A 143,162-nucleotide genomic window follows, 5' to 3' on the forward strand; every position below is an offset into this window, starting at 1 on the left:
CTAGAATGACTCACAGAACTCAGGAAAACCCATGGACTCATCAGATTATTGGGTTATTATAAAAAGATATTAGAGACTTCCCTGGTGGCACAGTGGTTAAGAATCTGCCTACCAATGCAGGGGACACAGGTTCAAGCCCTGGTCTGGAAAGATCCCACATGCTGCAGAGCAACTAAGCCTGTGCACCACAACTACTGAGCTTCTGCTCTGGAACCCTCGAGCCACAATTACTGAGCCCAAGTGTCACAACTACTGAAGCCCACGCACCTAGAGCCAGTGCTCCACAACGAGAGGCCACTGCAATAAGAAGTCTGCATGCTGCAACAAAGAGTAGCCCCCACTCACTGCAACTACAGAAAGCATGCAAGTAGCAACGAAGACCCAACGCAGCCAAAAATAAGTAAATAAATAAAATTTATTTATTCAGAAAAAAGTAAAAGGATATTAAAGGATACAAATTAACAGCCAGATGAAAAGACAGGGCGAGGTACAAAAGACAAAGGCATTTCTGTCCTCTTAGAGCATGGGACCTTCATGAGAATTAGGAAGAACTGTGGTTCTCCAAGTGGAAGCTCTCCGAAAAGGGGTCCAAAAGCTGCCCTGGGTTTTTATAGAGGCTTCATTACATAGCTATGATTGACTAAATCATTGGCCAATGGCAAATGAATCAATCTCAGGCCCCTTTCCTCCTCTTCCTGAAAATCAGGCGGAAGGACTGAAAGTTCCAATCCTTTAATCACAGAGTTGGTTCTCCTGGCAACCTGCCCCCATCCTACTTCTAAAAGTCACCTCATTAACATAACAAGAGACACCTTTATCACTCTCAACATTTAGGGAATTCTAAGGGTACTGGCCATCTGAATGACCAAATATATATTTTTCTTATAAATCACAACATCCCACTCCTCTTCCTCCTCCCAGTGTTCACCGCATTCATTCAGGAATGCCTGCAGCAAACCAAGCTGAACTGTGAAGTGCTCTGAGAATGCCTTTAGCGGTACCATGACTTTGCCCACAGTGTCCAGAAGTTTGGTGACTGGCTCCACTGCACAGGACCAAATAATAGCTGAGTCTAGATCCTGCATCTCAGAAGCCAAGAACAAATCCCTCCAGCTGGCCATTCATGGAATCACCCTCCGATCATAGAAACCCCACGGTAATTCCTTTGGTAAACCCCAGACTACTATTCTCTGCAAGAAGCGTTCTCTCAGGAGATTCAAGTCAACGGTCTCTACAAAATCAATCACATATTAACAAAGCTCCACTTACCTTCTTCACTCTGGTGAAAACAGCTCACAAAGAGGGAGAGATTTTCTTTGGAAGAGATACCAGTGTTCCCATCTATGATCACACTCAAGAATCTGGCTGCTTTTACCTGTTCCAGGAGCTTGCTCCAGGTCTGGAGGCCTGCTAGCTTATCAGTTCATTCTCCATTCGTTCAGCTGTTTCCAGAGCACCATGTGGTACATAGTAATGTTCTCTTTCAAAACTGGGTCCAGTTCTGTAAAATAACGTGAGAATGCATATATAACCTGGGTGTTGACTTTCTGTCAACAGCTTCTAATACTCAAAGGCAACAAAAGCCTCCAAATTTGCTGTGGCCTTACCATGTTCCTTAGATCTGATATGTTTCCCAAGTATTTTTTTAAATTTATTTTATTGAAGTATAGTTGATTTACAGTGTTAACTTCTGCTGTACAGCAAAGTGGCAGTTCCCTGTGCTATACAGTAGGACCTTGTTGTTTATCCATTCTATGTACAATAGTTTGCATCTGCTAATCCACTTGTTCCACCTATCACCACATTTTCCCAAGTATTTTCTTGACACTGGACCAATCAAGTAATGGTACAGAAACCTACACTACCTCCATGGTTGTTAAACAGAAAAGGCAAAGCACAAAATACCCCATCCAGGCATTTGGAGTATTGGACAAACGTCCACTACTGAAAAAAAAAAAACTAGGCACTGCATCCCAAGCGTCCTGACTCATTTCAGAGTCCATCAGCCTCTTCGGGAACTGGAAGCGGAAGTGAGCAACCACTGGGCTGCTAAGTAAGCTTCATTTGATCTCACCGAGGTTCCTGTGATTTAATAGGCCAATGTCCCCCTCATGATGGACATCTTACTCATCCAACGATATGTCATTACCTGTGGTTTGTGAGTTTACCTCCTGCTTTGCAACAGAAAAGATCTAAAACTTCCCACTGATGAAACCCTCAGGGTACCTTCCTGCTATATCAACGTTTCTGTTAAATAAAAGTTAGCTATGCGGACTTCCGTGGTGGTTCAGTGGGTAAGACTCCACACTCTCAACGTAGGGGGCCTGGGTTTGATCCCCGGTTGGGGAACTAGGTCCCGCATGCATGCCACAACTAAGAAGCCCAAGTGCCAAAACTAAGACCTGGCACAGCAAAAATAAATAAATAAATATTTAGATATATATTTTTTTAAATTAGCTCTGACCAAGAAGGTAAAACCTGCGTGGCTATTCAATGAGCAGGAAAAACAGATACAAATAAAGACGACCCTGAAGTTAACAGGAAACAATATTTCTGCCAATGAATGCTATATCTATGAAGGGTCATACTACCCTCTTCTTTGAGTGATTACTGATTTCTTACTCATTGAGAAACTTTGTTCTCTAAAATCAAAAATTCTCAGAAACTTTGGTGTTTTACATTTTATCAGTAAGAATGAAACCGTTTCAATTTCCATCCCAAGGGCAAAGCTTCAGAAAAGGAGTTTCTGGACAACATTTTCAAAGAAATCAGGACCATGGGTCCATTTTGTTGTCTAGGGCTGATGTTGACCACTTTAGAAAATCCTGCTTTTCTTTGAGTCTATCAAAACAGTGTTTCATTTAAATTGCATCAAACGTCACATCTCCCCACAATCCTATAACTCTCTCTCTCCTAAGTGGTCTTAGGTTGATTGGGCTTGGACCCTCTCGTGCTCAGCTTCCAGGCTCCTAAGACGAAAATTTTGAAAATATTTGAATGAAAAATGTTGCCTGACATATCAGTAAACACACGATATTGTGGCCATCAAGCCTTCAACCCATCAACCACTGCATCCACCCCAACTGTACACTCTGAGGGGATTCAGGATGGAGAAAACAGGATATTGGTCCTAGACAGCTAAGGTGCATATCAAAGGAATAATGTCAATGAGCCCAGACTCTTGCATCTTCCCATACATAGAAAAGCCCTAAATTCATTAACTTGAGATGTCTGGTTTTCTTACAATGTTCCACTACCTGGATTTTGTTGCAAAACTCCTATACATCCTGGCTCCTCCCTTGCCTCTTCAGAGCAGTCCCTCAGAGCAATGTGAGAGGCTGTCTTCTGGGCTTAAGTCCTCAGAAAAGCTACCAAATAAAACATAATTCTCAACTTTTAGCTTGTGCAGTTTTTTCACTTGACAGATGTAACATGCATTTTTCATTCCTAAATATATCATGCCAGGTAGGTACATGCATGATTGCCACGCCAGTTCCATCACAACTGGGATTGGTTCACATCTCTGAAAGGTTACAGGAACACAGATGTCAGGGCTCTGGGTAGCTTTTGCTTCACTTCTTGAACAGGCTTAGTTTTTTTTGTTTGTTTGTTTTTAACTCTTTTGGGCTCCAGACAAACGTTCTGTCTGGTAAACTGACGCCTCCATCCCTCATGACTGAGGGGGGAAAAAAGAAACATGTACTCAGCTGAAGCTGACAGGTATACTCGGGTGCAGCGGGTACAGGCGAAGAACTCTGGTCACAATGACACCCGGAGGGATTCTGGACACCGGGGGGAATGGGGCGAGCTGCAGCCCTCTCCCGCATCTCCCGGCCTGGACCCGGGACCAGCGCTACCCCTTTGCTCAGGGCCTCAAGGCTGGAACCCGAAGCGGGACGAGCGCCTTGCTCTTCACATTCACTTCTTGCCGCAAACAGGCGCTGGGGCGCCGGGCTTCAGAGGAACATAGTTTCCAAGACAGCTCACGCCAAGAGCTGACGAAAGACATGGGCTCTAGAAAGCTCTGCGGGCGCCACGCTTGTCGCTGGCGCTGACCTCGACCCGCCTTCCTCTCAGTGATTGGACGAGTAGGGACGGCGTAAGGCAGGGGCGGGGCTCCGCAGCGAGAGGCCGAGCGAACTACCAGAAGGGGCTAGGACGCCATCTTGGATCCTGGCGTCGTCCTCGGGTTGCCCTTCCTCCCGGTGATTGGACGAGCCGGTTGGGTGTCCCGGGAGGGGCGTAGCCGGCCAACCAGAGCTGGGCGTCTGCTTTGTCTGGTTACCTTGTGGTTGAACCGTATAGCTGCTTGAGATGCTCTTACTCATTCCTGGACGCTCGCTATGTCGCGAGGTAGAGAAGGCTTGCTTGGAGTGTTATCTTGCCATTATAATGGAGCTTCAAAGAAATTTGAAAACCGCCTGGGGCTGCTTTGGAAGGCGTCTTAAGATGCTTCTTCAGGGACTTGCCTGGTGTTCCAGTGCCTAAGACTTTGCGCTCTGAATGCAGGGGGGCCTGGGTTCCAACTCTGGTGAAGGAACTAGATTCCCACATGCCACAACTAAGAGTTTGCATGCTGCAACTAAGTATCCCGCACTGGCAATGAAGATCCCACCTGCTGCAACTAAGACTGGGCATAGCCAAATTTTTTTTTTAAGAAAGATGCTTCTTCAAGGATGCGCAGTCATTTTTCAGGGAGAAAGATGAGGAGCAATATTCTAGGAAGGGGGGGCTGACTAAGTGGAAAGCCATGAAACTTGCCTCTATATCGGGATTAGGGGTGAGGGACTCAGAATGGCCAGAGAGGAAAAGCTAGGAAGGGGGTGGGGTGAGATTATGGAGGGTCTTGAATGGATAAGGAGTTTGGACTTTATCCTGTAGATTAGGTGATAAAAATGGGCTTTTGGAAGACTTTAAACAAGTGTGACATAACCATTTAGTGAACTCTAGAAAAGTAATTCTGTAACTGGAGAATCCCAAAGTCTTTCCCAAAATGTGTTCAGTGAACCACTTGGGGAGCGTGTTTATTAAATGCAGATTCTTGCCCCTCCGCAGACCTGCAAATCAAGATTCTCCGGTTGTAGAGCCAGGAAACATATTTGGGGGAAAGAAATGCACAAATCGTAAAGGTAGAGATTTGAATGTTCACAAGCTGAACACACTCGTGTAATCAACACCCAGATGAAGAAACTATTACCAGCAGCTCAGAAACCACTCTTCCCCCTCCAGCCATTGCTGACTGCACCAGGGGTAAAAGTGACTACTTCTAATATCATAGATTAGTTTGCCTGTTTTGAATTTTCTATAAATAAAATCACAGAGCATATTCGCTTTGTCTGCTTTATTTTGCCCAGTGTTGGGTATAAATTCATCCATGCTGTTCCCATATAGTTGCTGTTGATTCCATTACTGCAAACTTCCACAATTTATCCATTCTCTTGCTTATGGCCTTTGGGTAGTTTCTAGTTTGGGGCTGTTACCAAAGAAGTGCTGCTATGAATATTCTTACTCATGTCTTCTGCTTCATAAATTATAAAGCAGGATACCAAGGCCTAAAGACTACCCAATTATTGAGTCCCTCCCTATTCAGATACTGTACAAAGATGTTCAAGTTTCTGCTTTCATGGAACTTACTCCAATTGGCACAAAACTACAACCTAAGTGGACAGAAAAATCAGTCGAACAATTGCCATTATGATAACAGCTCTAAGGAAAACAAAAAAGCTGAGCTAGAAGAGGGAGAAGTCGAACAATTGCAATTTTTTATGTGGTAGTCAGCTTAAGTCTCAGAAGAGGTATCTAGAAAAAAAATATAAGAGAGAAGTTGCCACTGCTATTCAGTGAGTATGAAAAGGAAAGGGCATTCCTGGCAGGGGAAGACATCATGCACAAAAGTCACAGCACAAGACAGCTCTTGGTGGCCTGGTCAAGATCAGTGTGGCTGAAGCACAATTGTGAAGGAGGGTTGGCATAAGTTGTGTTTGGATATAGGAACACGTGATGCAGGACCTTGTAGGCCAGAGTAAGGAGTTTAGATTTTATTCTAAATAATGTAGAAAGCCACTGAAGTATTTTATTTATTTATTTATTTATTTTTAACATATTCTGCATTGGCAGGCGAATTCTTAACCACTGCGCCACCTAGGAAGCCCCTTTTTAACATATTCTGGACACAAGTCCCTTATCAGATATCTGATATATGATTTGCAAATATTTTCTCCTAGTCTGTGGGTTGTCTTTTTATTTTTTATTTTATTTTATGTTAATTTTTTTGGCCTTGCCACGTGGCTCGCAGGATCTTAGTTCCCCCACCAGGGATCGAACCCACACCCCCTGCAGTGGAAGCACGGAGGCCTAACCACTGGCCCACCAGAGAAATCCCTGAAGTACTTTAAAAAAGAAGTGATGTGATCTGATTTATTTTTTAAGAAGATCCCTCTGACTGGTGAGCAGAAAACAGAAAGGGAACAATGGAGAAGGCAGGTTACTTAGGAGGCTGCTAGAACAGTCCTAGGAAGGTACGCTGGCAGAAAGCTTAGAGGAAAGGACTGAAATGCATTTGGGAACTGTCAGCACAATGATCAACACCTTAAGTGAGGAAAGTTAACATTGCCATATTGGAACAAAGAGATAGCCTGTGGGTGTTCTGATGAGATGCATCACGGGCACAGCATTTCTACCAAAACACGCATAATCTGAGTCTAATCATGATGAAAACTACAACAAATCCATATTGAAAGACCTACAAAACAACTAGCCTGTATTTTTAAATGTCAGTACTATGAAAGACAAGGAAAAGTTTACTACAGATTTTAAAAGACTAGACGTGATAACTAAATACAAACTGTAACCCTTCACGAAATCATAGACCAGATAGATTTTTTTCACTTGCTGGAAACGACATAAATGGAACAACTGATAATATCTGAATAAGGAGTGCAGATTAAATAATAGACTATTTGGGAATTCCCTGGCGGTTGAGTGGTGAGGATTCTGGGCTTTTACTGCCGGCCAGGGTTCCATCACTGGTGAGAGTAAGATCCCGCACGCCGAGGTCAAGGGGAAAAAAAAAAAAAAGACAATGTTATTAATTTATTAATTTCCTGAGTTCGACCATTGTACTGATTATGTAAAATAATGTCCTTGTTTTTAGGAAATATCACATTTAAGTGTGTAGAGATACAATTTCCTCTCAAATGGTTAAAAAAAAAATTAAATGATAAAGCAATGGTAAAATGTTACCACTTGGGGAATCTAAGTGAAACGTTTATGGGAATTATTTGTACCAGTTTTGTAACTCTTCTGTAAGAATTATTTTGAGATGAAAGGTTAATAAAATTACTGGGGGTCACTTAGGGAGAGAAAAGAAAAAAAAAACTAGTACTAAGCCATCAGTAACATTTAGACAAAATCAGGAGAGTACATACTGAGTAGTAGAAAGAAAGATAGGAGAACCTTAAAAGAGGAAGTCGAAAGGAATGTGGACAGAGTCAAAACGGAAAGCACAGCTTCTGTGCCTTCACCCTTCAGTTTTAAGCTACTACCCTCCTGCGCCTCACGCGCGGTATCAACTGAGGCAATCCCGCCGCTCCAGTCTGCGAAAAAGAGCGCGCTCCGGCAGGCTCCGCCTTATTTTCTCAGTGAGCATGCGTGCGCGTACGTGATTACGTAACAACCAATCGGTGCCCACGTCGGCGTCTCGTTCACCGCAGAGGCGGGGCGGTCTTCTACACATGCGCACGGGGGGCCTGGCCTTCTTTCTTCTCGCCGAACGCCGCCAGCATGGTGAGTGTCGCCGGCGTGGGCTCCGGGTCTGTCCGGCATGCCGCTCCATTTCTCCCTCGGCTGGGGAGCGGAGGCGCTGAATGGCGCCGAGTGGGTCTTAGGTAGCGCACGGTGAAGGTCCCCGGGTAGGCAGGACGCGGAGTTGGGAGCTTTCCGGCTGCGCACCCGACGAGCGCGTGTAGGGCCTGGCAGGCTCGGCGCTTCCTGGGCTACGCCTGCGCGCTCTGGCCTCCTGCGCCGGACCGCTGGGGCGGCCAGTCGCGTGGCCCGCCTGCCGGGGCCAAGCCGGGCTGGGGCTGGTGGTCGGCCGCGCAGGCCCCGTAGGCCTGGAGGCAAGCGGGAACTTAGCTTTTGTCGCCGCCGCGTGTGTGGATTTTGTCCATCCAGGTCTTTCAATGGCACTTGGGCGTGTTTCCCTCAGCATTCTTTTTTCCTGTTTTTAGCCACACTAAGTTGCAGAGCCTTGCAAACTAGAGAGTATGTTTAATCGGTAGCGCTGTTCTCTCTCCTCCACTTCTCAATTTTAGGTGTTCAGGCGCTTCGTGGAGGTTGGCCGGGTGGCCTACGTCTCCTTTGGGCCTCATGCCGGGAAGCTGGTCGCAATTGTAGATGTTATTGATCAGAACAGGGTAAGTGTAAGGAAGATTATTACAGCTTCACATGGCAGTGGATGGTATGCAGTGTAGATGATATTGGTAATTGTCCCAACAGCCCTTTTAAGTTAGGAGTACTAAGGGTGGTAGCAGGTATTTTAGCAAACAGCCAGCGCAGATAGGGGTTGGGGCATAAACTTGAATTAGCCTTTACTACTGGGTTTGAGTAATACTTCTGCCCCCTAAGCTAGGCATAATTTTTAGTTAATTATGGGCTAAAACATTGACGAGGTTTAAATCAGTTATGTTTCAAGCGAGTTTAGAACAAAGTCAGGCATATAGAAAGCCCTTATTTGCTATTGTCACTGTTAGAGCACCGCAAACTAAGGGATTGACCAAAGGCTGTGAATCATCATAAAGTTGTTTGTTGGAAATGCAAGGATTAAAGACTTAAAATTATATGTAGTTGGGTTCTATGCTGTACTGTTATTGCTAAGTTTTTTTAACCTTTAAAAAAAAAAAGCATTTAAATGTGAGCATTTGATGATTCTGAAAGGACTGATATTATATAGAATATCTGCATTTTGAATACCGTTACATTTTTACACCAAGATCCTTGATTTTACATGTAGGCTTTGGTGGATGGACCTTGCACTCAAGTAAGGAGACAGGCTATGCCTTTCAAATGCATGCAGCTCACTGACTTCATCCTCAAGTTCCCACACAGGTAACTATCCACCAACCACCACCCCTTCCCTAGTTTTGTTAATACTAGTAAAAGTTTGCTTAGTTTAATTTAAAAATGTTTTTCCTATTTTGTTTTTCTGTTGAGGATATAGTAAGCATTGTGAAATTGAGAGCACTTTAGAAGAGGGATTTACATTGCAGACATAGGCATACTTTACTTCTAAAATGCCCTGCTATCCAGTAGTTCTCTGGCTTTCCTTTTATCCAGATTTCCCGTCCTTTTTCTCTTTTCCCCCCTTTCTTTTAGTATTTAGACAACAAAGACCTCCCTATATGTCCTATATGTGTGGTTCCCCAAACATACATTAATCAATTTTAGTTTCAGAACAGAAACACCAGTTGTCTCTTACAGTACTATCATTAGTTGAGCTTCTATGTGTCAGCTATTCAGTATTTAACATACATCATCTCCTTATGACAGCTACTAATAAAAGAGGCTCTGTTCCTGGTTATTTGTAAGGGATTAAGGCAATCATTTTGTGATTCTTGACATATAGGTTATAGAAGTTAAACACTATGGTGTGTTGTTGTGTAGTGACAGTTTGCGATGGAATATATGCTACGACATATTACTAGATAATTCTCTAAGCATACTGCGTTTTGATATTTGAAGGAAATTTCAAAGTGATTATAATTCCATTTTATGGTATTTGAACACAGATCTTGAAGCATTATTTGTACAAAATAAAAGCATAAGGCATAAGGATTAAGTTTACATTGTTTTTTATGAAAAGGAAATTGCTTTCTACACATCCACTACTTGAGTGATATTATATACATAACCAGGTGATTTTTAAACCCAGAAAGTAGAATGGTTTGTATATTTTTATAAAAATGGTGTGTTTGAGATTATAAGATATCCTGATTTAGTGAACACCATTCAAACTCAAATGGGTAAAAGATATTGGTACGTTGTGCCAGGTGGTGTGTTTTCTATGGAGACAACTAGAGCTGGAAGTAGAAAAAAATGAGAAGGGTTCTTTTGGCATCTTCCTTAGGCTTTTTTAACTTGAGGGGTATAAATTGTGCTTTTTCAGAGGACAAAAAGCTGTCCTTGGATTTGTGTGGCCTCAAAGATGATTTTTATTTATCTGCTGACTGACTCACTGACTTACACATACACTGCATTGAGTCTTAGTTGCAGCATGCGGGATTTAGTTGTGGCATGCATGTTGGATCTAGTTTCCTGACCAGGGATTGTACCTGGTCCCCCTGCGTTGGGAGTTTTCGACCACCAGGCAAGTCCCAAAAATGATTTCTTAATCTATGGTTTTGCCTCTTTCTAGTGCCCGCCAGAAGTATGTCCGAAAAGCCTGGGAGAAGGCAGATATCAATGCAAAGTGGGCAGCCACAAGGTGGGCCAAGAAGATTGAAGCCAGAGAAAAGGTAATGTTTTAGAGTCATTTGAATTGGGACCTTTCCAGGTTTTAGAGGATTAGAAGATGGTATGACAGGGTATTTTTTTTTTTTTTAACAGAAAGCCAAGATGACAGATTTTGATCGTTACAAGGTCATGAAGGCGAGGAAAATGGTAAGTTGTTTTTGTTTTTAAGATTTATTTGTTTATTTATTTATTTATGGCTGTGTTAGATCTTCATTGCTTTGTGCAGGCTTTCTCTGGTTGTGAGCAGGGAGCTTCTCATTGTGGTGGTTTCTCTTGTGGAGCATGGGCTTCAGTAGTTGTGGCACATGGGGTTAGTTGCTCCACAGCATGTGGGATCTTCCTGGACTAGGGATTGAACCCATGTCCCCTGCATTGGCAGGCGGATTCTTAACCACTGCGCCACCAGGGAAGTCCTAGTAAGTTTTTAATTAATTCAGGATTGTTGTATTCCAGCCTTAAACTTGTTTGTCTGATAATTCTGCTTGCCTAAGCTTATAGACCAAAGTTAACTTCATAGGAGTCTTAGACATCACAAGGGTTGTCTTCTATGCTTACACATTCCATACATGTAAGATGGACAAGAGTTTTGTATGCATATATGGTAAACATTTTTATTGAAATTTTTCAGAGGAACAGACTAATCAAGCTTGAAGTCAAGAAACTTCAAAAGGCAGCTCTCCTGAAAGCTTCTCCCAAGAAAGCAGTTGCTGCTAAGGGGGCAGCTGCTGCAAAGGTTCCAGTGAAAAAGATGACCACTGCGGGTAAGAAGGCTCCAGTCCAGAAGGTTCCTGCCCAGAAAGCTGCAGGCCAGAAGGCAGCACCTCCTGCAAAAGCTCAGAAGGGTCAGAAAGCTCCAGCCCAGAAAGCACCTGCTCCAAAGGCATCTGGCAAGAAAGCATGAGAGCATAAGAGGTTGTTATAAACAGAATAAAGGTTCTTTTGACATGCTGGCAAATTTATTTAATCTGTGGATTAAAGTCTGTTATTGGGGCTGGGATTATGAGGCAGACTGATGGTAGGGTTGTTAATGTCGTCATTGAGAATCAGTTCCTTAGTCCTACTCTGCCCAGACTCGAAGTCATCACACAAAGTTATAAGTAATGTTCTCATGGAAAATCATGATAATTAGACCACTGGGTTGATTTTTTTTCCTTGTACAATAAATTTCCCATAAATAAGTAAAATTCCAGCTGCTTTTGGTGCTCAAGAGTTTAGTAAATTTTCTTATAAAAATATACTGTAGGAAAACAAATACATTATGATACATTGGTTCCTTAAAGTTTCTGGTTCCCAGTCATTTCTAATCAAAAGCTGGCTTCTGAGCCTCACTGGGACAATGAGGACAAAACTCATTTTTGCTTGGTGGTATTAGGCAAGTGATACAGTGTTTAGTTTTTGTGATAGGGGAGATACAGGCAATTTTGAGTTACCTGTCATTGAGGGGGTTGTCTAAAGTGGAATCTTCAGCTTCCACCCAGAAGATGGTATAAGGGGAAGGGTGGTATGAACCTCAGGAATGTAGAGAACTGGGTCTCTGTTGGGCAGGGTGGGTGGGGTGTAGGAAGCCATAGTTTTTAAATGCAGTGATACTGAGGTTCATATTGTGTGCTGTTGAACTGTGCTGTTGAAGCATGGGAACGAGAGTGGGAAGGTCAGGTAGTATCAAACTTGGCAGTATTCCTTACCTTGACAAGAGTCCAAAACAAAGTGGCAGTGGTGATGCCATTTGGTAGTCTTGATATTAATGTAGATAAATGATGTCTTTGCTAGTCTCTTGGCTTAGCACTACTGCTTCTGTCCCCCCTTTTCCTCTTGGGTTAGTGTTTTTTTTTTGGTTTCATGAACTGCATTCTCTAGTATTCCAGTTAGTGTTCATGAGTAAGAAACTTTTGAATGTTTGTCAGAGCATTTTTATTGTGCCCTTATGAGTTTTTACTCACAGCACATCTGATAGCAAATGTATGGGGATTTTTGGTTTGTTTTTACCCCACACCGTTTCTCCAACTCTCCAGGCACTTAATTGTGTGTCCCACAATTCAGTTCTGACCCTTAACTACCCAGGTGAGCCTCAGACTGCATTGGTTAAGGGGTCTGCCCTGACTTCAGATGCCAATTGCAAGTCCCAGGCCTCTTGTACTTCTCACTGTGAGGCTGAAAATTGGAGTTCCCATGACTCCCTCCTTAGGTTTAGTAATTTATTAGAACTAAGGCTCATTGCAGAATTCGGAAATACTTTGTTACCAGTTTGTCACAAAACATACAACTCTGGGAACAACCAAATGGAAATGCATGGGTCAAGGTGTGTGGGAAGGGGCATACAGCTTCCATGCCCTCTAGGTTGCTACCCTCCCAGCACCTCCATGTACTCATCCTGGAAGCTCTCTGCCCCCCTGCCTCCATCCTTTTGTAGAGTTTTTATGGAGGTTCATTAAGTAGGCATGTTGGATTAAATCATTGGTCACGTGATTGGCTAGATCTCCAGCCCCTCTCTGCTCCCAGTGGTGGAGGGGGGAGGGGATGACGTTCAAACCACGTGGTCACAATCCTCTGGTGACCAGAGCCATCCCCCAACCACCATCCTGAAGTTAGGATTCCCCACCTGCCAGTCATCTCAGCAAACACAGCCTCACTACAGAGCTTGTGTCACTAACTGGGCATGAAGACCAAGTATGTATTTATTTTTGGCTGTGTGGCATGCGGGATCTTGGTTCCCCAACCAGGGATGGAACCTGTGCTCCCTGCAGTGGAAGCTCGGAGTCTTAACCACTGGACCACCAGGGAAGTCCCCAAATATGTATTTCTTAAATCACAGTATTACGCCCTGTATCTGTGTGATAGTTTAGAACCAGAAGTTGTTTATGAGTCCTTTGCATGAATTGACTGATTCAGTTAATCCACTGAATTTATGAGTTTGAAACTACTACCATTCTCAGCTGAGAAACTGATGAAGTGTTTAGTAATTCTCATAAGGCCATACAGTGAGTAAATGGTGGAGACAGGATTTGAACCTAGATAGACCCTAGACTTCAAGATTTTAGGTCACAGTCCAGGCAGTCAGCCACTAAGCAGGAGAGTGGGGCTATACATTCATTGCATTAAGTTGCTGCTAGCAAACGTTAGCGCCAGAACTGGAAGTATCACACGAAGTATAACGTGGTATTGTGGTGGGAACTCTTCCAGGACAAAGTAACAATAGGGCCCAGAGGCCATAACTCAGCTGGAAAGGAATGCAGTTAGGTCCAGCTGTTATCTATATGTGTCTACTCCGTAGCTCCTCTTTCATGTTTCCTGCCTAACTCTGTTGCCATGTAACCCTTGCCTGACTCTGTAACGGCCCAGAGGCCATAAAAGTATCCAATCAAATTCCATGTCACCTTCCTTGTTACCTTATTTGCGAGACAGAGTCCAATGTATAGAAGCTTAACAAAAGGTATATAAGACAATGTCCCGCTGTGTTCAGGGCTCAGCCTTTGGATACGAATCCAGGGAGCCAGAGCCGGCACCAATAAACGCTGCTTCCTGCCAGCTGCCTCCGTGTCTCGCTTCACTCTGTGGAATCCCGCAACAGTATCCGTCCTTGAGGAAGTGATCCTCAACTTGGGGTGAGCAGCCACAGGGAAGAGCCGGTGCGGGACAGTTGCCCCGGCTCTGGCTTGGGGGAACCATGGAGAAGGGCTAGCCTCCCAGCTTCCTAGAGAAGCTCCGAGAGCGCCGGCCGGAAGCGCTTCCGCCTTGGCTACGTTGGGCGCCTCGGCTGGCGTTCAAGGAGCGGCGCGGAGTTCCGCTCCCCCGCTCCCCCGCTCCCTCGCTCCCCAGTGGCCCAGCACTCCCTATCCCGGAGCTCGGGCGTCGGGGCCTTGCACTCGCTACGCAGGGGCCCTCGGGGCGCCGCGAGCCTGGGTCCAGCCCTCTGCCGGAGAGGCGCGACCGACCTTCCTGCCCCGAAGAGCCGGCCCGACCTCCTCTGACTCGCGGTACTCAGGGTGGGGGCTGGTGCCGTTTGGGGTCGCCTGCTTCTCGGGGTGGAGTGTTCAGATCTGGATGGGGTCTCCGGTCCACATCTCCCACTGGGACGTTGAGCGTCTTACCTTTTCTTCCCGGGGCCAGAACACTACTTGCGTTTTTTTCTGCAGCCGATGCAGAGGTTCAGGGACCACTTTTACCATACTTTCCCTCCAGAAGCTTGTTTGGGGTCTTTGCTGTCTATGAGCAGTAGAAGCATTCAGTGCAGATTATTTAGTAATGCATTCAGAGTGGGCCAGGGATATTTTCTTAAAAGCCATGGATACACTGCAATCCTTGACTCTTGCTTCAGATTTTCTTTCTAGGAATTTCCATCCTCACCAGGCAAACTTGTGGAGTGTACAAAGAAGCAGTTGCAGCACACAATGAATCACTAGGTAGGATGCAGTGAGAACATCCACAGTGTCCTAAGAGTATGTTTCCAAGGATAGTGGCGAGGAGACTGAGGGAGAAAGAGGTGGCAAGTGTGGGAAACAAGACAGGGTCAGTCTCATTGTGGTTCTTTCTCCTCTTAGCTCTGCAGGTTCTTGCTTTTCCAAACAGAGAGGGCAGTGCATGAAGCCAGGGGTCATCAGCCATGCTCCAGACATGGTCCCAGGTGAGCTGAGCTTTCTTCCAGCTTTCCATATTCAGAACTGATAGGAAAGGACCAGTAGCCTGCCTTGGCCAGTCTTTAGGCAGGACTTGTGCTTAACTTTGCATCCATCAAAGAGTATGGCAAAGGAGTGTGTTAGGGGAGTTGGTGGGGGAGAGTAGGATAAACTTGGGAAGATTAGGTTGGGAAAGAGGGAAGCAGCAGCCAAGAAATTCTAGAAAGAATCTATGTCTATGCAAACTGCAGGTATGGTGCACAGGTGAGCAGCTTTGGTTTCACCCACAGGGCTTTTTAGAAAGGCAGCATCTCAGATGTCCTGAATCATTTGTATGATATCTGGGGAATTAATGGGCAAGTTAAAACTTGGGGAGTGCTAGTTTGCATGACAATACACAGTGGATGGCTACCTCCTGAGATTAAACAAGGCACGCCCACAGAAGCAGTTTGCTGTGCAGTCCACAGAGTCAGGGTACAACGAAGCCCAAACTTGGAGCATTGGAGGGTGTGGATTGATGAGGGAGGTGAATTCTTGGAGGAATGCTGAGTTTGGAGCTAAAGGCAGTACTTCTAGCCCATTGCAAAGACTGCAGCTTAACCTGTGCAAGGGGCTGTATCCATTGTTGGTGCAAATTCATGTAGCATTGGAGGAAGCTTTCCCTCCCAGGTTTTCTCAGTGGATGATTTCAGTGAATTTTTCTCTGGAGTCCTAGATCATGTAATGAGAAAGCTGGGTAATGGATGTATCATATGAGAAAGCTTCATCCCAGAAACTTAAGAGCAATGTGTATTTGGTTCATTTTTCTGGACACTGGACCAGTCACTTTTGTTTCAGCACTTAAGCCAACATTCGTTCCATATCAGGAAATGTTTAAACATCTTTGGGGGCAGTCTCTTCTCTCCAGGTACTTCACCTGGAGTATAGTGGTCACTTGGGATTATGTTCTGCTGGAAAACCCCAAGTGATAGTGGCTTAAACAAGATAGAGCCTTCTTTCTCATGCGGAAGAAGTCTCGGAGAGGCAGTCCAGGGCTAGTGTGGCATCTCCACTATTATCACCTCCCCAGGCTCTTTCTGTCTTTCTGTTCCACCGTCCTAGCACTGTTTGTCATGCCCAAGGTTACTTCATGGCCAAGCTGTCATGTGCATTCCAGCCAAAAGAGGAGATACCCCAAACGCAAACCTCACAGCTGAGTTTGCTCTCTTTTAGGAACCTTCCCAGAAGTGAGATGGGTAGATAGATGAATAGATAGCTAGAACTGTCCATCTTTGCTACAATCTCTATGAGAAACATTTGTTATTTGGAATCTTCTAGGAAGTTCCTCCAGTCTCATCTGTGGTTGTAATAAGTGCTGAACTTTATATAACATCATGTGCCAGGTGATGTTTGCTTTACACATATTAATTCATTCCATCTTTACAGGAGCCCCATAAGCTAGGTACTGCTATTATCCCAGTTTTCCAGATGAAAAAACTGAAGCACAAAAAGATGTGTCTCATGCAAGTTCGTATAGCTAATGGCTATAGGGATGGGATTTGAACCTAGGGAGTCTGGCTCCAGAGCAGGGTTTGTCAACTTCAGCACTGTTGACATTTTGGGCCAGATCATTCTTTGTTGTGGGGGACCCTCCTGTGTATTGTAGGATGTTAGGTAACATCTATCCCTGACCTCTACCCACTAGTGGCCAGTGACATCTCCACCACCTGACATTTGTGACATCTAAAACTGCCTCCAGACGTTGCCACATATTCCGTTGGGCACAGTTGCCCCTGTTGAGAACAACAGCTCCAAAGTGTGTGCTGTTTGTGGTGAATCTGTGCTGCCTCTGTGAATTATTTGCCATGTAGGGGAATCAACAGCCCTGTTGATTTAATAAAGGAGAAGGAGGAAGTTCTAGCAAAGGACCGAAGCAGAGTGGTGAGAGTTGAAGCCGGGTTGGAGTGGTGAGAAGCTAAATGTTGCAGAGAACAAGGAACAAAGGACACATGGATAATTAGGGAGGAGTGGAGAGTGGACGCCATAGTGTGAGGGAAGATGGGCAGGACCATGCCCTCAGCTGTTGACTCTCAAGGAAATAAAGACAGAATATTAACATTCAGGGTCAGCAAAGTGTCTGTTTTCCACTGTTCAGTAAGGGAGACCCTAGCTACAGGTGCCTATTTAAATGAACATGAATTAAAATTAGAAATCCAGTTCTTCAGTCACACTAGCCACATGTAGTTTTCCTCGTCGAGGTGTTATCTGACTTCTTCACTGTATGGTTATGATTTTCCCCTCGCAACTGATAAGAAATCTGTTGGGAAACATTTAAGAGCAGGCAAATATCCTGCTCCTCATGAAAATTTCCTCCTAGATTTTGCATCCAGCAATAATTCTTGTCTGAACCAATCTTTACAATGATGGCTGCAGTCCTCTGGTGCTTCTTTGGTCATTTCTTCCACCCATAAGGGCCTGAGCACAAAGAGACAGTTGTTGACATGACAGACTGGGATAGGGGACAGTGTGAGTCAAGGAGAGATGTTATAGTGGGACTAGTTTATGTGAGTGGGCAGTTCATTTTGAAATTTTTGCTTCCTTATACAACCTTGCAATAAATACTCAGCTAAAGAGGACTCTCTAGTTTTTCTATTTGAAAGTGCTTAATTAATATCACTGATTCCCATCATCTAGATGTGGGAATAATAATTCTTACTTCACAGGTGTGTTCTAATCATTGAGTGAATTCATGTGAAAGTAACTGGCACGGGACAAGGCACAATGGTCTACACAACCTGGGTGGTTTCCTTCTCCCTTGAGAAGGTGGAAACGGTCCCAGCAGGAGCCAGGAAGAGACACACCTAGTGAAGAGGGCAGTGTTGGCAGGTCTGACGAGCTTAGGTGATCAGGGACAGGTCCATGTTGCAGAATGGAGACTGCCATTCTGTCCCTGGAGTCAGATGTATTAGGAAGGGAGGAGGGGACATTGCCTTTAGGGGACAAACAGCTTCCTGATAAGGCAAGATATTGGGAAGAGGAAGAATTGCCCCTGTGTCTGTAGTAAAAATATGGAGGGGGCCGTCTAGAGAGGAGCTGAGTAGGGGGCCCTGATGGGGGCTTCAGCATGGGTGGAGGCTGGGCGAAACATGCCTACTGTGGTCATTTTAGAAAACATGCCAGAAAGGTGGACCCAGCTCATGGAACCAGACCCAGGGTCACTGTGATCACCAGGCAGACAATGGCAGGTGCTATACTGTGTGCTTGGGATGACAGTATTGGGGCCCCATACTGTCATAGGGGCGAGCACATTGAAAATGGGAATGCTGGCTGAGGCTGTCCCTGACTGGGGTGCTGTGTGGCTCTTTTTTCCAGTATACACCCTCCCTGGGGCTCAGAGCTGTGGACTCCAGGAAATTCCCCCCTTCCCTGGAGTTCAGGCCCCTCTCTCTGCCCCCATCCAGGGCTTAAACAGGAACCTGTTGTTTTAGGAATCTGTGACCTTTGAGGATGTGGCCGTGTATTTTACCCAGAACCAATGGGCCAGCCTGGAGCCTGCTCAGAGGGCCTTGTACAGGGAGGTGATGCTGGAGAATTATGCAAATTACGTAACTTCCTCGGGTGAGTCCTCCTTCCTTCCCGAAACTCAGCTTCTGCTGTGGGGGCTCCTGGCTTCCTCCTTAATAGACCTGGGATCTCTAATACCAGCAGGATTGATGCTCCATGAGCTGAGCTCCCCAACCCCCAGTTGCAGGAGTAGCTGCTGGAGAAAGATCTGGGTTCACTTTGGGTTTTTTTGCTTGTTTGTTTTTTGTTTTTTAATTATTTATTTATTTGGCTGTACCACGTCTTAGTTGCGGCACATGGAATCTTTTAGTTGTGGCATGTGAGCTTTTAGTTGCAGCATGTGGGATCTAGTTCCCTGACCAGGGATTGAAGCCGGGCCCCCTGCATTGGGAGCGGGGAGTCTTAGCCACTGAACCACGAGGGAAGTCCCCACTTTGTTTTTAAACAAGACTTCCTGGGAAGTCTCTGGTAGTCCAGTGGTTAGGAGGTTAAGACTCCACACTTTCACTGCTGAGGGCACGGGTTCTATCCCTGGTCAGGGAACATTCCCAGAAGCTGTGCTGTGTGGCCAAAAAAGAAAAAAAAAAAAGACTTCCTTCTTTCCCCATGGGAACTGTCCTGGGAGGGGCTTTGCTCTTTCCACAGAGTACTGAGAAGGTTCCACGTTTGCTCCTCCTGGAGGAGACTCTGGCCTCGTCTCCTCTGTGTAAGAGTCTCCTAGGGCCCCCGTACATACTTCCAGTGACAGCAGGAACTTTTTGTGCTCTCAGAGACAGAATAAACTTGCTCCTGAGCAAAATAGTTTGAGCCCTCCTTACATCCCCAGAGTCTCTCCACACTGGCCTCACTTCATCTCCTGGGACATCACTTCTTTTTCCACCTGGCAAAACAGAGGGTGTACTGAGAGGGCTCAGAGGAGACTCTCCTCAGCTTCCTATCCCTTTTCTTTTTCAGCAGAATTTCCATTCCCCAAACCAGAGCTGATATTCCAGCTGGAGCGAGGGGAAGCACCAGGGGTTCTGGATCCCTGGACACCCGTCAGGGGAGAGAACCTGAGAGGTGTCTGCACAGGTAAGCAGGAGAACCTATCATGTTCCTCTCCAGCTTTGCCTCCTTTGGTCTTTTAATGATTTAACATGAAAAAGGTTCCCTCGCTAGAGCTTCAGCCCCAAACTGGAAAAGACTAGTATAAACATTTCATTTTCTGTCATTCTTCTTTGTAAAGCGAAGGGATTTCAAACCTTTTGTAGTGAAAATAGGTTTCTGTTGGTCAACTTAAGAATATAAACAAAATATAGTAAGAACTTGTTTCTCTAAGAACTTTTTGATGTTTTGTTTGTTGTTTATTTTTTATTTATTTATTGGCTATGTTGGATTTTTGTTGCTGCGCGCAGGCTTTTTCTAGGTGCTACGAGTGGGAGTTACTCTTCGCTGCAGTGCATGGGCTTCTCATTGTGGTGGCTTCTCTTGTTGCAGAGCATGGGCTCTAGGTGCAAGGGTTTTAGTAGTTGTGGCAGGCAGGCTTAGTTGTTCTGTGGCATGTGGCATCTTCCTGGACTGGGACTGAACCCGGGTCCCCTGCATTGGCAGAGATTCTTAACCACTAAGCCACCACGGAAGTCCCTGTAAGAACATTGTGTGTGTGTGTGTGTGTGTGTGTGTGAGAGAGAGAGAGAGAGAGAGAGAGAGAGAGAGAGAGAGAAACTGTACAGGAGAATGAAATTTTTATGAATTCCTAAACACTGAATTATAAATTGGCTTTTGAAGGAAAGTCCGTTTATTTTGGGGAATATTTTTTCTACTTCTGTAAAAAATGCCTTTTGCATCTTGATAGGAATTGCATTGAATCTATAGATGACTTTTGGTAGTATTGACATTTTAACAATGTTAATTTTTCCAATTCATGAACATGGGATATTTTTCCATTTTTTTGTGTCTTCTTTGACTTATTTTTCCCTCAATATCTTGTAGTTTTCAGAGTAGAGATCTTTCACCCCATTGGTTAAATTTGTTCCTAAGTATTTTATTGTTTTTGATGCTGTTGTAAATGGGATCAATTTCTTTATTTCTCAGAAGACTCATTGTTAGTGTATAGAAATTATTCAGATTTTTGTGTGTTAATTTTATATCCTGCAACTTTACTGAATTCATTGATTATATCTAACAGTTTTTTGTTGTCTTTAGAATTTTCTATATATAAAATCATATTATCTGAAAATAGACAGTTTTATTTCTTCCTTTCCAATTCTGGTACTTTTTATTTCTTTTTCTTGCCTGTTTGCTATAGCTAGGGTTTCCAGTATTGTGTTGAATTAGAGTGGTGAGAGTGGACACCCTTGTCTTGTTCCTGATCTTAGAGGAAAAGCTTTCAACCTTTCACCCTTGAGTATGATGTTAGCTGCGGGCATGTCATTTATGGCCTTTATTATGTTGAGAGATGTTGCTTCTGTGCCTGATTTGTTAAGAGTTTTTATCGTGAATGGATGTTGAATTTTGTGAAATGCTTTTTCTATATCTATTGAGTTGATCATCCAGTTCTTTTCTTCCATTCTGTTAATGTGAAGTATCACATTGGTTGATTTGTGGAAAGCATGATTGGGAATGAATGGTTTCCTTTTTTGAAAGATATTGAATTGAAGTAAATGTAAAGAACCATGCAGAGATTTGGTGTATAGCCTCCCTCATTCAGTTTTCCCTGTTCTTATACTCTCTCAATCCTTAATGCTATTCAGAACCTCTGCAAACCAAATGCCCCTTTATTATTCACCTCCACTCTGCCTTCATTGTGCCTTTAGGTTTACACCAGCACTTTAGATCACCTTGATGAAAAACATTTCCCAGGAACCCACCTGCAGTTGTCAGTGTCTCCCTTTGCCACAGCTACACCTTGTTTATTTAGCCTGCCAACGGCTTTATTATTATTATTTTGTGTGTGTGTGTGGTGGGGATCTTCCCCTGCCAATGGCTTTAAACCGGCATTGTCCAGTAGAACTTTCTACAGTTATGGAAATGTTACATACCTGCACTGTCCAGTATGGTAGCCATTAGCCACACGAGCACTGGAAATATGGCTAATGCAACTGAGGAACTGAATTTTTTATTTTGTTCCATTTTAATTAATTTAAATTTAGATAGCCACATGTGGCTAGTGGCCACCTAATCAGAAACACATCCTAAAACAGTTTAAAAACAGCGTTCAACGGCCTCTTTTTAGTTTCTAGACCAGTGGGTTTCAAACCCTAGTGTGCATCAGAATCACTTGAAAGGCTTGTTAAAACACAGACTGCTGGACACCACTTCCAGGGATTCTAATTTGGCAGACTAGGGTAAGGGCCAAGAATCTGCATTTCTAACAAGTTCCCAGATGATGATGGTCCTGGGACCACACTTTGAGGACCACTGTTCTTGAAAATCTTGAACTGTGTTTTTAAACTTCTGGGTTGCAACTCTTCAATGAGTCATGTTCAGCATTTAAAAATTAGACTAGACTGTGCTAGACTTAAATAAAATAGACCAAACTCATATAAAATCTGTCATATATTCATCACTCTTATTAAAGGTATTGTTCAGAGAAACTTGTTTCCATTTCAGTTTTGTGCGAGTGTATATGTGTTTGTGCAGAAGCATGTATGTACTGGGTCAGGATCTAAACAGTGAATCATAGTCAGAAAAACTCAAGAAACACTAAGCTAGATGTTTCACTTGTCATATCTTTGGTGCCTGAAAAGGCAAAAACGGCTTCCTTGTCCTAGTGCCACCAGTGAGAGTGTTGGTCCCCCTTGCCCACCAGTTGCCATCTCCAGTCCTAGAAGAGTCATGACTAGCCATGTCTTTTTTCCTTTCATGGGTAAGTCTCTCCCAGGGGCAGCACTTGGATTTTGAAATTGCGGTCCCTTTGTGAACCCCTCACAACCGGCAGTGTTACAAATCATTTTTTCCCCAGTCAGGTTTGTGATAGAGAACATCTCTTTAAAGGTTACAGAATATTCTAAAGCATTTGGACAATTTCTTGCCTTGGGAGCCACTGTTGTAAACAGCATCTCCCAGCCCTCTGGATGCTGTGTGGCATGAGAGCTGCTTACCCAGCTCTCTTTGCTCCAGTTTAGAGATTACCTTCCTCTACCTCAGCTCCCTCTGCTTTCCTTTTTTAAATTTTTATTTATTTATTTATTTATTTATTTATTTATTTATTTATTTATTTATTGGCTGCTCCGTGTGGTTTGTGGGGTCTTAGTTCCTCGACCGGGGATTGAACCCAGGCCCACAGCAGTGAAAAAAACGCCAAGTCCTAACCACTGAACCACCAGGGAATTCCCTCCCTCTGCTTTTATTAGTTGCTTCCCATTCCAGCATTCTCCACCGCATTCCCATTTTTCTTCTTCATTTGTCCTCATTAACAGCTTCTGCTGTCTGCACTGGTTTTATTGTCCTAATGGCATTGCTTGCTTTCTTCACCTCCAGTATTTTTACTTTCCCTTCAGGGTACCATCAGGAGGCTCTGTCTCTCTCCAAATAGTACATATGTCCTGGGCAAGCTAGTACTGCTTGATCCCTTTCTCCTTCTAGCATAAGTAGGTAACTGGTATGCTTTCTTTTTCTTTTCTTTTTTTTTGTTTTTTGATACCTTTATCATTATGTAATGTCCTTCTCTCTCTTTTTTTTTGTTACAGTCTTTGTTTTAAACTCTTCTGTCTGGTATAAGTATTGCTACTCCAGCTTTCTTTTTGTTTCCATTTGTATGGAATATCTTTTTCCATCCCTTCACTTTCAGAATGTGTGTGTGTGTGTGTGTGTGTGTATGTCCTTATTTATATATTTATTTAATTTTTTTCCCTATGTTCAGGATCCTTTTGGAGTAGAGGAGTGGGGAGCATATACTGACCATGTTGTTACTGTTACATTAATTTTTATTTTATATTGGAGTGTAGTTGATAACAATGTTGTGTTAGTTTCAGGTATACAGCAAAGCGACTCAGTTATATTGTTTTCTTTTTATCGTGCTAGGTGGTAAAACCAAGACTAAGAATGGAGGGCAAACTCCAGAGCTGAGCATTCCTAAAGGACCAGAATCACACAGACCAGTAGTGGAGGTGCTGCTGGTGGGTGTTCCCCAGCACCCTCACTTTGAGAACAGCTTAGAGAAGCTGCAGCTGTATGATACAGGGAAGAAAACAAACTCAAAGAATGGTGATTTCACAGATTTTCCAGTCCAGGATCATACATCCTCCACTGTTGAAAGAGAAGAGATAGCCAGACGATTGGAAGGAAGATGTGGTGTCCACACACATCTCATTGCAAAGCAGGGCCTCCCTAGGGAACAGGTATTTTATAAACGTGGTGAGTGTGGCACATATTTCAACCAACATTCAGACCTTCATCAGCATCAGAGAATTCACACAGATGAGAGGCCCTACAAATGCAAAGAATGTGGGAAAGCCTTCAGATACAACTCAAAACTGTCACGGCACCTGAAAATCCACACTAGGGAGAAACCGTACCTGTGCCAGGAATGTGGACAAGCCTTCAGTCAAAACTCCCACCTCCTTCAGCATCGGAAACTCCATGGGGGAGAGAAACCCTATGAATGTAAGGACTGTGGGAAAACCTTTAGCTGCAACTCAAAACTTATCGAGCATCAGCGAACCCACACTGGGGAGAAACCCTTTAAATGTAAGGAATGTGGGAAGGCCTTCCGGTATAGCAATGACCGTGTCATCCATGAGCGAATCCACACTGGGGAGAAGCCCTACGAGTGTAAGGAATGTGGGAAAAGCTTCCGTTCAAATTCAGTCCTGATTCAGCATCAGAGAATCCACACTGGGGAGAAACCTTATGAATGTAAAGAGTGTGGCAAGGCTTTCCGCCGGAGTTCAGTATTTCTCCAGCACCAGAGGTTCCACACTGGGGAAAAACTCTATAAGTGTAATGAATGTTGGAAAACTTTCAGTTGTAGCTCACGCTTTATAGTACATCAGAGAATCCACACCGGGGAGAAACCTTTTGAATGTCAGGAGTGTGGGAAGGCATTCAATCAGAAAATCACCCTGGTTCAGCACCAGCGAGTTCACACTGGGGAGAAACCCTACGAGTGTAAGGTGTGTGGGAAATCTTTCAAATGGAGCGCAAGTTTCATTCAGCATCAGAAACTGCATACTAGGAAGAAACCTGCCCAAGTTACAGCGCCATCCCTGATTAAGCCCCACTGCCCCACTTCAGTCCTCTCCCCTCTGCCTTCCCAACATGTGAACCCTGCCCCAGCCATGCCAAGGTCTCCCACGTCTTCTCCATGTGCAATGCTGCTTCCTCCCTCTGTGCCTCTCTTCATGCTGCTCCCCTCATCTGAAGTGGCCAAGGCTTCACCTGTTCAAATCGTGCATTTCTTTCAGGATCTTGCTTCCCCTGGCAAATCATCCCCTCATAGCCTGAATCCTTTATCTCATTCCCCATGAGCTGTCTCATATTCTCAACTCCGTTGTCCCTCGAGTAGCAGACTTGCCTCTGGGCTTCTGGTCATGTCTTTAATGATACTCCCCTGGTCTCCTCTAAGTAAGTTATCATTGTTTTCCCAGCTCCATGTAAGTTCTCACACTTAAGGACCATGTTTCATTACCCTCTTCTATTCCCTGGGTAGGAAATGGTAGCATTTGGTCTTTTTTGGGGAGGGGGGGAGCCATGCCTCATGGTTTGTAGGCACTCATTTCCCAGACCAGGGATTGAACCTGGGCCACAGCAGTGAAAGCCTAGACTCCTAACCACTAGGCCACCAGGGAACTTCCTGGAAGTACTCGCTCTTTATCATGCCTGGTTTGGGCCTAGCATCAGTCCACTCCTGCCTTCTGGGGCTACTAGAGTTGGAAGAATTGGTAGAACATTTTGGGTTTTAGGGGGATGGCATTACAATGAGATGGGCCATCGTAATTCAACACGTAGGGAAAATGCAAAGTCTGTGGGAGGAAGTAATCAGAAAAAGTACCCAGTGATTACTTTCAGGATTTAAGGAGGGCCATTTGGTGGGGCCAGTAGCAAAGTTCATTGTGGGGAATCTGAGCCTTGGGTTTTCTATTATCTTGATAATGACCATTATGATGATCTTGTGTAACTAAGCTATAGTGCAGGGAAATAATCAGTGACAAAAATATGATTGAAAGGGGATGCGAATTTTCTGTTTGGGTTTCTTTGCTATTCCCATCCGTATCATTGTTTACTTTTAGTGCCCACTCAACTACGTAGGTACAAAAAGTGACTTGGGCTTGTGTAATTGAGGGCAGGTGCCGGGGTGTATCTCTAAATTGTACATAGGGTGACCTTGTAGGCATCACACTGGGGAACACCAGAGGGAAGAAGAGAAACCCAATAGTGACTTGCTGTAGATCCTGCCTTAGAAAGAGAGCCCATTGCTGATCAGTTACAATACCTGCCCTTAACACATTATCACACCTACTCTACATGCTCCAACATTCATTTATGAGAGGTAGTGCTTTTGAATTAATTTCATAATGAACGACTTTGGTAACACCAAAGAGGAGAGTTTAAAGGACACTAATCTTGGGACTTCCCTGGTGGTGCAGTGGTTAAAAATTTGTCTGCCAATGCAGGAGACACTCGTTTGATCCTTGGTCCGGGAAGATCCCACATGCCACAGAGCAGCTAAGCCTGTGTGCCATAACTACTGAGCCTCTGCTCTGGAGCCTGTGAGCCACAACTACTGAGCCCAAGTGCTGCAGCTACTGAAGTCCGCATGCTTAGAGCCTGTGCTCTGCAACAAGAGAAGCTACTGCACTGAGAAGCCTGCACTGCAACGAAGAGTAGCCCCCATTTGCCACAACTAGAGAAAGCCCATGCAGTGAAGACCCAATGCAGCCAAACGTTAATCTTACCAGATGTTATGATCTCACTGGCTTGGCCACACTTTCCATCCAGTGGTTAGAGGCCCTCAACTTTCTCAGAATCCCTGCTTCAGGACAGTGTAGTGACATGGAAGGGTACTTTAAATAATTACGAGGGGATAACTACTAAGAAAATGATATGTACGTTGTTATTATAACACCATACAATTACATCTGCAAGGGAGTGCATAGAAAGGCGGTTTGGGTTTGGGTTTTGGTCAGGTTTGAGATATACTTTATAGACAGTAAAATTCACCCTTTTAAAGTATACAATTTGGTGAGTTTTGACAAATGAATACACTTGTGTAATCGAGATAAAGAAAAGTTCTATTACCCCAAAAAGTTCCCTCAGCACAGGGAGAAATTTAAAAGGTTGGCAGAATGTTAAGGATTTTTTTCTTTCTTTCCTTGATAAAGTTTGTGCAATACATAGAATTCAGGGGACAAAAAGGCAAAAACCAAATTTACTTAACCAGGTGTGGTCAGAGCTTCCAGAATACGCAAAGATGCCTCATCCAGAATCATTGTTAAGAAAAGTAGTCAAAATGTAGGAAAATGACAATAACTGTGGTTTCTTTATCCTATTTCTGACACATGCACATATATACGTGTGTATGTTTGTGTGTCAAAAACATTTATAATATTGTATATGTGTATATATATGTGTGTATGTAAATATATGTGTGTGTGTGTGTATAAATATATATCAGTTTTGTTCTATTTATTTTCCCAAACACCATTAAACAGGAAGGGGCTTAGGGCACCTGGGGGGATTATAGTAATGAAGGGTGAGAGACTAAACTAGCCAGACTTCAGAAAAGGGGGACTTCTAAATATAGTTCGGGAGGGAGCATATTATATCATGAGAAGAAAGCAAGGAGTATAGGGAAAAATAAACAGATCTGCTCTGGGCTGAAAGTGGCTTTTGAGTGCTCACAGCCAAGAGACTTATGGATTTCTGATTTTGGTGACTTTTATTTTCTCATTTATATCTTCCTTTATTCATTAATTCAACAGGCATTTAGAGTTTTCCCCTGTTGTTAATTGAATGTTATTACACAGCCTCCACAGCACCTACTAGGTGCTAAAGGGTGAGTGACATGCCATCCTTTCTATCGGAGGGACCAGCGTTGCCAGTGTCTGGCACTTAATTAGACACTGCAGTTTTTTGGAAAACGGCCATAATGTAACTCACGGAAAGGACACGCATAAAAATAAACTCATACATAACTGTAATTTCACAAGTTTCTATTTTCTCTGAAAGTGAAATAACAATATAACCAGCTGACTGCTCCCCCCCCAATTTGCATGAGGACTGCCTCCTTCTCTCTGGAAAGGTATATGGGTGTAATTTTACCTGAGTTCAGTTTTGAGACTTTTGCCTTTACCAGTGAATTGGCTAAATATGTTGTTTAGGACTCTGTTTCAGAATAGCAGAGATCTACCTGAATTAACTAAAATATGCTTAATTATAAGGACTCCTGTGTATATCCTGACACCCAAGGGCAGGACTGCAGCTGGGAGGTCCAGAGGCTGGAAACCCAAGCAGTCAGAACCACAGGCAGCAGGCTCAGGCTCAGCAGGCTCCTCACTTTTCATCCCCTCTCCCCTCTTTGAATTCCTGTTTTCTTCATCCCCAGGCACAAGGCAGAAGTTGCCATATTTACAACTCCATTCCAGGGACCAGTCCAAATTGAGAATCTCCCAGACTTAGTTCCAAATTCTTAGGAGAGAGAATCTGAATTGCCCGGTTTAGGTGTTCACTTCTGGCCTGCTTTCCTCTAGTGGGGGGCTGGGGGATGGTTCATACAGTGTAGCGAGGCTGGTGGGGCCCCACCCCGTGGTAAGGAGGCAAATACCCAAAAGGTGTCTGTAGCTGACTTCTTCAGTTACAATCTTTTCCCTCATTTCTATTGCTCCATGTCTCCTGGCAACCAAGGTAATGTCAGGATATTTTTTTTTCCTTACTGCCTGGAATCTTTGAGCAACTTATCTTTGAGTTTTCCATTAGAGGCATTGATCATCCTCCATTAACATTTCGTTGCCCACAGTGAGCTCAGTCTCTGCATTCAGACTTTCCTTTGTTGATGGCTTGTGACTGGCCAGTATGGGGGTAGATTTGCTGGTGGGGTTATGTGAAGTGGGAATATGGCCCCCTCTGATTTCCTCTGGGCTCTATGTTTGGGGTAGACAGGTACTTCTAGCCATGGGTTGAGTGAGGGTGAATCTCTGTGGTTCTTGGGCCTTTTCCTTTGGGGTGTATGTGTGTAGTTGACTCAGCAGTGGCAAGGCTGGCTCCCTGGTTATAGCTCTCCATCTGGTTCACTTCTGGTTATAGTTCTACTGCTTTTCCTTTTCTGTTCAGTCACTCCAAAGTGAAAGCTTGGTTGATGATCAGAAAAACAATGTGGCTGCATGATTTCTCCCTTAATCTAGATACCACTGCCATGCCTCCGGAAGGAAAAAGCCTCCAGCAGTGTATTCCCTGCATCTCTCTTAACTGCCCCTGCCCCTGACCCTCATCCTGCCAAGCTGAGGCTTATAAGTAGCACCTTCAAAGAGATCTCATTCTGTACACTCCCTGTACCTTACACATAACAGAGATCAGGCAAGCTGTGGGGCGGACCTCTGCCTGCTTCTACAGTTGTTTAAATTGTCATGGGCTCCGCTGACAGCCCTCAGCATTTATAGTGTGAGATCGAGCTAATTCTCTAGTTTCTAGCCTTCTCCGGGAAAGTTAGCACTTAGTATGTGATAGGCATAGGGAGGGATTAAGAAGAGATACAAACGTTTGTTTCCATATATGATGCCGCGTCCTGGAGGCCAAGAAGCCCCGCTTTTCAATCACAGTTGCACGCGGCCCTGCTGCGGCCCCTTCTGCAGCCGGCCGCTGAGGTCTAGGCAGGAAGGGCTGCCACAATACTGTCGCTGTCGCCGCTGGGCATCTCTAACGCACTTGGCGGAGATAGGGCCTGGCCAATCCTGCGGGGCACGTGAGCGCCCTGGACCTGCACCACCGAGAGGAAATCTCCGGGCTTCTTAGAGCGGACGGTGGGCTTCCGCCGTGCTTCCGGCTCGGAGCTCTCCGGCGGGAGAGAGGAACGGTATGCTGGAGCTCCGCCGGGCTGAGCCACAGCCCCGGAGGCGAGGCGGCTCGGCGCCTTTGTGGTTTGGGCTGGCCTGAGAGCCTTGACCTGGAAGAGCCTGGCCGGGGAGGCCCGGGACGTGGGCCCGAGTCCCTCCGTATCGCCCGTGTCCCTGCCCGCGGTGGCGGGTTCGTTCGTCGTCCTCCGGGCGTCGTTCCGCGCCCGCCTCTGTGCCCCGCATCTTTGTTGGTGGCTGGAGATGTCGGCGCCGCCTGCTTCCCGCCGCTCCGCGCGGGTCTGCTCCCAGAATCACCCACCGGTCCACTGGAGCTTCTTCTTCCTGCTTTGACCTGCTGCCAAGACTCCACCTGCATTTTGTGCTGCAGACACCCTCTCGGTCCAGGCACCCCCTGCCCGCTTTTTCTCCAGAAGAAACCTCTCTTGATCATCGGGTCAAAGTTAGAGTCCAGGGTGCACTGAACTCAGCTTCGGCTAGTACAGAGGTGATGCGGCCACTGAAAGGGAGAATGAGAGAGTAGGGAGGGGGCGAGTGGAGGCTCAGTAGAGCAGGGAAATCGAGTGAAACCCGTCTTGGTTTGCTAACTGGCACTTACGCAAGTTAGGCTCCTACCCCCTCCCACAGAGACTGGGAGACAGAGGCCCTATCTTAAGGAGTTGGCCGGAAGAAGCACTACATTCTTTTGACAGCCTTGAATTTTCTCAGGCAGACCCTCTAAGAGGGGGTAGGGTCATCCTAGGGATGTGGCCTTGAACTGTTAGAGATGATAAGGTTTTGTTCAAGTCTTCATAGGCCAAGGTTCGAAGGCCTAGCAGAGAAAAGGCTCAGAGGAGCCTAGCTAGAGTCTGGTAAGGACAGAACCTTTGTCAGTGGTCAGGGTCACTGGACACATTCAGTAAAAATTATTTTCTCTTCCAACCCAAGCAGTCCCCGAGGCCAGGATTCTCCTCTAGCCGAGACTCAGTTCTGGATAATGGAATATTGTGGCATATTTTGAGAAGCCTCGTGCCTTGCCAGCAAGTGGATGGAGCAGTGGGTGAGGGGAGGGGCCAGGCTACCATGGAGTGGTAGGACAGTCATTGTTCTAAGAGTTAATGGAGTCCAGGGATGGTGGTGAGAGATGTGAAAGGGAGTAATGGACATATGGGCTGCAAAAGAGGGTCGGTTTTACTCGGAGCTCTTTTCTCCTTACTTAGATCTGAGACTCTTCCTTTTCCCAAATCAGAGAGCAGTTCAGGAAGCCAGGGGACAGCAGCCATGCTTCAGACAGTGTGGTCCCAGGTGAGCTGGCTTCCTGACAGCTTTTCTTAGATCAGCTCTCAGAGAAGTCTGCGCCAGACTCAGGCCTGACTTGGGTTCCCCTTTGCCAGGCAGTTATGGCAGGTGTGGATTTGTGTCTACGCAGGTGAAAGTGTGTTTGGGGAAAAGTGGTTTGGGGTGAGATGAGATTATCCCCAGTAGGAGATACCTTTGGCTGCAGAGAGGACATGATTTTCAGAAGGACATGATTTCAGAAGGACATTTTCAGAGGACATGATTTCCATTTAATTGCATGAGGTGGCAGCACCTGCCAGTAAAATTTTCTGGGAGCTGGAAATCCACATCAGTTTCCACAGATGAAGTCTACCAACAGGCAGGTCTCCTGTGCCAGGAGTTCACACCTGTTCTTGGAGGCCGTGGAACTTAGAAGAATTTGGAAGACACCTTCCGGATACTAGATGAGTAGAGCATGAATCTAGGAGGGACGGCAGGAGGACTGCAAAACCAATGACATTAGGCAGTTCAGACAATTGTGGGGGAAACAGAGGAGGACTGAGTAGTGCAGCAGAGGCTGTGGAGTGTGGAGCCAGAGAATTCTGTGTCATTAAAATGCTTTCCAGCTCCCAGGAGAAACTGTACAGGTATTGGTTATGGGCTTTTCTAGCTGTGTGGCCTCAGATTACTTCTAAACCTCTTTGGCTTCTGTTTCCTCAATTGTAAAGTGAGGAACATAACAGTACCAATCTCAGAAATGAACATGAAAAGCGATGTTGCTTATAAAGCCTCAGCACAGTTTCTAGCACCTGTTAAGCTCCCATAAATCTTAGCTATTATGTAAAGACCATTTAAGTGACTAGTGCAAGGAAGTTTAATTAATGAATAAAAATTGATTGCAACAGTGTCATACATTTTAAAACATTAGTTCTTCCTTTTGGATTGCTCTTGCTATCTAGATGTTTCTGTTTGGTTTCAATACCTATATGTATGTGTAGTTACACAAGGGAGCTGGGCTGGAGCAATGTGCAGCAGATGCGCAGGTGCAGGAGGCTTTGATTCTGTAGTGGGTGAAAGGCCCCCATCACTGGGCATTTGAGACAGCAGAGGAAAAGTCTCTGGATACTGTAGCACCTGTGGTCACAGAAGAGAAGCCATTCCTGGTTCAGTTACTATCCAGGCCCTCTGTCATGTAGTTGAACTAACTGAAGATGCCTTTGTAATTAAAACATTTCTGGGTAGAAGCACTGAATTTCTCCAGGTTGGGCCTGGAACACACATCCAGGTATATGGTGGGAAAGGGCTCTACAGATAAATGTTAATGGCTCCTTCCCTACACTGTGCCACACATTGGAGTCCAAGCAGCACTTATATCTCTAAAAACAACACATTTAGAAAACAAACTCGTAAGCACTTATTATGTGCCAGGCACTACTGTAAACACTTTGCCAATCCATGAATTCATTTAATTATTAACCTTCAGCAGCCCTTTGTGGTTGGGACCACCATCATACCCATTTCACAGCCAATGAAACAGGCAAAGCAACTTCCTGCTGGCCCCACAGTTACTAAGTGGTACAGCTAGGTTTTTGAACCGGATGGTCAATGCTGTCAACCCATACACATTCGGGCCATTGAAGTGATGGGCACCACTCTTCCAATTTTCAGTCCTCCCACATTGGTGTAGACACAGAATCCAGGCCTCTGGGAACATGTGGAGCAATGGACCCCCCACTACCTGGAAGGGGAACAAGAAGTAGTAAACGCCAGAGAAGCCTGGGTACTTCCCAGGATTGTAACCATTCTGCGGCTTGAGCCAGCCGGCCGACCGCCCCAGAGGAGCTACCGAGTAGGGGCGCCGCAGGACCCGAGCCTCTGGCCAGCAACTCTGTCCCTTCCGTCTCCCAAAGGAGGGACAGGGCAGCTGCGGCCGGGATAGGGAGCCACGGTGATGGGAAACTTCCCAGGTTCCTAGAGAGGAGGGGAGACGGTCAACCCACTTGCGACTGAGCCTGTGGAGAGCTTTCCCAGAGGCCGGCGGCTGGTAGCTTTCCCACGCTTTCTCTGCGCCTGCGCCGCGCGGGGCTAGAGGTTTCCTGGGATGCGGGTGCCGGTGTCCCGGTGACAGATTCGCTTTCACCGGACGTAGTACCGGGTTCTCCAAACCCTTTGCCTTTGTGGTGAGGGAGTAGCGAAATGGAAAGGGGCCAGGGCGGACAGAAGGTATTTGCGAGGTGCGAGGCAGCAACGCTCTTAACCCGTGCCTCTTTATTTTCCTTTCAGTGTCGCATCTCAGGACCCGCAGGGCAGTGTGAGAAGCAAAGACGCCTGCCACGCTCCAGATCACCCGGCGCCCGGTGAGCGAGCATCCTCTCAGCCTCTGTGGCCCCCCTTCCCTGCCCTCTCATCCTTTTGGTGTCAAGAGAGCAGGTGTCAGCTCTGCATCTAGATCCAGGTCCAGGCCTGTGGCTTCCATTGTGCATCTGTCATTGTCGGGTGTGTTTGGAGAAGGGGGGCAGTTAAGGGGTGGCAAAATGAGAATTCCCAAACTAAGTAAGACATAATGAGGATAGAAAAAAAACAAGTGAGTGTGGGGGGATTGGCTGGGAAAGATTTGGCAATTTGGGTTGAAAAATGGAAATGCACTAAAAAAGTGGAAATTTGCATCACAGCGTAGGAGGAAGACCCTTTTCACTTCTGTCCACAAGATTGAAGAAGTCTTTGCTTGGATAAAGCAATTCTAGTAATGTTTTTGTAGAATCCTAGGGCTCACCTCTCTGCTTCTCTTCTCTTTGGGATTGGTGTCCTTCATTGCCTGATACCCAGTATCTTGGAAACTGTTATTTTATGTAATTTGTCTTATTTTGGTTCAGGCAGGAGGATAAATCTGATCACTTTGACTCCATCTAGACAAGAAGTGCAAGTTTTTCCTCAGCATTTAAAAAACATGACCCCTTTTACTTTGCCATCTCCACTCCCCAGTCTTGGTGTATGTTTTTTTCCTTCTCTGAAAGCCTTTAAGATCTTTTTTTATGTCTCTTTTTTTCCAAGGCTTCCCAGTGATGTGCTTTTATGTAGGTATTTTTTATTCATTGCCCCATGTACTCTGGGGGGTCCTCTCTCCTCCCTGCTGCTTTTTAAAAAATTTTTAATTAAGTAAGTAATTTTGGCTGCGTTGGGTCTTCGTTGCTGCATGTGGGCTTTCTCCCTGTTGCGGCGAGTGGTGGCTTCTCTTGTTGTGGAGCACGGGCTCTAGGCACTTGAGCTTCAGTAGTTGCATCACGCAGGCTCAATAGTTGTGGCACACGGGCATAGTTGCTCCACGGCATGTGGAATCTTCCCAGACCAGGGATCAAACCTGTGTCCCCTGCATTGGCAGGTGGATTCTTTTTTTTTTTTAAAGCTCTTTATTGGAATATAATTGCTTTACACTGTTGTGCCAGTTTTTGAGGTAAACCAAAGTGAATCAGCTGTATTTATACATATATTCCCTCAGGTGGATTCTTAACCACTGTGCCACCAGGGAATTCCCCTCTCTGGTGCTTTTAAACAGAATATTTTACCAAGTTATAAATCAACTATACGTCAATCAAAAATCAAAAAACAAAACACAAAAACAAACTTCCTGTTAAATAAATAAAAACTAAAAAAAAAAAAAAAGAATATTTTACCAAGTTATAAAAAACAGTTCACACTTAAAAAATATCTGGAGCTCATCCTTGGTTCTGTGGTGTGAGTCAAGTTCCTTCTTGTTTGCTTCCTCCTCCACCAGCAGTTAAGATTCAGCTTTCCTTGCTTTTCTATATCAGTTACCATTTATCCTTTTTCTGCTTTCAAAATTCTGTTAACACGTCTAGTGTGATTTGACTCTTCTCCTGTTGGGCCATTGTGTTACTCTGACCTTAGTGGGATTATGGAGGGAGTAGAGATCAGTACAAAAGTGCCATGGGCTGTGTTTACACAGATGTCCCTTGTGCATGTGCACACAAAGCCCTGTAGGGGAGAGGAGCCAGAGGGACGCACAGGCACACAGAGCAGGACACAGTGGCGTCGACACGGAGATCAGCCGGTGAAGGCAGGGCTTTGCTGGGGGTGACCACAAGGGGTGCTGTGAGTCTGGGGCTCCACGGTTGATGAGGGCAACGCTGACTGAGGGTTGGCCCCTGCAGGGAGGTGGGTAGGGGGGTTGAACACTGGATAGCCATCCTCGGCAACACTACCAGCCCCAATAAGTCTCTGCCCTGATACTTAGGCTCCTCTGCCCTCACACAGGGCTGGAGCAGGAACCTCTTGTTTCAGGAGCCAGTGACCTTTGAGGACATGGCCATGTGTTTCACCCAGAATGAATGGGCCAGCCTGAAGCCTGCGCAGGGGGCCTTGTACAGGGAGGTGATGCTGGAGAATTATGCAAATGTGGCTTCCCTGGGTGAGACATCTCTCCTCCCTGCTCTTGTCTGCCTCTGCCCTTTGAGCACCCTGGCTTCTTTTTTCCTTTGACTTTGTGGGGTCTGTAATAACCCTCATGGGCAGCTGCTCTGAAGGCTGAGCTCCCCAGAGGCTGCTGGGCGGGGAGAGCCCTGGGGTTCTCAGGTTTTGACATCACTATCCCTCTCACCCTGGGAGGGACCCTGCCCCGTGCACGGAGGGAAATGAAGAGCTGTCGGGAGCTCAGCAGAGCCTTTGCCTCTGTCTTCAAGTTCTCTGAATATTTGAAACTTGAGTAGAGGATTATTCCAAGACTCTGCCCTGCTTTGTGGGAATTTTCTGTCCTCTAAGATGCACAGGCTGACTTCACTTTGTTTCTCCCCACCTGGCTCAGTGGAGAAAGATAAAGAGAGCTGAAAGCAGACCCTGCTTCGTGATTCCCTTTACCTTTCTCTTCTATTTCTTTCTTCCTGGGCAGCTTTTTCATTCACCAGACCTGTTCTGGTCTCTCAGCTGGAGCGAGGGGAACTGCCATGGGGCCTCAATCCCTGGGAACCCATGGGCAGGGAGGCCCTCAGCAGAGTCTGTCCAGGTGAGTATGAGACCCTACCTTTTTTGCTTAGCCTGCTTTCTTGTTGTCACATTTCAATGTGCACAGAGTGTTTCTTCTCTTGTGAGACTGTTTTCATTCCTCTGGAATCGTTACATGTGATTCTCTGCATTTATAGTGGTTGCCTCCCTGAAGTGAGGAAGGGCCATTCTCTTCCAGGAAGGACAGGGCTGCAAGATTTCTTTGCATTTTCACATTTGCCTCTCCACCTCACCACCTGCCAAGGGACATCGTCTCAGCAGCTCTTTGCACCCTGTTGTGTGGAAACATTTTATTTTTCCGACAGTTTGTTTTTGCAAAGATGAAGATGTCAGCCACCTTATGAGGAAAATAGACTTCTGGGGGCCTGTCTGGCAATCTGCATATTCAAAGGGTACATTATTTGTATGGGAAATTGAAGTATGAGTTCCCAAACACTGACTTAAATTTAAAAAATGTATTTTTATAATGGAAATTTTCACACAGATGCAGACACCAGCCAAACACACCCAATGTATCCCTCACCCCAACAGTCCACCTATATCCTGCCATTCTTGTTTCATCTTCCTGCCACGGACACTTAAAAATATATGTATTTTTAACAGATGAATTTTTGAAGCAAAACTTGTTGTAAATGAAAGGTGAATGGCTTCTTCATTTTGAAAAGTATTGAAATGAGAATTAAAAATAACGACATAATGTGCATGTGTGTATATCTATCTATCTATCTATCTATCTATCTATCTATCTATCTATCTATCTATCTATACACATATATAGCCTTTGTTATTCTGCTTCACCCATTCTCTGCCTGTTAAAATTTCCTGTGCTCTTCAGACTCTTTACAGAGAATGTCCATTAATAATGCACATCACTCCCCCCACGCCCCACTCCAGCCTCATGTGTTTTTAACCTAAGACTTCAGGTTATCTGGGTTAAAAAAATATTTTCTAAACAGTTTGCTTGTAAACACATGAGATTTTGCTCTGGCCCAGTGCTGATGATTATATTAATTTTTCCTTTCTAGTTAGTTTAGGATTTCACATTCCATATTGCCATGTTAAACTATATACACATCCTGTATAGTGTTTTAGGAAAAAGGACAAGAATCATTACCTGGTCGTCTCTAGGACTGATGTCCATTCTTGGAAGGGTCTTTCACACGTCCAGTGCTCTTTTATTTTAGAGGCAAGCCTGCACGTCGTTGCCTTTCCTCCTGGATGCTGTGGTGTTTGCCCTGCGTGGTCTCCTCAGCCGCAGCATAGGAGCCTGCTGCTTTACTAGAGCCAACCTGATGTCAGAGGTCGGGTCTCTCTCAAAGATGATGACATGGATAATGTTTTTAAAAATAAGCAGCTCTTAAGGAATTTCAGCCGTGGGACCTTTTGTAGTACTTGAGCCACTTGACTGTCTGTTTTTCTCCAGTCTTGGTGGTCTTCCTCTCACTAGGGCTCTCCATTCAGCACATCTTTACCTCTGCCCTGATCCATCCCATCCACTTGGGGGAAAGCAATTAGTCCTTCAGTTGGCCCTAGTTAACAGTCTCTGCATCTTCAAGTCTTCACACTCTTTATGGGAATGCTCCTGGCCTTGCTGGCCTCTTTCATAGAGTCTTCCACTTGTGGGGCTCTGCTGTGTGGTAGTCTTTGGCCATTTGGTGTACATATTGGAAAATACTCCCCTACTTAGGGCAAATCAGAACCACTTGATCCTGTTTCCCCTTTTGCATAAGTATTTTCTTTTTGTGATATTGGGGGCTGACACTTGTATTTTCTTTTCGTGACATCAGGCTGGGAGGCCAGAACTGACAAGGAAGAATCACCTCCAAAGGAACACATTTCCAAAGAAGCTGAGTCCCACAGACTGACATTAGGAAGCCTGCCAGGGAGTGTTCTCCAGCACCTTGGCTTCAGGAGCCACCCAGAGCAGCACAGACACTGGATGGTTAAGAGGACAGTGCTAAAGAGGAGAGATCTCACAGATGGGTCCACCAGGTGTCAGGACGCCTGTGCTGTGGAGATCAGGGAGAAGTGTGAGAAACTGGTGAAAAACATTTGTGTTAGTACACAACTCACTACGGATCAGACAATTCCTATTCTTAGCGGTCAGCTATCTTATGAGTGTGGAAAATGTGACAGTCTGTGCAAGTCCGCCATCCGATGCCACAGACACCACAGATGTCAGAGATGTCACACTGGTGAAAAGTCTTTTGAATGCAAAGAATGCGGAAGATACTCCAGATATAATTCCTTACTTCTCTGGCATCAGGTAATCCATAGTGGGAAGAAACTATTTAAATGCAAAGAATGTGGGAAAGGTCTAAGTTCAGATATGGCCTTGATCCAGCATCAGAGAATCCACACTGGAGAAAAGCCCTATGAGTGTCAGGAGTGTAGCAAGGCCTTCAGCAGCAGCTCTGTCTTCCTGCAGCACCAGAGGTTCCACACTGGGGAGAAACTCCATGAGTGCAGCAAATGTTGGAAAGCTTTTAGCTGTAGCTCAGGTTTCATCGTCCATCAGCGAATGCACACTGGGGAGAAACCCTACAAATGTAAAGAGTGTGGGAAATGATTAAGCTCCAACACAGCCCTGACTCAGCATCAGCGAGTCCACACCATGGAGAAACCTTTTGAATGTAAGGAGTGTGGGAAGGCCTTCAATCAGAAAATCACCCTGGTTCAGCATGAGCATGTCCACACTGGTGAGAAATCTTACGAGTGTAAGGTGTGTGGGAAAAACCTTTAGCTGGTGTGGAAGTTTCATTCTGCATCAGAAACTCTACATGCAGAAGACATCTGTCCAAGAGTAGCCCTCTCCACAGATAGGCTCACAGTTCCTCTTCTTGTTTCTCTCCATCTTCGTGCTTTTAATCAGTGTCATCACTGCCTTTCCTGACCTGTGCTAATTCTGAACCATCTGCTGCTTCTTTCTGCATACCTGCGATGCCTGCTTCTCTGCCTGTCCCACTAAAATGTTTAATTCATACTCTCAGCTTCCATCATGAAACTGTCCTCAGGTTCTCTGAACGCTTCTTTCCCCAACATGGACTCTCATTACAGGTGGAAAAGACAAGAAACAAACCCCCAAACATAAACATCAAAGGAAGGTTTCCATATTGAAAGGATACACCAAGTGCCCAGCAAGATGGATTGGGGGAAACCTACATCAAAGAACATCACTGTGAATGATCAAAGCACCAAGTTTAAAGAGGAGATGCTAAAATGTTTCTAGAGAGAGAAAACAAAAGATCAGGGGTAGGAATAGTATTGGATTTCTCAACGGCAATCTTGACAGTTAGATGACAATGGTGTATGCCTTTGACATTCCAAGGGAAATGATTTCCATCAGAATTTTATACCCTCAAGTGTGAGTATAAAATAAAGGCATTTCAGACCTTGTAGCTCTTAAAACTTTATCTCCCCTATGTCCTTTCTCAGCAACCCTAAACAAGCAGTAAGAAAAAGGCAAGGTATATGGACCCTCTATTACAATCTGTATAGTGGAAGTCTCTTAAACTCAAAAACAGAGGGGCCCTGTCCATGTGGAGCCATCTGCATCTTGGAGGACAGTCCTAAGAGAGTGCAGACTTCCAGAGACCTACCTTGGGTGCAGTGCCTACCCTCACTATTTCTGATTCTGCAGTGACTCTTTGCCACTCACTTGTAGTCTGTGCCTTTGCAGAAATGGGGTGTATGTACCCTTTGAATCAGATGCAAGGCCCTATAGTCTTAAATTTGTCCATCTCATTACTGTTCCAAGTGACCTCACATCAGCAAACATTTCCTTGCAATTTCTTCTAGTAATTTTTTTATGATCCTAGAAGAAGCCACCATTATTTTCTGTTACCTGTGGTTACAAGAGAAGTAAATATGTTCTGTTGTAGCATCCACTCGTGCAGACAGCTTGACTTTGCCCACTGCAGGAAGCAGAGGGTAGTGATTAATCATTCAGAGCCAGGCCAACTTTGGTATGAACCCAGGCGTGTGACTTTGGTTAAGTTATGGAAACTGCACTAATTTTCTTATCTGTAAAATAGGGATGACCGTCTACCTCATAGGATTGTGTTAAGGATTAACTGCATTAATATATATAGAAGTGGTTAGAACAGTGACTGGAGCATTATTTATTATCATAATGTCATGGGTAAATTTTCACTTATGTATATAGTAGTGAAACAATCACCACGATCAAGATAATAAACATAGCCATACACCCCAAACTTTGCTTATACCCTTTTGTAATTCCTCCCTCTTGGCTCTCCCCAAGCAACCACTGATCTGCCTCTGTCACTGTGGGGTTTTTGTTTGTTTGTTTTGGCTGCGCCTTGTGGCTTGTGGGATCTTAGTTCCCCGACAAGGGACTGGACCTGCATCCTCTGCCGTGAAAGTGCAGAGTCCTAACCACTAGACCACCAGGGAATTCCCTCCATCACTTTGGATTAGCTTTCCTTTTCTAGGATGTTATATAAATATTATCACCCTGTATGTACTCTTCTTTTTGCTCTGGTGTCTTTCTCAGCTTAATGTTTTTGTTTGCCAAATCCTAACCACTAGGCCACCACTGGGAACTCCACTCAGCATAATTATTTTGAGATTCACCCATGTTGCATATAATCAGCGATTCATTCCTTTCTATTGTTGGGTAGTATTCTACTATGGCTATATCTCCATCTATTTGTTCATTTACCTCTTGATGGGCATTTGAGTTATTTCCAGTTTTTGGCTATTACAAATAAAGCTGCTGTGAACATTTGTGTTCAAGTGTTTGTAAGGATGTATGCTTTTATTTCTCTTAGGTAAACACCAGGAGTGGAATGGCTGAGTCATAAGGTATGTGTATATTCAACTTTTTTTTTTTTTTTTTTTTTTGGCACACGGGCTTAGTTGCTCTGCGGCATGTGGGATCTTCCTGGAGCTAGGATCAAACCCGTGACCTCTGCATTGGCAGGCGGACTCTTAACCACTGCGCCACCTAGGAAGCCCATATATTCAACTTTTTAAGTATCTTCAGACTGTTCTACAAAGAAGTTGTGCCACTTTACCTTCCTGCTAGCATTGTGTGAGAGTTCCACCTCTAAGACATCTTTGCCTACACTCAATATTGTTAGCATTTTTAATTTTAGCTATTATAATAAGTGTGTAATTCTATCTCATTAAGGTTTTATTTTGCTTTCCCTAATGAGGTTGAGCATGTTTTCATGTGTTTACTTGCCTTCCATTATGTCTTTTTTGGTAGAGTCTCTGTTTATATCTTTTGCCTATGTTTTTATTGGGTTTTCTTTTTCTTGATCTTTGAGAGGTCTTTAGATATTATAGATACAGGTCCTTTTTCATATATGTGATTTCCAAACATTTTCTCCCAGCCTGTGGTTTGTCTTTTCATTCTCTTAACGGTATCTTTTGAAGAGCAGAAGATTTTAATATTGATGATGTCTAATTTATCACTTAGTTCCTTTATGGATTTCATTGGCATATTTAAGAAATCTTTGCCTTACCCAATTTTACAAAGGCTTTTTCCTGTTTTTCCTTCTAGGAGTTTTATAGTTTTAGATTTTACATTTATTCTGTCATCTTTTTTGAATTAAACTCTGTATAGGGTGTGAGGTATGGATCCAAGTTCCTTCCTCCCTCTCTCGTGCTCCCTTTCTTTGAAAATGGGTAACCTGTTGTAGCATCATTGTCCATATATGTGTGGGTCTAGTTCTAGATTCTGTTTTGTTCCATTGATCTATTTGTCCATCTTGATGCCGTTAACACGCTGCATTAATTACTACAATTTTTCTGTGTTGAAGTCATATATTGTTAGTCCTCCTACTTTGTTTTTTGCCAAAGTTGTTTTGGCATTTCTAGGTCCTTTGCATTTCCCTATGAATGTTAGAATCAATTTGTCAGTTTCTACAAAATATATCGTGGGATTTTGATTGAGATTGTATTGAATCTATAGATCAATTTTGGTATAATTGAAATCTTAACTGTAGAGAGTCTTTTGACTTGTGAACATGGTAAATCTCTCCATTTATTTAGATTTTTATTATTTCAGCAATGTTTTGTAATTTTTACTGTATAGGTCTTTCACAATTTTATCAGATTTATGTCTGTTTCCCATTTTTGATGTTATTATAATAGTAAATTTCCAATTTTGTTCTTGGTATGTAGAAATATAATTGACTTTTGTATTTTGGCCTTGTATCATGCAAACTTGCATAACTCACTTACTAGTTCTAGTAACATTTCGTAGGTTCCTGTGGTTTTTCTGACCTTGAGAATCATGTCCACGATCAACAACAATTTTACTTCTTCCTTACCAATTCTGGATGCATTTTCTTTCTTTTTCTTATCTTATTGTACTGGCCAGTGGCTGGGGCTGGGGTGTTTTTATGGAGAGCATCTTTTTGGCATTAGGTACCTAATGTAGGGGCAGGGAGAAAAAGATACCTAATGTACTCTTTATAACAGGACTTCCTTATGCTATAGTTGGTCAGTAACTAAGTCTAATTCCTATGAAAGGAGTAACAAACTCCAGGGATAGAGTCATATACACAGATATCCAGGGTCATTCTGTCTTCCAGCAGTGGGAGGCCAGTTTCCCTTTTTAGCTCTGAAGTGCTTGGTGAGTAGGAACTAAATATATGGTACTGTGTTCAGCAGACCTACTGGTGTTCAAAGGAAAGTCTGTTCATGATGGCAACCACATTGGCAATAAATGGTCACTGAAGTAAGGCTACTGTTGACCCACTGATTTTCAGAAGCATTGTCACTGTAGTGAGGCACTTGCTAATTGGCTGTGGTCCAGTGGGCAGGACTGTCATTGATTGGCTAGCTTTCAAGGGCATTTGTCATTGATTGGCTCATGTTCTAAAGCTTGGGACTGCTATTGATTTGATAACTCTCAGAAGCATAGTTGTAGGGGTCACCAAAGTAAGACCGTCACTTATTGGCTGATTTTCAGAACGTGTATTGACGGGAAGTTATGTAAATTAACAGCATTTACTTGTTAAGGGCAATTACTTGTTCATGGCTTGGGACTTTGGTCAAAGAACAGTCTTTTCCTTTCTTGAATCTGAAAAACAGTACTTTTAATGTTTCAATTCTCAGCACCCCCCCCCCCCCCCTTTCTTTCCTCAGCCAGACCTGCAGGAGAGACTGTAAGGGATTACCCAGATATTTGTGGAGGTATGATTTTTTTTTTCAGCCAGTGTTGAAATTTAAGTCATTTGCCAGTTAACTAGGCGGAATAGGTGTAAACTACATAATTTTTGTAATTAATTGGAGAAAGCTAAACACAGGACATTTAGGGAGTCCTGCCAAAGTCAACACAGGACAAAATCATTTAATATAGGACATGTATATACAGGATGACTGGCAACCTTAGTCACTATTACTTTGGTTCTTAAATGAATCTGCCCTGAAAGGTCCCACACACCTCTAGGTCCTAGGAAGGGAAAGGGCTTTAAAAAGTTAGATGGGAACCATGGTTTTCCTAAGGGCTGCCCAGCCTAGGACCCAAGCAGGATCCCTGGCGTGGGTCTCTAAGAGATGACACAACAGGAGCCATTCTCCCCACACCTGCACAGCCCCGGCTCCAGGCGACCCACGGAATAAAGGCGGCCGACAGCTGATTGGGGCAGTCCGTTTACCCGGGGCCCCAGTAGGGCCCAGAGACCGAGATCTGAGCAGAGCGAGGCGGCATCAGCGCCGCCACACCCTACCCCAGTCGGCACAGCGGTTGGAACACAGGTGAGCAGTGAACCGGCGGCTACAGCGGCGGTGCGGCTCGCGCCAGTGACGTCGAGGCCAAGAGCCCGCCCTAAGCCCCGCCCCTCGGGTCACGTGAGGCCGCGCCGCGGGACCACCGAGATGGGCAGCCTCCGGGCGGCCTAGAGGGGCGCTGGACGCCTACGCTCGCTTCCGTATCGGCTTCTGGAGACCCAGTTCTTGGGGTTCTGAGGGGAAGAGGGTGGGTGCCAGCGAGTTATTCGTGCCAGTCTCGTCCGGCGCCGGCTTCCTCGCTTTCCCTAGCGGCTCGTCAGCACCCCGCCCCTGAACTCGCCTCTCCGGTGCTCGGGTGTCTGGGCCTCGCAGAAGCCGCCGAGGTGGCTGCGGGGCCTCCTAAGAGCCCTGGTCCCGTCCCTTGCCCACCGAGGCGTGATCCTCTTTTTTGTCCTAAAGAAGTTGGCCCAACAGCCACCCGTGCCCGGTACTGAAGTTTGTGATGTTTGGGGTCTCCTACTTCCTTGGGTGGAGACCGTTGGGATCTCCTGTCACCATCACCCACTGGAACACTGAGTATTTTAACTCAATCCAGATCCAGCCACCCCTGTCCCCCTTCTCCAAAGGCACATTTTTGGGGTCAGTGTCATGGTCCCTATAAGCGCGTTTTTAGGTTTTTGTTTGTTCAGACCCAGCACTGTAGGGACAGGATTCGTCTTGGATCCCTGGTCCACTCGATGTGAATGGGCCCAGGAACGCTCTTGGGCAGAGCAGGCAGATGGTGGGTTGTCCCGAGGACCAGGCAGAGCAATCCATTTGGAGGTTGGGGCGATTAGCCAGGGGCTGATAGAGTCTCCTGCCAGTGCTGGAAACGAGGAGACGAGACGGAAGACTCTAGGCGGCTGTGGGTGATGTAGCACAGGAACTATTGCACTCATGGCTCTTCTTCTCTTAGCTTTTAAGGTTCTTGCTTTTCCAAACCCAGAAGACAGTGCACGGAGCCAGGGAACATCAGCCATGCTCGAAACCACTTGGCCTCAGGTGAGCTGAGCTTCTTTTCAGTCTTTTAAAAATCACATTAACTATCAGGTAATCAGGAAAGGACCAAGAAGACCTAACTTGGCCAGGCTATGGTTTCCCTCTTGAGGCCATCCCCAGGGCTATGGTTGTAAATACATGGTGGAGGAAATAAGAGTTATCACTACCTTTGTGTAGTGATGAGTTTGGAGGCCTAGGTTTAAGTGGGAAAGGGGAGACTCAAGCCAAAAAATTCCCCCTGAATGTGGAAATCCAGATCATGTTCTACAAATAAAAGTTACCTGCACAGATATGGAAAACAACCTTACCAAAGGGGAAGTGGGTTGGAGGTGGGGGATAAATTAGGAATAGGGAATTAAAAAAAAAAAAAAAGGTTGCCTGCGGAGATCAGAGAAATTCTTCATTGAAGAGGTTGCTCCACAAATAGTAGATGTATCCCAGGGAAACTAGCATTGTTCTTTCTGTATGTGCTTTCTAAGTGCTAGGTACATAGTACTGAATAATGCAGACAAGTTGTCTTGCTCATGGAGGATACTTTTACCAAAAACAAGTAAGTTACCAAATTCACCTGTTGCTAAAATACAGTGCTTCGTAAAAGTGTGGTCCATAGATGGGCAGCATCAGGATCACCTGTGTGCTCATTAGAATTGCAGATTGTTAGGTCCCACCCTAGAGGCAGAGTGAGATTGGGGAGGAGGGTAAATGGGGTCAGGAATCTAGTGTAACAAGCTCTCCAGGTGATTCTTATGCATCTTCTCAAATTTGAGAAGCCCCAAAGAAGTTACCTTCAAAGGTAGCGGTCAGGGAAGCCCTCATGGAGGTGGTCACATGAGGTTGAGACCTGAAGGGTGAGGTAGAAATCGTCTTGAGAAGTACTGGAGAAAGAGCTAAAGAAGAGCTTTCCAGAGAGGATAGCAAATGCATCGGCCCTGAGGTGGGAAAGAAAGCTGGGGGTATTCTAGAGACAGGGAGAGGTCAAAGGAAGTAGTTCATTGGGAGGTGGAACAGCTAGGCACATGTCTTGGAGGTCGTTGTGAAGACTTTAGTTTCCCTTCTGGATTCCGTAGGAAGATGCTAAAGGATTTTAAGCAGGGGAGGTGAAAGGGTTAGATTTATATATTAAAAAGGTTTTCGGCCCATAGCGGTGAGTTGGTTGCAGAAGAGTGTGTCATTTAGGGAGATGTTGCAGTCCAGGTAAAAGATTGAGTATTGCTCTCCCTGCCCCTCCCCTTTCTTTTTCAGTAGACTTAATTTTTTTAGAGTCGTTTTAGGTTCATAGCAAAATTGAGCAAAAAGCACAGAGTCCCAGTTTGCTTCCTGGCTTCACCCATGTGGAGCCTCCCCCATTATCAGAGCGATACATTAGTTACAGTTGATGAACCTACACTGATACATTACAGTCACCCAAAGTCCATAGCTTGCATTAGGGTTCACTCTTGGTGTTGTACATTCTGTGGGTTACAAATGTATAGTGGCAAGTATCTGTTATGGTAGTATCACACAGAGCCTCCTCACAGGCTCTAAAAATCCTCTGTGCTCTGCCCTCTCTGACAACTGTTGATCTTTTTGCCTTTCTCAGAAGGTTGTGTAGTTAATATCATACCTTTTCATAGTGGTTTCATGCACTTAGTAGTATTCATTTAAGGTTCGTGTGTGACTTTTCATGACTTGATAGCTTATTTCTTTTTAGCACTGAATAATATTCCATTGATTGTACCACAGTTTATTTCTCCATTCACCTCCTGAAGGACATCTTGGTTACTTCCAAGTTTTGGCAATTATGAGTAAAGCTGCTGTAAACATCCTTGTGCAGGTTTTTGTATGGACATAAGTGTTCAACTCATTGGGAAGATACCAAGCAGCACGATTGCTGGATCATATGGTAAGAGTATGTTTAGTTTTGTAAGAAGCTGTTAAACTGTCTTCCAAAGTGGCTGCACCAGTTTATATTCCCACCAGCAATAAATAAGAGTTTGTGTTGCTCTGCATCCTTGCTAGCATTTGGTATTGTCAGTGTTTTGGATTTTGGCCATTCTGATAGGTGTGTAGTGGTATCTCATTGTTTTAATTTGCATTTCCCTGAAGACATATGTTGTAGAGCATCTTTTCATATACTAGTTTGCCATCTGTATAGCTTCTTTGGTGAGATATCTGTTCAGCTCTTTTGCCCATTTTTTAAGTCAGGTTGTTCATTTTCTTATTGAGTTTTAAGAGTTCTTTATATAGTCCTTTATCATGTGTGTCTTTTAAAATGTTTTCTCACTGTCTGTGGCTTGTAGTCTCATTTTCTTGAAGTATTGTACTTTTAAGGTAGGGTTTAATTCCCCCTCATCTTTTCTTTCAAAAATGTATTTCCTTCAAAACCTTCTCAGCTAGTCTTTCACACTTACTTTTTTCAGATTACTTTAAATGATCCCCTACCCTTGCATAAATCTCATTGATTTTTTGGTGGGGAAGTGGATTTTATTGAATTCATAGGCAAAATTGGGGATAATTGATTCTTTACAAGTTTGATTCTTCCTATTCAGAAACAGTGTATGTTCCACTTTTTTCAGTTCCTCTTTTATTTATTTTAATAAACATTTAGTTTTCTTCATCTTGGTTTTGCAGGTTTTTATGTCCATTTTTAGTTATTTGCATATGGATGGCATCTTATTTCCTCCCATTTTGTCTTCTAAGTATTAATGGTGGTATTTAGGAAAGCTAATCATTTTGGTTCACTTATCCTATACCTAGCTCACTTAATGAATTCTTTTGTCAGTTTTAAATGTTTTTCGTTTATTCTCTTGGGTCTTTGATATTCTTTAGGCAGATAGCTATTTCATCTGCAAGCAAAGGTGTTTGTTTCTTCCTTTCCTATATTTATGCTCCTTCTCCAGTCTTTCACAGAAAGTAGAACCTCAGCACATAGCAAATTATCAGCCATCAGCTTCAATGGATTTGCTCTGGCATTTCACTGTTAAGGTGGTATTTGCTGTTGTTCTGTTCTGACCTTCTTCATAAATGTAAACATTTTTATTTGTGATCAAACCATTTTTGAAATGAATTCTCTCAGCAAATTCATATTAATCATCTTGTATCTGCCAGGCAGATGTACTGTGCGCTACTAAACCAATCATGAACAAAACAGAATCCTTGCCTCATGACTTACATCCTGGTAGGGGGGAGATAGACAATAAAAATATAATTTGTCAGATGATGAAAAATACTGTGGAGAAAAATAAAATAAGGTGAGGTGCATAGGGACCATGCACAGGAGGAAGAAGAATGTTATTGACAACCTGACTGTCTTAAAACAGTAAGTTCTTTAATAATAGGGACTCATGATACCTGGGGATATTTGATAGCAGATGTGAAGAACAGTTTGGGGAGGAAGATGGTACTGGGAGGAGAGAGTTGTGACAACAGCTCTGAAGTTGTGAGGTTTGAATTGCTGGAAGCAGCGGTGAACTCTTTGGTTTACCTGTGAGCCTGTGGTCGTTGTCCTCAGAGGCCCTTAATGCCTTGTTGCTGAAGCAGTGATTACTCACAGGACATCATGGTTCTGTCTCATGTTTGGATTTGGGGCTCAAGCTATTTGGGGGGCTCTTTGGACCTCATCACTGCCCAGTTTGAGGGTCAACTCTCCCTTTGAGAAGTTTCTAAATTTGTTCTTCTCTCACTGTCTCCTTTCAACTGAGTTCCCTAGTTCTTGTTTGCGAAGGACCGCCTCATGAGGACCTGAGTGTAGTGTCAGTAGAGTGGCTGGGAGCAGTTTAAGTTGCTAGCATTTATGCTTGGGGTATGTTTCTTCCCTGCTTCCTCCAGGAGCAGTTGTGAGAGCATTCCCTTCTCCCTGTCTCCTCTGCTGACTCCAGTGCACAGGCTGCGGGGAGAGGTTGGGACACTCAAAGAATTAGGGGCTTAGCTGAGCCCCTGTGGGTAGGCGTTTTCCTTTTCATTGACTGGAAAGAACAAGGCTGACTGCATAGGGTAGTGAGAATCTCGTAGGAGACGGAATCATCTGTGGGGTCATCAAGGTGAGAAGGTGCAGAAGTCAGGAAACCCCTCCAGGCTGAGCCCAGTCTCTGTGGTCTGCACTGTGCTGCCTGTAGAAGCAGAGAAGGTAGCCAGTGAACGCCGCTAGAAACTGCTCCTGCATCTCATGGAAGATGCAGAGGCTCTGGCTCCTAGGATGGTGTGTGCAATATTGAAATAGCTGACTGCTCAGTGTAGATTGGGGGAGGGGCCCCACGTGGCCTGGAGGGAGCATGGTAAAGATGGCATGACAAGTGATTTTGGAAATTGGGGGTTTGAAAAGCTGTTTTCCAAAGATGGGGCAACACCAGGTTATGATGAGGTTCAGGGGTGAGCCGTGTGTTCAGAGAAGTTCATGAGCCCTGTGTCGGAGGCAGCTTGCTCTGTGGGAAGAGCCCAGGCTTGCTGTTTGATGGGTTTCGGTTGAAGTCCCAGCTCTGTCACTTCCTGGCTGTGTGATCTTGGGCAAAGTAATGAATTTTTCTGAACCTTAGTTTCATCCTTTGAAAAATGGGAGTAATAACTCTGACTTCATGTATATGTTGTAAAGAGTAAATAAAAGACAAGATTTTTTTGTAAGATTTTTTTGATGTGGGCCATTTTTAAAGTCTTTATTGAATTTGTTACGATACTGCTTCTGTTTTATGTTTTTGTTTTTTTGGCCATGAGGAATGTGGGATCTTAGCTCCCTGACCAGGGATTGAACCCACATCCCTGCATTGGAAGAGGAAGTCTTAACCGCTGGACCACCAGGGAAGTATCAAAGACAAGATTTAAAAGTTCCCACTTAGGAGCCTGGTGCCTAGGGGCTAATCCACAAATATAAGTTCCCGTCACTCTTGGAAAGATGGAGGTGGCCCAGGGGAGGCAGAGGGGGCACACTTTGGCAGGTGGGACAGAGCTCAAGACAGGGGGATGTGCCTGTGCCCAGAGACAGCACATGGCCTACCTTCTTTGAAGACAGGTAGTTCCGAGGAGAGGCCAGAATAGGCAGACTGCAGGTTTCCTTCAAGAGAGCTAGCTTTCTGATAAGGTAAGAAGGTATAAAAAGAAATTTGTAAAATACTGGGACTATTTTTTTTCAATTTTTATTTTATTATGGAGTATAGTTGATTAACAATGTTGTGTTAGTTTCAGGTGTACAGCAAAATGATTCAGTTATACATATACAAGTATCTATTCTTTTTTCAAATTCTTTTCCCATTTAGGTTATTAAAGAATATTGAACAAGTTCCTGTGCTATACAGTGGGTCTTTGTTGGATATCTGTTTTAAATATAGCAGTGTGTACATGTCAATCCCAAACTCCCAGTCTGTCCCTCGCCCCACCACCCCCAGCCCTCTGGTAACCATAAGTTCATTCTCTAAGTCTGTGAGTCTGTTTCTGTTTTGTAAATAACTTCATTTGTATCATTTTTTTTTTTTAGATTCCATGTGTATATATGCAATATCATATGATATTTGTCTTTCTCTGTCTGACTTACTTCACTTAGTATGATAATCTCCAGGTCCATGCATGTTGCTGCAAATGGCATTATTTCATTCTTTTAAATGGCTGAGTAATATTCCATTGTATATATGTACCACATCTTCTTTATCTGTTCATCTGTCGATGGACATTAGGTTGCTTCCATGTCTTGGCTATTGTAAACAGTGCTGCTATGAACATTGGGGTTCATATATCCTTTAGAACCTTGTTTTTCTCTGGATATATGCCCAAGAGTGGGATTGCTGGGTTATATGGCAACTCTATTTTTACTTTTTTAAGGAACCTCCGTACTGTTCTCCATAGTGTCTGTACCAATTTACATTCCCACCAGCAGTGTAGTAGCATTCCTTTTTCTCCACACCCTCTCTAGCATTTATTGTTTGTACACTTTTTGTTGATACACCTCAAACCAGTCTGAATGGGTATCTCATTGTAGTTTTGATTTGCATTTCTCTAATAATCAGTGATGTTGAGTATCTTTTCATGTGTGTCTTGGACATCTGTATGTCTTCTTTGGAGAAATGTCTATTTAGGTCTTCTGCCCATTTTTTGATTGGGTTGTTTGTTTTTTTGATATTGAGTTGCATGAACTGTTTGTAAATTTTGGAGATTAATCCCTTGTCAGTCACATAGTTTGCAAATACTTTCTCCCATTCTGTGGGTTGTCTTTTTGTTTTGTTTATGGTTTCCTTTGCTGTGCAAAAGCTTTTGAGTTTAATTAGGTCCCATTTGTTTATTTTTTGTTTTTATTTCCATTACTCTAGGACATGGATCGAAAAAGATCTTGCTGCGATTTATGTCAGAGAGTGTTCTGCCTGTGTTTTCCGCTAAGAGGTTTTTTTTTGTTGTTGTTATTGTTTTAATTTATTTATTTATTGGCTGCGGTGGGTCTCCATTGCTGCATGTGGGCTTTCTCTAGTTGTGGTGAGTGGGGGGCTACTCTTCGTTGCAGAGCATGGGCTCTAGGCACATGGGCTTCAGTAGTTGTGGTTCGTGGGCTCAACAGTTGTGGCTCACAGGCTCTAGAGCACAGGCTCAGTAGTTGTGGCACACGGGCTTAGTTGCTCTGCAGCATGTGGGATCTTCCCGGACCAGGGCTCAAACCTGTGTTCCCTGCGTTGGCAGACAGATTCTTAACCAATGTGCCACCAGGGAATTCCCGTCCTCTAAGAGTTTTATAGTATCTGGTCTTACATTTAGGTCTTTAATCCATTTTGAGTTTATTTTTGTGTATGGTGTTAAAGAATGTTCTAACTTCATTTTTTTATGTGAAGCTGTACTGAGACTGTTTCTAGGGATTGGCCCATTTGTGCATAGTGAAAGCTGTCAGGGAAGGCCAGGGAGAAGCTGGGGCAGGGAACACATGCGGCCGTGTATGTGTGCTTTGGCTGAGTAGAGACAGAGAGAGTGGTTAATGTACAAAAAATAAGGTGACAGATTACAAATACATGAGGGCAGCCGGTGCTAGAGGGACACATCTGTGGAGACAGGAACATAGGGGTTGATGCAGTTACCAGGTAGGAGAGCCCCAGATGCCAGGCTATGAGGTTGGGAGGACAGTTTGGAGCCCCAGAGCTGAATAGGTGGGGAGCGTTGTCATTCCAAGTTTGGAGGTGGGAATGTTGGCTGAGGGCTGGCCTCTGGCTGGGGTGCTGAGTGCTCTTGTCCATGAGCAGACCTTCCATGGGGCTCAGAGTCACAGACCCTGGCAGGTCCATCTCTTCCCTGCAGCTCAGACTACCCCGCTCTGGCCCTTGCTCAGGGCTTCAGCAGGAACCTGTTGTTTCAGGAACCAGTGACCTTTGAGGATGTGGCTGTGTACTTCACCCAGAACCAGTGGGCCAGCCTGGAGCCTGCGCAGAGGGCCCTGTACAGGGAGGTGATGCTGGAGAATTATGCAAATATGGCTTCCCTGGGTAGGTCTTTCTCAGTGGCCCTCTTTGATAGTTTGACTTCTTCCTCAGACATCTTGGGGATTCTAGTAGTCCTTAGGTTTAATGGCTCCAGAGGGGAGTTCTGCTTTCATCAGCCTCTGGAGATGCTCGGTGGGGAAATCCCAGGTTCCCTTTGGCTTTGAAATTGGACTTCATGACTTCCCAGGGAAGAGCATGGTTCTGGACCCTGAGGGAAAGGACTCTCGTGGGTGCCTCCCGGGAGACTTCTATTCCTCCATCCTTCCAGTGTTGTGGGTGTGGGCCCTCTCCTGCATGGAGGACCCTCCCAGGATATCAGTACATACATTCTTCCTGAGGGGGTTTCCTTTCTTCTGAGTCAGGGCGAGCTTGCAGTTTCTTCCTGAGGAGAATCACTTTCTCCCTGGCCGTACCTTGGAGCTCAGTTTGGACCCCTTCCTCGGAACCCCTGGATGGTTCGTTGGTCCCCTGGGCAGTCCACGTTTCCCCTCCCCAACTAGCCCATGATGGGGTGGGCAGAGAGATCTCAGGAACAGCTCTGGATGTCTCCCCTCAACTTGTCTCTCTTTCCTGCTGGAGAAGCATTTCCGTTCCCCACACCTGTTCTGATCTCCCAGCTGGAGAGAGGGGAAGCACCGTGGGGCGCAGATCCCTGGGAAGCAGAGACTTTACGAGGCATCTGTCCAGGTGAGTAGGAGGACCTAGTGCTTTCGGTTTTGTCTTTCTGGATTACTAGAAATGTTTCTCCTGTGGCAGAGAGCAAAGCTCCCTGTGCTTCATAAGGTAGTACTTAGTACACCCTCTGACCTGCATTGAGTTCTGGTTCTGAGCCCGGAAGGACCAGTCCCTAGGAGTGCACGGCTGCACACTGTCCACATCCACATGGCTATCCTCCCACAGAAAAGCTGTGACCCACAACCTCCAAAACCACCTCTTTTCTCACTTACCAGGGAAAATATTTAATTTTATGCCAGTTTTCATGGCAGAGAAGTAGAGTTTCAGCCATACTTTAAGGAAAATAATGATTCTGTGGGTCAAACTGATTTATCTGTGCCTTAGCTATGATTTTATTTGCCTCTTTAGTGTTTAAATCATGTTTAGTATTTAAAAGTTCCTGATCTTGAGGTTTACATTGTATTTGTTTTATATGGGGCCATAGAGGAAAGGGCAGGAATATTCCCTCAATACCACACCCAACACACACACACCCACCCTAAAATTTTCTGGAGACTGCTTACCGTGATGTTGTAAATAGCGGTTCCTTTAGCAGTAATACCACAGTGGCCTATACCTCTCCTATCAACTTGTGTTCTGGCTGACTTTCTGAAAGAAATAATCTCTTACCCCAGAATATTATGTGGATTTTTTTTTAATTGGCCACCCTGTGCGGCTTGCAGGATCTTAGTTCCCTAACCAGGGATCGAACCTGTGGCCCCTGCAGTGGAAGTGTGGCGTTCTAACCACTGGACCGCCGGGGCCGTCCCCTTCCCATTCTCACTCTGCACATTTCACCTGCCCTGGTTCATTCCCCGCCCTTCCTTATAGGAGGCACTTCCTGGCCTGTTTCCAGTGTCATTACTTCTCCAGTTGTTATTGGTTTTCTTTTTTTTTCTTGCTCATCTTCCTTCATGGATGCTTGTAGCCATCTCGTGGGTATATTTAAAAAAATCACATCCTGCAAGAGAAAATCAGGATCACTGGATCTTGTTTCCCTTCCAGTTCAATAATGAGGAGCACTTGTGGTTTCTTTGGTCAGGTGATGAGTCCTGGACCAAGACAGAAGAGCCAGCGGTAAAGCAGGAAGCCTTTGAAGAAACAGAGGCGCACAGCATGCCAGTGGGAGGGCTTCTCAGAAACGTGTCTCAGCACTTTGATTTTAAAAGCAAGGCAGCCTGGCAGACTTTCAGCCTGAATCCCAATCTGATACTTCGAGGTGGAATGAAGTTCTACAAATGTAAAGAATGTGGGAAAATCTTCAGATATAACTCAAAGCTCCTTCGGCATCAGATGAGCCACACTGGGGAAAAGCCCTTCAAATGTAAGGAATGTGGCAAAGCTTTCAAGTCCAGCTATGACTGTATCGTCCACGAGAAAAATCACATTGGTGAAGGGCCCTACGAATGTAAGGAGTGTGGCAAAGGTCTGAGTTCCAACACAGCCTTGACCCAGCATCAGAGGATCCACACGGGGGAGAAGCCCTACGCGTGTAAGGAGTGCGGCAAGGCTTTCCGTCGGAGCGCGGCCTACCTTCAGCATCAGAGGCTACACACTGGGGAGAAACTCTATAAGTGTAAGGAGTGTTGGAAAGCTTTTGGGTGTAGGTCACTTTTTATTGTCCACCAGAGAATTCACACGGGGGAGAAACCCTACCAGTGTAAGGAGTGTGGCAAGGCCTTCACCCAGAAGATCGCCTCCATTCAGCATCAGAGAGTTCACACTGGAGAGAAGCCTTATGAGTGTAAGGTGTGTGGGAAAGCCTTCAAGTGGTATGGTAGCTTCGTTCAGCATCAGAAATTGCACCCCGTGGAGAAGAAGCCCGGCAAGGCTCTCAGGCCATCGCTGCTGAGTCCCCAGGGCCCCTCTTCAACCTTAGCTCCTGTGCCTCTCCAGGGTCCCTGCTCTGCTCCAGCTGTGGCCGTGCCTCCACTGGCCTTGCCACATGCCGTCCTTATTCCTGCCTCTGGGCCTGTGTTCATGCTGCTGCCCGCCTCTGGAGTACCTTCTTCTCCTGTCCAAATTGTACGAGTCTTCCAGGGTCATCCTCCCACTGTGAAGCCTTCCCCAGTTATTCTGACCCCTTCTCCTAACCCCTCGTGAGCTCTGTCTTGGCACTTCTCTGGTTGTTACACACAGCAAATCTCCAGCCTAACTTAAGCTTGATTTGTAGCTTTTATACCATACATGTGTTGCAGCTGTTTTACCATAAACCCTGTTGTAATGGAGACATATTTAAAGACTGTGTTTATATAGTATTTTCTGGGTAGAAAATGGAAATACTTGACTTTCATATTGGTCGCTTTCAGGCTTGAACAGTAATGGCCGTATCTGCGTTGCGGGGCTGCTGGTGGTTGAAGTGTTGGTAGGATGCTTTGTTGAATTAGAGATGTTTGAGAGAGAGGACATCCACATATTAGGCCCCTGTGATTAGAGAGAAGCAGCCTGGGAGAAACAAAGGAGGCATTTAAGATCTGTCAGAGTTGAGAATTGGAATAAGCTTCCAACCATGGCCTTTAGAAATGAGTGCAGATTGTTCAGTGGATGAAGGTGTGGTGTATTCATGCAGTTGAAGTTGGGTTGCCCTTGACGTAGATCATTGAGGACCTCATATGCCTCTGCAAAAACATCATCTGAAATAATCAGTAAAAAAAAACAAGTGTGCAGTGATAGCAATCATTTATATGATTGATAGCAGTCATGTCTTTAAACATGAAGTCTTTTTTTTTAATCTTTAGTTTTGCTCTTGTTATCTAGATGTTTCCTTGTAACTTTGGTTTCCTAAGTAAATACACATCAAGGCATTCATCTTTGCTCCGTCCGTTGTATACATTTTTCTTGGTGTGCATTCTGGTTTCCTGTTTGTAAGCACTGGTTTCTGCATTTACTTTTCTCCAGGTAGCATGAATTGTAAATATAAATTTGGCAAGTTACTAAAGAAATAGGAGCAACCGATTTGGGGGAAATCTGAATATGCCTGCAAAGCTGGGTTTTTAGGAATAAAGAGGGCTGTGTGATGGGTCAGTGGTTAAGCTTATGTGACAGGTCAGTGAAGAGGAATTTTGGATTGCTCTTGCTCTTGACCTTCGATGAGGGTCTTTTATAACTAGGTAAAGGACTGCTTGAAGTAATTCCTGGAAAGAGAACTTGAGTTACGCGTTACAGGCACACACTGTTTTATCGTACTTCACTTTATCCGTTTCGCAGATACTGTTTTTTACAAATTGAAGGTTTATAAACACCACGTTGTCGGATAATGGTTAAGATTTTTTAGCAATAAAGTATTTTTTAAATTAAGGTATTTCTTTTTTTTTAGATGATGCTATTACATGCTTCATAGACTAAAGTGTAAAACACTTTTATATGCACTAGGAAACCAAAAAATTCGTGTGACTTGCTTTCTTGCTATATTTGCTTTATTGTGGTGCTCTGGGACCGAACCTGCAGTATCTCCAAGGTCTGCCTGTATTAGCAGTAGCATAAAGGAAATCCTTAAATGTTGATCTCAGGTGCCATACATTTTTTTTAAAGTTGCTTTTGCTATCTACATGTGTCTCCACTGCAGTTAACAGAAGAACCTTTAAATTAGTGGTTCTTTAACTTTACCACGTGTCTGAATAACCTGGTGTAAAATGAGTAATTTTCTGGCCTAAGTCTTAGAGATTCTGATTTTGGAATTCCATGGTGATGCCCAGAGCTTTAGTGTGGACCGCACTTTGAGAGAGGTACCATGAGCAGCAGATGCCTGGAGGCTGTTTGGGGAGGCATTTGTTGGTAAAGGGCTTGCCCTATTTCACAGTGATCTCAGGAGAAAGACCTCTAAAAGCAGTTTGGGTGGTGTCCATTTAGAATAGAGAAAAGCAAGTGAAATTTGGTCTGTAGGAAAAGAAACAAAGGGGCAAAGAGAACTGATGTGGCCTATGAAGAATTCTTGAGGTCTCCACTACCAGGAGGTTCGTGGGGATTGACAGTGGTTACCTTTTGCTGTTTGTGTTGTTTATTTGCATGTTGGATGAAAGAATGAGGAAAAATTTTTTCTTATATAAAGTTAATGCACTTCAGAATAGCTCTTGGGTTAAAGAGAACACAGAGTGGATACTGCAGATGATTTAGAACTGAACAACAGTGAGAACAGATCATAGCAGGGTCTAGGGGATGTGGCAAAAGGTACTTGGAGCAGTGTTTACAGTCTTGGATGCATTCTTTAGAAAATGAATTTGAAAGCTTGCAATTCAGAAGGCTGGCGGGGATGGTGGTGGTGGTGATGGTGATGGTGGTGGGAAACAAAAAAATTAATGCAAAACTAAAAACCAAACAAACAGACCCCCCCCCCCCCCCCCCCGCAATAAACTTAGCAGGAATAAGATACACACCAGAGTTTGGTAAAGGTAGCGGTTGAACATGTTAGCATTCACACCCACCTGAAACTCCACTAAGACAGTAAAGAGATTAAAAATTAAAAGGCATAAACTCAGGACAATGAAAATAAGCTGATAACATTTTGGAAGCTTGAAATCAGGTGAAAGAGTTGTGACTTTTAGCAGAGCTGAGAAAGGTAAATCCTAAGCCGTGTCGCAGGAAGCTGAGCAGCACCCCCAGAAAGGCTTAGGAACTGAAGATTCAGAAACCTCTGAAAGTAGGGGATGCTGGTGAGGTGAAGAACAGGAAAATTGGCTGAAAGTCTTTAAAAGGCACTTAGATTCCTGGTCACTTCCTCACTCCTCTCTCCTCTGGAGCAGTGTAGCAGGAATTCCGGGTGTCAGGGAACTACATTGAGTGTTAGGTCCTTCTCCGTCACACCCTTGCCTTCTACCCCTGATTCTACCTAGAACCTGCCAATAGATTTATGCACCTTCTAGGCTGGAAGTCAGAACTTTTTTGGAGAGATCTGATCAAGTCAAGTGAAGAGACCAGTGAGGCTGGTGTCTTAGCTTCCTCAGTGAAATAGCTCCATACAGAAGTGCGAACTGTGCACACAAAAATTCTCCCCAGCTTTTTGACACTCCATTCTTAAATATAAAAAAATAGCCAGGGATGTGAAAAAGGCTGAAGCAGGGAGGAAAAAGCCTCCTTGAAACAGACTATGCAGGAAGAAGAAAATTTAGTATCCTAAGGTTACAGAAGATGTTTGCATCTAACCCTGAGACAATAGATTGCTATAAAAAAGGAGAATTCAGAGAACAAAGAACTCTTGAAAACTAAAAGTTGGTATCAGATATGAGAGTCAGTGTAAGCGTTGGAAAATGAAGTCAAGAGACTCACCCAGAAAGCATAACAGAAAGAGGTGAAAGTGGTAAAAATAGGTCCGGGAAAGGTGAGCTAAGAGTTAAGTAGGCAGTAAAGAGAGGAATAGAGATATGGGAAAGGAGGAAATCATAAAAGAAGTATCAATACATCAAGGAGATTTCCCAGAATTGAAGTCTAGGGCTCCATGCCTTCATGAGCCTGTATTAAGAGGAAGCCCCAAGTATTGGAGTAAGACTACCCTTTCCTCAGGCCTCAGGTGGCAGAAATGAATTGAGAGCCTCACTCCCTAAGGATCCAGACCCTGCACCATCGTGCAGTCTCAGCCTTCCCGTTGTTAACAGTCCCGAGACTGTCAGAACGTTCCCAGCACGTACTGTGTTTATCTCATTCACCACAAGGAACCCTGAACTCCAGGATCCCCTCCACCTGCTGCAGATGTAGTCCTCTACATCTCTGCAATTCCCCTTTTTGTCTTTGTGTGTTACCTTTCTCCAACTCCTGAAAACTTCACCCTGCTCTCTGAAGCGGGCGACCCCTTGGTATTGAAGGTCCCTTCATGCTTGGCATCCCTCAGCATTGCCTTTACCTTCTTGCTCTAATCAAAACCTGCTCATCCCTTGAGGATGCTGCTTCCCTAGCACCCTCTGAAATGGTGGTTATTTTCCTTCCATGTTCCTAATATCACGTATCCTGGGTCCTCCTCTTTCTCCTGCCAGTTTCAGGCCATCCTTCACCTCTCATATCACGTATCCTGGGTCCTCCTCTTTCTCCTCCCAGTTTCAGGCCATCCTTCACCTCTCCCTTCTCCAAAACCTCAACCTTTGAATCTTATGTCATCAGGCTGGAACTTCTGGGTTGCATGCCCTTGTTCCTTGAAGATGTTAGCTCGCGGCCTACTGTCACTCTGTTCAACATTAATTTTTTTTTTTTTTTTTTTTTTTTTTTTTTTTTTTTTTGCCGCACGGTGCGGCTTGTGGGATCTTAGTTCTCCAACCACTGGACCAGCAGGAAGTCCCTGTTCATCATTAATCTTGTCTTAACTCTTGGTGTTTTCAGTAGATGATCCTTGCAATAGCTCACCTCTCATTTTCTTTCTTGTCCTTTCGTTTTATCTGAACCACTCCTTTGATCATGTCCTAGACCTTGTTATTACCCAAAGCTTCACCCCTCTGTAATCTCAGCACTTTAAATATTTTGCTCTGTGACCTGTCTTCCCAGTTTATTCCTTTTAGAATCCTGATGCTAACAGTCCTTCACCTTCCGCTGTTCCCCCCTTTTCACTGTCCTTCACTTCCTTCATGCCTGTCCTTTCTTTATCCCACTTAAAGTCCATGGTCAATTATTAAAACAATTCCTCTGCAGTCTCTCTTAACACCCTTGCCCTTTTCTTGCTTTGTCATGCTCACTTGGCAAAACCCCAGCTCTGACTAAAGGCAGTTCTTTGCTGTCTTTTTGCCTGCGTCCATGCTACGAGAAGTGGTCAGGGAAAAGCACACTGCCATGCTGAATTTTCCCACCTTAAGTTCATGACCAGTAACTTCAAATAGGCCCTTAATGTTTCCTGACAGTCATACTGTATCTCTGGGTTCCCTTTCACTCTTCCACTTTCCTCGGCTGCTGCTCTGTGCCTTGTCTCTTAAGCCTGCAGTCCTTCCTGCTCAGTCCTCACCATGCTCAGCTGATAGATTCTGCGCTCTGCTGGGATAACTAAGCTACAGAGAGCGTAGTGCCTTCAGCCCAGGTGCCAGAGTGAGAAGACACAATTGCTGTGGCCACCTCATCTCTTCCACCTCCTTTTCAACTTGCAGTCTTCAACCACCCAGTTCTCATTCTCATGTACTAAGGCAGTTCTACCTTTTTAAGGTTCTGTCACATTCAGTGACCCACTTCTGGTTCCTAATTCTGTGTCAGACAGTGTGCAGTTGCAGACAACAGAATCGCTTTTTTTTTTTTTTTTTTTTCCTGACCGAGCTGTGTGGCTTTTGGGACCTTAGTTTCCCCAACCAGGGTTTGAACCCTGAGCCCACAGCAGTGAAAGCGTGGAGTCCTATCCACGGGACTACCAGGGAATTCCCCCAAATCCATGTTAACACGTTTAAGCAGAAAGGGATTTGCTACATACCACAAGGTACCTTATACAACTTCCAAAAAGGAACCAAGCTGGGATGCCACATAGGCAGATGCCAAGAAAAATGACCAAGGACAGTAGCAGAGGCTCCAGTGGAAACCCAGCAGCCGCTGGTGCCTGCTGCTAAACTGCCACCCCCACCGCACTGAAGAGGGGCTGGAGCTCCAGGAAATTTGCTACATATTCTGAGAAAAAGCAAGTCCACCCACAGCCATTTTGGTAGGATCCTGACTGTATGGTCTCATGATGTTTATTTCCATGTTTTGAGAAGCTGTACCTGCTCAGTGGAAATTGATTGTATGTGTACATCTAAGTAGCAAGGGTTTCTGGGAAATAGTTTTTGGATTCTACCTGGGAAAGTGAGATTTATAATGTGGAGAAGTCCTTAAGTGGGGAGAGGATTTTCAGAATATTTTGGGCAGCTATAAAATATCAGATATTCATTACCGGCATAGAAAATGACTGAAATCTCTGTTCATGGGTAGGAAAGGTCAATATTGAGATTTCAGTTTTTGCCAAGTGAATTTATAAGTTAAAAGCAATTCCAATTGAAATTACAAGGGGGTGTGTGTGTGCACATGCGTGTGTGTGTGTGTGCACATGTGCAACCTCACAAATTGATTCTAAAATTTATACAGAAGAACAACAGACAAAGAACAGCTAAGACAATTTTGTGCTACCAGATATTAAATATATTGATCATCAAAAACAGAACAAAACAAAGCAAAAACAAACAAGCAAAACAAAAGCCCCCAAAACCTGATACACTGTAATATGAATTAAAAGAACAATATACTATTTAGAAATAAACACATTTTATACTAAATTATACACATTTCTACAAAATACAGAATTATAGACAAGTGAAGCGTGGTCAAGCATCAGTGGCACAGGCTGAGAAAATATACCTCTGTTCCTCTCCTCTACTTCCTCCTTTATTCTCCTCTTACTACTTCTCTCATTCTGTCACAAATTCTAGGAACCCAGTCCCAAATGCTGCCCCCAGTGGTCCTACACCCCCCCACCTTTGCCCTATTTTCTGAAAACAGTAGTAGATATTTTGCTTCTAAAATATCTTGAATTAATGATTCCCAAAGTACTTTACGAAATGCGTTTTCTTAACACCCCATAAGTAGATCAGTACAAATATTTCATGGCTGTCTAGAAAGAAGTTATATGATTTTCTGTAACCTAAAACCACATTGTTTTAAAAGTTAGATAATATAAAAAGAATATATTGCTTAAAGAAAACAAAAATTTTTTTTTCTTATTTTTGACTGCGTCGGGTCTTAGTTGTGGCGCACAGGCTCTTTGTTGCCGTGTGCAGGCTTCTCTCTAGTTGTGGCATGTGGATTTTTTCTCTCTAGTTGTGACGCATGGGCTCCAGGGTGAGTGAGCTCTGTAGTTTGAGGCATGTGGGCTCTTGTTGAGGTGCATGAGCTCAGTAGTTGTGGCATGTGGGCTTAGTTGCCCTGCAGCATGTGGGATCTTAGTTCCCCCACCAGGGATCGAACCTGCATTCCCTGCATTGGAAGGTGGATTCTTTACCACTGGACCACTAGGAAAGTCCCAAAGAAAACATTTTGAAACTTTTACTACATGTGACCTAATTGTAAGGCTGGCTCATATATTTCTCATAAATGAATCAATAATGAATGTTATTTCTTTTCTACAAATCTACTTGCTAGTTACAATAGATTTGTGGTGTTACAGAAAATTTTGGTTGGTCAAAATTTTCAATTTGCACCCTTGCCACCTTCTCAAGGACACCTTGGTTTGGTTTTTTTTTTTAGAATTTTATTGAGATATAATTGATATGCAATAAACTGCATATATTTAAAGTGTACAGTTTGATTTTTTTTCTTATTAGTAATGTATATATGGCAATACCAATCTCCCAATTCATCCCCCCCCCACCCCACTTTCCACCCCTTGGAAGGACACCTTAAATTTTAATACTGATAAAAATACAACTTTCCTGGTGCTGTTTACCATGTAATATTTAAGCACAATGCACTGCAAGTTAGATTTTCTGTCTGTTTGTGTAAAAAGAAACTCCAGAGATGGTAAATGACCTTGCTTAAGGACACAGTGACTACAGATAGAACTGAAGTATTTTGATGCCCACTTTCAGCTCTGATTTTAATTTTCTAAGAAAAACAGCCTCAAGTACAGCAGGAGTTTTCAGTGTATCACATAATTACTTATGTGGGATAGATTATTTTTTTCTTACCATTGTTTTGCAGGCTATCTTAGCTTAGTTGCAATTTGTTCTTCAGTGACTACTAGAAAATTGGTTAATTATGGAAGGAGTGATGTCCATTAGATTGCAGAAGTGCAAATAATTAGTCTCGAATGTATAAGCAGCAGAAATATGAAACCAAATTGTGTCCGTTCCTGAGAAGGAGGTTCTCTTTATAGCCATTGTTGTGCTGGGAACAGGGCAGTTTTCTTGTACCTTCTCAGCTCTCTCATTTTCTGTAAACAAGATGCCTAATTATTTTATAAGCAATTGAGAAGAGGTGTCTCTATTATTTCCACTCTTAACCTCTTGACCACATAAAGTGGCTTTTAAATTTTTTTGTTTTTGTTTTTTTTCGAATTAGAAATACATGCTTTGAGCAAAAATCTTGCCTAGAAAAGTACCTAGGCCTGAACTTCAACACTTTTAATACTTTGGTGAACATGTGCTCGCACACGCACGCACGTACAATGAATGTGCATGCTATAATATGCATGTTCTGTCATAGACTCCCTTTCTTCAGTTAGCAGAATACCATGCATGTGTCCTAGCTGACAAATGATCTATAATATCATGTTTAATAGCTACGTAATATTGCCCTGCACGGATTTCTCTTCTTCATGGAACCAGTCTCTTATTATTGAACATTTAGGATATTTCCACTTTGAGTCTCTTTAAATACTTTGATGAACGCCTAGTACATACATGATTGACATGTCATGATTTATTATTTTTTAGCTCATGTCTACAGTTTTTTGTTTAAATAAAAGAAGTAGAATATTTCTGATAAACTAAGGGTCCCTTTGATAGCAAGCCCAAGTTCGTCCTCCTCGCTGCACAGCAGACCAATAAAGTGGGAGATGAGTTGTTGAGACAAGGAATAACAACTTTAATGGGAAAGCTAGCAGACTGGGAAGATAGCAGACTAGTGTGTCAAAGAACCATCTTCCTTCGGGCAGAATTCTGGATTCTTTTTATACAGAGGAGGGGAGGGGGAGGGGCCCACTGCCATACTGACCAATGGCAGAGCAGGGCTGCTAACGGATGCTCGCTAGGCCCTGCACGAACAGCCATGTGCCCGCCCCGCCCCCTTACACCTTTTGTTCTTCTATTTTGCTCTTTTATTATTTTTCCACAGCTAATCTATAAATAATAAGTAGCACTACTTTTCATATTTGAAAAAGTTAACGTTAGTGCTATTGTCTCAGGGATGCAGGAGACAGTTATGCATGTGCAACCATGTGCGCTGAGTCTCTGTTCATCTCTGGGTTATTAATCTCCCCTGTTATTCAGCAATGTTTTCCCCCCTTAACATTATGCTGGAGGTGTATTACTAGAGGATGTGTGGTTCAGCAAAATGAGGGAGTAAGCAAAAAAAGAGAAATATTTAGAGCCCAGGAAATGGAGGAGCCAATATTTGCAGAATAGTGCAGGATGGGAAGAGAGTTGTATACATGTCCTAGGAAACAGCGAGTTTGAATTGGAGTAGGACGATGGAAAAACTGTGGGGGTTAGGCCTCCAGGAAAAAAGGAGAAAAATAATCTAATTCCAGGCACATCATTATGCACTGTCAGAACACCAAGGATAAAGAAAAGAATTTAAGAGCTTCTGGGGGGTGGGGGTGGGGGGTGGGGAAGAGGTCAACCATCAAGGAACTGGGATGAGAATAACCTCAGACTTCTCAGTAGCGTCATGGGAAGCTCCAAGAGAGTGGACAATGCCTTAAAAATTCTGAAGAAAATTATTTCCAACCTAGAATTCCATTCCTAGCCAAACTATCCATCAAAAGGAAATTAATGCAAGTAGAATGCCAAGTGCTAACTGATAAATGTACTGGGAATGCTGGAATTGGAAAATCATCACTTTGTGACCATCATCATAAAGATTGATTCAGGTAAGAATCATCAATGGGTGCTCAGTATAGGGGGAAATTTAATGAGGATCAGGATATTTGTACCATCTTAAATGTCTATCCACGGAACGCTTGTTAGTTGCAAGAGAAATCACAGAAACTGTCTACAAATTGTACAACACCTTGACTGGATTATCAAAAGTAATAACACCAATGAGGGGCATTTGGGAATCGTGTGCTTCGTGTGTGACAACCTGAAAAAGGCACTTCACTTATGAGTATCCTAGTGAGGGATGATCATCCCAAATCTAACCATGAGGAATCACCAGGCAAACCCAACAGGAAGTATTTTTATTCAAAAAGGAGTTTCCACATTTTTTAAAAAAATGTAAATGTCATAAAAGACAAAGTGAGAAGATGTTCTAGATTAAGGATGACTAAAGAGGTGTGACTTTTTTAAAAAATAAATTTATTTAGTGACTGTGTTGGGTCTTTGTTGCTGCATGCAGGCTTTCTCTAGTTGTGGAGAGCGAGGGCTACTCTTTGTTGCAGTGCTTCAGTAGTTACAACACATGGCCTCAATAGTTGTGGCTTGCAGGCTCTAGAGCGCAGGCTCAGTAGTTGTGGCACATGGGCTTAGTTGCTCCAAAGCATGTGGGATCTTCCAGGACCAGGGATCAAACCATGTCCCCTGCATTGGCAGGTGGATTCGTAATCACTGCGCCATCTGGGAAGCCCAAGAGACATGACATTAAGTGCAGTACTTGACTTGACTGGATGCTCTACTGGAGGAAAACTAAACTGCAGTAAAGGACATTATTGGGCCAAAATACAACATTAAAATGTAGACAATAGATTAGATAAAAAATTGGATCAATATTTAATTTACTAAAGATAACAGTATTGTTATTATGAAAGAGAATATTCTAAGGAAATATACACTGAAGTATTTATGGATAAAGGGCCATGATGTATGCAAATTACACAAATATTTCAGAAAAAAATGGTCACCTGTCTATATCCATCCATCCATCCATCCATCCATCCATCCATCCATCCATCCATCCACAAGAGAGAGAGAGAAAGAAAAGGAGGGAGAGGAAGAAAAAGCAAATACTAAAGAAAATGGAGAAAAATGTTAATAATAGGTGAATGTGGGTAGAAGGTAACACGGGTTTCATGTACTGTTCTCATTCTTACGACTATTCTATAAGTTCCAAATATAAAAAAGTAGTATAAATGTATTTTTGGACATTCAAGGACTAAATAATTTAACCGTCATGTTACAAGAATACGTGTTCTTCAGAAAAATGAGAAAGTAATGTAGAAAAAAATACAGAAGATCTAGGAAATCAGAAATCAAGCACAGAAGGAGAAAGGAAGCCCCAAGAAGGCAACAGGAACCAGTCCAGATTGGAAAAGAAGGATTAAGTGTTGTGGGAGAGAGAGCTGAAAAAAAACAAACAAGAAAGGAACTGATAGGGAATTCCCTGGCCATCCATTGTCTAAGACTTCATTTCCACTGCAAGGGGGTGCAGGTTCAATCCCTGGTGGGGAACTAAGATCCCATATGCAGCGTGGTGCAGCCAGGAACCAAAAAAAAAAAAAAAAGAAAGAAAGAAAAAAGAACTGATAGATTACTTGAAGTGTTTGAGTGTTCAGAAAAAATATTGTTTCACAAATCTGTGGAAGTATTTGGAAAAATATAATAAGGGGTAATACAAAACAAAGCAAATTACAAAAGAGAAAAAAAATCCAGGCAACTATGAAGTACAGGAAAAGCAAAAAGTTGAGTAAGAAAGAAAATGTAATCATAAAACACACCTTGGCTTATCAAGTAACAATATTTACAGTCATGATAAATAAATACTACATTTTTATAACCAAAATTTGTGATATAATTATATTGGGAGAATGATGGAGTATAGTGAGATGTAAAGAATTACATCCTCAGCGATCACAACCAGAACTCAACAGATTCTATCTAAAATTAATAACTCTGTGAAGAGCAATATAAACATGTAGCAGCTACCGTTGGTTGCCTACAAAACAGCCGATCCCTTTCTTCCTTCTACCCAGATTTTGCTCAGCATTCCCTCCTTCCACTGGCCACGTGTAGCAGGGGGCACCTCCAAGGGGTAAACGTCCCAAGTCCCTCATGCTGGGCCCATACCCCTTTTTTACCAGCCAGGGCATTGCAATGTAATGTAATTCCAGCTGATGACACACTAGGGAGGGCTTCTCAGGGGTTTCAAGGAGTACATTTTTCACTCTTAACAAAAGAGACACATAACACCTCCTAGAGTAATGGAAATAAAAACAAAAATAAATAAGTGGGACCTAATGAAACTTACAAGCTTCTGCACAGCAAAGGAAAGTATAAACAAGACGAAAAGACACCCTCAGAATGGGAGAAAATACTTGCAAACAAATCAACAAAGGATTAATATCCAAAATATATAGACAGTTCATGCAGCTCAATATCAAAAAAACAAACAACCCAATCAAAAAATAGGCATTTCTCCAAAGAAGACATACAGATGGCCAAGAGGCACATGAAAAGATGCTCAACATCACTAATTATTAGAGAAATGCAAATCAAAACTACAATGAGGTATCACTTCACACCGGTTAAAATGGGCATCATCAGAAAGTCTACAAACAATAAATGCTGGAGAGGGTGTGGAGAAAAGGGAACGCTCTTGCACTGTTGGTGGGAATGTAAATTGATACAGCCACTATGGAGAACAGTATGGAGGTTCCCTGAAAAACTAAAAATAGAATTACCATATGATCCAGAAATCCCACTACTGGGCATATACCCAGAGGAAACCATAATTCAAAAATACATATGCACTCCAGTGTTCATTGCAGCACTATTTACAATAGCCAGGACGTGGAAGCAACCTAAATGTCCATCAACAGATAAATGGATGAAGAAGATGTAGTACATATATATATGTATATAGAATATTTGTATATAGAATATTACTCAGCAGTAAAAAGGAATGAAATTGGGACATTTGTAGAGACATGGATGGACCTCAAGAATGTCATACAGAGTGAAGTAAGTCAGAAAGAGAAAAATATTGTATATTAATGTATATATACAGAATATAGAAAAATGGTACAGATCAACTGATTTGCAAGGCAGAAATAGAGACACAGATGTAGAGAACAAACATATGGACACCAAGTGGGGAAGGGGGAGCTTGGGATGTGATGAATTGGGAGATTGGGATTGCCATATATACATTATTAATAAGAAAAAATATCAAATTGTACACTTTAAATATATGCAGTTTATTGTACGTCAATTATATCTCAATAAATGTTCTTAAAAAATTTAAACAAAAAAGAGACATGGCAAGTGGCTTTTAGGCATTGTCATGTCTGGATGTGGTGTCCAGAGCTCCTACAGTCATCTTGTGAGCCTGAGGGGAGCCAGACAAGATGGCAGAGGGCAGAGCCCAGAGAGTCCTAGAGGAGAGGAGCCCTGGTCATTTCTTTTGAAATATCTTTTAAAGATATAATCAAGGGAATTCCCTGGTGGTCCAGTGGTTAGGACTTGGCGCTTTCACACATGAGAGCTTGGGTTCAATCCCGAGTTGGGGAACTAAGATCCCAAAAGCGTTGCTGCACACCCCCCCGCCAAAAAAAAAGATACAATCAACATACAATAATATATGAGGGTGAGTCAAAAATTATCTGCACTCTGGCTGTAGAATTTATTTTAATTAACTTTTAGAAAGGATAAATTCATCATTTTTCAACATAATCTCCTTGCTTTTCAATACACTTTGTCCATCTGTCAACAAGCTTTCATATTCCCTCATTAAAAAATGTTTGAGGCTGAGCTGTGAGCCGTGAACGCACCGCTGTCTTCACTTCTTCATCAGAAGTTAATCTTCGTCCACATAGGGCTGCTTTCAGGGGACCGAACAAATGCAAGTCCGATGGAGCAAGATCAGGACTATAGGGAGGATACTTTAACACCTCAAAACGAAGTAATGCATGACAGACTTAGGTTTCGAAAAGTGTGTGCGAGATGGGTACCGAGACAATTCATGGAAGAGCATAAACAGAAGCATTTGGATATCTGCAAACAAAATTTGGACCGATACTCTAAGGAAGGTGAATGTTTCTTAAAGAGAATCATGACCATGAAGAGACATGGATTCATCACTATGAGCCTGAGAGTAGACGACAGAGTATAGAATGGAAACATCCTCAATCACAGACCAAGAAAAAGTTCAAAAGTCAACCATCAGCTGGAAAATTGATGCTTACAGTTTTCTGGGATTCTCAAGGGTCAGTATTGGAACATTATTAGGAAAAAGTTTCAACAATCAACAGTGCTCATTACAGTGAGATGCATATTGAAGAGCTGAAGCCTCAACTGCAGATTAAATGCAAGGGCACTGTGATCTTGCATGACAATGCACATCTGCACACCTCTGCCCACACTGTCGACACTGCAAAAACTTCGTTTTGAGGTGTTAAAGCATCCTCCCTATAGTCCTGATCTTGCTCCATCAGACTTTCACCTGTTCAGTCCCCTGAAAGTAGCCCTACGAGGACGAAGATTAACTTCTGATGAAGAAGTGAAGACAGTGGTGCATGCGTGGCTCACAGCTCAGCCCCAAACATTTTTTTTTTTATAAATTTATTTATTTATTTATTTTATTGGCTGTGTTGGGTCTTATTTTGCTGTGCATGGACTTTCTTCAGTTGCTGTGCGTGGGGGCTACTCTTCGTTGTGGTGCATGGGCTCCTCATTGCCGTGGCTTCTCTTGTTGCGGAGCACAGGCTCTAGGTGCATGGGCTTCAGTGGTTGAAGCACATGGGCTCAATAGTTGTGGCTCACAGGCTCTAAAGTGCAGGCTCAATAGTTGTGGCGCATGGGCTTAGTTGCTACGCAGCATGTGGGATCTTCCTGGAGCAGGAATTGAACCTATGTCCTCTGAATTGGCAGGTGGATTCTTAACTACTGCGCCACCTAGGAAGCCCAGCCCCAAACATTTTTTAATGAGGGAATACGAAAGCTTGTTGACAGATGGACAAAGTATATTGAAAAGCAAGGAGATTATGTCAAAAAATGATGTATTTATCGTTTCTAAAAGTTAATTAAAATAAATTCTACAGCCAGAGTGCGGATAATTTTTGACTTAAGTTTGTACAGTTAAAAACATAGAAAACTATACTCTTTGCCATCTGAATCCTTCATCCATATGTTACTGTGAACAGAGTGTACGTTATTCTGGTGTTTTTGCATGTTTACATATGTGTATGTATGATTTTTAAAATATATGTATGTATGTATACATGTACACACACAATTATTTAAACCTCCAGTGAAATCATACTATAGACCAGTTCTTCTCAAACTTGAACATGCTTAAGGGTGATCCTGGGGGGGCTTCCCTGGTGGTGCAGTGGTTAAGAATCTGCCTGTCAATGCAGGGGACACGGGTTCAATCCCTGGTCCAGGAAGATCCCACATGCCGTGGAGCAACTAAGCCCGTGTACCACAACTACTGAACCTGTGCTCTAGAGCCCACATGCCACAACTACTGAAGCCCACAAGCCTAGAGCCCGGGTTCTGCAACAAGAAGCCACTGCACTGAGAGGCCCTTGCACCACAATGAAGAGTAGTCTGTGTGCAGCAACGAAGACCCAACACAGTCACAAAAAAAAAAAAAAAAAGATTTGGAGGATTTTGTAAACACAGATTACCCAGTGTCATCCCCAGAGAGTGCCACAGTGCAGGGCTTAAGGCTCAGTCCTCCCAAGGACCAGTGGACAAATTCACCTGCAGTCCTGCCATCTCAGGCCCTCTTAATATGCACGACTCGTATCCCCATCCCTACTATTTCTCTTTCTAATGCTGGGGGGACAATTGCCTTTTCTTTTTTTTTTTTAATTTATTGGCTGTGTTGGGTCTTCGTTGCTGCACACGGGCTTTCTCTAGTTGCTGTACACGGGCTACTCTTCACTGTGTTGCACGGGCTCCTCATTGTAGTGGCTTCTCTTGTTATGGAGCACGGGCTCCAGGCACATGGGCTTCAGTAGTTGCAGCACATGGGCTCAGTAGTTGTGGCTCATGGGCTCTAGTGCACAGGCTCAATAGTTGTGGCGCATGGGCTTAGTAGCCCTGTGGCATGTGGAATCTTCCCAGAGCAGGGCTCGAACCCGTGTCCCCTGCACTGGCAGGCGGATTCTTAACCACTGCGCCACCAGGGAAGTCCTGGGAGAACAATTATCTTCATTCTAGATTTCCTTCCCAAGCAGAAAAGCACAAAGCCTGCATTCCATCCTCTCCCCAGTCTAGTTAATGCCTTCAAGAAATTTATACTTTTAACAGCACATGCCTATTTTTAGATATTGTTTTCATGCTTGACTCTGATTTGCAGTTCAATTTTTTTTTTCTTTCTTTTTTCTTTTTTTTTTAAGAAATACAAACACTTATTAACTGCCCCTATAGGGAGAGAAAAATCCAGATTTTAGTTTCTGAGATATCTGGCTACTCCCCTGGAAGAGGAAAAAAAAATTATCATCACTCCTTGGTGATTGACAGCAGCAGAACAACTGCAAAAAACAAAGCAAACCACCCCCCCAAAAAAAACAAACAAAAAACCCAAACCCAAGCTACTTTCTTTTTTTTAAATTAATTAATTAATTAATTAATTAATTAATTTTATTGGCTGTGTTGGGTCCTTTTTGCTGTGCGCGGGCTTTCTTTTTAGTTGCAGTGAGTGGGGGCTACTCTTCGTTGCAATGTGTGGGTAATGCCATGGCTTCTCTTGTTGCAGATCACGGGTTCTAGGAGCGTGGGCTTCAGCAGTTGCAGCACGTGGGCTCAATAGTTGTGGCTCAGGGGCTCTAAAGCGCAGGCTCAATAATTGTGGTGCCCGGGCTTACTTGCTCCGTGGCATGTGGGATCTTCCTGGAGCAGGGATCAAACCCGTGTTCCTTGCATTGGCAGGCGGATTCTCAACCACTGCGCCACCTAGGAAGCCCACAAGCTACTTTCTTAATCACCCTGCCACATCCACAATATGCCAGATGTAGCGGTAAGCGCTGGTAAATCATCGGATGACCTTTGCATAATGTTTTCTGCCTTGTCCTTGACTGATTTGCCATGTTCTTTACAACATGTATCCCCCCTAAAATACTGTGTGCTCATCAGATAGGCATTTGATTTCCTACCTACCCCCAAACCTGGATCCGTTATGGAGACATTGAGAAACAAGCTGGCAGAGACCTCCAGGGAACATCAACTGACCCGAATCTAAAGTGCTTGCTGTTTCTCAGAGACAAAGCTCAACACCCTTCGATGCAGAAGAGCCCCCAGGTGGTGCTGGCCTCCTTCCTGCTCCTCCTGCTAGGGCTGGGGAGCAGGAGAGCAACAGCTTCCATTTATTCTGTGTCCACGTTAAGCAGGTTCATGGCAGGTTTACTTTCTCCTCCTTATGAGATTACAAGTAAGTGCTGTGAGAGAGCTGATCCTGATTGGTGTGGGCCTGGAGGCGGCCCATCTCCAGGTGTCTCCAGCACCACCTTCTTCCTGCCAGGATTCCTGTTGTTGGTCCTGGGACTCTAATATGAGCTTTATCTACTGTGCCATCAAGGGCCCTGCTTGTGGAAGTAAGCCACTGGCAGGATGGCTGGGCAAGGCCACCAGCCAGGACCCAGTGTCCTCACGTTCACAGGGGCCTTTTTTTTTTAATGTATTTATTTTTAATGTTTTTGTTTTTTAAAAAGTAAATATATTTATTTACGTATTTATTTATTGGCTGCGTTGGGTCTTCATTGCTGCCCACGGGCTTTCTCTAGTTGCGGCAAGCAGGGGCTACTCTTCATTGTGGTGCATGGGCTCCTCATCCCGGGGGCCCTTTTTGACCCACACCTTACTCCATTTCCCTCATCTCAAAGGAACTGTCCCTCCAGCATCCTCAAGCCCCCATCCCCCTCGGGAGTTTGCTCAGGAAGTTTGTGCCATGCAGTCCTGGAGCCCCATACTGGGCTTGGGAAAATTACCCCTTGCCTATTTGTGGCTTAACTTATTCTTGGGCCCTAGGGCTGCTGGGTTGGTTTGTTTTGTGCTAATAAAAGGGTAGTTAATTAACAAAACAATGTCTTGTAAAATGTCCCCTGGTCTTGATTTGTATGGTTACTTCCTCTGGGTATTGACTTTTTCCTCTCTTCTCTGTGTTTCCTGTATCCTAGAAATTTGTCTAGTGGTTTGATTAGGTTCTGGCAAACATTTCTGGCAAAAACTTGTGATGGTGATGTTGTATCTTCCATCCTGCACTTCAGGAGGCACTTCATGCCAAGGCTCCCTACTATTAATGATGCTAAGTTTGACCTCTTGATTAAGGTGGTGACCACTAGATTTTTCCATTGTAAAGATACCTTTCTCGTTGAAATCACTATGTAATTTATGGCATGATACTTTAGCATTATGCTGATTTCTTATTCCCCAACAACCTTTTGTCTGATGGTTTTAGAATCCATGATGTTTTTTCCTGAATCGGTCACTGGGGATTGCGAGAGAATACTTTTCCAGTTCTATTATTTCTTCTATGTTTATTAGCCAGTATTCTCCCATAAAGATCTTTTTAGGGAATTCCCTGGTGGTCCAGTGGTTAAGACTCCACTCTTTCACTGCCGTGGCCGGGTTTCATTCCCTGATCAGGGAACTAAGATCCCACAAGGTACACAGTGCTGCCAAAAGAAAAAAGAAAAAAAAATCTTTTATCCCATTTTACTCTAAGTATCACTGTGGACTCATGCTTTTTTACAAAATTATCATTCAATGTATTATAATCAATTATAATTCTTCCTCTTATTATTCTTAAATTATCCCACATTTGGCTACTGGGAGCCCTTTCAATCTGGCTCTTGTGTCCTCTAGCCAGGTCCTGCCTAGCGTTTGATCATTTTTGTGTTTCCGGATAATAATTCTCATCCCCAGCCCTGAAATCAACCATTTCTCCAAGGAGCCCTGGTTTGGGGAATATTATTTAGAAACTGAGAGCTGGGAGCTAGATGTCTTGTATTAGCTTGATCATGAATTGTCCAAGGCTGGGATTTGATACATTTAGTCTAGTTCATGGCTGTGGGGCTGCTGGACTTTTTTCTCGTTTCATGTGGAAACCCAAACTGAATGATAAGATAGATCTCTGTGATCCTGGTGCTGAAAGATGGTGATCAAGAGGCATTGATTGTTGGTCCTCATTTGAACTTGCAGCCATCATGGTGGTTTTTGTTTTGTTTTGTTTTTATTTATTTATTTATTTTTATTATTTTTTGGGGGGTACACCAAGTTCAATCATCTGTTTTCATACACATATCCCCATATTCCCTCCCTCCCTCAACTCCCCCCCCACCCTTGTTTTGTTTTTAAATATTTATTTTCATTTATTTATTTAGGCTGCACTGGGTCTTAGTTGCAGCACTTGGGAATCTTCATTGTGGCACGTGGGATTTTCATTATGGCATTCGAGATCTTTTAGTTACGGCATGCAGGCTCTTAGCTGAGGCAGGCATGTGGGATCTAGTTCCCTGACCAGGGATCGAAGCCAGGCCCCCTGCATTGGGAGCGTGGCATCTTACCCACTGGACCTCCCTGTTTTGTTTTTAGTATAAGAAAAGAGTAAATAATCTATGATTGGCTGACATGTCTAACTCATATAGCTATCTAATTCCAAACCACTGACAGAGTGCCTGACATGTTGAAGGCTTTCAATAAGTGCTTTTTGAAGAAATAAATTACTAAAGCATCTTTGTATAAGTAGTTATTGCCTTCATCATAATTCAAGCTGTAACTTAATGTCACCAGAAGCCTAGGCAGTAAATATAGACAGATTCATGAGCTATAAATTGTAAAACAGCCTTCACTACATACTAAAATACAGACAAATAATATCCACAGATCCTAGTTTGTTTATAAACTGGACAAACTGCTCCCACAATGATAGAATTACTTCAAGGACATGCAGAAAAGATTATCTTAAAACATTAAGCAAATGTGTATTAGTAGATAAGTGCTTGTTATTAGCGAAAGGGAAATGAACTATGTGAGAAGCAGCACGTTTAATCTTTCCTTATCGATGAGGAAGGGGGCAAAATTAGACGTTATTTACAACTTTATTGTACTTGTGCCTAGATTTTAAGCATGTGACATTTCTAAGAAAAAAGTGGCATTGTCATGTGAGAGAGCATAACGTTAGCCATGGAAACAAAGGGAAAAAAACAAAGGTGTTTTGAGTCATTTTAGGTCCTCTAGCTGGACGCACATAGACCCCAAAACCAGTTCATTTTGTTCCTATTGGGAGCAACTGAGAATTATTCTGACTTTTTCTGGTATGAGAGTGATCCAGAGAGGGGATGAGCCTTATTCAGACCTCCCCCTCATTTTTACTCCATTTGAAAAAAGATTCACACAGATTCACCCATTATGTATTAATAGTTTCCATATTCGGTTTATCATCCCCTCTCTCTCTCCTTATATATCCATCTGTGTGTGTATGTATGTGTGTATACATACATTTGTACACACCCTTTTTTTTCTGAACCATTTGCGAGTAAGTTGCAGGCCTCACGTCCCTTCACCCTTAAAATAAACACTTCCACAGGAATATCCAAAAACAAGAATATTTTCCTATGTAACCTCAACATAGTTGTCAAATTCAGGAAAATTAACATGGATCCAATACTGTTTTCTAATAGTATGGTCTACATTCCAACATCGCCAATTACCCCATTAGTGTTGTTTATAGCTATTTTTATTCTAACTCAGGATCACACATTGCATTTAGTTTTCATGTCTCTCTGGGGTCCTTTAATCTGGAACACTTCCTCAGCCTTTCTTTGTCTTTCATGACTTTGACATTATATAACGGGTTTCTATGATGTTTCCTTGTTACTAGACTCAGATTATGCATTTTAACCAGGAACATCCCAGAAGCAATACTGTGTCCTTCTCAGTGCATCTTACGAAGCATACATTGTGGGCTGATTTCATTATTGATGCTGTGAATGTTGAGCATGTGGTTAAGGTGGTGTCCATCAGCTTTTTCCACCAGGAAATTCCTGTGTTTCCTTTTGTAGTTAATATGTACTTTTGTCGAGATATTTAGGTTTATGTAAATATCCTGTTCCCTTCTTGCCTAAATCATCCCCTAATTTTTAATCTCTCTCTCTCTATAATCTGTGGAGCATAAGACAGAACATGAATCAAACTTTATAATTCTTCAGAATTATCCTTGGCAGGTCAAATGGCTGCAGAAGGCCAGCAAACTTCAGACTATTACTTCAGTAGATTGACGGAAACGCCAATCGGGTGAAAGCTGCCAGATATTTTAAAACAGAGCTATAAACAACACAGGGGAAGAAAGAATAAATTCAGGCTGAGACTGGAGCTTCTAAGTCTTCAGGTCACAATTGTCCTGCTACTCAGAGCCAGGCGAACCTTGACTAAGATGTCCCTTGAGGGGATCCAGCATTATCCTTAGGACTGGGAAGACCCTCCATCTCTCTGTTGAGTTACTGAATGTTTATTTTCAAAATGTCCTTAGCTTCCAAGGCTCAAGTTCTTTCCTGGGGAGCAGCTTCACCTCTTCGCGAAGAACCCTTAGACTTGTGTGGGTCACCTCCACCCGATGCCCTCCAGTGTCTGGCAGTGACGGGCAGAGAGGTCCCTGGCTTCATGGAGACAGCGGGGTTTGGGCTTCCTCTGACGCCCTGCCTATGATGCATTTTGGCCTCTCAAATGAGAACATTCACTTTCTATTCATTGGTCCTGTGTGGTATGGGTTGCTGACATACCTCATGAGAAAAAAATGGTCGTTCAGAATGAAGATCCCTAGTTGGGTGATTTGTTAGTGACAAAGTCCTGCTGGGTTTTTCTAAGTACCTGTGGCCCCAGGACAGAATTACTCTCATAGCTAAATAACAGTACAGTTATTATTTTTTTTTAATCAGCTGTTTTTATACACATATCCCCGTATTCCCTCCCTTCCTTGACGCCCCCCCCTCGAGTCCCCCCCACCCTCCCTGCCCCAGTCCTCTAAGGCATCTTCCATCCTCGAGTTGGACTCCCTTTGTTATACAACAACTTCCCACTGACTATTTTACAGTTGGTAGTATATATATGTCTGTGCTACTCTCTCGCTTCTTCTCAGTTTCCCCTTCACCCCCCGCCCCCTCCCATACCTCGAGTTCTCCAGTTCATTCTCTGCAGTACAGTTATTTTTGTTCATTTCTTTACTGGCGAGGAAAATTAATGCCGCTGGGCTTGCCCAGAGATTTGTGTACAAAGACAATGTCCATAGCATTAGTCATGAAGATAACCGATGGCCAGAATGTGTCCTTTAAGCTAAAAAATAACTATTATGATGGCAAGAGACTAAAACCTACTTTTATTGAAATGTAATTAGTATACAATGAAATGCATGTCTTGAGTATTTGATGTTTTGACAGTTATCTACACCTGTGCACCATCAGCAAGACAAGATGTAGAACATTTCAGTCATCCCAGAAAGTTCCCTCCTGTCCCCTTCCAGTCACTACCCACCACCCAGAAGCAGGTGCTATTCTGATTTCTGTCACCATCGCTCCCTGCAGGGCATCCTAACCACTATACTAACTTGTTTCTCAAAAGGTTGGTTTCCCCTGTTTTTGATCTTCAGGAAGATGAACTTAGGCTGTCTCTAAAGGGAATCATACTCTTTTGGAGTCTAGCTTCTCGACTCAACATTGCCTGTGAGATTCATCCATTTGTTTGTTGTTAAAAATTGCTGCGTAATACTCTCCAATATTATTTTGAAGCAAATTCCAAATATATCATTCCATTCATAAATATTTCAGTAGGTAACTCTAAAAGATAAGTAGTTTTAAAAGACCCTATATTATTACATCTAAAAGAAATCAGCACAAATGCTCTGTGCTGACATACTTCTGATCCTCTGTCTTGTGGGGGGATGTTGGGGTTGTGGTTCAGGCTGGGCCAGGAACACAGGGCTTGGGGGCTTGCCCAGGGCAGAGGGGTGCAGAGTGGAAGGAAAGCATTTTTGAACCCTTAGTGAGGTGCTGGGGAAGAAAAAGCCACAAAGAATGAGGTGGGTGGGTGGTGACATCATCCCGTGGTCCAGGTTGGGTCATGAACAACAGGGGCTTGGGGCTTGCTAAATGTACATGGAATAAATGAGTGACAACATCCGTGACATGGGATGGCAAAAATGCCCTGTTTTCTACTCATTCTGCCTTTTATTCTTGGGCTTCCAGCGGCTTCACCATATACCTTAAGAAGCATATATTCTTATGTGTGTTTCTTATGCTTAAAGATTCGACGAGCCTACTTTAGAACACACGGTATCTCTCAACCCCAAATACCTTTTCTTCTCTTTGTTTAAAATGGTATTTATTCACATACCCACCCCCTCTTTTTGTGGGGATTTAATTTTGACTAGAAGAGATTGGTCCTGTTCCCAGGTTATCGTGAATCTGCCTGCGTACTCTCTCCTCTTGTTCATGAAAAAACATGCTTTCCCATTTTCATTTTCTGTTCCAAAAATGGTGTGTATCGGCCCCATCCAACATGCAAATCAGTGACAGCACATTTCATGTTCTTGGTCTATTTCCCTCTGCCAGCGTCTCTCTCTGCAGCCCTCCTGCTGTTCTCCTGCCTGTGTGTTCTTTTATTCTGTTGATAGCTTTCATTTTGGTCTCCCCTTCGCATCTGGCCCTTCAAGCTGGGCTGCGGTTCTGCACTGCGGTTGGGCTGTTCAGCGACTGGACTCTTTCCAGCCCCCACCAAATGCCGTCTCTTTCTGTAGCAGGAAGATGAGCTTAGGATGTCTCTGTTATGGTGCCTTGAATGATGCATTTTGCTTTGGGTGCAAAAGCCCATACCAACCTGAAATGGCTTGATTTTTTGTTGTTGTTATTTGAGATACATAGATGAAAGGACAGGATTCCTGTCTTTAGGAAACATAACAAAAATATCAACATATAATTATATGTAAAATATATAATGGGGAATAGAGGACATGAGGTATGTGGTATATGTAGAAAAGTGAGTAATTCAGCATACTCATTGCTGGGTAAGGTAACAAGCATCACTATGCTCTAAGGTAGGTATTTTAAAATTTCCATTAAAGATAAGGGATCTGTTTACAGACTGGTATCAGTCGAGATGGGCTAGAATGTGCTGCAGTAACAAGCAGCCCACCCTATTTCAATGGCTTAAGACAATAAAGGTTTATTTCTCGCTCATGTTCAAGTCCCTGGTGGGTTGCTCTGAGACTCTGTTCTACATCATCGTTTTCAAGATAGAGCTCTGGTGACAGAGTATCCACCACCTGCTGATATCTGTATCAGAAGGAAAGAAAAGCACAGCAAAGCTTGCACGAGCAAAGCTTGCATGAGCTCTTGAAGCTTCACCTCTCTGTAAATGTACTCACTTCTGTTCTTTTCATTGGCTAAAGGAGTGATTCCAAAAGGGCAGGAATATATAATCTTATCATCCAGAAGTTAATTTATCTAAAAGGGCAGAATCTGAATTTAAACCAGATCTTATGATACTAAAGCTTTCACTCCTACACCATAGCGGTCCCAAATGATCCTTGACATAGTATCATTTCATTTATTTATTCTTTCCATAGTTTTTTGCTCTATTTCTAAGGCTGAACTCTTCCCTTATTCGTATTTCATCAGTATGGGCCAGATACCTCATGTACAAAGAATTTATTTATCATGCCTGTTTACGTATATATAGACGTGTATTTTCAATTTCTTCCTTTTTAGTTCAGAAAGCTCTGTTGGTAATGAATTTTCATTAAAGTGATAAAAGATTAGAAAATAAAATATGCTGCAACACATTTTCCAAAATAATCAACACAAACCCAATGTGAGAATCAAACAATTATTACCTCCAGAATTAGCCCCAGATTATTAAAATGCAATTATACTTGGAAAAGTAACCCAGCGGGGGGGGGGGTGTCACGTTTATTTTTTTTTCTCATTTTCACAATATAGTTTCTCAGTGTGTAGGGGACACCGCCTCCACACTCTCCTCCTAATATCTGAACAATACCCAGGACTCAAGGATAAAATAATTTGTTTCTTCCCCAATTGATTTCAAAGAAACCAATCAGATACCAATCAGATATGGTCGAATTTGGCCTGCAGGTGTGTTATATGTGGCTCACGGTGTTTACAATTAAAAATAGTTAGCTGCCAATACTTAAAATTCTGGCATACAAGTTTGGATTTGCAGCTTCTCTTGGAAAACTGGAAGAGCTGGCAACTCTGGGCCCCATTCCCCGGTGGCAGCACTTAGTGAGGGGGGCTGCTACTTTAGGAAGGCCACGTGCCCTGCCATCAGATCCCCACTCCCCACCCCTCCTCTCCCCCGGGCCTCTTCACTCATTTGAGATTCCCAGGTGAAGGCAAAGAGGAACTGGGGCTTTTCTCAATATCCTTCCTTCCCTGATTCTCTGCAGCCTTCCCAGCCCCAGCTGTCAGAAGCCTCTTGATGCCCTGAGCTGCTCTATAGGGGAGCCTCTCTAAGAGCTGCCTGTAGGGCTGAGAGCCAGATGCCATAGCAGCAGGTACCAGTGCACTCAGCCCCAGGCGGTGTACACGTTTCCCTTGGCTCTTCTCATGGACTTCATGTGATACCTGATTCCTCCTGACTTGGGGCCCTGGCTTGCCTTTCTACTTCCACTCTTGTTACGGGGACAGTCCACCCCTGTTTGGTTCCATGAGGTGCACAGACTCTCAGAACTGGCTGTAACCTTCCCTCAGCTCACACCCTAGCCACTTCCTCTGGCTCTGTCCACCCCTTAGTCTCCCAAGTGGGCTTGGCATTGCTAACAGTTGTTACTGGTATAAACTTTGTTATTTAGTTGCATAGAAAATGTCTGTAATGGGGTCTTTGCCTCAGGAACCTGTATGAATAAGTGACCAATGGGACAGAATAAAGTCTAGAAACTGACCCACGCATATACAGCCACCTGATTTATGACAAAGGTGACCCTGCGATTTAGTGGGGACAAGATGGTCTTTTTAAATAAAAGTCTTGGGTCAACCACACATCTATATGGGGAAGAGGCTATCTTTACCTCTACCTCACATATACACAAAAATGCTGGTGGATTCCAGATCTAAAACAGAAAGGCCTCTGGAAGGTTACAGAGAACATTCTCATGACCGATTTGTTTATTTCATTCATTTTTTTCAGTCATTCACCACAAAGCGGGATTGAGAGCCTACCCTGTACTGGACTCTGTACTGGGCAGCAGGGATACAAGAGTAAAGAAGACAGTCCCCTCCCTGAAAGAGCACGCAGTTTAGTCTAGTGAAGAAAAAAGGAACAGATGATGACAGCAAAGTATGACGAGAGCTATAGCAGTATGCTGTGTGAGCCAGAGATGGAGGTACCCAGTTCAGCCCAGGGGAGGGAAGAGGGAGGGCTTCCTGGAGGAGGTGATGGGTGTATGAGGGAGGGGTTAGCCAGAGGGAGTGGGGCAAAGAGCATACCAGGCTGACAAACCAGCATCTACAAAGGCAAGGAAAAACGGCATAAGGATTGCCACCTATTTCTTTAAAACATGTAGAAATGTGCTTGGCTTGTTTGCTGGGTTCTTACAGAGAAACATCATGTATTTGTTCAGCCCATTCACCATGACTTGATGTGATGTCGAGGCTGGGTCTTACCCTAGTTACACAGCAGGGGACAGGTGGATTTGGAGCACTTGGAGGACTTATCAAGTCCACCTAGCTCTCAGGTGAAGACAGTGAAATTAGAACTCAGGTATTTGGATGCCTACTTTTATATGCTTTCTACTATGCCAGGTGGCTGCCAGTTCAGCTCCAGCCAAGCCTCTGGGACATTACAGAGCCCCGTGGGCTTTGAGAGCAAGAGGAAGGATGCTCTGAGCAGTCTTGGGCGGGGTTTACAATTAGCCAGTTAGTGCCTTCAGGCTTCCCGGCATGGTTAAAGCTAAGGGGTCGGCACCGGACAGGTTACATGGGCAGGGTCTCAGAGGACCAGGGCCACAGGGAATTCAAAGTGTCCATTCCACGCTCAATGACTCAGTGTAGGCAGATGGCTCTGGAAGAAAATGCACACTTGGACGCCATGCCCAGCACCTGCCACTAGGTGGAGCTCGGATGCAGGCATAAACGGGCAACTCGGGTTTGCGGTGGCTGCACTTGCACGGAGGGTGCGCGAATGTACTGGTATCTCTAACTGAAAACGTGATGGGGGCGGGGAGACTGGACACATGAAAGACAGTGATATCCACTTGCGGACCTGCCAAGATCTGCCTTGGTGCATTGTCAAGCCCTGGGCTGAATGTCCTCTGAATGCCCTGAAATTAGCAGGGAAACGGGAAGTAAGAGCGCGGGCTCTCCTCCCTGTCCTGTCCGCATTAACCTGCGGCGGTGGCGGGCGAGGGGGGACACACGCAGCTGGATTCAGACTCTGGAAAGATCACGGTACCCCTCATGGGTAAACAACCCTGCACCCACAAGATCCCGAGTGTGCATGGTGCAAATCGGCAAGGAGTGTCTTTCTAGTTTTTAGGATGGTGAAATTCTGTATGGCCCCATCAGACCTACTCTCCTTTTCTGGTGTTTTGCTTTCCATTGGGCAATCCACGTGGATGGCAAGCAAGTCCCTTGGTGCTTTGAAACCTCAGTTTTCTCCTCTGTGATGTGGGAATGATTACGGCTTGAGCCTCCTAGAGCTTCAGGTGAAAAGAACAGAACCAAGAGAGCTTTGCAGACTAAAAAATGCTCCATGTGCTTCTTGAGGCTCTACCTATGGTGCCTTCTGTTACGCTCTTTATCCCTCTTCCTACTCCCCGATAGCATTTATCCTGTGCCAGGCACGGTGCTAAGTGTTTCATCATTCAAAAATCTACCTCCCACCCTGTAAGGCAGTGCTTCGAGACCCCCAGCAGGCTAGTTAGTGGCAGAAAGAGTCTTCGAACCCAGGCTTGTGGCTTCAAGACTTAGCCCCCTCCCCAGTACTTGAGATGGCCTCTTCTGATCAAAGACAGATTGCTGCAATGGGAAACCATGTGCCTTATCGTCCACGTTTTCATTTGTTACCAGATGGAGGCTTCAGAGTAGTTTCCCCTGTGGTTCCCACCTCTCTTCTTGCAGCCTCAAGGCTCCTCTTTGGGCTCAGCTGCACTTCACTCCCATCTGCTTCTCCCTCCTGGAATGGAGTGGAAGAGAGGAGGGTGATGGGAGAGCTGGCAAGGCAGAATGGGAGAGCCCTGCTCTGTGTGTGTCCTGCTGTAGGGAGGGTGGATGAGGGGAGGGGTCTCCCCACCCCCGTGCACCACTTGGCCTCTTTAGGGTTGGTGACATTTCCAGGTGTGCTTGTCAGTGATCTGTTTGGGCCCTGTTGACTGGAGTCCTGCTGGGCATGGAGAATTAGAAAACACAGGACATTCTTCCTGAGGCTGAGAGCCTCCTCACCACCTCAGAGCTGTTACCTCCCACCATGGGCCAGTGAGGTGCACCCTCTCTCCTTTCTCTTCTCTGAAAGGCCCCAGAGGGTCTGGGAGCCTCCCAGGTCACAGGGCTCCATCTAGGAGGTAAGAGAGGGTCTATACCAGGTGGGCATTGGACCTGGAGCCTTTTCAGTGTTTTGTAATTTCATGGAGGGATGCCTGTATTAACAAGGATCATGGCTAGCATTTTGATCTTAAATTCATTAAGAAAGAGCAAGGGCTGTGAGAAGAGGAGGGGTAGGGGATGTGTTTTCTGAACATATCAAGTTGGGGCAGCAGCACTGACGGACAGGATGGAAGCCAGCTGGACAGAAAGGGTGCTCGTCGGAGGCCCCCTTTGATCCTAAGGTTCTGGGATTCAATGGCCAGATTGCATCCATTTGTTTTCATTAAGGTGTAAATGACTGATATGTTATTCAGCTATCCTTAGATTTTACCCAAGAACTACGAACAAGGCCTCTCTCAGTCAGATTCTCCAGGTAGCAGTTCCAGGAGCAAACAAAAGGAGCTGCGAGAAATTCCTTCCTCAGCTCCCAGCTGTGCACTCTTGTAACCCCAGCCAAGCCTTCCTAGAAGAGGTGGCTTGAGAGGGTCAGCCAGGCCAGGGGCGGACCTGGAACTGTGGCTCAGGGACGCCTCCCTTGAGCGGCTGCTCCGCCTTAGGCCCAATGGGCACCTCTGGCTAAGTAAGACAGCAATGATAAAGTTGGCCCCTCTCCCTGCTGCCCAGGTGCCCTCGGGAGGGAGTAGACCGGAAACAAACCTCTTCTCCTCCCAGGACAACCCCAAAGGCAAATATTTAGTCTATAGTAAGGTCCCAAGTCCCAGTGTCCAATTCAGCAAGGTGACCCCTGAACGTAAGGGCAGTCAGTGACATGCAGATGCAAAGAGATTAGGGTATTAACCAAGTATTTGCTAAGGGCTTTCCAGCTGGCCTCTAGAAACGGGAAGACGAACCAGTCATGTGACTGCATGGTGACGCTGCTGGCAGAGGAAGGCGAGGGTGGGCAGCATGGTGGAGCTCAGAGTGTGTGTGTGAGGGTACCCCGCCCAAAGAGTAAGGGGAGGAGATGTCCGTGGGAGGGTTGATGCTTGGTGACAAGCCCGAGTCAGGCAAGTGCTGAAGGCTAGAAGGGCTTCCCGGCAGAGGAGTGGCTTGTGCAAAAGCCCAGGGGTGCCCTGGGCTCAACAAGCAGCCCTGCCTTTGAGAGAAGAAGCCCCGTGGAGAGATGGGGCCAGAGAGGTGAGTGGGCCACTTTAGGAGGATTCAGAAAAGGAAGAAATGCCCAAGGGTCCACAGCATCTTAAGTCAACAGCACCAGCAGAAAACTAAACACTCTCCAGAGCATCCTACCTAGTCCCAGTGACTGTGGGGAACAGACAGGCCAGAGGGCGTGGAACAGGGCTGGGCTGCCTGGGGTAGTGGGGGCAGAGGTCCTTTCACACTAGATTAAACGTGAATCACTTGTGGGGTCCTTGCCACGCCCGGCCTCTTCTAAAGGTCACTGGTCCCGAGTGTCTGGCATTGTGATTTGTAGCTGCCGCCCAGTGGGGTGTCTCTGGTCAGGGGTCATCTCAGTGTGATGTTTACAGAGTCAGTCCCTGTGTAGGGGGAGGGTAGGTAGCCGCCCAAGACAGCCAAGACAGCAGGAGAAGCGCAGGACCGTTGGGAGATTCCAGAGGCCAGAGGGTGGCCAGAGGGTGGCCAGGACACTCCTTGCTCTACAAACCCTCCCTGAGCCCTGGCTGGGTGAGAGGTCAAGGAGCCCCCCTCCAGTCTTACGGCAGGAATAGCATCCCTACGTCCCAGGCCACTCCCAGCCTGAGGCCACAGAACACGCAGCTCCCCCAGCCTGGCCCTGTGGGGGAGGGCTTCCTCCTTGCTGGTCTGATCAGGTTTGGATAACGGAGGTCTGTTTACATCATTCCATTTTCCCTGAGAAGGGGCATCCTGGCAATGGTGGCCACAGCACACAGGGTCAGGGAAGGGACACTGGTGTCAAATTCCAATACTGAAAAAGCCAATTGCATCCGTGGGGCAAATCACTCAACTTCTTGGAACCTGTACTTTACAGGGGCAACATCTCCGCCTTGCAGGGTTAGAGATTGAATGAGACAATGTGTGTAATGCTGAGGCGCGGGCCCAGCGCAGTCCTTCCAGCTGCAATCTGGCACCTCACAGAGGACCATTCTCCTGCCGCCTTGGGACAGATCAGCTGGCAGAGGCCTGGCTCAGCCCAGGGGCCCCAGCCTTGGCTGGCTTCCCAGGTGTCCTGCCTCTCATGCCCTGCAGGGGGCAGCAATGGGACACAAAGCCAAGTTCAGGCCTCTCCCAAGCCGGCTGTGGTTTCCCTTGCCGTCTGGGATAGAAAGTTCTCCATTGCATCAGTGAATGCAGCTTGGGTCGATTTGTTTTTAAATGGGTGATGTTTGAGATTCCTTTATGAAAGCCCTTCACATCTGGCATCCAAAGAAAATCATCAGTCTAGACTCTCAGGCCGATAGCAGCTTGTATGAAATTTGGGCCTGTTTTCCAGTAAAAGTGCCTGCCTGCTCCCAGCCCCAGCTCCCGCCCTCTCTCCCTCCTTCTCTTCTTGGGACCTTTTATCTCAGCGGGAACCCTGACTAGAAACAGGGTTCTGGAAATGTGGTGTGTTTCTCATTAAGTTTCTGTGGCAAAAAATTCACGTGATGCAAAGCTCTTTTTTCCCCTTCTTTCTTCACCCTGCGTATCTACAATAACTCCAGCTGCTTAGGTTTTATTTAATTTGAGATGATTGAAGACCAAAATCTTGTTGATACCAAGAGTTAAAGAAATCTCTCTCTCAGGTCCCAGTGATATGCTTGGGTCCCTTTTGCTTGGCCTTGAGGTGGTCACAGAATTCCAAACAGAATCAGTCCTCTGCTAGGGCCCGAAGGTCCCCATTGCCTTCTCTTTCCAAACCTGAACATTTCTTTCTTGAAAGGTTGATGCTCTGACTTGGGAGGTTATAAGGACGGAGGCTGCCTGGTGGGCCAGGATTCTGAGGGGCCCTAAGGAGCCTCTGGGGGCCAGAGGGAGTCTCCCAGCTCTTGGAGGGTCACTGCTATGAACCAGGTTCTCCCTTCCCTGCATCTGTTGAGAGGCCCCCATCTGAACTCAGAGTCGAGACAGAGGGGGACTGAGAGAGAGAGGAGGCCCTGACAACTCCAAGTCCCCTGTGTCTTCTTCTGGGGCCTGTGGCCCTACTTCTTCTGGAGGCTGCCATCCCTATACCACCTTTGCGAAATGTGAAGCCACAGGTCAGAGTGTGTGCAGCTGGTGTGTCTCAAAATAGGCTCAAAATATGGGACTTCTCTGGCAGTCCAGTGGTTAGGACTCTGAGCTTCCACTGCTGGGGGGCCCGGGGTTCAATCCGTGGTTGGGGAACTAAGATCCCACAAGCCATGTGGTGCGGCCAAAAAAAAAAAAAAGGGTTCAAAGTAGGCTTCAGGCCTAAAGCAAAGGCCTGTGAAAGCAGGGATTGGGTCACACCTGTGCAGGTGAGCAGTCCGGTCATGGAGGCGCGAACCCAGGGTTTCTGCTCAGCTATTCTCTGCACAGTCAGCCACTGGGACTCCTCTCCTCTCAGCCCCTCACCTTGGCCTTGGCAGTGGGAGGGGCTGGCCTTTCATCTTCCTTTGAAGAGCAGTGGGGTCCTGGAGGTCATGGGTCATCCTCTGCCTATGGTTCCCCCTCACTGTGCCTCCTCAGAGGCTGACCTCAGGCGGGAATGCTGACCACGGTCTCCACGCCTGGCTCTCGGCTGACTTTTCCCCTTTCCTTCTCCTGGGGCAGCATGTCATCCTCTAGCATCAACAGTCAGAGAAGCTTTCAGGATCCAGCCCTACCCATGTACGCTTCAGTTCTGAACCACAAGGTAGAAACAAGGAGTGTGGGCCATCCATTTCTAGCTTCCCGGGGGGCCTTGGACAAATCCCTCCCACCCTCTGCACTGGTGCTTGTCTTTGCCATCCGGGGCCGGATCTAATGTTTGCTAAACTCCCAGTTCAAAGAGCCTGTGGCAGGGGTCAATGAACGACTGCCCGCAGTGGCCTGCTTTTCTAAATAAAGCTTAATGGGCACGCAGCCAAACCCATCATTTCCATACCGTCTGGGGCTGCTTTTGCAAGGCAGCAGCAGAACTGAGTAGTTGTGACGGAGGCCACATGGCTTGCAAAGCATAAGATATTTACTATCTGGCTCTTCACAGAAACATTTGCCAGCCTCTGGTCTATGGCTTCAGTTTGATTTGATTTTCCCTGGAGTGAGGCAGAGTTGTTCCCAGAGCTACAGTCCTTTTGTTTTGTGGTGATGGGTCATTTGAATGAGGCAGAAGAGGCTCTTCCAGGATCCCAGCCAGAAAGCAGCTGAAGGAATCTGTATTAGTCAGCTTGGGCTGCTGTAACAAAATACCACAGGCTGGCTGGCTTCAACAACAGATATTTATTTTCTCACAGTTCTGGAGGCTGGGGGTCCAAGATCAAGATGCTAGCAAATTCACGTTCATTCTGAGGCCTCTTCTGTTGGCTTGGAAGCCACCATCTGTCTCTGTCCTCACATGGCCTTTCCTTGGAGCGTGTGCATGGGGTAGGGGGCAGAGGGGTCTGGTGTCTTTTCTTATAAGGACACTATCCTCTTGGATCGGGGCTCCACTCTTACGTCCTCATTTAACCTCTGTTACCCCCTTATAGGCCCCATCTCCAAATACAGTAACATTGGCGTTGGGACTTCGACATCTGAATTTTGGGGAGACACAATTCAGTCTATAACAGAATCCTAACCCTTTTCTCAGGAGACTTTCTAATTATGTCGTCCTGACAGATGGGGAAACTAAGGCTGTGGAGGGTCCAATGCTTGCTCTGTGTCTTCGGTTGGATTCCCCAGAAGCAAACCATGAGATGAAGACTTATGTGCCAGTGATGCATTGAAGATGGGCTCTCTGGGGGATAGGCCAGGAAGTCTAGGAGGTGCAGGGCGAGAGCTCAGGTGTAGACCTGCAGCAGCTGGCTTCATCCTGCCCCTGAAGGGGAGTGCTGGGCTGTGAGTCCATCTCAGAGCCTGGAACACCTGCACCTGTCAGTCACTGGCTAAGGGCTGCCTTGGGAGGACATCACCTCCCAGGCATTTCCAGTTTCTGCAGGTGCGGGCAACGTGGCTCTAGTTGCCTGAGGGCAGTCCTCCCATGGGAGTTTCGGGTGCAGGCATCAGAAGCAAGATCACACAGAAGCCAGAGGGTTGCACAGCAGCTGTGAAAGCGATTGGAGGGCATCTGGGCAGGGCATTGCCTGTGTGGCTACATCCTGCAAAGAAAAGTCTGAGACAACAGCAAAATGTATATCCAAGAGTGTGAGGCTTACTCTGGGAGGAAGGGGCTAAACTTTTGGATTCCCAGACCTGGCCCACAGTAGCTGCATAGTTAGGCTGCAGGGCTGCTTGGAGAGGAGCTGGAGTGATGGTAACTGGGTCAGGCGTGGAGGTCATGGCTCTCCTCACAGCTAGGACCCTGCCTCAAGCCTGACAGTCGAGAAAAGATTAGGGTTGGACCATTTACCCCAACAAATGAATTTTTCTGAGTGTGGGTCTCAAAGACTTTCTTCAAAACACAGGTGAGGGACTTCCTTGGTGGTCCAGTGGTTAAGAATCCATGCTTCCACTGCAGGGGGCATGGGTTTGATGCCTGGTTGGGGCACTAAGATCCCACATGCTTCGCGGTACGGCCACCCCCCACCCCCGCCACCACACAACACAGGGCAGTAGCCTTTCCCCAGGGGTGGTGTGAGGGGAGGGGCACGGGAACCCTGGGATGGGGTGGGAGGGAACAGACTACTCTCAGGTAGGTAGCCTGAGTGGGAATTTGTTTCTATCTTGATTTTTTTATCCATCTCAGAACAAATAGAATGGTGGCTGATTTCACATGTTTTTTGGTCAGTTTTGTCACATCGCCTAAATTTTTTTTCCCTTGGGACTATTGAACTGAAAAACTATTAGAAATAATGAGAGTTCAGTAAGGCAGCCAGTCACAAAATAAATGTACCAAAATCAATAGCTTTCCTATTTCCAACAGTAACCACTTAGAAAAAATAATGGAAAAGAAAGATCTCGCTCACAATAGAAACGAAAGATATGTATCACCTCGAAGCAAACTTGTTGGAGAAGACACATGCGCTGCGTCTTCCTCCCTCTGTCCCAGGCATCCATCCCTCCCTGGCAGGAGAAAGAATTGTTATGACTGCAGCTCGGATTCCTGGCCCCTACCCCTCAGAGCACAGGGGGCCAGCGTTTCCCTGGCTCTCTTGGTGGGAGGTTTTTATCTCCTTGGAGGCATGTTGAAGATATAAGCTCGTGGCAGCTGCTGTGGGCAGCTGGCAAAGGGCGGCTGGGCCTGCTGGTTGCCCACTGTGGTCACTGCTGGTGGTCACCCCAGCCCAGGGCCTGGCCTGGAGCAGGGAGCCATTGGAGTGGTGCTGTTTCCTGGAGGGCTGGCTAACTCTGGACGGGTACAGGGTTGGCCATGACTCCCGCTTAAGGATGTCTCAATGAACAAGTTGGCTCTGCCCGCGTGGGTGCAGGGCACAAAAGAGATCATTGGTAAGAGTTCCTCCCGTAACCAGGCTGGTGTCATGTCTGGGATGGGGTTAGGTCAAGGAAGAAATTCAGGGCTCTTTTATCTCAGGAACATTCTAAGCCAATTTCTGACTTCAGTGGAAGTGTTACATGCATTAGTCAGGATGATTTTCCTTTGCGAATGGCAGGAAGCCTGGCTTAATCTGCTCTCCCCCACCGCTCCCTGGCACCAAAAGGATACAAAACAAAACAAGAGGATTCCACCCATTTCCCCTTGGTACAGGGCAGACCAGTTTGACTGCCTGCAGCCAGCCCCCATGGCTGCCCAAGGAGCCTGCTTTGCCCATTCTCATGGTGGGCCAGCAATTAAGGGTACTGAGGCCCCCCAGGAGCAGCCTGACTCAGCAACAGGCAGAGAGGTGGGTCAATACCCCAGCTCCATTGCCCCCAGGGTGGGATGGCTCTGAAATGTGTGCTCCACAAGGTCTCCTGGAGTTCCTGAGTGTGATTGAGCCCAAGTTGACCTATAGCAGTTATCTGCTCAGTAATGTACCTTCTCTTCCCTGTCTCACTTCCCTAGTCTCCTACTGGTATGTTCTGGGATGCTTGTCAAATAAACTCTTTGCATATGCATCCCTTTAGAAGGAGCCTCAGGGACTTCCCTGGCGGTCCAGTGGTTAAGAATCCACCTTTCAATGCAGGGGACGCAGGTTCAATTCCTGGCTGGGGAACTAAGATTCCATATGCTGTGGGGCGACTAAGCTCACATGCGCCACAACTACTGAGCCTGTGCACACCACAACTAGAGAGAAGCATGCACGCTGCAACTAGAGAAGCTTGCGTGCCATAAAGAAGATCCCGGGTGCCACAACCAAGGCCCAGTGCAGCCAAATTAAAAAAAAAAAAAAAAAAGCCTCAACTGAGAGAGAGAGACAGAGACAGAGAGAGGGAGAGATTGATTTAGCCTCATATAACTGGAGCCCAGGCATAGATTTCCCTTCAGGTAGGGTTGGATCCAGAGGACTCAAACAATGTCATTAGGATTTGACCTCTCTCCTCCCATCACTTGGCTCTGCTTGCTTTGCAGGCAGAATTTCTCAACACAGCAGTTCCCAGCAGTTCCAGGCTTATATTCTCCCAACTAAACCATCCTAGCAGAAAGAAGAAAATCCAAGCAAATCTTAGAACTGCAAACCACTGGCTTGACTTGCATGTCTCTGAGCTATCACTGAGGCCAGGTGGATGGGATGGCCTGCTTGTCCAGTCCTGAGTCATGTGCCTGTGGTTCCCTTTCAAGTCCTCTTCTATACACTCTTGTTTTCCTTCTCCTGCCCACATCATTTCATACACTAGAGAGACTGGCAGCAGTGTTTTGGAAGTAGATAAGGGCAGACAGACTTGCCCGTGTCATGTGCTGATGTCTATTGTAGAAGGGAGAAGCCATGAATGTATCTTTGCCTCTAGGGTCGGGTCACTCGCTAACCATCAGACAGTATTGGTGACCATTTTCAGAGAACTGGTGGGTAAGCCAGGCCGCTCTTTTCCTCAAAGTTATGAGGTAGAAAGAAAAGGACATGCCAGCTGAAGTACTGCATCCCTCTGCTTTTCATACTAGTGATTTCTGTGGATGAAACCAATCTTTGACAGGAAAAAAAAGGTGAGAAGGGGACTCACATCTGGAGAGTAACTACTGTGTGCAAGGCATCATCTTAGCCCTGTGTGGTTGGGATTCATTTATCGTCAACCCTACCTGCTCTTCTTACTCATGAGCACACACAGAGGTGGGGAGATGTTAAGTCAAAGGTGCCAAGAATGCAAAACAGGGACGCTGAGCCTGGACTGTTTTCACCCCTCAGGCACAGTATCGTCATTATTTTAGATACTTGCCATTGGAGGATGGTGTCAGGAAAGGAAGTCTGCTCTGCTGGTTCTGTGGTCAAGATAACCCGTCTTCCCACAAGTCAAGGTACCATGATATTAGAAAGGAGAAACTTTAAGCGAGTGGGGCATAGTTATACATGGTATAAGAATTAGAAGCAATCCAACAGTGCTTGTGAAATCACAAAGAGCCTCATAGCAAAGAATTATTTGTGTGCTCAGATCCAGGCTGGAGAAGCCTGTCTGTGTAGTCCACAGTGAAGGCAAGCTGGGCAAGACAGCTTGGCTCCCATGAGCAAGGACCTTACCTGCGCGTGTTATGACTTTGTCTCCAGCACCCACACGGTGCCTAACACACAGTGGGTGCTCAGCATGCACTTGGTGAATGATCGAACAAGTGGGTGCGTATTGGTGGCTTTAAAAAAAGAGAAAACAGTACTACTTTCCAAATGTCTTTCCACGACAACAAATAAGTCATTTCTGCTGGCTGCATAACAGTTGCTAACAGTTCTGTTTATTTAACATTTTATTGAATTAACAGTTCAGAAGTGTTTGATAGATTTAACTATTGAATTTTCTACTTTGGAACAGTTGGGTAGCTTACATCTTGGGGGGGATATTAAATAATGCCATGAATGAACATCCTTGCACTTAAATTTTTACGTTTCAAATAATCTCCTTAAGATATATGCAGAAAAGAATTATATGGCTAAGTAGCATGCACGTTTAAAGAATCCTCCCCCCCCCCTACTTTTTTTTTGGATACACATAGCCAAATAGATATCCGTATATAATAAGAAAAGAATGTAATTTATTTTTAAAATGAAGCAAATTTGCCCTTGACCCAGTCTTGGGCTAGACATAGCATATATTAACACTCCAAAGCTAACTAATTTTTTTATGGGTTATTGGCTAAGAGGAGAGGGGCACTGGATAAGGTTCGAAAATCCTCTGCTTGCTCTTTTTTTTCAAAAAAAGTATTTATTTATTTGGCTGCACTGGGCCTTAGTTGTGGCATGTGGGATCTTCATTGCTAGGTGTGGGATCTTTTAGTTGCGGCATGTGGGATCTTTACTTGTGGCATCTGAACTCTTAGCTGTGGCATGTGGGATCTAGTTCCCTGACCAGGGATCGAACCTGGGCCCCCTGCATTGGGAGCACAGAGTCTTAGCCACTGTACCACCAGGGAAGCCCCTCTGCTTGCTCTTTATCCCCACCATCCTGTTCTGTGAATCACTGGTGAATCTCTGGAGAGGATGAGCGTCTTGTCAGCTTTGCTAACTCTCCACCCCCATCACTTCATTAGTGCCTCACACAGGATCCGGATTCCAGAAATACTTGTGGAATTAAGCATTGACAAGAGTGTGGGAAATCCAGATGTGCACATACTGTTGGTGGTAGTATTAATTGGTACAGCCACTTTGGAGGCAGTTTGGCAGGGTCTATTAAAATGTAAAATGTGCATACCTTGTGATTCAGCAATTCCAGTTCTCCACATCTTCTCAAGAGAAACTGTTGCACATGTGCAGGTGTTCACTGCAGCACTGATCATAAGAGTGAAAAATTCAAGGCAACTCAAATGCCTGTCAATAGGGGAATGATTGAAAAAGTTTCTGTCCTGTGCAGTAGTTCAAGAGAATGAAATAGTCCAGCATCTAAAAATTGGGTCCTGTGGGCCAAATCCAGGCCAGCAGACGTATTTTATTCATGTTGCACAGTATTTTTCCTCCATATACTCTGCATCTGTGGAGTTGATTCTTGTTATTTGTGGTAGTTAGTTTCCATAAAGTCACTGCGAGCACTGAATTAGCGAATACTGAACCATTACTCCCAGGGGAAATACCAGAGTAGGTTTCTGTGAGCCTCTGGCCACATTTTTATCCACCAATAAATACATAACCTTGTTTTATGTATGTTTTTGTTTATAGACAACTTAATATATGTTGTTGACTCATTAATGTTGAACTCACGGCCAACAGCATCATAACTCATGACTGAATGAAATTTATCTAACAGATGTATTTTTTCCACAAGGCACATCACAGCCTTCTTGCTCTTAGGAACACCGTATCAGGACATAATTCAGGGGCCATTTTTTCTTTCTTTCTTCCTTTCTTTCTTCCTTCCTTCCTTCCTTTCTTTCCTTCCTTCCTTCCTTTTCTCTCTCTCTCTCTTTCTTTCTTTTTCTTTCTTTCTTTCGGCTGCGTCGGGTCTTAGTTGCTGGCACACAGGATCTTTCGTTGCAGCGCGTGGGCTTCTCTCTAGTTGTGACGTGCAGGTTTTCTCTTCTCTAGTTGTGACACACAGCCTCCAGAGCGTGTGGGCTCTGTAGTTTGTGGCATGTGGGCTCTCTAGTTGAGGCGCACGGGCTCAGTAGTTGCGGCGCGCGGGCTTAGTTACCCTGTGGCATGCGGGATCTTAGTTCCCTGACCAGGGATCGAACTCATGTGCCCTGCATTGCAGGACAGATTCTTTACTACTGGACCACCAGGGAAATCCCTAGCGGCCATCTTAAACAGTGAAATTACCAACAAAAAGTGGCACACAAATGTGAACAATGTGACATTAGATAAATCACAGAAAGGACACTTGTTTATAGTATGAAAGCTGAAACAAGAAGGTGGGGGCAGCTTGATTAATCTCAGCTGGGAATGTGCAGGGTGGGTGACTCTAGGTTTTCACCACTCTTCACACGTTTGTGAATGACCACAAAAACTGCTGAGGGTATTGATTTTGGGGTTACCAGTAAATTTTAGTGAGTATGGAAATTCACAAATATGGAATCTGTGAATAATAAGGATGGACTGTATTCATCTCCAAAATATAAGAACTCTTCTAAAAACATAACTCAATTACCATTATTGCTCCTAGAGTCCTTAATATTATGGAATATCCATCAAAATTTACATTTTTCCAATTCTCTTATTAAAGAATCATTATGAATTCATGGATTTAATCATAGTTGACATGTTTGAATTCATTTGCAATGGTTATTATGATTCATTTTATTATTTTTTTATTATTTATTTTAAAGATTTTTATTACTGATGCTCAAATTGTTCCATCTTTGGCCAGTGGGAGTTTTTTTTCAAGTTGGTATAATCCCAGTAGTCTTTGATCATTTTCTTCCTTTCTGATACAATTAGATGTTTAGGCTCCTCTTATTTATTTCCTGTTCCAGACCTGGAATTAGCTGTTTCTCCAGGCAGCTTTGGTTCCTTTTTTTGAGAAATGGTTTATAGAGACCCTGATATGAGCGCTAGGGGTGCTCACTGCTATCGCATTGTCACTGTTTCCAGTCCTCCTGAGTGGACAGAACTAGGAAATATAGGGAGGACCTATCTATCTGCCTGTCTCTCTGTCTATCTATCTAATGAATCATGAAATACATTATGAATTTGAACCAAAGCTTCCTTTTCAGTTTCAGGATTATATGGTTTTTACTCAGCTCTTCTAAGACCTGCATTTCCTTGTTCCCACACCCAGAGTCTTTGTTCTCATAAACAGCGTGGATGATAAAATATCATGTAATTATTCATTAGTTTTATCCCACATTACATTACCGATATGACAGTTTTAGAATAGCAGAACCACCCACTGTCACCAGCAATATCATTACTGAAAATGGTTACTTTGTTGTTGGTGTTCTCACAGTTTCTTTTTGTGTTCAGGAAGTAACCCACTAGGAGTGTGCGGCCAAATTACTGTAGCTTCTCTCTGTGTAGTTTTGCTACCAAAGTGGCTACATAGTTAGGTTCATTTATTTCATTTTATTTTTTTGGGGGGGATTAAAATTTTAAAATTTAATTTTGTCTGGGACTTCCCTGCTGGTCCAGTGGTTAGGACTCCGTGCTTCCACTGCTGGGGGCACAGGTTCAATCCCTGGTCGGGGAACTAAGATCTGGCATGCCATACAGTGTGACCAAAAAAAAAAAAAAAAAAAAAAAAAAAAAAGAAAAGAAAGAAAATTTAATTTTGTCTTAATATATGTAAAAGAATTACACAGCATCAAAGATATCTAATAAACAAAATGTATGCAAGTAAGTCTAACTCCTATCCCTGTCTCAACCACTCTATACCTTCCTCTCTCCTGTAGAAAACCCTTAAAACTTTTTGTGGTTTATTCTTCCATTGAAAAATAGAGTTGAATCTGTATATATTTATATCTATATATCTCTTCCTTTATTATATACATAGTAGAATATGATACACATTTTTGTGCACTTAAAAAAATCACTTTAACAATGTATCTTGGAAATTACATAGCAGAAGATGGAGATATTCCTCATTCCTTATTATAGTTACATATTACTCTATCATAAGGATGTACATAATTTATGTACAGTCCCAGATTGTGGCACTTTAGTTATTTTCTACCTTAGCTATTATAATTAGTGGCCTTGTGCATATATCTCTTTTGTAGCTTTGCCAGTATATATATATATATATTTTTTTTTTTAAATTACTTTATTTTTTGGCCATGTTGGGTCTTCGTTGCTGCTCATGAGCTTTCTCTAGCTGCGGTGAGTGAGGGCTACTCTTCGTTATGGTGCGTGGGCTTCTCATTACAGTGGCTTCTCTTGTTGTGGAGCACAGGCTTTAGGTGCACAGGCTTCAGTAGTTGCAGCATATGGGCTCAGTTGTGGTGCATGGGCTTAGTTGCCCTGTGGCATGTGAGATCTTAGTTCCCTGACCAGGGATTGAACCTGTGTTCCCTGCATTTCTGGACGGATTCTTTACCACTGGACCACCAGGGAAGTCCCTGCTCAACTTTTCAAGGAAAATAAAATGTATTGATAACATATAAAATAATACATTTCATAAAAAACCTGAATCTCCTTCTCTCTTGAAAAATTAATTTAGCCATGCTAAATCAACATTTCCACCTGGCATGACTGGTTGGAACCGAGTACCAGCTGTCCATCTTAGATGGGTGTGTTTTTTTTCCAGTTTAATACAGATGCCACTTTACCTCTTCACTGGGTTATAATACCTGCCTTTCTCTGTCAACATTTGAATTTGTCAGCGCCCAGATTGCTTGACTTGGAAAGTAGATGTATCAGTCATCTATCGCCACAAAAATGCCACGGCATAAGCATGACAATCACAAAAATGCAATGGCCTGTGACATTGAGCATTTATTGCTTTTGCGTCAGGGGTGGTTGGCTGGGTGGCTTTGCTGTTGTTAGCTAGGCTCACCCACATATCCTTGGGTTTGGCTAGCTATCAACTGGTCTCGGTGATTTTTGGCTATGTGGTTATGGAGCCATATGGAGAGTGTGATCCCACGAACCTAAAACGTAGTGTGTGTTGGATGCTGGGCTCTCTGTCCAGCTGCTGCTCATGCATGAGCCCTCCCTGCTAGCTTTATGGGTGGCGGTGGCTATGTCTCACTTGGACCCTATGTCCTATGGTTCCTCTGAGCCCCTCTCATCCCCTGATGACCCATTCCCAGCACTCCAGCCTCAGGAGTCTGCTCAACGTCAGTGAGAAGTTTTGCTCCTCCCTGGGTCCTTTGACTCTGTCAAAGATGGGAGCGTACTCTGGTTCTGCGTGAACCACGTGGTTCTGCGTGAACCACGTGGTAGGGCAGAACAACGGAAGCAGTAATGTTGACGTTAGTAGGAGAAGGCTGAGCTCCCCGGGGCAAGGTGCAATCCTGCCGATAGACCACGTGTGGACTCAAACTGCAGCTCTTCCCTGGGTCTCCAGCCTGATAGCGCCCCCTGCAGATCCTGGACTTTCCAGGCCTCCACAATTGCATGAGCTAATTTCTTAAAGTAAAATCTCTCTCTCTCTCTCTGTACAAACACATAGACACACACACACACACACACACACACACACACACACACACACACACACACACCCCTGTTGGTTCTGTTTCTCTGTAGAACTCCAATACAGAATGTTAGTGCGGGAAGGGCTTCAAACTGGGTTGTAGCTTGTTTTCTTCTAAGGTAACTTAAGAACAAATACACTTCACCACGGTGAGAATTCATTTCCTTCAATTTTACATAAAAACATGACTATTCCCAACATAAACAAAATGCTGCCTTTCTTTTTTTTAAAAGAGCCTTTATTAAGGTATAATTGACATACAATAAACTGCATATATTTAAAGTGTACAATTTGATATTTTTTTCTTATTACTAATGTATATATGGCAATCCCAATCTCCCAATTCATCCCACCCTAACGCCCCCACCCCCCACCTTTATTTCTTGTCCATTATAACTCTATTCTTAGGTTTCCAACCCTTCTCATTCTGAGTTGCACTGTGGAGATTTCTGGAATTAACTGACAGTGAAGGGTCTTGGCTCCAGATAAGTGTTCTGTAACCCCTAGGTTTTTCTCCTGGTGAGTAGAATGGCGTGGTGAAAGGATAGGACTAGGGTAAAAGAAGTCTGCCACAGACTTTTAGAGGGTCTTTGTAGTTATACTCCCAAAAGATTTGGACCTTCACTAAGCACTATTTATTTTCAGAAACTGTCCTGGGCTCTGAGGCAGGTTTGATTCAGGCCAAACCCAATAAGAGGGATGGTGCAGACATAAGAATATTTTGGGCCATTTTGTCTCATTGAACCTACCAGAATTTACACTCAAGTCTTTGAGTCGCAGAAGTGGGAGGCTCTGTGTGACCTGGAAATTCTGAGTTTTGTACAAATGACACCACTGACACATAGATCTGACCCATCCTTCAGGATCCTTGAGAGCACATGAGAAAGATCTCAGTAGCCAGACTGGGAAAAGGAGAGGAAGTGAGAGGGCACAGCAGGCACGCTAGACTCTGCGTTCATGGCGGCTGAGGCAGGGATGCTCTTCTTCCTATCACATTATTTTGCAAATATTCCAGTGTTTGTTCTAAACATCCTTTGATTTGGCAGAAGCACCTTGGCATCATGGGGAACTGGCAGCTGGGAGAAGCACTGAAGGTGCTTTGCAGTGGGGGCTGATTTCTTAAATGCTCATAAATTCTGCATGCTGTGGGTATAACAAAACACATCACAAACACATGCTCTGAAAATCCTCTTATGAATCCTTTTCAATCTGTGCTTCTGCAGAGAACACGGGTGTCATCTGAAAAATAAACAATCACATGGTCTCCCAAACCCACAATGGGATGAACAAGGGGCTGATGGGCTTGACCCGTCCACCCAAATTTGGGTCTCAAATCCCGATTCCAACCTTAAAAGTCCACTAGTCCAGGGAAGGGTGGAGGGGTGAATGGAGGAAGGAGGGAGAAGGGAGAGAAAAGTGAGAAATCCAGTGGAGCCGCAGCTGTTCTCCAGGGAAAGAAACTGATGTGAGGAAGATGGGAAAAATAGTCAGCCACCTCGGCATAGAGGTTTTTGAGCCAAATATACCTGGGCTCAAATCCAAGTCCTCGGGACCAAAGGCAAGTTGTCCAAAGCCCTGACCTTTAGCTTCCTTTTGTGTACAAAGAGGGTAATAACACCTCAAAGAGTCGTTGGCAGGCTAAGATAGTGAATGTGAAGAATGTGGCATGTAGTAGGTTTTCAAGAATGCCAATTGTTGCTTTTATTTTTATCAGATGCCTGATTGTGGCCCTGTGAGGAAGGCCTCTGGGCACATCTCTACCTTCTGGGAGGGCCGTGGGGAAGGGAGACAGAAGAGGGTACAGGTCCTGTGGTTGGTGAATCAGTGGAGGGTGGGGCGAGAGTTGAATTCTTGGCTCCTGGTCAAGGCTCGGGGTAATTAAAAGGCCTGATTCTTGATAAGCCATTGCCTGAATGACTGGAGGAACTGGACCAGCCCCAGGGACAGGTGTGGGTTTTGTTCTCTGACCCTCGGCCACCTGGCTGGAGAGGCAGCTGAGTGAGGGGAAGCCTGGTTTTCCTGACTCTGTGTATCTGGGTCATGTGTTTATCTGGACAGAGTCCTCAACTGGCTGCCTGTGTCTCTCCCACACTCCCCTCAGGACTGATGTGTGTGTGTGTGTCCTAATTCAGATTAACAGGAGGTCTGAAAGGTGAAAAAACTCCAAAAGGAAAATGAATCAAAGACAAATAATCACTTCACAAAGAGACCTCTTCCCCAACCCCATCTCAGCCTTCTTTTGATAAACAGCTGTTGCATCATGGTGAAATCTTGGCCTTTCCATGCTCTCCATGGAGGTTGTATCATGGTCATTTTCCCTCACAAGCTGAAGTTATATGGAAGAACTGAGCTACCCAAAGTGAGGAAGCAGTATGGTATACCGGCAAAGTCAGAGGACATGGGTACAATTGGCCAGAGTTTGTCCTGACCTGTGACTCTGGGGCTGTGTGACCTGGAGCAAATTACTTACCTGCTTTGAGCCCTAGTTTCTTCATGTGTGTAAATGATCTTGGTTTTGCTTACTTTAAAAACAAATCTTTTTATTTTTAAACAGCTTTATTGAGATATAATTTACATGCCATAAAGTTCATCTATTTAAAGTGTACGATTCAATAGTTTTATGTATATTTAAGACTTGTACAACCATCATCATCATATACTGTTAGAACATTTTCACCATCCCCCAAAGAAAAGACTCATTAGCAGTCACTCGCCATACTCTTGGACCCCCCGACCCTCCCCCATCCCCTGGCTCTTGGCAACCACTAATCTATTTTCTGTCTTTTTGTCTATTCCGGACATGTCGTAAAAATGGAATCATAGAATATACAGTCTTTTCATTTAGCATAATGTTTTCAGGTTTCATCATGTTGTAACATTTATCAGTACTTTATTTCTTATTATTTCTGGGTAATATTCCATTGTATGGATACACCACATTTTATTTATCCATTCATGAATTGGCAGACATTTAGGTTGCTTTTCCTTTTTTCTTTTTAAAGCTCTTTATTGGAATATAATTGCTTTACACTGTTGTGCCAGTTTCTTTCTGTACACCAAGCTTTTCCTTTTTTTTCGAATTGAAGTATAGTTGATTTACAATATTGTGTGAGTTTCAGTGTACAGCAAAGTGATTCATATCTAAGTGTGTGTGTGTGTGTGTGTGTGTGTGTGTGTGTGTGTGTGTGTATGTATTGGGTTCACCAAAAAGTTTGTTTGGGGTTTCTGTAACATCTTGAGGAAAAACCTGAATGAACTTATTGGCCAACCCAATGTATACATGTTTTCAGATTCTTTTCCATTATAGGTTATTAGAAGATATTAAATATAGTTCCTTGTGCTATACAGCAATCTTTGTTGTTTATATATTTTAAATATAGTAATGTGTATCAGTGTGCTTACTTTTTGTATGTGCCTCACTTTTTTGCAATAGTTGTATTCTGTTCAAAACTGGAATTGTGGTAAGTTTAGAAGGTAAGTAAGAACTGAGCATCAAAATTTTAGGTGATTATTTATAATCATGACTTAGATTATAGCCACCTCTGGATCACGTCAGGATGTCAGGCAAAAGGCCAAAAATTCCCTGAGATTTTATTATATTGGGCAAGATTGAGAGGAACTGAAGATTTTGAATAAGGACAGATAAATGAATGTCCCTCATTTTTGATGTCAAGAATCAGAGCATTGACGGAATAAAGACCCTTAAAAAACTAAAAATAGAGTTACCATATAATCAAGCAATCCCATTCCTGGGCATTTATCTGGAGATAATTCTAATTTGAAAAGATACACACACCCCAATGTTCAGCACTATTCACAATAGCCAAAACATGGAAGCAACCTAAATGTCCATCCACAGAGGAATGGATAAAGAAGATGTGGTGTATATACACAATGGAATACTACTCAGCCATAAAAAAGATTGAAATAATGTCATTTACAGCAACAAGGATGGACGTAGAGGTTATCGTACTAAGTGAGGTAAGTCAGAGAAAGACAAATACCATATGATATCACTTATATGTGGAATCTAAAATATGGCACAAATGAACTTATCTACAAAACAGAAATAGACTCACAGACATAGAGAACAGAGTTGTGGTTGTCAGGAGGGAGGGGGATGGGGGAAGGATGGATTCGGAGGTTGGGATTAGTAGATGCAGACTATTATATATAGAATGGATAAACAACAAGGTCCTACTGTATAGCACAGGGACATATATTCAATATCTTATAATAAACCATAATGGGAAAGAATACAAAAAAGAATGTATATATATATAACTGAATCACTTGGCTGTACACCAGAGACTAATATAACATTATAAATCAACTATGCTTCAATTAAAAAAAAAAAGATCCCATACCATGTGGAGCATGAAACATGGCAATAGATCATTCTCAACAATCTTGCAAATACTGATTCAACTGAAACCTGCTCAGAAAGAGCAACAGTGGAGGCCACGGATGACCAGATGCCTCGGATCACTCTGCTTAGAGCAAATTTCACGTAACAAGGCCATTGTCCCTGCACCAACGATGTCCCAGGCTGTGCAGAGCATGCTGTTTGAAAAGTCCTCCACGGGGTGGTGGGATCGTGGAGGCTGGGGGAGGTTCACAGCATTCCCTGTTGGATGGTGTCTCTCTACGACCCATTTCTGCTTTAAGATCTTGGGGGATGGGCTGTTATTGGGAATGGGAGGGTGCTGGACATGACCTCTGATGGACTTCGGTTGATGCACTGGGTGGTCAGTACCACAGGGATGCTGAGGTTAGCAAATACCAGTGACCCAGAAAGAGTCCCAGTCTCCCCACAGAGCTTGTATATATGATGAAGCTAAACCCAGGGAAGGGAGAAAGCGGAGGTTCTTGACTTCCAGGTGGCTTGTCAAAGCCTTCCTCAAAAAGCCTTCATTGTACTGTTGTTGGTGCCGGGCTTCTGACCCCAGAGGAGGTGCCCTAGTTCTCCCATCTATAGCTTAACCCAGGGGCCTTTTTGGAACATTCATCAAAAGGAGCACAAAATAAGTGTCATAGAAGTACTTTGTAAACAATGCCCTTTACGAAACTTTAAGCTGTGTTGTAACAATTAAATCATTATGCTTTTTAATGGAGCGTTTTTATTCATCTCCAATGGAGTATTTAGAGAAACCTCCCCCTGACAGTTGGATGCAAGTTCTTGTCCCTGTTCCAAGAAGAAAATTCTCCCAGGAATGTAGTTTATGGAATCTTTTCCTGATGATGCTGTTTTCCTCCAAGTGTTTATTGGTGAAGCCCTCCAGAGCGATATTACCCCCAAGACACCTTAATGTGGATAATATCCAACCTCTTATTCCCTTTAAAGAGGCAAATAATCTTGGTACTTTGCTTGCTGTGGGATGTATGTGATGCTTTATCATCTTTACTTAGCACTGTGAGGAGTTCAGAAAAAGATGAGATTACTGTTTCTGGCAAAATGGAAGATTAGAAGTCCTAAAACCCTTCTATTATGAAACAACTGAAAATGCTAGATTAAAAGGCTTATGTAAGAAACATAATTTTAAATGCGAGGATGACCTTGTAAGAAAATGAAGGAAGTCATCAGAGACCAGGGACGAAGTAGGGGTGGGAAGAAGGGCAGGAGTGTGAGTGAGAGCTGACATTGCTGGTCATCCAGAGGCCCCTGCAGCCACAGATGAGGCAGACAAGACATCACGCCTGCGGAGAGTTGGAAAGAGTCTTCTCTCCACTCCATATGAAGCTATGATTCACAAAGGGCTAAACTTTTAGTAAGAAGTAAACCAGGAAAAACCCTCCTTGCCAAGGAAAAATGCAAGGAAACACATCTGTCTCAGTGTGGTCTTGATTCTGAATAAGAGGGGAAAATTATCCTCTGTGAATCTGTGGACCTGGGCTGGCCCTTGGGTGGGGTTAGTGCCTGAATGCCAGTATTTGCAAGATTTGAAATAAACAAGCTGAGAATTTTAATTTAACACGGGCCCAGAATGGTCAAGCCCCCCAGTACGTTGAAGAAGTGGAGATCCTCTCTAGACTCAAAGAATTCCACAGATGGAATTCCAATGATTATGGGCTCACACACATTCACAAATTATAAAACTTACAAGGAAACAAGGCAACTTGAGAAAGTCAGTAGAAACAACTGTACAGGAAAAACTCTTCTGTTTCTCTGTACTGTAAATGTTCTCGATACTTCACTTCTGCTCATCAAATGTGACTTTTTCCCCTATACTTAGCAATTCTCTGATACCAACTGGCTGTCCTACAATTCAACTCAATTCTAACCCTATCTACTTGGAGATAGCATCAGACCCCACAGGTGAAGGGCTCAGTCCCATAAGACTGGTTTCACTTCAGATGCCAGTCACAAGTCCAGGCTGTCACCTGTGCGTCTGACAGACCGACTGTAAATTGGAGGTTCCCACAACCCCTCCTTGGTTTCAATAATTTGTGTTAGAGTGGTTCACAGAACTCAGGAAAACAGTTTACTTACTAGATCACTGGTTTGTTATCAAGGGATACAACTCAGCAATAGCTAGATGGAAGGGATGCATAGGGCCAGGTATGTGGAAAGGGGCATGGAACTTCTATGCCCTCTCCAGCTGTGCCACCCTCCCAGCACCTCCACTGTTCACCAGCCAGGAAGTGCTCCTACTCCTTTGGTGAGGGTTTTCTATTGAAGCTTCATTACATAGGCACCATTGATTAAATCACGGCCATTGGCGATTAATTCAATTCCTCTTCCCTCCTTGGAGGGGTGACGAGGGGAGGGGAGGGGGTATATCTGAATGTTTCAACGTTTTGGTCATGTGGTTGGTTCCTCTAGCAACCAGCCCCCATCCTCGGGGCTTTCTAAAAGTCATTTCATTAACAGAAACTTATGTGTTGTTGAAAGGGACTTGTTAAAGAACAACAAAAGACACCTATACGCTAGTACTTATCACTGAGGAAATTCCAAGAGTTTTAGGAACTCTATGCCAGGAAGGGATAAAGGCCATATATATTTCTTATAAATCACAGTATCATAACAACATACTTTAGAAAAAGATGCAGTAAAGCATCAGAGATCAGAATGATCAGATATGGAATATATAATAAATATTCCCACTGCTTTTAAAGAAATAAAAGAAGGAAATTAAAACATAACAAAGAGGAAGAGAGTGAAAATGACCAGAAAGAACTGAAAAAGAACCAACTTGTACTTCTGGAAACAAAAAGCATAACAATGGAAATTAAAAACCAATGGAAATTAATAATGAAAATTTAAAACCCAATGGAAGTGACTTCCTAGGTAGCACAGTGGTTAAGAATCTGCCTGCCAATGCAGGGGACATGGGTTTGATCCCTGCTCCAGGAAGATCCCGCATGCCACAGAGCAACTAGGCCCATGTGCCACAACTATTGAGCCTGTGTGTTGCAACTACTGAAGCCCATGCACCTAGAGCCCATGCTCCGCAACAAGAGAAGCCACTGCAATGAGGAGCCTGCACCCCACAATGAAGAGTAGCACCCATGCCCCCTGCCCCGGCCCCCATCCCCAGCTCTCCACAACTAGAGAAAGCCCAAGTACAGCAACAAAGACCCAACACAGCCAATAAATAAATAAATAAATAAATTTATTAAAATAACAAAACAACAACAACAACACCCAATGGAAGTGTTCAGTAGCTGATTCAGGACAGTTGAGGCAAGAACTAGTAAACTAGAAAAAAGCAGGAAGACATCAAAGAGACTGGTACAAGGAGAAGATGTACAGAGTGTAAAGTCATACATATTCTAGTTTGGGTTCTAATTTGATTTGGAGAATGGAGAGAGCAAATGGTCAAAGAAATAACTGACGAAAACTTTCCAGGCTAGGTGAAAGACACATATTTTCAGATTCAGGAATCCCCTCAAATTCCTTCGCTGTAAATGGGGATGTGAATCTTTACCTTGCTGACTTGCGGGAGTTAAATAAGATGAGAGAGATGAAAATAGCGATTATACCATCATCAGACCATAAACATTTCAGCTCAGTTCTGTTCGTTGAACGGTTTTTGGACACATACCATTGTAGCTACCACATATAACACTTGCTAAGTAAATTGGCCTTGAGCTCAAAGTGTGGTCTTTGGACCAGCACTAGTGGCATAATCCAGGAGTTTGTAGGAGAGGCAGTTCTCAGGCCCCACCCCAGGCCTGCTGAATCTGAATCTGTATTGTAAAGAGACCCACACATATTTCGTACGCACATTACTATGCAAGGAATACTGATCTAAACACATGAATTAATTTATTTAACCCATAAAACAACTCTTTGATTCAAATCCTGACTCCAGAGCCATCACCCAGTCTCGGAGCCCTAATACCCAGTACAAGGCCTGGCCTAAGGTGTTGGCCCTGAATAAGTACACATTTGACTTCTTTTCCCATCTGGAAGTGGGCAGAGGCCTGCTGATGGCAATATCATATCTGGGAGGGTCCACAGTGTTTAAGGGAAGTTGAACCTCCAAGTCCTGGGGCTTTCTCAAATTCAGATTAACAGTGGAATGGAGCAAGAATCTGGAGTCCCTTATCCCAAAGCCCTGCATCCACTTCTCATTTTGGTCCATTCACTCAATTCTTGTACAGGAAGGATTAAAAATAGAATTAAAAAAACACCAAGGCTTGGTGACCCAGTTTTTCCTTTTGATGAACAGGTGTGTTTATGTTTGTAAAAGTAGCCACCGGAACCCTGGATGGAGTATAGCCTTGAGAGCCCACAGCCTGGGAAGAGCTGGCATCATTTGTAAATTGGTGGATGGATTCCTCTGTCTGTTTCAGAAAGCCCTTGCTCCACTTCTGGGTGCCTCAGCATTCACCCAGAGGGAATCATTAATCAGCCTGATCACCTTAATTAAAGCTCTCCAATATTTCATTGGAGATTAATATCTATTTGCAAAGAGCTGAATTTTCAACCGTTATATGCAATGAGCTCAAACTCTAAGTCATAGACACTCTAAATTCCATCAGCACTTCCAGGGCAGAGCCATGCATAGGATGACTTTGAAGGTCTTATGGGGCACTTTACATACATGGAATAATTATTCCTACTCGCTACCATCACTACCGCTAACAATCTGCTACTGTTGCCAAATGATAGCAACTATGGTTACTACATTCCAGATACTGTGCAAAGTTCTTTTTCTGCATTATCTCACTTAATCTTCACAACCATCCAATGAGGTAAGACTTATTATCCCTATTTTGCAGATGAAACCATTGCAGTTTCAAAAGGTTAAGCAATGTGCCCAGGAGCAGAGCTGCTGAATAGCATAGCTGGGATTCGAATACAGTTTAAGTCTATGTCTTTAACCAAAATACCAAGGTTTCATTATGTTTTTCTTGTGTTTGGGACGCCATGACATTCCCATAAGGGTCTTTCCCAGTCCTTGAATTGGGAAAGGGATTGTATCTGTTACAATCCTTTCTGCAGCGGATATCTGAGTGCTTCTCTCTTCCCGGCCATCAGGAAATATGTTGCCTCATACTCTCAGACAACAGCCCAGAGGAGGTGGGTATCAGAGAGAAAGGTAGGTGTCATCATGGTGGTTCTGGCACTGTATCTTTGAGATAACTCTGGCTAGATCTTCCTCTGTGTGGGCTTCATCCTCAGATGGTCTTCCCTCATGGTGCTAGTGTGGTTGCAGCTGCTCCAGGCTTTTCTTTTGTACTCCAGAGGAGGAGAAGGGACTGGCTGCTCTTTAGAATAAGGAAGGCTGTGATATGCCCAATTTCTGGTGTCCTCTCACCTCCTCTTAATGGGCTCGGCTGACCTTGAAGATGATAGGATCTGTCATGACTGTCTTGTCTCCAACCTGGGCCTGTCCCCTCACCCCAGCAGCACTACTGTGGCTCACCATCCCGCTCCTGTGTCTTAGTCTCTTGGGGCCTACCAGGCTACCAACCAGAGCTAACTAAGAATTGATAGCTGGCCTGGTGCATGCTATGCTACAGTGGGGGAAATGGATCTGTGAGCTGCTTATCTTAATGTGGAAATTCTATGGTTTTCACTTGAAATGGCACCATGGATGGACACTTGACACTGTGGCAGTAGGTGAATTATATTCAGAAAAAGATCCTTATGATGGTCCTCATTCCAAAACTGTTTCTTGATGGCTGAAACAAACAGTCTTATAGTAAGAACACTGGACTAGGGTTCAGAAGAATAAACAAAATTCCACCTGTAAGGGACCTAGCCAGAGACTGTCATGTAGTCGGTGCTGAATAAATGGTAGGCACCATTGGCACCATTATCACCACCATTACTTCCATACTGGTCTGTTTATCAATGGTCTTGGGCACTTAATTTCCTTAAGCTTTAATTTTTTTTTTTTTTTTTTTTTTGGCTGTGTTGGATCTTCATTGCTGCATACAGGCTTTCTCTAGTTGAGGAGAGTGGGGGCTATTTTTCATTGTGATGCACAGGCTTCTCAGTGTGGTGGCTTCTCTTGTTGTGGAGCACGGGCTTTAGGCACGTGGGCTTCAGTAGTTGTGGCACACGGGCTTAGTTCCTCCGCAGCATGTGGGATTTTCCTGGAATGGGATCAAACCCATGTCCTCTGCACTGGCAGGCAGATTCTTAACCACTGCATCACCAGGGAAGTCCTGAGTTTTAATTTTTTGAATCAAGGAGTTTGACTGCTCTTCCCTGTGAAATGGAAATAGTACCATCTAGCATCCTCTTGCCTCTCCTTGGTTGAGTTATCATGTGGTTTAGGTGAAAAAAGGCAGTGGATGTGCTTTGCAAACAGTAATGTATCTTCCAATGGGCAGAGGTAGCAGGATGCTTCACAGTGCCTTGCTTTGAGGAATGAATTAATATTTTCAGTAACTGTTCACTGAGCATCCACTGTCGCAGAACCCTGTGTTGGAGGTCATTATTGAATAAGCTCTCTTCTTGGCCCTCAAGGAGCTCATAGTCTAACTAGGGACACTGAGCAGTGACCAAGGAAGTGCAATAAGTGTCACTGTGTTTGCCAGCCCAGGGCTCTCTGGGAGCCCAGTGGAGGGCAGCAAACTCAGTGTGAGAGTGACCAAGAAAGGTGTCCCGAGGATGGGACACTTGAGCTGAGACTGAGGGGGAAAGGGAATTAACCAGGAGGAGGTAGTTAGAGGCAGTGGGAACAGTCAGGGGGAAGATGGTGAGCATCACAGAACTGGACCATGCTCAGCCTGGCTGGAGTGTGGCACTGGGGACACTGGGAGGGCAGAGAGAGATGTGTGGTGGCATGTCCCACAGGGCCTTGTATGCCATGCTAAAGCTTTGGAATTTATCCGGATGGCAAGCCCTTTGTGGTGGCATGGAAACCCATAATCAACTTAGCTGCTTTGTGGAAAATGGATTGAAGAGGGAGATACTGGAGCTCTGAGACCAGGCAGGAGGTTGTACAGTAATTCAAGCATTGAAGAGGAAGGGAAAGAGAAAGGGACATATTTGGGTTTGATTTAGGAAATCAAATCAATGGGGCTTGGTGACCAATTGGATAGAGGGGTGACGGAGAGGTACCCTCAGGTGTCATCAGGTCTCTGGCTTGGGTGAGTGGCTGGAGCCAGAGAGACAGGTAAGGCAGGAGGAAAAACCAACTAAAGGATGCCAACCATGTAACAGGTGTCTAATAGATCCAGATGCCACCCAGGAAAACCTCCCAAAGATGGCTTTTATGCAAATCTGGATGTGAGGCTGAAGTGACACTGTGGCTCAGAATCTCTGCTCTCCTCTCTGTGTCCTTGGTGAAGATGGCTTGCAAACAGGACAAAGCAGAGGATCACATGTGTGCCAAGTGGACAAGTCCACAGATCCTGATAATTGTTATTCTGTCAACCAAGACAGGCAGCAGGAGGGCTTTTGTCTGTGTTTTGTGGCATTTGTTTGGGGTGACTCAGAGCGACTTGAGTTTCTTCACTGCTTGCCAATGTGGCTGCATGGTAACGCATTCCTTTGTCTTGTCCAAATGTTAATAAAAAATATTTTGCATAGAGCTGTGGGAGCCTTTCTGGAAGGTCTAAGGGCTTTGAGCAGGCTCTCGCTGAGGAAGAATTGATCTCTGTAGGGGAGGGAGCTGTATCTCCGTGTTGCACCCAAGTCCCTCAGCTGAGGATTTCAGAGCTGCTGACAGTGAAGGGAGAGGCCTCTCATGGCTTTTCCAGAGGTGAGAGCATCTCCTGAGATGCTTAGCTGCTGTACTAGGACTGGGAGCCAGCACCTCTGACTCCCACCCGAGCTGAGCCTGGAAAGACCAAGTTATGGATACATCCACCTGAGGTGGAGCTCGGCTTAATCACAGGAAGCTGGGTTTCCTCCCACCTTCCAGGCCACTCACTACTTCTGACTTTGGACAAAGCGGTTCTGGGTGGAGAAGCGGAAAGCAATGAAGAGTGTGTGGGTGGTACAGGTGCCAGGCCAGGTGTGAGCTATCGCTTGTCTTTGATGTTCAAAATAGCCCCATGAGGGAGACATTCTCATTCCACTTAGGAACAAGGAGCTGGAAACCCAGAGATGCTAAGACCTTGCCTAAGACCATGCAGTGAGTCCAGAACTGTGATCTCCCCACAGGGCTCATGATTTTAAAGCCCATGCTCCTTTCTCAATCAGATGCAAAGAAGAGAGGACAGCAGATCCACAGGGAACTAGGGTGGCACTGAGGGTTCCTTGTGTAAAATGGATACAGAGCCTTAAAATTCCACCCAATCCCCAGGGAATAAGCAAGATTCACACTGCTGAACTAATGGAAACCATGAAAACTAATGACAGAGCTGGGTCCAAAATAGCCTCAAAGGACTAACAAAAGGCCAAATCTAACAAGATGATATAGCACAAGTGTTATATATTAGATTCTTGAAAGTACCATGGGCTAGACTTGCCCACACATTGTATAGGTGTTCTGCACATATAATCGCATTTAATGAGCACTGTTACCATGAAGTAGGTGGGTACCATTGTACCATTCTGCAGACAAGAAAACAGGCGTAGAGAGGTTAAGTAATTGGTTAAAGTCACACTGCTGAGGAAACGGTGGATCAGATCTGACCCAGGACCCCAGTAGTCTGATCTGAAAGCCCATCCCCTTGACCACCATGAAGTGCTACCTTCCGATAGCAGCCAGCTTAAAACCTGCTTGGGTGGAACCTTAGAGGGGCTCCCATTACCATCAGGGAGGAAACAAGGATGCTCACCATTGCTGCTGTTACCTAACAACTTACAAAATAAATAGAGCAAAGGAATAAGCAGAAGCAAGGCTGAGCTTATCATTACTCATGGATGACATTATTATCACCTATTTAAAAAAAAAAAAACCCTTACACTACCAAATGTAAAATAGATAGCTAGTGGGAAGTTGCTGTATAACACAGGGAGATCAACTCGAGGATGGGTGATGCCTTAGAGGGCCAGGACAGGGAGGGTGGGAGGGAGTCGCGGGAGGGAGGGGATATGGGGATATGTGTATAAATACAGCTGATTCACTTTGGTGTACCTCAAAAACTGGTACGAGAGTGTAAAGCAATTATATTCCAATAAAGAGCTTAAAAAAACAAACCCCAAGAGACTCCACTGAAAAACCATTTACAATAATATAAGATTACAGTATGAGGGTCATATTTTAAAATAGCAGAATCAATGATTTTTCCATGTCAGCAATCATCGCTTATAGATTTTACTTTAAAAATCCTGTTCAAAATAGGAATATAAATATAAAGATCTTAGGGGTAAACTCAACAAGAAATACACAGAAACAATATATAAACAGATGATAAAAATTTTACTCAGAGACATAAAAGAAAACATGAATAATCTGAGAGACGTACCTCCTCAAGGATGGGAAGACCCAATAATTATGGGTGTCAGTAATTCCCATATTAATTGCTAAGCTGCAATTCTGTGAACTCTATGTCAGTATGTTTTTTTTTAAATTAACATAATACTCATCCACGGGATGAATATATATATACACATATATATACACACACTTTATTTTGAGCCACACAGTGTACCTCATGGGATCTTAGCTCCCTGACGAGGGATTGAACCCAGGCCCATGGCCTTCAAAGTGCCAAGTCTTAACCCCTTGACCACCAGGGAATTGCCTATATTTTTAATATAGGTCTTTTAAGAGAGGTACCACGTGTTCTTGGTTAAAAAATCAAATTGTACACAAAGGTTTATAACGGTTTATAAACTGTTTCTTCCTTCATCCTTCCCACCCTGAGCCCCACTCTTCAGAGACGGCCCTTATTAACACGTTTAGCTATTTCTTCTGAGAGCTACCTCCATATTTTAAAGTAGAGACGGATCAATTTTGGACATTGATTGTTGACTTCCTGTTATGACAGATGGGGACTCAGTTCCCTTCCACTCTTTCTCTCTAATGGGCCAATACAATAGTATCATTCTGTATGGTTTCTATGGGTTATATTTGTCACTTGGAGATTTGCTCACAGTCTTTTATTTTTTATTTTTTGCCGTGACACACGGCTTGTGGGATCTCAGTTCCCCAACCAGGGGTTGAACCTGGGCCCTCAGCAGTGAAAGCACTGAATCCTAACCACTAGACCACCAGGGAACTCCCAAAACTCTGTTTCTTGTTAGGTCAATAATAGTGTCTTCTGCCTCCTCATTTGGTAAGATGATGTTAACATCCCTACAGATCTGCCCCTTTCCACTCTGGTATCTGTACTTAAATGTCTACATTGTCAAGATGGAGGGTGTTCATGTTGTATCCTCTTGTCCTGAGTCTTCTTGCTTGACTCTAGGTAAATTTTTAAAGTGGAAAATCATTAAACAGTGATCGTTGCATTGTCGTGACTACGTAAACACTGTTGCTTGCAGAGTCAACTAGCGTGCTGTGATCATGGCACCTTCCTTGAACAGGCTAGTTTTTATTTTTCCTGGAGTTAAAAAAGACCTTTCCTTTTGTTTTTAAATTATTTGCCTTCAGTCCAAATTCTGGATGGTATAAGATCTCTCGAATCTCGCCCCCAGACTCCAGCCTTCTAGTCTCTGTTCCTGTTTGAGCTGATGGCCAGTCTCTCTGACTTCTCACCCTTTTTGCTGACTCTACTGTTTCGTGGGGGTCACGTCTGTTCCCTTATTGGGGGGGCTCACATCTTAGTGAATGCCTAAGAAATAACAGATGGGAGGTAAATTTTCTCACTTTCACATAACTAAAAATGATTTGATTCTACTCTAATTCCTAATGGCTTTAAGTCTCATTGATAATCATTGTCTGAATCACTTAATTCAGAGCTGCAAACTGGTAGATTTTTAAATTTCTTCACTCCTTCTACATCTTTTAGCTGGCATTCTTTTGTAAAGATTTTTTATAAAATCATCAGCTAGGTGTAAACTGCTACTTCTAAAAAGCAGAGGATTACTTAATTCTCCTCTTTTAACAATTTTCAGAGTATGGTGAAAGCATCACAGGTCAGGTTTTGTTGTTGTTGTTCTGTTTTTGTTTGTAAATGTCAGTTGAATGTATCTGTGAAACAGACAACAAAAAACACCTGGCTACCCTTCCATGGGATTGATGCATAAGTAATCCACTGTGACTTCTGGATTTCTTCCTGTTTGAGAATCAGAAGGACAGGGAGAATCCTGCACCGATGGATTCAAATCTCAAGCCTTTGCTTCAGGACAGGTAGAGAAAGAGGACAGTTCTCACCTTCTGAGAAAGCTTCCTGACCTCTCCCGCAGCATTGCACAAAGAATACCTTCGGCACCAGCTTGACCCACTGTCATTCTGGCATTTTAAAATTTCATGCTCCAGATGTTTTTGGAATAATTGCTGTTCCCAGCAAAGCTGTGTCTGCCTTAGCAAAGGTGGCCTCCTCCCCGAAATCCACCTCCCCTCCCCCCAACCCCTGTCCTCGCATGGGGGCTTGAGTTCAAGGAAAAAAGATCCCTAATGACTCTCCAGTCCTATTTGGTTAATCTGCTGCATTGCAGTGAATACCTCTGGGTTTGGAGTTCATTGGAGCTTTGCAGTAAAAGGAGAAAAGGAGGACATTTAAAATGTTTTGTAATCCTCTTGCCTCTTCGAGCAAAGATTGTATTTCTGGTTCAAAGGAACTCTAGCATAGACAATCTGCCTTATTTTGTTTGTCCCAGGGGGAAAAAGTACAACTAACACCCGAAGTGGCCTCCTTTCCTGGTGTGTGTGCATATATGTATACATTCACCTACCTCTCCTTGGCTGCAGATTTAATTTCTTTCTCTACACAGATGTGGGCCCTCTGCTGCTGTTCTGAACCCTGGGCTGGACCCGGGAGCTGTGGAGACCAGACAAAGATAGTGTGGCCACAACCCGGGGTGGACAGTTATTTCCACATTCTCCCCCCCCGAGAGAGAGTTTCTGTAGGCAAGGCAAAATCGCTCACAAAGGGTCTCGTCAGGAAAATGACAGGGTGCAACTTGGCAGAAGCCCTGTGTCGCAGTGTCCTGAATAGCATGGGGACCGAATAGGCAGTCACTAAACATCTCCTCCACACTCAGCCTGCCCCCCAAATGGCAATCCCGCAAATCGCCTCTAGATCTGCAGTTCTGTGCCTCCATGTGCAAAACAGTGGGGATCAAGTAGAATGCTTCCTGGTGAAGCAGATGGGAACGCTCTGGACGCACATGCAGGGATGTCAGCAGTGCTGCTCATAGATGGGAAGAACTCTGGAGAAGACTCTTCACCCAGAAGCCTGTCTTGGGGAATGAGGCCACCAGAAAGGCAGAGATTATCACTCCCATGACTCCCATTGGCTTTGCCATTTTTTCCTTTCAAAATGAGACTACATTTATGTATTTTTCCTAATACTTGAATAGTGTAAAAAAATTCAAACACTACAGAGAAAGTCCAAGTCCTCCTATCCCATGGAGGGAACTACTGTAAATAGTTGGGTATACAGTCGTTCAGACCTAAAAACATGAATATTATAGAAATGGGAATAACAAATTTTATTACATAAATGTAATCTCTGATTCTGTTCTCTCTTGAAACATATATATTTATGTTCTCCCCCATATCTGTGTAACCCTGTATCATCAACATCTTCCCAGGTCTGCCTATATTTACATGGAATTCTACTGTCTGGAATTCTGGACCCCTTTCTCCCTCCTGGCTGGTCCAAGGACCTGACATCGAACACCTGTGGACTCCTTGGAGCATTCTTGCTGACTTTTCATCCCAACAGGGTTCCCTAGGAAGGAGGGTTGGGGATGAGTCTGTGTTTTGGCATGTTTTCCTCTCCATGAGTACCAACCACGGTGATATTCTGCTAGAGCGTGTACCCCAAAACAGGAGGGCCCCAATAGCACCACGACCCTGACTTGTGTTTTGGGCCCCCCACCCTTCATGAAATATTTCCTCTGCTGTTCTCTCCCAGAGAAGGTAAGTCTGCAAAGCTTTAAACCGAATCTCTGCCCTTCTGCTCTGGCCTCATTCTTTTTTTTCTTCTTCATTTCATTTTTGACTGGAGTATAACTGAGATAGGAGAAAGTGCACACATCTGATATTTACAATATCACATAAATGATAATGGAACCATCCGTATATCCACCGCCCAGGTCGAGGGGCAGGACATGGTAGTGTCCCGGCTGCTTTCTCCTCTTGGCCTCCTTTTCCACTGCCCACATCATAGGAGCTTTTCTGCCTGCCTGTGGGGCCAACAGTACCAGGACACGCATAGCTGGGCCACTGCATTTCCTACCCCAGACATCACTTCCTCACCATCCCCTCCCCCCAGGACCTTTTCCAAAGAAATCACCACTCTGGAAGAACCAGCCCGTTTCTTGGTTCTTCCCATCTCCATTTTCCTGCATCCCCACTTCGGCCTGGACCCAGATCCAGACCAGAGCTCCCAGCAGCAGCCCCCCTGTAGTCCCAACACAGTCCAGAAAGGGTTAAACTCAGGAGAGCACCAGCTCCACGCAGTTAATCCGGGATTCTCGGCACCGATCTCCGCGCCTGTCATTTGCATTTCTCTCCTTTGTGCCGGCTTTTCTTCCTCCCCGTCCTCGGGCCCGGGCGCCCGCATTAGCATACGGAGCCCGGCGCGGGCTGCAGGGACCCCGCTGAGAGCCGGCCTGCGCGACCAGCAGGCGCCATCAATTTTTCAGCACTTTTCTCATTTCTCATTACAGTCAGGCCCATGCGGCTCCCCACTCAACACTCTCGGCCGTCTTGCCGGCGAGCTGGCGAGACAGGGGCTGCCACCTCCCTCCCCGACCCTCCTTTGCACGCCCTCGCTTGTTGAGGCTCTCACCGTAATTAATCACAGTATTAATCCTGGCCAAGCCTGTCTTCCTGAATAATTATGTCGACGCGCTCGGGTGCTTGGGCCCAAAAGAAACGTGACCAACTTTGAGCCCTGGACGGTATCCCTGAAACCAGGCCTCCACGAGGGCCTGGGCCCCTTGTTTACCCTTCGCCGCACGCACAGACGTGCAGGCCACGTCGGCTTGCGCATACTTAGGAGCGCACGCTGTGCACAAAGCTGGAGGCACGAGTGAGGCGCGGGATGATGGAGGCCACAGGAAGCAGTGTTTCGTTTCAAACAAGGAATGTAGGAAAAAGTGGGGCGCGAGAGGTTGGGCGTGTCCCAGGTCTCCAGGAGTCTCTGGAACCGGCCGCCGAGGGAGGGTCCTTGGCTTCCCGCAGGAAGGCGTTGCAGAGCAAGCGGTAGCAAAGTGAGAACAGGTTTATGTAGAGAGAGACTACAGAGAGTGGGCCGTCTCAGAAGGCGGGAGCAGCCCTGGGAGACAGTATTTGGACCGTCCATAGACAGTATTTGGACCAGCTTGAAAGGTGAGAGCGGGGGTGGTTCGTTTTCATGGGCTGGGAACTTTCATAGGCCAGTCAGTGGGAGGAATGTTCTTACTGTCTTGGGAGAAGAGTGGAGATTTCCAGGAGGTGGGGCACCACCCAGTTTTTGGCCTTTTGTGGTTGGCCTCAAAACTGCCCTGGCGCCTGTGGGTGTGTTGTTTAGCATGTGCTCGTATGTTACAGTGGCTGAATAATGACAGTCAAGGTCTACTGGACATCGAATCTTCTACCATCTTGGACCTAGGAGGTTCTAACCAGTTTTTGTCCTATCCTGTTCTTAATCGTCGTGTCATTCTTTTAATGGTTGTGCCCTGCCCCCTTCCTTCCTGTCTCAGAAGCATGGCCACACCATGAAGTTATCTTTAGGTACCAAAGTGGGTGGTTGTCATAGCGATATGTGCATTATTAAGAGAGTGTTGTTCATCCCAGCAGCTAATCTTATAATGAAACTGGCTCATTATCAGGTTGAGGCAAAGTTGGCGTTTCTCTCTTTTCTTTGCTGCGGGCCTGGGGTCCAGCGGGGTCCCCAGGTCCAGCTCCAAGCTGGATCATGGACTCCCAGCGTGCGTCTTTTGTTTGGTTACCCCATCCTCCTTCCCTGCTCTTCTAGGAGACCGATGCAGAAGGATGGGGCTGGGCAGGGCTCCTGGAACCTTTGCCTAGGATTCGTCCCATCACCACTGCCTGCTATAGTTTGTGAAGCACTTAAGAGCACCTGAGAACTATGTTGGCACAGGCAGCTGGAGCCTGTGTGAATTAAAATTCCAGATTGGCCTGCAAACAATCGGTTCCTCTGCTTTTCTTCTGCACCTGTTTCTCTTGCCTACACAGTCCCAGGAAACCAGCCTAAAGGACCAAATAGTGCTTTTTGCATCACCACCACCATTTAATGGGGACTTCTTTATTTCCCAGCGGTCACTGCAATTTTGTGAGTCTTCAAGATTCATTAGAAGTCCACCATCACCTCCCGTTTGGGTGCTTGGTGACTCTTTCTGTTTATGACCAGATGGCAGTTAATTTTAAATCATTTTGGACATTGTTTGCCATTGCTTTCTTTGTCTCTGCTTGTTGTTGTTGCTGTTGTTTTTAAGATTGTTACAAAGATTTGTTGGGCTCAAGTTTAGATTTCGTGCTGCTTGTGAATCTCAGCTTCCCCTTTCTTTTAAAATTATGCTGCTTCTAATTTTGTTCACCATTCAGATTAGGGGAGCATCCTCTACAAAGTGAAAAGAGCAAGCAAATGCAAAGGAAGCCGCTGCCGAGTACGCTATCCAGTGAGATGGTTGTCATGGATCTGAGAGGTGAAACAGCTTGTAACTTACTTTATTATTCAGCATTGTGTCATGGTGAGCAGAGATGCTGCCCTCCTAGGGACAGCCCTTGGTGATGCCCAGATGCCCTCAGCGCTGTGTGTCTCCAATCCACCAGCTCCTCCAGGCCTTCAGCAGCCTGCCCTGCAGCCCTGCGACAGGCTAGCATTTTGTGGTAGGTTTTCTCACGGCATAGACCACTGATGTGAGAATCACCTGGGGACTGATGAGAAATGCAGATCCTAGAGTCCCCTGACCAATTGGAGCTGCCATTTTCAGCAAGTTCCTCGAGTAAATATGCATGGAGATTATTTTTCATGAGCCTCTTTGTTTAAGTTAATAGTGTGTTGCCTTTTTCTTCCCTTCTTTTAAAAGTAATAAAGGGATATGGTGAAGCTGGTTCAATGAAAAGGAGAAATAATCCTCAGTCCCCAGGCTCCCTCCTCAGGGAGTCCTACATTTTTCAGTTTTTTTTTTTTTTTTTTAAATGTGTCTTTTGGGAGATATTCTTTTTTTCTTAAGTCTTTTTTTTCCCATAAATTTATTTATTTACTGGCTGTGTTGGTCTTCGTTGCTGTGTGTGGGCTTTCTCTAGTTGTGGAGAGCGAGGGCTACTCTTTGTTGTGGTGCACAGGCTTCTCATTGTGGTGGCTTCTCTTGTTGCAGAGCACTGGCTCTAGGCGTGAGGGCTTCAGTAGTTGTAGCACGTGGGCTCAATAGTTGTGGCTCGTGGGCACTAGAGTGCAGGCTCAGTAGTTGTGGCGCATGGGCTTGGTTGCTCCGTGGCATGTGGGATCTTCCTGGAGCAGGGATCGAACCCATGTCCCCTGCATTGGCCAGCGAATTCTTAAGTACTGTGCCACCATGGAAGCCCGAGAGATATTCTTCACATATATATTTATATAAACACCTGTAAAATCCACACATGGCGGCATCGTAAATACATTGTTCTGTCACTTGCTTTCTTCCCTATGCAATATATCTTTGCTATGGTTTCATATCAACATACTGAGATCTTCCTCATTTTTTAAATTGGCGGTGCGGTACATTTTATATGGGATGTAGTATGTTTTATGGGTTTTGGTGATATTTCTTGTCCCAAAACCAGAGTTAGAAATGGTTCTTAAAGAGAGCTTGAACTGTATTTAAAAGCAGCAACCACAAACCACCCACTGACCCCCAACTGGGCGGCCAGGTCAGGGCATTTGTGGAAGCAGCAGAGGAATGTTGCCTTTTGACCAGGGGATTCTGCTTTCTAAGACAGTCGAAGGCTTGGGCCTCATCATGATTCTAGGAGTGTCAGGAACCATTTCCATCAGGAACTGTGCCTCAGTTTCTCCTGAGAGCTGATGGAATGATGTCTACTGGGTCTGGACACACGTCTGGGACAGCTGTGCACTTGCTGGACCTGGAGGAAGGGAGAGACTGGTGGGTGTGGGGACAGGTGCCACACGAGCAGAAAGTACTGTTCCCAGCACAACACTGCCCTGTGGGGGTGGGGGTGGGGGGACAAAAAGAGGAGCAGAGGGAGGAGTGGTGGTTCTGGGGCAACTGCCAGGTACAACAGTCATTTTACAGAAAAGCTAACAAGAAGGAAAGTCAGCGTCTCCAGAACTGTAGTCAGATCTGAACTCAGAGTGTGCGCAGGACTGGAGAACCGGGCAGCCCCTTCTCATAGTGCAGAAACCCTGATGTCAGGAAATGATGACAGCAGTCCAGAATGATGGGGGACACAGGAAAGATCCGGAGGAAAAGAAGGGTTCTCCTCCAGTTACTTGGTGAAGAAATACTGGGATTCCATACTAGGACTGCATCATACCATGGATTATTTTTAATGTATCTCATACATGTGGAAGGATGATATTAAAGCAATAGAAACTGATGTTTATATTTTCAGTTCCCTCGTTTTTACCACAGTGGTCCCCCTCCCTGCAGAAGGAGCCAGAAGAACAGTGATGAAAGCACAGGCTCTGATGGTCCTAGAGAGGACTCCAGCTCTGATTTCTTCATGGAGCATCAGGGCAGCAGCCAAAGCCAACATAGGCAGATGAGACCTGAGAGGGGGCTTCTGTGTTCTTCCCTGGGTAGAGCCCTGGGGAGCTGGGAACGGCTATATGGAATGTTTCAAGAGCCCGATCGAGGGATTCTGTCACCCCCACGTGGCCTGGCATAGAAATAGAGCTGTGGGGCCTAAGGGAGCTAGAGGACAGGAACAAGGGACAACTCAGCAGCAACTCTGCAGCCTGGTGACTGGGATGATGGGATGCGGATGTCTTAACTGATACCTAAGGGGACAGGTGACTGGCTTCTTGGTTGTTCCAATCCAGTCTGTCCTTGCTATGCCTTGACCATGTAGAAATTCCCAGGAACTTGGACTTAAACCATGTTAGTGTGATTTTCCCTGAGACAAGGATTCATGTGCATGTAGTTTATTTGGGAGATCCCAGGAAGCAGACGTCAGGGGGTGGGAAGAGTGAGTCAGGGAAGGAGGAGAAGCCAGCAAAGGGGGCAGTAATGCACAAGTTACCCCCACAGGACCTGGGGCTTAGTGTCTCTGGAGGCCCTGGGAAGATCAGGTCTCAAAATTGTCTTCTTAGATGACGTGGAGGCCTGGGTGCCTCCCCACTCAGGCAGCAGAGCAGAGAGGCATGGTGGCTCGTGTTTGACGGGTGCTGGCAGTGTATGTGGACCTTTGTAGATCTGTCACCTGCAACTGGGGACTCAGTGTGGAGCATCCCGAGGGCCTGCTGTGCAACCAGGGACGGACAGGGGCAAGCAGTTTTCTGAATTTAAGTTACCATCACCCTGGTGGAATGACCTTGAAAGAGAAATTAAATTGGGTAATAGAAAACCAAAGAAAATTATATCTGTTAGACGTGTTTGTAGACTGAGATTTTATATGTGCTTTATATAAAATAATAAAGTTAATGTCAGCCTGGTATAATGGAAAGGAAATAAATTTGAGTCAGATCAGCACTGGATTCAGTTCCTATCACTTAGTTGCTGGATGACAGTGGGTTAATTGTGTTACCTTTCCTTTTTTTTTTTTTTCCAGTTGCACAGCATATGGGATCTTAGTTCTCTGACCACCCAATCAGGTATCAAACCCTGCAGTGGAAGCTCAGAGTCTCAACTGCTGGACCACCAGGGAAGTCCCAATTGTGTTACCTTTCTAACCTTCATTCTTGCTTGTGTCAGACCAGGAGTGATGACACTTACCTTGAAGGTTGCTGGGGGATGAACATGTGAAAGCCCCAATGATGGGTTTTCAATATGTATCATTTTACTAAAGCTCAGTTTTAAATGAAAACAGTTTACAGTTTTACATTTTCCTAAAGCGCCTTTACCTGCTCTTGGTCCACTTATTCTTAACAGAATATTCTTGTTATTCAAAAAGTTCTTAGCAGAGCTATTCCGTCTGGGTACTGTTGTAAACAGATTTAAATAGATGTCATTGTCCTCATGGCCCTGGAGTCTGGCACAGTTGTACCTGGGAAGCAAGCCACTTGGACAGTGGCCGTCTTGCCCTTCTTTTTGCCCAAGTATGACACACATTACACGTGGGCTTGATTTCCCAGCTGACCTTTGGGAATTAAACATTTGACTTTGGTATTTGTTTGGGGGTTGGAAGCAATGTAGCAGAGGAATTCCCTTCCTTTCTCCTTTCCAGCGTCTCTCCCCACAAGGCAATAAAACCTGAATGTTCTGTCGTTCATTGCTACAAGTGGTGAGAAATGCATCTGTATTGGCAAAAGCCAAATCAACTGCAGCTGGATAGGGCTATGATCAAGGTGGAAAAAAAGGCAGTGAGGTGGCTGCACTGCCTGGTGTACAGCACTCATTAAAAACTGGCTGACTTAGTGGAAAGACTCTCACAGACAAAATGTCTTCCATCCTCAGAAGGGCTTCTCTTGGAGTGTGAGTGCGTTGCAGCTCTCGTGCTGAAAGCAAGGTGTTCGAGACATCCCCTCTCCCCACCGTGGTGCCCAGCCTGGTGGCTTTTGCTCCTATGGATGGCACTCACTTTGGGCCCACCTAGATTGATGTCACAATATCTGGACACACTCAGAACTCTCAGTAGCCCCTCCTCACCCACAATGGAAGCCTCAGGCACACCATGTAAAGTCTTGGAAGCTCAGTTCCAGAACCTCATGAAGCTTCACTTCCAACTCCTCTTTTGAATGCACTTACTTTTTTTTTTTTAATTTATTTTTATTTTTGGCTGAGTTGGGTCTTCATTGCTGTGGGCGGGCTTTCTCTAGTTGCGGTGAGTGGGGGCTACTCTTTGTTGTGGTGGGTGGCTTCTCAGTGCGGTGGCTTTTCTTGTTGCAGAGCATGGGCTCTAGGCACGCAGGCTTCAGTAGTTGTGGCAAATGGGCTTAGTTGCTCCCTGGCATGTGGAATCTTCCTGGACCAGGGGTCGAACCCATGTCCCCTGCAGGGGGAGTCTTAACTGCTGCACCACCTGGGAAGTCCCAAATTCACTTACTTTTGTCTGGTGTCCTCAGTTTCCATTCCAGCTGGCGTCAGCCTCCCTGCTCAGTCCCCTGGCAGAATATAGATTTGGTTTTTCTGTTTTCACCCCTGGATGCTTTCTTTTAGTTGGACTACCCAGGCTTTTTGCTTTGACGGAGTTTATCTTACTCCATGAATCACCATGTGTATTAGTCAGTTTTTATTGCAGAAATGCAGCATAACAAACAGCACACATTTTTTATTTTTGCTTATTAATCTGTGGGACATTGAAGGTGGCTCTGCTTCAGACCAGGGGTCTCCATGGGGCTCCTTCATCTGGTACCAGAGGCTCTTGGGAACATGTCCTTCTCATGGCAGGTGGCAGAGGCTCAAGAGGCCAAGTTTGATGAAGCAAGTGCATTTAAAGCCTCTGCTCACCTCACCTCTACTGACATTTCACCATGCAAAGCAAGTCATATGGTGAAGACCCTTGTGAGTGGGATGGAGATGCACATCTCTCCTCGTCTAGTGGGGGACACTGCAGAGTCATGTGGCAAAGGATGTGGATGTATAATGTTATGGTGGGGGTACTGCAGAGTTGGAAAGAGTAATCCAGTTTACCACATTGTGCCAGGCCCCGTGCTCTGGGCAGCCCCTGGGCAGTCTGGTAGAGCCAAACATCTCACTTCCAAGGAGATTCATTGGGGCTTCCTAGGTGGCGCAGTGGTTAAGAATCCGCCTGACAATGCAGAGGTCACGGGTTCGATCCCAGCTCCAGGAAAATCCCACATGCTGCGGAGCAACTAAGCCCGTGCGCCAAAAAAAAAAAAAAAAAAAAAGATGGCTCCAAGGAGATTCATTCCCCTTCAGTGGTGAGTTGTCTTTCTGTGAATTACCAAAAGATGCCCCTTGTGGGCAGATCAGTGATCAAATGTGCCCTTTCCTTTGGGATGATACACCCCTAGTCTGGGTGCTTGGCTTGGTGAGTGGAGGATGGGCTGGAATTCAGCCCCCAGTTGCTCCCTGGGAAGGCACCCTAGTGCCAGGTCAGCCAGCAGGTCTGTATGCTGTGACCCTGGGCACCCCCAGGTGATAGCTCACAGGGCCTGGGAAAGCACTTTTGTCATAGCTGAGTCCAAGCTATGCAGGTTGGTGCGGTCTGGGGTAGTTTTCTATAGTTGTGAATCCAAGCCAAAAGCTTTTTTTTTTTTTTTTTTTCCTTTTTTTGACCCTGTCGTCAGAAATGAAGCCTTTTCCTTCCCAGAAGTAGCCTTGCCAGCCAACCACATAGTCCAAAGCCAAAGTAAAAGGAACGAGATGGTTATAAAACATCCATCTGGCTTTGAAGAAAGGCCTTCTTCTTCTTTCCCCGGGAATGATAACCCACAATTATCCTCACATTCCAAAGTCAGAGGAAACACCATGCCTTTCTGAACCACAGTGATAACCAATTCTGACAATATAGTCTCATGAGTGCAGTGGTCTACACTGACCAGTCCTGCAGTGCAGATGAAGTGGGTAACGTCCTCCAGGATTTGTGGTGGCCAGGCATGTGAGTGTGTCATGCTCCCCTTCATACCTCCTAAGCATTGGAAATACAACAAGTTGACCAGAACTCCAGTTTGGCAGCAAGACCCAGGCTTTGGCAGATGGGGTTATTGACTCTGCATCCTTTACCTTCCCTACATCCTCACCCTTGCTGTGGCCTCATTGTGAGTAGGGTGTAGTCTCTACCCCTTGACTTTGGTCTTGGCCACGTGACTTCCTTGGGCCAGTGGTGTATTGGCAGAAATGAGTGGGTACCAGTTTTAAGCCCAGGCCTTGAGAGGTCTCAGAGGTGTCTGATTTTTCTCTTATGCTCAGAGAAGTCCTAGGTGTCTGCATCCCTCTTAGTCTGGGGCCTGGAATGAAGACGTGTGGAGTAGATATGAGCCAAACTTCAGTGAGGGGCCAAGATGGGCTGCCTCCAAAGTTTGAGGCAGAACCACTCAGCCCAGCCCAGCCTGGATCTGCCAACCTCCAGCTGACCTGGGGACCCACAGACCTGCAGATACATGAGTGAAAACAAGTGATTATTACCAAGGCTTGTGGTGGTTTACTATATAGCATTATTGCAGCAACAGTTAACAGATTCACTTGTTTTCTAATCGAATGCCACAGTATCCTGACCTTGGACACCAGACATGGCTGGGACATAGGAAGCACCCCAGCAGAAAGGCCACTCTCTTTTTGACTTGAGGGCTGGGATCTGCCTGAAGGAGAAAGTGTGTGACTCAATTAAGATACAATTAAGATCCTCCTCCGTGGCCTCCCTTTTATCTACTGTCCTCATTATCCTGCTTCCTTTTCTTCTCACCGTGGGGAGGGTGCTGCTATTGCATGCTGATGAGTTTGTCTGTGGCCCAACTTCTGAACTAGAGATGTCTGGGTAATTAATTTGGATTTAAGCTCCTCTAGCCAGCCCTTGATAGACCCACAACTGAGTGCATTGGAAGGCCTTGATTTCTCCTGGGCATTTTTTGGGTACTTAGAGGTCAAGAGTCATTTGATACCTGTCTATCTGCAGTCAGTCTCAAAGTGAGTTTTGAAAAATGTATGAAAATGTACAGTTGTTTCAAGTGACTTAGCTTACTCCTGGGAACCTCCCCCACTCCCCCCACATGCTTCTGAAGTGTTCTGCATTTCATCTTTAAATTCTGGTTACAGAGCAATTCTCCCTCATGAAAGTATGAAATATTTGCTGGGCATGAGGCTTGACTGGAGCCCAAGCAGAATGTGGGCACCTTGACACAAGGCCCCTGTTGAAGGAAGGTGGTGAGCAGGTAGACATGAGGGTGTAACTCCAAAGGACAAGTGGGAAATGAGCTCAAAAAGTAATCGCCCAGTTTCACATGTCATTGTTTCAGGATGCGCAGTGTGCTTTCCGACTTTTCATACTTCTCTGTCTTCTTTCTGCCCGCTTTGACTCTTCTCTAAGGCCTAGTCTGTCGAGATTTCATCAGGGTTTAATGAAACCACTCATGCTGTGAAATCGTGTAGTGCTTACTACAATGGCTTTCAAAAGGTCTGCTGATCCCCACAGTAAGAAATAAATTTTGCATCTGTTCCTAACACACACACACATACTTTTATATGAGTCTAGTTTAAAGTTTCATTCTTTGTCTTAACCTGGGTTCCCCCAGAAGTAGGCCCCAAGATAAGGATTCATGTGCAAGTGGTTTATTTAGGGGATCATGCCAGGAAAGACCAGTAGGGGAGTGGGCAGGTGACTGGGGAAAGGAAGGAAGACGTTCGAGAGTGTATTGTCAACAAGTGCTTAATTTCACTGGGGCACTCTGGCAGTAGTTTTTGTGGGAGTCAACCTTCAAGTTGGCCCCCAGTGATCCTGGCCTCCTGTGTTCGTGTCCTTGTGTAACTCCCAGTAGAACATGGCAGAAAGAAGTGATGCTGTCCACGGCAGGCAGCCTCTGAGATGGCCCTAGTTATCTCCATCTCCTAGTGTTCATGCCCTGTGTAATCCTTTTTCCTAGAGTAGGGCCAGTTTATAACCAATAAGAAGTGACTCAGTTCTAACCAAGAGAATATAACAAAGGTGATGGATCTCACTTCCAAGATTACATCACAAAAAGACTCTGGCTTTTGCCTTGCTTGTGCTCTCTTGCTTTTTCCTTCGCTGGCTCTGAGGACAAACCAGCCCCCATGTTGTGAGCTACCCTATGGAGAGGCCCACGTGGTGTCTCCAGCCAACAGCTCCTGAGGCCCTAAGGTCTGCCAACAGCTACGCAAGTGAGCCTGGAAGGGGATCCCTCCCCAGTCGAGCCTTGAGATGACTGTAGCCCTGGCTGCAGCCTTGAGGGAGACTGAGTCAGAGGCACCAAGAGGCCCCCCACTAAGCTGTGCCCAGATTCCTGACCCATAAAAACCGTGAGTTAATACATTTTTTAAGCTGCTAAGTCTTGGGGTAATTTGCTTCTGGCCACATTTCACAGAAAAGAGGCAAGCGAGGTGGCAGCTGTGATACCTGCTTGATCTTTGTGGGACTTAGAGCATCAGCCTCACCAAATGGGCTGTTTCAGATGCTCCTCTTCTTCCATGTGCCTCCTCTCTAGGTGCCTCCCTGGGGGTTGAGGGGCCAGACTCCCCATCTTGCAGGCATCGCAGATCCTTACTACTGCGTCTTGACGTCTTCTCCCTGGGCTTCGAGGTTGGGGAGGGGGGAGGAATCACGCTCTCACATCCAGCACGGCCTTCGGGTTGGTGGCTGCACCGTGGGTCCTAGCTTCTGCTTCTGGAGGGAAAATCTTGCCCAATACCCCGTAATACAAATAAAACCCCCTTCTCCGTGCTGAGCAGTGGGTACTCCACAAATATTCATTTTCCTCCTTCTCAGTGTCGAGGATGGAACATGCGTGAGTGTGGTTGGCCTCAGGATGTGGGCTTAATAGAAAAATGGGGCTCACAGAGGGAGGGAAAGGAAAGAATGCATGCATTCCTGCTTCTAGCAGAGTCTCACGTGGAGTGGGTACTCACAGAGCTGATTTAGGAGCCTTTTCAGCAGAAAGCAAGTATATAGAAAACAGAAGTCTGGTGTCAGTCTCTGGTACTTGTGGGGAATACAGGATGGTGGCCTTGCCTGGTCTTCAGTGGCTGCCCCTGTGAGCCAGGGGCTTCCCCTTCCTGGGCACCAGGTGGCTTCCACCCCGTTTGCCTCTTTTCTGTGAAATGTGGCCAGACGCAAGGCCTTCGCCACCCGCCCTCCCTTCTGGAGGCTGCCTGCACCCCCCTTCTCTTTCTTCCTTCCTTTCTTCTTCCATCTGTATATTTCTGTATCTACTACAAAGGTCAGAAAAACAAATCAATGAGAAAAAGGACCCAATAATCCTGAGACCTGGCTCGGGGATGGGAGGTGGAGAGGGAAGCCGTTCAATAAAACGAAAGAGAATTTAAAAATTCCCTGAACAAGGCACAGCATGGGGTCCCGATCAAAGGGCCAGGCAGCCTCAGCTTCCTGTGTGCAGGAGCTAGAGGCTCGGAGGCTGGGGGAGAGATGGCCCCCAGGCCTTGGCCCTCCTCCCCACCTCCCGCCCAACACAGACATGCACACGTATGCATATATGCACACCTGCACACACAGTTCTTGGACCACCACCTGACTGCTAAAGATCTGGGGATGAATTTCCGGAGTCTGGGAGGCAGAGGGGAGAAGGCATTGGGAGCCCGCTTAAATCCCCATGGTGGTCCCATCTTCCAGGGCTGTCTCAAGATCCCATCCACACGAGAGGGGTCAAATGCCCTTTGAGGACCAGACAAGCATATTAATAGTGACTGAGGAATGGGATGTTACAAGTCCCTCCTGGCTTTTTCTGAACTGACCTTGGAAACACGTGAGAAAATAAGAACCCATCAATCTTAAAAGAGCTGAATCAGCCTTTTAAAGTCCCTTCCTGTGAATAGCAGCTCTTCCACGAGGTCCTTCCTGATACCAACCACGCACTTCCCCCCCTCGCCCCGCCCCAGAGCTTGATCGAGCATTTTCACCTTGAAACACCCACTCTACCCAATGCTCTTCCACCAGAGATGGAAGCACCTGAGGTGCTTCATCATTCTTCATCATTAGTCTGTCCTATTCTATTCTAAGGGGGCCAGTGGTAAAGCAGATCAGGGGCAGACTTGAGCCATCACCCCTTATTGGCAAGTGACCTTGGACAAGTGACATAATCTCAGTTTCCTCATCTGTAAATTGGGGATAATAAGTGTGGTTCTTCTTTAGAACAGTGGCTCTTCAAATATTTAAGGGCAGGTTTTCTCCTTCAGGCTCAACAGGCTCTGCTATTTTCACAGTTCTTCAGCTATGTTACATAGCTTCCAAAATTCCAAAAATGTTTTGAGTAAGAACAGCATTGTCAGAATAAGGATAGAGGCTTTGCACTTTGGGGAACCTCACTCGGATGTGTATGTTCTGATATGTTTGCTATCAAGTGACTTGCTGTTTGATATGATGCTTATTGTACATCGATGTGGAAAATATGAAGACTTCCCTATGTACATAGATGGAGAAGGCAACATATGTATATGTTTATATTTGAGTGCATGTGTGTGAATCTGTGCATGTGATTATTTTCCTGCTTCTTTCCAAAGAGTTTTGAGGTGGTTTGATGATTAAAACAGAATAGGAAATGAATCATTTGATAATAAAATGGAATAAAGATTATGGAAAGGATGCAGAAGTAGGTACTTTAAGATTTCTGAGTTGAACAGATTAAACATCTGCAGGAAATTTGGCTGTTTCTTGGAAGTTAAGGTTCTAAAACAAAGGCTTATGGTTACTTTTTTTTTTTTTTTTTTTGGCAAAAATGGCTTTATTTCCTGACTATTTGCTGCTTGCAGTAGGTCAGAGAAAAGGCAGCTGGATCCAGGGAGATGAGAAATTTAAGTAGGCTTAGGAGTTGGCAGCCAACAGCATGTTGGTTTATGTCTTTTTTCACGTACTTTCTTTGGTCTTTCTCTTATTTATGTAACAACAAAAACAAAAATCCTATATCTGTAAGCCACTTTGCATCCACATTATTCCTCTAACAGTTCTGTATTATGGCATCGGCATTATTCTTCCCATAAACTGGCGCCCCAGAGAGGTATGCCCATTGTATGGACACACTACAATTTATTTATCCATTCTCTTATTGATGGACGTTTCAGCTGTTTCCGCTTGGGACTTTTATAAATAAAGCTACTATGAACATTCTTGTACAGGTCTTGTGGATTTATATTTTCATTTCTCTTGAGTAAATATCTAGGGGTGGAATTGCCAGGTCATGGAAGAGGTGAATGTTTCAGTTTCGGTAGAAAGCCAGTCTTTCACAGTGATTTTACCAGTTTACACTCCTATGAGGGGTATCCAAGAGTTCCAGTTTCTACATATCCTCACCAACCCTTGGCATTGTCAGCCTTTGTTTGTAGCTACTCCAGTGGCTGTGTAGAGGCCTTGCGCTGTGGTTTTGATTTTCCTTTCCTCGATGATCAGTGACTTTGAATGCCTTTCCATATGTGATATGGCCATTGGAACATCTTCCTCAGCGCTCAAAGGAATGAGCTACTGCTATTCACAATAACAGACTAATTTCAAACACATGATGTTGAGTTAAAGAAGCCAGACAAAAAGAACATACTGTATGATTTTGTATCCTGTAACTTTACTGAATTCAATTATTAGTTCTAAGTTTTTTAGTCTAGTCAAGGTTTTCTCTACATAGCATCATATTATCTGTGAACAGTGATAGTTTTACTTCTTCTTTTCCAATCTGAATGCCTTTTAATTCTTTTTCTTGTCTGATTGTTGTGGTTATGACTTCCAATACTGTGTTAAATGAGAGTGGTGAGAGTGGGCATGCTTGTTTTGTTTCTGACCTTCGAGGAGAAGCTTTCAGCTTTTCAACATTGAGAATGATGTTAGTTGTTGGTTTGTCATATATGGCCTTTATTATGTTGATGTATATTTCCTCTATACCACTCTATTGAGAGTTTTTAATCATAAATGAATGTTGAATTTTGTCAAGTGCCTTTTTTGTATCTCACTGAGATGATCATATGATTTTTATCCTTTTGTTAATGTGGTGTATCACACTGATTGATTTGTAGAATATGAACCATCCTTGCATCTCTGGAATAAGTCCCCTTGATCATGGTATATGATAAGAACAGATAATTTTTATAATTTTGTAGACAGTCATCCTTTAAGTCTGCAGAGGCATTATGGTGAACATTGGGTCATGAAGAGCTATTCGTGAGCAAAGCCTGCCTTGGTACTTGTTGAAATAGTAGTTCATGATCATTTTGGTGGAGAGACATCTCTTCTAAAAGATAGAAGCCCAACAGGAACAATTTTACTTGTTCATTCATTCTTGCTCCCCTTCCTCCTTCCATCCATTCATCCCTCCATCCTCCATCCAACCAATATTTTCTGTGTACCTAGGCTGATGAATACTTTGTTCTGGGCACTGTGCTAGCTTCTGGAGATGAATTGGTATTTTTTTCCTTTTAAGCTGTGGATGCAGTCGCATTTTTACTTGTATGGTCCCGCCTCTGACTCCCCAGGACTTTGAAACATCTCTGGCCAGGATGTGAAAAATATCTTTGCTTTCCTGGCTGGAGAGCACAGCTCTGCCTTTGGATATACACACATTCTGAGGAAAGCTCCATAAGGCAGTGTTTTCTCAGCTTCATAATATCAGCTCCTCTCTGTCTGGGGTTAAGGGGTCTTGCCTGCTTGGGCTCATCTGTGCTGCTGCCCTGTCTGGTCTTTGGTACCAGAGGACTCCTGGAGGACCTGGTGTAAAACATAGCCTTTTTTTTTTTTCCAATTTAGACTTAATTAGAAAATAATCTTGGATTCTGAAATAGAAAAAAAAAAAAAGGTAAGGTACCATAATAATCAAAATAATAATCTCCTACATTTGTATAGCTCTTTACCTACTTCTGACCATTTTCACATTAATTTTCCCCATCACCCACCAGTAGGAAGGTAGGGGTTAGGTATTACCATATTATCATTTTTTATTGTGGTAAAAACCGTATAACATGAGATATACCCTCTTCGCAGAGTTTTAAGTATACAGTATAATATTGTTAACTGTAGGCACAATGTTGAACAGATGTTCTCTAGAACTTTTTCACTCTATACCCATTGAGCAGTTCCCCATGTCCCTCTGCCCATAGCCTTGTCAACCACCATTCTACTTTGTGTTTCTATGAGTTTGACTACTTTAGATACCTCATATAATTGGATTCCTGCAGTATTTGTCCTTCTTTGACTGGATTATTTTTATCTAGCATAATATCCTCAAGGTGCATTCAAGTTGTATCATATGACAAGATTTCCTTCTTTTTTATGGTAGAGTAATATTCCATTGCATGTATATACCACATTTTCTTTATCCATTCATCCACTGATGGACGTTTACGTTGTTTCCACCTTTTGGCTATTGTGAAAAGGGCTACAATAAACATAGGAGTGCAAATATCTCTTTGAGATCCTGATTTCAGTTCTCTTGGATAAATACACAGAACTAGGATTGCTGGATTATGTATGGTAGTTCTGTTTCTAATTTTTTTGAGGAACTTCTGTAATAGGGCCGAATGGGCACGGGGCTGTTAACGCCTGGCCATTAACACGTGACCCCTAGTGGTCCTGCTGTGTCAACCCAGCAGTTCAGTGTTGCTGTGGCCCATTTGCCAGGCCGGAGGAGGGCAAATGGGTCCTGGGTGCCTGGCTCTTTCCGTGATGACAGCTGGGTGGGGTCTGGGGCCCTGGCCCTGAGGGCGCCGCCAGCTGAGATCTGCCTCCTCAGCCAGGCCTGGGCACCGGCGGGAGGACCCACATTGGGTGCTAGATGGGCGCTTCCGGGCAGGGAAACTGGCCTGCGTAGGGACCCTCTCCTGTTAGCCAGGCCTGGACCTCAGAGGGTGAAAGTTGACCCTTAGGACCTTAAACAAGTAAAATGAAAGGTAATGATGTCTCTTTGCTTATAGATTTGTTAAGTGTTAAAAGCCTCCAGGAAGCATGGAGACAGAATTCAATGCCTCCCTTTCCCTTTCTCCTATAATTCTCAATACCATGACCTTTAAGAGTATTATACCTTTAGATAAAAAGTTGCAGAACAGAGAATAATATTTGTTTTGATGGAAGTTTATGGGAACATTGTGACCTGACCATGATCTGACCTACATGGACAGGTGCAAGAACAAAGGGTCCAACACTAAGAAGTTTGCAGCAACTAACCACTCTGCTTCTTCACCTTTCCTATAAAAGGACTTTGCTGAAAGCCTTCAAGGAGTTCGGGAATTTTAAGGCATGAGCCACCCATCTCCTTGCATGGCCCTGCAGTAAACCTTTCTCTGCTCCAAACTCCGACGTTTCAGTATTGTTTGGCCTCACTGTGCTACAGACACAGGGAGTTGCGTTTGGTAACACTTCCATACTGTTTTCCATAGTGGTTGCACCATTTAGGAGGTCGATATTATTAGTGCACTGACTAGATAGACACACTATCCTGGTAACTTGTGACATTTATGCAGCCACAACAGAGAGAATTAGCCAAGCAGTCCCAGAATTCTCTTGGGATGGGGACATTCCCATTAATTCTTAGCATCCTGTTCACCAGCACTTCCAACCAGATGGCCTGGGAACTGGAAATTTAGGGAGATAGTAGGCAGTTGGTGGCCCTTTCACCAACAGGAGGGAGAGAAGGAATAAAAGGCCCAGAAAGATAAAATGACTCAATTAATGCTTCTGGCTGCGTCAAGAATAGATGGCAGGGACTTCCCTGGTGGTGCTGTGGGTAAGAATCCGCCTGCCAATGCAGGGGACACAGGTTTGATCCCTGGTCTGGGGAGATCCCACACGCTGTGGAGCAACTAAGCTCGTGTGCCGCAACTGCTGAGCCTGTGCTCTAGAGCCCATGAGCCACAACTACTGAGCCCACAAGCCACAACTACTGAAGCCCGCGCACGTAGAGCCCATGCTCTGCAACAAGAGAAGCCACCGCAATAAGCCCAAGCACTGCAACGAAGAGTAGCCCCCACTTACCACAGCTAGAGAAAGCCCGTGCGCAGCAACTAAGACCCAACACAGCCAAAAAATAAAATGAAGTGAAAATAAAATAATAAAATAAATGAAAACATACAGGAGGCCTGTTCGTGAGAGCAAATGCCAGAGCAGCCCAAAGGCCCGACAACAAGAGAAGAGAATGGATAATGGATGATGTAATCGCACAATGAAAACTTCTAACCTGTTGACATTCAATGTCTGCAGCTGCTCACAGAATATAAACAGGCCTCAGGAATGTAATGTTGAATAGGAAAAATCAAGTCCCAGAAACTGAAAACAAAATGAACACCAAGTGCAGAATCATGTTTACCTTGAATGGAGGAAGGAAGGGTTAAGGTACTGACAGTTCCAGTTCTTGGATTGGCTGGTGGTGCACAGAATTCATTATGTTATGACTATCATCTTAAAATAAAAGAGCATCCAGCATGGACCAATGTGGAGAGTGTGCCGCCAACCACAGGTTACAGTAAAACCAGCCTGTGCACGTGAGGTCTGGAATCTACTAAAATGTTTGTTAAAGGGGGCGGGGGTGGGGGGGAGGCTGAATAGGCAGAGTACAGAGGGTTTGGGGCCATGAAACTACTCTGTGTGATATCGTAATGGCTGATACACACCATCGCATATTTACCCAAACCCATAGAATGTGCAATACCAAGAGTGACCCTAATATCAACCCTGGACTTTGGGTGACAGTGGTGAATCAATGCAGGTTCCTCATTTGTGACAAATGCCCCACTCTGGAGGGGATGTTGATGGTGGGGGAGCTTGTGCACGCGTGGGGGTCGGGGTGTATGGGAAATCTCTACACCTTATGCTCAGTTTTGTTGTGAATCTAAAACTGCTCTAAAAAAAAAAGAAAACAAAAAATAGAATAGATGGCAGAGCTAAGAATAGAGTTTTAGATGATCAGATGGTACACATTTGTCTTATAGCAACTGGCCTCATGTTGCAATGCGAGATTCTTATTTCAAAATAAAGATTTCAGTCATTTCCTATTAATCTTTTAATTACTTATCATGTAGCAATGAAGTTTGCAGAAATGAGATGGTGTCATGTGAGTCAAAGAGGACCAGGCTTGAAGAGAAATGGAGAAATGATTCCTGGCTTGGTATATGATTTTAATACCACATTGGCCTGGAGCAGATGTTATCAAAGAAGGGCCATGGCTGTAGAATGGAAAGTGGGAATGTAGGGGACTACTGAGGATCTCCTGCTACTCACACTGAGAGAGCACTTGGAGACCTGGGTGGGCTAGAGCTGAGACAGCATAAAACTGGGTGGTGCTTGGATTTAAAAAGCAGGTTGATGTCCACTGTAGCAGGAGAGGACCCTTGAATGGGGCAGTGAGGGAGACTGGAAACTTGGGTTGGAATAAAGGCTTGACTCAGAGGGTGAATTGATGAACATCTGTCTAGAATAAAGGCAGACAGAGAGAAGACATTTTAAAGAGTCTTAAGTCTCATGGAAGAGAGAATCAGACTCTATATTGAAGAATCTAACACAATGCTTTGTGTGTAGTAGGCCTTCAACCTATATTGGCTCCTCAAAAAAGATGCTGGGTAGTAAAAATCGAATGAATCCAAATAACCACAGGGCAATTCTAGGTGAACATTTGTATAAGGAGTAGAACGATCTTTGTAGTAAGATGGCTAATGGCTTCTTCATTATAAAAAATTGTGGACACCCTGATAAAAGTAGGGGTGTGGAGACCCAGAGTTCTTCTGTATAGCTATTTGGTATTTGATTTTCCCCTCAGTGAACTCATGAATCACCTTTGTGGAACCCCCTTAATTTCATGTCACACAAGTTTAAAAAACACTAGATTAAATGATCTCTGAGGCCAATTCTAACTCTGAGTCAATAATTTGTATTGTTAGCAAATTTCTCCATAAATTATCCTGTGTTTTTTCATCTCAGAGATCTCCTTGGTTTACTTTAGCACCTGCGGTTTAGCTGTATAGATACCTGTATAGGCTTGGATGTCAGGGATTGTGTAAGGGCAGTTCTATGGCCTTTTCTAGAGGAAGACTGTCCTTGGTCAGCAATTTCAGCAAGAACTATTCCCAGGAAGGCCTAGGCATGGATGTGAACCAGTTGTTCTTTTCTCAGAGGTCTTTGGACAGAACCAGGGTAGTTGGCAAACATGGCCATGGTTACTCCCCTCCCCATATTTACAATGTGACTTTTCAAATCCTCTCATGATGTGGAGTTTATTTCCTTATGCTCTGAGTCTGAGATGGCTCTGTAGCTTAATTTGACCAATGGTATGTGGTGGCAGTGACATTGTGCCTGTTTTGACCAGGATCTGCCATCATGTGACAACCCGGCTAACAAGCTAGAGAATGGCCATCATGTTGAATAGAGACAAGCCATCTTAGTGGAGGCTGTCTAGGTTGGTCAGTTCCCAGCTGACTTGCAGCTGTCTGCAGAGCATGAGGGAGTTGAGACCAGAAGAACCATCCATCGGAGCCCAGTTCAAATAGTCAAAACAAAGAATCATGAGTTAAATTGTTGTCATTTTAAGTCATTACATTTTGGATGATTGGTTATATAGCAAAAGTTAACAGATAAAACCTGTAGAATGTACAAAGCCAAGAGTAAACCCCAATGTAAAATAGCACTTTGGGTGATTTGTGATGTAGGTTCACCAGTTGTAACAAGTGTATCACTTTGGTCTATGCATGTGTGGGGGCAGGGAGTATATGGGAAATGTCTGTACCTTCCTCTGTTTTGCTGTAAACCTATAACTACTGTAAAAGAAAAGTCTGTTTTTTTTTTCTTTTAAGTTAACAGATATAAAGAGTTGATTGACCAACAGAATCTCCAGAATCTGCAGTGCAGGAGACTCAGTATGGCTCTTTATGGCAGAGAGAATACTTTGTGCTCTGTAAACCATTTCATTTTCTTCCTGGCCATACAGGAATACTAAGTCTCTCAGCCTCCTTCCAAATGTAATGTGAGCAGAAGTAATGAGTGTCTTTTCTGAGTTGGAGTGATTGAGTGTTCAGTATACTTTCCTCAGACTCTTTCTTTACTTCATTTGCCAGCTGGATGAAACCAGAGTGACATAAAAGACCATGATGGTAGAGCCACAAGATGGAATCAGACTGCTTTGAACAGGGTACCTCACCTGTATCCATCTTTGATGTAAGTTATTTATGTTATTTGAAGCTACTGAGATTTGGAATTGTTTGTTGCAGCAGCTGGCATTGATTACCCTGACTAATACCTGGTTAGAGACAAGGCACAATTAATGCCTTAGGGCACTGAAGGAATTTATTTTTGAGAGATTCAGCTTACTTATTATTTATTGTAAATACATTTAAAAATTAGGTAATGCATTCACATGCTTCAAAATTAAAAAGATTTAATAAGATTTGGAATGAAAAAAACCTCATCATCTATCCTCTAGCTATCGAATCTTTTCTTTCAAGGCAATCTTAGATATTTCCTGTTTCCTTCAGAAATATTTAGTGCATGTACAAGTAAGTGAATATATATATTCCAAATGGATAATACACACATATATATGTCTTTTGCAAATGGTAACATATTTTACATATTGTTGTTTCCTTACTTAAAAACAATTTAACACTAAATTTTGGAGAACTTTCCTTGTAGTACATAAACAGCTCCAATTTTCCCCCAACTGTGTACTATTACATTGATGGACATATTATAATTAATTTAGCCACCTCCAAGTTGATTTTGATTTAGCTTGTTTCCAAGCTAAATGCTGTGATGACTCCAGCCTTATACATATGCCATTGCTCACAAAAATGTGTTTATCTTAAAGAAAAATGACCAGAATTGGCATGAAATAGCATTATGCATTGGTATTATTGAAAGAGGTTTCCAAATTTCCTTTATAGAGGTTTTAGTTTATGCTTCTATCAGTAATATATGAAAGTGCCTATTTTTCTACACTCTCTCTAACAGTATGATAATCAGTGTTTTGATCTTTGATGAGCTGATAACTTCTCTATTATGAATACGTTGTGAATCTTCATATGTTTGAGTTGTTGGTTTTCTTTTGGTGAACTGTCTTCTCATTTGCCCATTTTTACATGCTTTTGGATTGTTGGTCTTTTCCCATTACTTTGAGTTGTTGAAATAGATGAGGTTCATGTTGAGAAGCAGAGGGAGCCTGCCTTTATTACCCTCAACTGAGCACAGAGCTCAGAGAGCTCAGACAGGAAAGTAACCATTGACAATCCATCTGGTCATGAGGAGTATGAAGGAAACTGTATTTGTTCAAGATCATATCCATAGGACCTGCCATGAGGCCTGGCACACAAGAAGTACTTAATAAATATTTAGTGAATTTCTAATTAGCAAATGAATGATTGCCAAATGCTGGAGCTTGGAGGTTTTTGTTGTTGTTGCTGTTGTTTTGTTTTTTGTTTTGCGATGCTGAATTCCTTCCGGAAATTGATTTCTGCCTCTGCGAATGGTTCCATGGCAGGGTCTTGCGTGTTGGTAATGTAGGCATTAAGTATTCTTCTGCTACATCAGCTGGAGGAGAATGCCAAAGGATGCTTAAGGAAGATCCAGAGATCCTCCCCACAATCCCAGGGCTCTGGGATTCCACGTGGAGCTAAATGGTGACATGTATGGTGTCTGAGATGTAATCTCTCAATTCCCACTTGGTCCTTTATGTTACTGTAGCAGAATGGAGTAAAACAGGAGGTACAGGGAGACTATCCCCTAAGCCTGTTCTCCTGTGAACACCAGTGCCTTTTTTTTTCTCTTCTCCAACATCAAAACCACTTCTAGGAAAGATTTAGCTGCTGGTAACCTTGGTTTGGGTTTCTCCAGCAGCTGACTCTGAGACAAAGGTTCATGTATAAGCTATTCATCTGGAAAGTGAAATGGGCAGGAGGGAAAGTGAGTTAAAGAAGGGGAGAAAACCAGTGTCGAGTACGCTGGCACTCCAGGTACTGCTTTGGGCAGCTGGCTCTTAACCCCATTGCAGAGGCTTGGGAAGCCACGGCAGACACACGTCTTAGCTCTGTCCCACCCAAGGGGTGAGAAAGCAGAGGTGTTTATATCCTAAGTGCAACCAGTCATCACTTTTGACTGTCTGTGGAGTTTGTAAAGTAGGGGCAAAACAAGGGCAGGGAAGGCCCTCTGGCAAAGAGATGCCAGTGTTGGCAGCAGAGAGATGGGCCAGTGGGTGCTCTAGGTGGTTGGGGTGAGGGGGTGTGGGCAGGGCACTGACATCTTCTGCTCCAGCCATTTCTACTGTAGCCTTGTTTCCAATCTGACCCACCCCATTCCTCCAACCCATTTTCCTTCCAATAGCCAGTGGCCTTTCTAAAATGAAAATCTGATCCATTCACTTTCCTGTACTTAAGGTAAAGCACCAACCCCTTAGCCCCTTAGCAAGGCTCACAACGTCCTGGGTGATCCAGCTCTGCAGGCTGGTGGCTCACAGCTGCCCCCTAGCCCTGCAGGTTTCAAACCTGATGCACCTGTGGCCCCCATTCACCCCTTGCCCACCTGCCCAGCAATGCTCCCTGCTGCACTGGCCTGTCTGGCACTCACCTCGTCAGCTTGTGATTGTCTGCCCACCTTGTTTGTCTCCAGCCTGCTCCAGCTGCTGTGAGCACCTCCAGGGCCAGATAGGCCCATGTGGCTTCTGAGTGCACAGCCCCAGGCGCCTCAAGCGCTACCTTTAGAATGGATACACGAATTTAATTGATGGAAAGAAAAGCATCAGGAGGGAAAGGGAACAAATAGGTATTTGCTGAGCATCTACTGTTACCAAACCAAAGTTGGGTCCACTTGCCCACACTCAGTAAAGCCAATCTACTGACACCGAGTTGTGGTGAAGGAAAGTGCAGCATTTAGTGCAGGGCACCAAGGAAGGAGTCCAGGTAGCTAGCGTTCCAAAGGACCAAACTCCCTGAAGGCTTTCAGGGAAAGGTTTTTAAAGACAGGGTAAGGGAGGGGGATTGTGGGGTATGTGATCAGCTTGTGGATGTTCTTCTGATTGGTTGGTAGTGAGGTAATCAGGAGTCAACATCATCAACCTTCTGATTCCAACTGGTCTGGGGTCTGTGTGCTTGTGGTCAGCATACAGTTCACTTCTTCCATCTGATGGGGGTTTCAGTATCTGCAAAACAGCCCAAAGGACATGGCTCAGAATATTATCTATAATCCTTGAGGAGGAACAACAGGTCCTTGACTTTGTTTAATGGCTAAACTATTACTATTTTGTCTTGCTTGACTGTTTTCCTTTCTGCATTTTCTCACTTCTGATTAAATTTACTGTTTGGAACTCAGGGAAGGCCTAGGAGGCTAAAGTTTTTCTACAGACAAGAGGCAGGTGGAGGACATAGGGAGGGAGTCCCTGGAAGGGACTGGGAGGTCCCAAAGGGAACAAATAGGTATCTGCTAAGCACCTACGAGAAACAAGGAGCTTTGTTTACTCCTCAGGACCATCCTCTTAGTATTCCTGTTAGAAAAACAAGAAAACTTAGACAAAGAGGCATTAAATGACTCTTAGAGTCATACAGATGGTGAGTTCTGCAGCCAGCTGCAGATGTTGATCTCACTGATGTGAAAGCCCATGCACTTTCTCGAGACGCCAGTTTACTTGCGATTATCCACTATCTTTGTATGCTGTAAGGTCTGTCCTATAGATGGAAATCTCTACTCCTCTCGGTCAGGAGCAAATGCCACACTGGGATAAGGGCAGTGGAGGCACCGGGAAACCTCGACCTGCCCCTCTCCTCACCTCGCCTTCTTCCCTGGAGTTGCTGGCAATGCTCGGAGCCTCTCATAGTTCTGAACATCAGCATTTCTGTTATCACACGTTATCAGCATCAGGTTTCCCTGAGGCAGAGTGCTTGTTAGAATCTTCCAGAAGCCACTTATCAAGGCTCCCACACCAGAGAGGTCCCAGGTCTCTGGAAACAAGCCCCTTTCCATGAGCCTGAGATTTGAATTAACCCCCCGAAGGATCCTGTGCAGCCTTGATGAACCAATGGCAATTGTTTCCTCATTGAGTTTCCATGGGCTTTATTTTATTTTTCCTCCAAATCTTGCAGCTGTTGCATAGGCACCAGCTCCACGAGTCACTTAGAAACTGTTTTGTGTCAGCGGGCTCATCCAGGTCCCCATGTGCAGGCAGAGTGATAAGCACCGCTATTTCTTTCTTTAAATACAGACATATAATTAAGAAAAATGTTCTGAGGTCTGCGAAGTCCGGCTGGCAATGAACAACCAGTGAGAAAGGCCTCCAGGTGGAACAGGGCTGGGGATTTCAGTGAGAAAATGAACAGCTAAGACCCTCATTCACTCCTCTCTATGTAAACTTAGGGTCAGTGCCAATTTTAGGTGACTCACTTATTTGTTTTCTCAACTCGGTTCTTTTCAACTGGCTCTGTGCAATCCTTCAGAACTAAAGATGTTGCTTAAGGGGGTAGATGCTTCAACTCCATGTCTTACTATTCTGTACACAACAAAAGAAGAGAAAAGAATATGCAGATGGCAGTGGACATCTGTTGTGCTTGTCAGCCCAGCCTCCATGTCCCCTTCCTTTGGTAACAGCACTTTGATTTTGCTTTGGGATACCACTGCTCCCCTACTCAAGGCCACAAGGTTTGTGAGGGTGACTCCGCCCAGCTGCAGGGAGCAGACACAAGACTTAGGCCTGGCCTAGGGGGATGGTTCAGGGCTGGAACGTGACCCTGGGAGCGTCAGTCCTGGAACTGGGTTGAAACTGCGGGCAAGGTGGTATTTTCTTTCTGCCGGAGTCACCAGCCTGATAGGGTAGATACCAGGTTCTTCTGCTGGTTGTCCTCATTGTCACCACATAGGGAAGACCCACTGAGAATGCAGCCAAAATAGAGGATGAAGTTAAGAGATGGAGATCACATTGTTGGAGCCATTGAATCCAACCTTTTCAGTGAAGTGAGTCTGTAAATTTCTTCTCTCCTCCTTTGTTTTTGCTTTAGCCGATTTGACTTGGGCTTTTGTCATTGGCAGCCAAAATAGTCCTGGAAAGTAATTGTGCCAATCCCTTACTCCTTCCACAAAGATCTGCTGGGAAGTAGCAGAAGATCTAAGTAGAACCAAGGCAGAGGACGTTGCCTTGTAGGGTGCCATGAAGGTCTTGATGCCTATTGGTGCAGGTGTTTCTCCTCCACAGGGACAGTGGGTGAAGGGGAGTTGGGTGTGCGCAGGGGAAAGAAGTCTTGCAACTGACGTCAGTGGAAATATGTATTACAGGCCTGGGGTGTGATGGCTGAAGAGAAACACCAGACCTGGCTTCTTGACTCCAGGAACTTTGGTTTTGAGAAAGGGCGATGGATGTATGTGTAGGTGAAGCTAGAGGCACAGGCCCGCAAGGCAAACCCTGTTGGGAGACCTAGACAGTCAGGGTTTCAGGAGTTCATGAAAGGTAGAGGGCTGGTGGAGGTGTAGGCTTCTTGAAGCTGTTGGGTCAGGGGGTGAGAGTGGTCCGTGGAGGCGACGGCAGAGGGACAGGGTCAGCCAAACTCTGACAGCCTCCATTTCTGGGTGAGAGGGTCCTCCAGTCCCACTCCTTTCACACTCCTTCCCTTTCTCTGTCTCCCAAAACTCTCACGGAGCAGAGGAGAGGTGGGAGGGTGTGGCCATGGGCAATCGTTCTATCCGCTCCTCCACCCCTGAGAGTCCAGCACAGGATGAGTGGGCTTTGAATTATATCAGGGCGGAAGTAGGTTAGACAGAAGGAAGAACCAAGCAGGACTCCTAGAAGGGCCCACATTGGTTGCCACGGCAACATGCTGACTCTTTCCCTGGAGGAATTTTAAAATAGGTCACACGTTCCTTTTTATGGGAAGTTAGGAGTCCTGCCAGGAATGTTGATGGGACCCTGCAAAGGACTCAGCATGAGAGGTCAAATTCTGTCAGATCACAGATTTCATTTATAGAAATCTGTACAGAAGGACAGCTCTCTCTTATCAGCAGGGCTGCTCTCATGGGCAACCCGTTTGACAGCCTGGGGAGGAGATGCGGTGGTCCAAGGGGCCTGTGTGGTTGTGGTTTCTTGACATGCCCCCTCTAGGGGTTTGAGCACCTGAGTGTCAGCTGGGTGCATCCACCCTTCCTTCACAGCAGATGTGGGTGCCTCTTCATGTCTTTCCTTTCGATACTGGAGTGGAGTCCCCTCAAGCATCCCTCCTTACTGCCTCCTTAGAGCTTTGGATCAAGGTTGGACTCTCTGATCTGCCTCTTACTAACCAGGAGATGCAGTCAGGCTACTAAACTGTTTGGAGTCTTGGTTCTTAATCTGTAAAAATTAGGGAGCAAGTCACCACCATGGACGCACTGGGCAGAAGAGGAGATGAAATAGTGCCAGGAAATGGCCCAGCCCTGTATCTGGCACAGAGCAGACATGTAGACAGTATCAGCTTCCTTTTAAAGCTGTGTTTTCAACTCTTTCAGAAGGAATTACTGAGTTTAGGGCAGTCATACCTCTTGAGAATCTGGTCCCAACTTGGGTGTCCCTTAGGCAGAGATGCCTTCCATGAAGCCACATCTTATGCAAAGCTCACCTCATGCTGTGTCCCAGCTTCCTTTATTCTCCTTTCTAACTTGTACTTACTTGTTTATGATCATTTGATGAACGTCTGCCCCACGGTAAGAATCAGAAGACAGGAACCTTGTCTGCTGTATTCTCCACTGTATTCCTAGTCCCTGGCACATGGTACAAGCTCAGTAAATGTTTGTTGAATGAACAAATGAGTGATCAGAAACCCCACTTGGTAGCTGCACGTGTCTTTGCCTAATAAGACACAGGGGAAATGCAGACATCGCTCTCTAATAAATGTAATTTCTCTGGGAGGAAGAATCTTCTCAAACGTGGGCCCATGTGATGTATAGAAATAATTAAATGGGCCCTTGGTAGTGAAAAAGTGATTAACTCCTGGAGTTGCATGGTCTGGTTGAATTTTGCTTTTGTTTGCTCTGGTTTAATGCAGCAGCCTTCGCAGTCTGTATCTGTTGCTTCCACCTGGTGAGTTCCATAGACTAGATCACATCTGTGCCGCTTTAGGTTCTTGGCAGAGGTATTTCAGCTCAAGATCCATCCCTAACTGCTGCTCCTTAGATACCTGTCAGTGTATCCTCTCGTCCTTCCTGCAGGCTGTGTGGCGGGCTGTCCCCTGTGCCATCTCGCTTATGCTTCCTTGGGGCTGGGCACAGTGACAGCCGCCTCACATCCTCAGCGCATGCGTGGGTGTGCGTGCGATTATAGCATATGTGAAGGCACTGGGCAGACAGGGCTAGGAGGGGGATCTCCTGGGGAACAAAGAAGCCACTCCAGTGGAAATGAGGGCTGGAACTGGAGTCAGGTGGGTCAAGAAGATTACACACAATTGGTCATTGAAGGGTCCTCTTGCCATGAAGTAGATGGTAAACTAAACAGAAAAAGTCAGAGGGGAGCAAGGAAACATGGATGAGAGAATTAGAGGTGGGGGATGGGAAAAGACGGTGACTCTGATTTCTATCCTGCATCACATGGAGGCTCAGGGTAAGCAGGGTCTCCAGCTGGTTCCTGTGGCTCTCTTCACTACTCCAACTGGAGATAAGCTTCTTCATCTCCACACACCACAAACCACATCAGAGCCTCCTTTCTATCGGCACGACTGACACAGGGGTTCCTGGGAAAGGCTTGTTGGATGAATGACACCTAGTACCCCTCCCAGAATTCCTTCAGGAATGGAGAAGGAGATGGCGTGGGAGATGGGTAACTGTCTCCTCCCCGCTTCCAGAGGAGATGTTGAGCCGGAAAGGGGTTGCCCCAGTGGAGTATTTCCCAGCCTGCCTTGTGCTTGATGGTGGTCATGTGACTTGTTCTCACCACT

At 44.7% G+C, this 143,162-nt stretch overlaps 4 protein-coding genes across 9 annotated transcripts; all 4 read left to right on the plus strand.

Annotated features, from left to right (window-relative positions):
- Nucleotides 1-7,561: 7,561 nt before the first annotated feature.
- RPL14 (ribosomal protein L14) lies at nucleotides 7,562-11,468 on the plus strand. The gene is made up of 6 exons (XM_057706759.1): nucleotides 7,562-7,785; nucleotides 8,313-8,414; nucleotides 9,011-9,105; nucleotides 10,412-10,511; nucleotides 10,603-10,656; nucleotides 11,138-11,468. Exons 1-6 carry the CDS (start codon nucleotides 7,783-7,785, stop codon nucleotides 11,408-11,410), a joined length of 627 nt encoding a protein of 208 aa, XP_057562742.1. The 5' UTR covers nucleotides 7,562-7,782; the 3' UTR covers nucleotides 11,411-11,468.
- A 2,836-nt stretch (nucleotides 11,469-14,304) lies between these two features.
- ZNF619 (zinc finger protein 619) lies at nucleotides 14,305-27,765 on the plus strand. 6 transcript variants are annotated; one of them, XM_057706880.1, is made up of 5 exons: nucleotides 14,305-14,483; nucleotides 15,048-15,130; nucleotides 18,590-18,719; nucleotides 19,620-19,736; nucleotides 23,670-27,765. In XM_057706880.1, exons 2-5 carry the CDS (start codon nucleotides 15,110-15,112, stop codon nucleotides 25,112-25,114), a joined length of 1,713 nt encoding a protein of 570 aa, XP_057562863.1. In that variant the 5' UTR covers nucleotides 14,305-14,483; nucleotides 15,048-15,109; the 3' UTR covers nucleotides 25,115-27,765. The 6 variants fall into 6 exon arrangements, with proteins under 6 accessions (XP_057562863.1, XP_057562866.1, XP_057562867.1 ...); XM_057706883.1 differs by having other exon boundaries at nucleotides 19,623-19,736; XM_057706884.1 differs by having other exon boundaries at nucleotides 18,632-18,719.
- A 3,148-nt stretch (nucleotides 27,766-30,913) lies between these two features.
- On the plus strand, nucleotides 30,914-43,520 carry LOC130834442 (zinc finger protein 620-like). Its single transcript, XM_057704611.1, has 7 exons — nucleotides 30,914-30,937; nucleotides 35,183-35,336; nucleotides 35,814-35,927; nucleotides 37,714-38,192; nucleotides 40,720-40,753; nucleotides 43,049-43,096; nucleotides 43,498-43,520. The coding sequence occupies exons 1-5, from the start codon at nucleotides 30,914-30,916 to the stop codon at nucleotides 40,750-40,752; spliced, it is 804 nt and encodes a 267-aa protein (XP_057560594.1). The 3' UTR covers nucleotide 40,753; nucleotides 43,049-43,096; nucleotides 43,498-43,520.
- Nucleotides 43,521-44,595: 1,075 nt separating this feature from the next.
- On the plus strand, nucleotides 44,596-56,264 carry ZNF621 (zinc finger protein 621). Its single transcript, XM_057706142.1, has 4 exons — nucleotides 44,596-44,674; nucleotides 51,966-52,092; nucleotides 52,672-52,776; nucleotides 53,846-56,264. The coding sequence occupies exons 1-4, from the start codon at nucleotides 44,651-44,653 to the stop codon at nucleotides 54,904-54,906; spliced, it is 1,317 nt and encodes a 438-aa protein (XP_057562125.1). The 5' UTR covers nucleotides 44,596-44,650; the 3' UTR covers nucleotides 54,907-56,264.
- The last annotated feature ends 86,898 nt before the right edge of the window (nucleotides 56,265-143,162 follow it).

This window comes from Hippopotamus amphibius, chromosome 13 (genome assembly GCF_030028045.1).
Source record: "Hippopotamus amphibius kiboko isolate mHipAmp2 chromosome 13, mHipAmp2.hap2, whole genome shotgun sequence".
Taxonomy (NCBI): Eukaryota; Metazoa; Chordata; class Mammalia; order Artiodactyla; family Hippopotamidae; genus Hippopotamus; species Hippopotamus amphibius.

Coding starts and splice junctions, on each gene's coding strand:
- ZNF621 (XM_057706142.1), top strand. CDS start 44,651: ATGCTCGAAACCACTTGGCCTCAG. Junction 52,093..52,671: donor TGCAAATATGGCTTCCCTGG/GTAGGTCTTTCT, acceptor CTGCTGGAGAAG/CATTTCCGTTCCCCACACCT. Junction 52,777..53,845: donor TTTACGAGGCATCTGTCCAG/GTGAGTAGGAGG, acceptor TTCTTTGGTCAG/GTGATGAGTCCTGGACCAAG.
- RPL14 (XM_057706759.1), top strand. Junction 8,415..9,010: donor ATGTTATTGATCAGAACAGG/GTAAGTGTAAGG, acceptor TTTTACATGTAG/GCTTTGGTGGATGGACCTTG. Junction 10,657..11,137: donor TCATGAAGGCGAGGAAAATG/GTAAGTTGTTTT, acceptor GAAATTTTTCAG/AGGAACAGACTAATCAAGCT.
- ZNF619 (XM_057706880.1), top strand. CDS start 15,110: ATGCTCCAGACATGGTCCCAG. Junction 15,131..18,589: donor TGCTCCAGACATGGTCCCAG/GTGAGCTGAGCT, acceptor CTGTTGTTTTAG/GAATCTGTGACCTTTGAGGA. Junction 18,720..19,619: donor AAATTACGTAACTTCCTCGG/GTGAGTCCTCCT, acceptor TTTCTTTTTCAG/CAGAATTTCCATTCCCCAAA.
- LOC130834442 (XM_057704611.1), top strand. CDS start 30,914: ATGCTTCAGACAGTGTGGTCCCAG. Junction 35,337..35,813: donor TGCAAATGTGGCTTCCCTGG/GTGAGACATCTC, acceptor CTTCCTGGGCAG/CTTTTTCATTCACCAGACCT. Junction 35,928..37,713: donor CCTCAGCAGAGTCTGTCCAG/GTGAGTATGAGA, acceptor TCGTGACATCAG/GCTGGGAGGCCAGAACTGAC.